Source organism: Mytilus galloprovincialis, chromosome 1 (assembly GCF_965363235.1).
Source record: "Mytilus galloprovincialis chromosome 1, xbMytGall1.hap1.1, whole genome shotgun sequence".
NCBI lineage: Eukaryota > Metazoa > Mollusca > Bivalvia > Mytilida > Mytilidae > Mytilus > Mytilus galloprovincialis.
Genome location: NC_134838.1, coordinates 19,694,454 through 19,838,632, shown reverse-complemented (window position 1 = coordinate 19,838,632; position 144,179 = coordinate 19,694,454). Strand labels below are relative to the sequence as shown.

At 32.3% G+C, this 144,179-nt stretch overlaps 1 long non-coding RNA gene across 1 annotated transcript; it reads left to right on the top strand.

Moving 5' to 3' along the window:
• The first annotated feature begins 80,073 nt into the window (after window positions 1-80,073).
• LOC143071683 (uncharacterized) lies at window positions 80,074-127,335 on the top strand. Its single transcript, XR_012976955.1, has 3 exons — window positions 80,074-80,405; window positions 106,546-106,641; window positions 126,738-127,335. It is a non-coding gene; the product is annotated as an uncharacterized LOC143071683 (long non-coding RNA).
• The last annotated feature ends 16,844 nt before the right edge of the window (window positions 127,336-144,179 follow it).

The following is a 144,179-nucleotide window of genomic DNA, read 5'->3' as shown; positions in this document are numbered from 1 at the left end:
GAAATCTATTATGGAAACTTACAAAAACAATATCAAAATCGAAATCTAAGTGAACAATGAAGTTACTCACATTAAAAAAGGTAGAGACATTGAAGGCCAAATATTTTTTTTATTCTTGCGTGTCTTATTATAATCAGACGGTAATTTTAGAGTTTACATAGAAATTTAATATTAAGACAAAAATTAATGTCCAGTTTCATTGGTGAAATTAACACTACAATACAAATAAAGGATTCTCAAATGATCATGACTTTTGCTTGTAGTAAAATGATCAATCAATCAATCAATCAATCAATCAATCAATTGATCAATAAACAAAATTGAGAATGGAAATAAAAAATGTGTCAAAGAAACAACAGTCAGCCTAACCAAAGAGCACAGCCGAAGGCCACCAATGAGTCTTCAACACAACGAGAAAATCCCGCAACCAGAGGCGGACTTCAGCTGGTCTCTAAATAAAAATATATACTAGTAATGTGAAAATGGACGTCACACTTAACTTAGATAAAAAAAAACATAAAAAAAAACTAACAAAGATCAGAGTCTACTGTCTTGGGACAGGCACAAAAATACGGCTGGGCTAAACATGCTTTGTTAGATCTCAACCCTCCCGCTATACAACTATATCTAGCTCATGTAGAATAAACAAACACACAACAATATGCACAGAGAAACTCAGTTTAAAAGAAATCCGAGTCCGATGACAAAATAGTAGACAAAAGAAACTACACAAAATGAATATGATTCATAAATTAACAAAGAACTACTAGCAGTAACTGACATGCCAGCTCCAGACCCCAATCAAACATATCGAAAGAATATATAGATATAAGAAGATGTGGTATGAGTGCCAATGAGACAACTCTCCATCCAAGTCACAGTGTGTAGAAGGAAACTATTATAGGTTAAAGTATCCTCTTCAACACGAATCCTTGGCTCACACCGAATAGCAAGTTAAGCCCCAGTCCCACTAGACCACGATCGCACCACGCTCACCGCGATCTAAAATAAATTTAGATCGTGGTGAGGTCGCGGTATGAGCGGCATGAAAATGTAAATTTTCGTTGCTTTCACGATGCTACTACGTCCTCTCTACGCTTCTACAAAGATCCCTCTACGATTATACCACGTTCTCACCGCGCTTATTCTGCGACCTCACTACGCTTATCAAAATCTTTCTACGCTCTTCACGTTCTCACTACGACCATACCACGAGTTATCCGATTTCAACACGATCTTGCTGCGATTATAACACATTCTTACCACGATTATACTACGTTCATAGCGCGATCTTACTACGTTCTCAGCAATAACGTCAACATCGTGTTCCATATCAATACAGTTCAATTCCTTCTGTCTCTGATTAAATCGTAGATTTCTCGGAAACAATACAGTCATGCCACCAAAATCTACCAGTACACGTGGGCATGGTGGTATGAGTTGATGTAGAGGCAGAGGGAGCAAAGTAACGAATCCTGATCAAGCAGAGATGTCGGACCGACCAATCCAACCTTAATTACAACATATAGGAAGATGTGGTATGAGTTCCAATGAGACAACTCTCCATCCAAGTAACAATTTATAAAAGTAAACCATTATAGGCCAAGGTACGGCCTTCAACACGGAGCCTTGGCTCACATCAATCAGCACGTTAATTATAAAGGACCCAAAATATTACTAGTGTTAAACCATTTAAACGGGAAAACCAAAGGTCTAATCTATAAAAACGAGAAGCATGGTTGAGCCGTTAGAGCAAATGGATAATTACATTCAAACAAACAAAATCTAGGGAGTTTTTTTTATATATTTTATGTGAAAATGACAATGAGAATGATGGTCGTAGTGTGAACGTAGTCAGGTCGTAAGAAGTGCGTGATGAGGACGGCAAGGGCGTGCTAGAATCGTACTATGGTCGTGAACAGCGTGGTATAGTCGTAATGGAAGCGTAGTTGGGTCGCAGTGAGAACGTGATGGTCGTAGTGAGGTCGTGATAACGTCGCTGTGCGATCGTAGCGCAGTCTCTCCGAATAGAATCGCGCTTTCGCTACGCTCTCGCTGCGATTGTACAGCGACCGTTGCGATCTTACTACGATCTTAGTGCGCTCTCACTACGCTTCTACTACGACCTGATTTCGCCACGACCGCACCACGATTGTTTTGAACATGTTCAAAGTTGGCCACGCTCTTCACGATCTTGAAGACCTCACCACGACCGTGATACGACCTTACTGCGATCTACACGATCGCACTACGATCATCAAAATTTGCATTTTTTTCACAGATCGTAGTGCGATCGTGGCCTAGTGGGACTAGGGTATAAGGATCCCATTCAAACGGGAAAAACAAAGGTCTAAACTCTATATATAACTAGAGGCTCTAAAGAGCTTGTGTCGCTCACCTTGGTCTATGTGTTTTGGTGATGGTGATGTGTTCGTAGATCTTACTTTACTAAACATTTTTGATGCGTACAATTATCTCTATCTATAATGAACTTAGCCTAGTTGTTTCAGTGGAAAATATTTTGTAAAAATGTACAAATTTATGAAAATTGTTAACAATTGACTATAAAGGGCAATCAATTGACCGTTTTGGTCATGTTGACTTATTTGTAGGTCTTACTTTGCTGTATATTATTGTTGTTTACAGTTTATCTCTATCTATAATAATATTCAAGAAAATTACCAAAAGCTGCAAAATTTTCTTAAAATTACCAATTCAGGGGCAGCAACATAACAACAGGTTGTCTGATTCATCTGAAAATTTCAGGGCAGATAGATAATGACCTAATAAACATTTTCACCCCATGTCAGATTTGCTTCTAATGCTCTGGTTTCTGAGATATAAGCCAAAATCTTCATTTTACTCCTATATTCTATTTTTATCCATGGCGACCATCTTGGTTAGTTGGCCAGATCACCGGACACATTTGTTATACTAGATACCCCAGTGATGATGGTGGCTATGTTTGGTTGAATTTGGCTCAGTAGTTTCAGAGGAGAAGATTTTTGTAAAAGTTACGACGACGGACGACGGACGCCAAGATATGAGAAAAGCTCACTTGACACTTCGGGCTAGGTGAACTAAAAAACTAGAAGCGAGAACGACATCAACAAACGACAACTACTGTTTTTTTTTTTGTGTGATTTTTTTATTACTAGACCAAATATTTCATGATTTTTTATTATCTAGGACTGTATTTTTGATTAATAATTGATTACCAAGTTTAATAAAATCATATGTGTGTATAGCAAACATATTAACTTTGGCTTGAAAGACGTCTATTTAATTGTTTTCGACTCGCTCTGCTCGGAAAAATTAACAAGAATAAAATCCTAAGATTGAACGCGTTCGTTCAACAATCTTATTAAAATTAATATATATATATTAATTTTCTCATACACATAAGTATCACGAAATCAGAGATATACCTTTTAATTAGATTAGTTCGTCTAATTTACAAATGTAGTATTATCTGTAGTAAATTTACTGACTTCTTTAATAAAGGATTTGAATAAGAATGTGTCCATACCACATAAATGCCCCACTCGCACTATCATTTTCCATGTCTAGTGGACCGTGGAATTGAGGGTCAGAACTCTATATTTGGCATTAAAATTAAAAAGATCATATGATATAGAATATGTGTACTGAGTTTCAAAAAAAAAAATACGGAGCCTGTTGGTCTCACACAGATTATAAAGTGTCTTTTAAAGTCCTGCGCTGAAGATGTGTAAAGTCTAGCGCTGGAGATGTAAAGTCTAGCGCTAGAGATGTAAAGTCTAGCGCTGGAAATGTAAAGTCCAGCGCTGAAGATGTAAAGTCTAGCGCTGGAGATCTGAAGTCTAGCGCTGGAGATATAAAGTCAAGCGCTGAAGATGTAAAGTTTAGCGCTGGGGATGTAAAGTCTACCGCTGGAGATGTGTAAAATCTAGCGCTGGAGATATGCAAAGTCTAGCGCTGGAGATGTAAAGTCAAGCGCTGGAGATGTAAAGTCAAGCGCTGGAGATGTAAAATCAAGCGCTGGAGATGTAAAGTCTAGCGCTGAAGAGGTAAAATCAAGCGCTGGAGATGTAAAGTCTGGCGCTGAAGATGTAAAGTCCGGCGCTGGAGATGTAAAGTCAAGCGCTGGAGATGTAAAATCAAGCGCTGGAGATAAAACGTCCGGCGATGGAGATGTAAAGTCAAGCGCTGGAGATATAAAGTCTATCGCTGGAGATGTAAAGTCAACTTACAAGCGCTAGAAATGTAAGATCCAGCTCTGGAGATGTAAAGTCCAGCGCTGGAGATGTAAAATCAATCTCTGGAGATGTAAAGTCTTGTGCATTCTTATTTGCAACACGCTATAAAACACGATTTTACATTTCTAGCGATAGACTTTACATCTCATGCGCTTGACTTTACATCTCCAGCGCTGGACTTTATATTTCCAGCGCTTGACTTTACATCTCCAGCGCTACACTTTATATCTCTAGCGCTTGACTTTACATCTTCAGCGCTGGACTTTACATCTCAAGCGCTTGATTTTAAATCTCAAGCGCTTGATTTTAAATCTCCAGCGCTTGACTTTACATCTTCAGCGCCAGACTTTACATCTCCAGCGCTTGATTTTACATCTTCAGCGCTAGACTTTAGATCTCAACCGCTTGATTTTACATATCCAGCGCTTGACTTTACATCTCCAGCGTTAGACTTTGCATATCTCCAGCGCTAGATTTTACACATCTCCAGTGCTAGGCTTTACATCCCAAGCACTAGACTTTACATCTTCAGCGCTTGATTTTACATCTCCAGCGCTAGACTTTAGATCTCCAGCGCTGGACTTTACATCTCCAGCGCTAGACTTTATATCTTCATCGATGGACTTTACATCTCCAGCGCTAGACTTTAGATCTCCAGCGCTGGACTTTAAATCTCCAGCGCTAGACTTTATATCTTCAGCGCTGGACTTTACATCTCCAGCGCTAGACTTTACACATCTTCAGCGCAGGACTTTAAAAGACACTTTATAATCTGTGTGAGACCAACAGGGCTCCGTAAAAAATAAATCTGTACATTAACTTCACTTTCAAGTATAGAGATGTGATTTTTTTTCTGAGACAAGTGCTTGTGACAATCCAGAAGAACTTGCAGCCATTCGATGTTCAGTACTTCAGTGCTTTGATTGTTTTAAAACGAGGTAAAAATACCCGTCCACATTCGGTATGTGTTTTTGTTAGACCTTTTTTTTTTCTGTATTGTATCGATCTCATACGTTAAGCCCTTTTCCGATGATTTGTATAGTTTGTTCTTATGTTGTGCTGTAACAAAACTGTCCCGGCTGTTTACAAGCATGTTAAACGCCACAATATATTGCATGTGCCTGCTCCAACTCAGGAGCATGTAGTTCAGTGGTTTTCTTTTGTTGATGTCTTTTATATGTGTTTTCGTAATTCATGTTGTTTTAAAATAGGCCGTTATATTTCTCAATTAAACTGTTTCATATTTTTCAATTCATGGACTATTGTAGCCGACAATACCGTATGTTTTTTCTCATTGTTGAAGATTATATGGTTGCCTATATATAATTGCTTACATCCACTGCATTTGATCTTTGTGGGATAGTTGACTCATTTGCATTAATACCAAATCTCCTTATTAAAGTTGAGGGGTGTGTGTATTTCTTTGGAAAATTTCAATGTTTTTCTCCCATGTCAACCAGTTTGAATAGAATATTTTGACATTTGCTGTGCTCTTGGATTTGAATTAAGAGCCAACCAAAGCTCACGGCCTGTTGGTGGGTAGTTGATGACTATATGGTAAGCTCTGGATGTCTTTTTGTGTATTGCATACGGTGATTTGGTGATGTCTTCATGCCATGCATTGTCCCATTACTTTATATAGACAGCTTATCAGTCAACCTGATCTATCAAAGTAGCTCTCCTCGCCTTTTGTATAGTCAGACGAAAAACAATATATAAACTGATTTAGCTTTGTATATACATGTTTATTTAATATACTCATATAAATATAAAAAAAGAAGATGTAGTATGATTGTCAATGAGACAACTCTCCACAAGAGACCAAAATAATACAGAAATTATCAACTATAGGTCATCGTACGGCCTTCAACAATGAGCAAAGCCCATACCGCATAGTCAGATATAAAAGGCCCCGAAATGACAATGTAAAACAATTCAAACAAGAAAACTAACGGCCTAATTTATGCACAAAAATTGAACGAAAAACAAAAATGTAACACATAAACAAACGACAACCACTGAATTACAGGCTCCTGACTTGGAACAGGCACATTCATTTTGAATGTGGCGGGGTTAAACATGTTAGCGGGATCCCAAATTCAAGTCAAATTGATATTTTAAAACAACATAAAAGTAAAAAAGTGTAAAAAAAAAATTTTTTTTAATAAATGTTGAAAATATTATTGTGTTTGTGAGTGGAAAACTACTTAAAATTGTAGAAATATTCAAAAGTAGCTCTCGCGTTTTTGTTCTGCGGCTACATTAACGGAACACCAATCAAGTAATCGATCTTCAAGACTATGGCTTCAATATTTAATGGTATAAAATATCATGTTCTGCTTGTTGTAGACTCAAAAAGACTTCAAGTTGGAATAGATCTACGAAGACAAAAGAACGTTCATGTGTGGTTTAGCAATTGTACATGCCCACGACACCGATGTCCAGATATTGTTCGGAAGATGTTTTGAGAAGTTACGATGCGACCGGACATGTGAAATTAAACTGTTACAGTGTATTACAGAACACAAAACTGGCTATCTTTGCTGTAAATACAAGTTAAAAACCGGACATGGCTTACATTAAAGCTAAAAATCCCAATCCCACGGCATCAACTAATTAAAAAAAAAACATATGACCTTTAACATTGGAGGGCTAAACTAGCATTGAGCCGTGTCCAGGTCCGAAATAGAAAATAAAGAGATGTGGAGTAAATGTAAACGAGACAAAATCGCACACAATATATAGAAAAAATATAAATCATTAATGAACAGGGCTTTTATTCCTGTTCTTCATCTTGAAAGGAGCTGGAGGGTCTTCAACAAGGAACTAGACCATTGATCCTCATTATACAAAAGTAACATAGGTTAGTGCATCGGACTATACAAAAACATAAGTTCCTGGTTCGATCCCCGTTCCGGGGAGAAAATTTCCAATCCACTATTAATAAATATGTTTAAACTAACAATAGCCACACACTTGACTTTGTGGATTACATTATTTTTTTCATCCTCCTACATATGTCTTTTGATATTGTTCATACATGTAAATACTAAAAGTCTTACGCTGTATCTATATATTTTGCTCCGAGACCAGAACATAATAAAATAGCTAAATTAAAACTTGCGCTTAAGATTAAGAAAGGGACTGAAAGATTTTGTATCATTTTTTCCAGTTCTTCTGGGGTCCTTGAGCCCTTCCCTCGCCAACAATATATAGTTTGCTTTATTTGTAAAAGAGGCTAGTTACGCTTCAGTATTATCATCTTAGATTAACCTCGAGCTCTCCAAACTTAAAAGTAAAGATCACGCACCCTTATTGTTTAGATTGCTAAAGACTTTTGCATCCGTCGACATTATCTTCGATTAAAGTAGTATTGATCTGACAACCGCTGTGCATGTATACTTTAACGACCTTTAAATGAATTACAAATGACAACATTGTCATTTTTTGAATTTTTTGAATGACAATTAAACAGTGTTGGAAAGATAAAATAAATACACTTTCGTTTTTCGTTTTTTGTTTTTGTGAAATCAAAAATGAAAAATGAAAACACTTTCATTTTTCGATTTTAGTTTTTGAAAAACCAAAATTGAAAAATGAAAATACTTTTGTTTTTCGTTTTTTGTTTTGTGAAATCAAAAACGAAAAACGAAAACACTTTTGTTTTCATTTTGGTTTTTAAGAAATCAAAAACGAAAAATGAAAACACTTTCGTTTTTTGTTTTTTGTTTTTGATATTTCAAAACGAAAACCGATTGGACGCAGATATACACCATGCCAAAAAAAAAACCTCAACTATTGATGGGTAAATACCAGAGATATATTTTAATAAGTGTTTTATAAGTATGAATTACATGACATGACATAAATCGAAGTTATGCAGCAGCAGCAGACTATATGACAATTCAGTATTAGTTATATAACGCAGGATAGACACGCTGTATCCCAAATGTATAACTAACTAACACCCGATACTAAACCTTATATTTGTTTATATTTGTGGACGGGTAGGAGACGGACACCATTTTGGATTGAAGAGACTAACGATAAAGACATTTTGAATCAACCAAAGTACTTACATGTATCAGTTTAATGAAGGTAATCATAAATGTATTTTATTTGGTACATGTTTTAATATACAAATAAAAGCCCCCTCCCTTCTTCTCAACATAAAACAAACATTCATATTCGAACATACTGAGGGATAAGGGGTTATGGGGGGATTGGAATCCTTTTTACGATCAATGCTTTAGAATATAGACATATGACTAGAACCCCCCTTTTTATTCTAGGTTTGCACCCCCTTGTTAAAATGACTGTATCCGCCCCTTGGTGCCATTATAAGTCTTCAACAATCAAAACATTAATATTTTTTTGATGATTATGAAAAACATATGTTTTAATGTATAATTCAAATAAAAGTTCTTATAGAAAATGTAATTTGGGATCAAATTTTTTAGCTTGAAGCAAAGATGTATTTAAATGATTTTTTAATTAAAAATTTGATTCTCAATACTTTTTTCGACATTGTTTTAGAATTTCCTGATAAATTGTACTTTAATAAGTCTTGAAACAATTTATAGTGAACACTATCAGTCAATTTTTATGTGCATGCTATGAAAAACAATTTCCTATTTTATTGATAACAATGGACTGTGTTTATGTGATGTAGAAGTAGGGGTTTCCAGAAACCCCGCTTGTTAAACCCTGTGGTCAAAATCCATTGTTATTCGTAACAATAGATCTATTCAATTTACACTTGTTTCAAAAATAGAATCTACGAAGAATAACAATAGATCTAGGGTGTAATGCGATATCTGACTGAAATATGTGATAGAAATACGTGATACTTCACAATCTTTTTCAGGTAAAACGTCTTACATATAGATTATGTTGCAGTTCTTCATCAACCTTCATTAAGATAACAGAAGGACAAACGGTGAAAAAATGCAGTTGTTAAACACCCTTGTCCTTAGTCTTTAGTGGGAAGCTAACCATATGACATCTTCTCATACCTTTTTAATCACATGACAAGTGTATGCAACACCTTAAATCAACAGTATAAAAATGACAACTTCAAAAGCCTGATTTTGAATAGCGTAACTATATATTGTCATGACCAAATAAAAGTTGTTGAAAAAAAAAGAAATATAGGAACAATAAATATCAATAATACGAGTGTGTTGCTAAAAATCCAGACAAATGAATGCATTTAACGTCTACATTATTACATACGTTAATTGACCAGAAGAAATGTCTGACGTGCTGTCCAACTCTATTTGCATTTTTGTCGTAAACAATGCATTAATCTATTAGCTTAAAACGATCGCAAACAAACAGATATAAGATACGTATCAATCCTTAGAGAATCAAAACCATAAGGTTTAAAGTATACGTCACATATCTGGCATTCGACTTTCTGGTAATTAGCACCTTACACAATATTTAGTGGCGATAGACGGCCAATTGTAGACTATAATTCCATTATCATCACATCATTTGTTTGGTTAATGGCGTTTGGTTCATATGTCTATGTAAGTTATTGGTTCTTTAGCCACTAAGTAGAATGCACGGAAACATAAGAAGACAATTACCGGCACACCATGTTAATTTTAATTGTAATAATCGTGATGCCTATGATTATATTGACAAATTGCAAGAGATTTTATTGAAATGTAATACGATCATCCCGAACTACAATACTATACTTTTTAGGGATTTAAAAAAAAAAAAGAATAATAATATATGGTCCATGTGTGTGTAAAGGTCAAAACGAAACGGCTAGAGATTTAGTTTTATCATGTTGTTTGTTTTCCATTCCTAAAAGAACTCCTTATATGTCTTCTGACATTTTAACATATTGTGTCTGTTTGTTTTGTTCGCGCATCGTTGTCAAAATAAAGGAATTTGACGTGACTGTCATACAAGTGAGAGCTTTAGCTAGCAATAAATCCAGGTTCAATCCACCATTTTCTATAGAAGAAAATGCCTTTTACAAGTCAGGAAAATGACAGTTGTAGGCACTTTCCTTTTTAGCTCACCTGGCCTAAAAGGCCAAGTTAGCTTTTCTCATCACTTGGCGTCCGGCGTCCGTCGTCCGTCGTCGTCGTTAACTTTTACAAAAATCTTCTCCTCTGAAACTACTAAGCCAAATTAAACCAAACTTAGCCAAAATCATCATTGGGGTATCTAGTTTAAAAAATGTGTCCGGTGACCCGGCCAACTATCCAAGATGGCCGCCATGGCTAAAAATAGAACATAGGGGTAAAATGCAGTTTTTGGCTTATAACTCAAAAACCAAAGGATTTAGAGCAAATCTGAAATGGGGAAAATTGTTAAACAGATGAAGATCTATCTGCCCTGAAATTTTCAGATGAATCGGATAACCCGTTGTTGGGTTGCTGCCCCTGAATTAGTAATTTTAAGGAAATTTTGCTGTTTTTGGTTATTATCTTGAATATTATTATAGATAGAGATAAACAGTAAACAGCAATAATGTTCAGCAAAGTAAGATTTACAAATAAGTCAACATGACTGAAATGGTCAGTTGACCCCTTTAGGAGTTATTACCCTTTATAGTCAATTTTTAACCATTTTTCGTAAATCTTAGTAATATTTTACAAAAATCTTCTCCTCTGAAACTACTTGGCCAAATTAATCCAAACTTGGCCACAATCATCTTTTGGGTTAGTAGTTTGAAAAATGTGTCCGGTGATCCGGCCATCCAACCAAGATGGCCGCCATGGCTAAAAATAGAACATGGGGTAAAATTCAGTTTTTGGTTATAAATCAAAACCCAAAGCATTTAGAGCAAATCTGAAATGGGGTAAAATTGATTATTAGTTCAAGATCTATCTGCCCTGAAATTTTCAGATGAATTGGACAACCCATTGTTGGGTTGCTGGCCCTGAATTAGTAATTTTAAGGAAATTTAGCTTTTTTTGGTTATTATCTTGAATATTATTATAGATAGAGATAAACTATAAACAGCAATAATGTTCAGCAAAGTAAGATTTACAAATAAGTCAACATGACTGAAATGGTCAGTTGACCCCTTTAGGAGTTATTGCCCTTTATAGTCAATTTTTAACCATTTTTCGTAAATCTTAATAATCTTTTACAAAAATCTTCTCCTCTGAAACTACTTGGCCAAATTAATCCAAACTTGGCCACAATCATCTTTTGGGTTAGTAGTTTGAAAAATGTGTCCGGTGACCCGGCCATCCAACCAAGATGGCCGCTATGGCTAAAAATAGAACATGGGGTGAAATGCAGTTTTTGGCTTACAACTCAAAGCATAAAGAGCAAATCTGAAATGGGGTAAAATTGTTTATCAGGTCAACATTTATCTGGTCTGAAATTTTTAGATGAATCGGACAACCCGTTGTTGGGTTGCTGACCCTGAATTGTTAGTTTTAAGGAAATTTTGCTGTTTTTGGTCATTATCTTGAATATTATTATTGATAGAGATAAACTGTAAACAACAATAATGTTCAGCAAAGAAAGATTTACAAATAAGTCAACATGACCGAAATGGTCAATTGACCCCCTTAGGAGTTATTGTTCTTTATAGTTATTTTTTAACAATTTTCATAAAATTTGTAAATTTTTACTAACATTTTCCACTGAAACTAATGGGCCAAGTTCATTATAGATAGAGATAATTTTAAGCAGCAAGAATGTTCAGTAAAGTAAGATGTACAAACACATCCCCATCATCAAAACACCATTTTGTCATGAATCTATCTGCTTCCTTTAATATTCACATAGACCAAGGTGAGCGACACAGGCTCTTTAGAGCCTCTAGTTGAATTTCCACGGAGTTCAGTAATTTTGTGATTTTATTTTTTTCTGTTAAGCGACTGTATACCCTTGTCTTAAATATAGCATCACCATTTATAACTGTACTGTATAGCCAGATTCAGATAAGGCTTTAAGCATACCTATTTCTTCATTCATTATTAACAAAACTCGTTTCTCAAGAACAAACATACAGGTCGAACTGGTTGATAACTATTATTTTTTTCTCACTATTACGTAAAAAAATAGAAAACAAAACGCTTAATACTTTTATTACGTAAATAAGTGTACTTTGTATATGATTTGTACAAACATTCTGAATTGATATTTACTTTTCAAAGTCTTTTAATTTAGATAGAACATCATTGGGAATGCTGACTACTTTTTTATATCAAAATGTTACGTAATGAATCAACTTCTTAAAGATCTTTGCGTTACACTTTTTATAAAAGAATTATTAAAGTTACGGTAAAAAGCAGTTTTAATGTTATTCTTGTCTTCCCCAATTCTATTCTAAGCAAGGAGAAGGTTGTTTGTAAGTGTGTCATTTTTTTACAAAATTGTTATTTTACGATAAAATTATAACATATTGTCATATTGTATAAAGCTTATCTCTTCAAGTATGTCGTAATTGTAGAACAGAAGACATCTGAATGAAATCAAATATCCTTGCAGTAAATAATAATAATTCAGTTACTATGACCAATTGTTATATCTGTCTATTAGTGATTAACCCAGAGAGAATAGTAAAGAGCTGATGACTTCTTGTGGTATTTCATGTCAAGTACAAACAAAAGTTACCATCAGAATAACCCAAAAAAACATAAAAATTATTGCACGTGTTCAATAAAAAAGCAATATATCAGCTTGTGCTGTAATGACTGAAGCTGAACATACGCAACATAATGCAGTAATTAACATTCTACTGATACGAATACCTACCTCATTTTAAACAGTTTTAAAAGTTAGGGTTGTAATAAATATATCCCTTTTACTCTCTTTTTGAAAAATCCATTCGTTACTACTTCTAAATGTATAGTAACTATCTGTGGTTAAACCATTGAACGTTTGTTTCCTGTTCGTCTTCTTTTTTATAAAAGACTAAAGGAATCAGCAAACTCAATGTGAAGCTGTATGTCGAGTGACCGCAGCGAACGAGTTCAAAACGGCTCGGTATTGAGTCGAGCATCGGATGTCTGAAATATCAGTATATGATAATTCCAATATTATTCAAATACCGATCATGTTTCTACGATTTGCTTATAATGAAAAACGTGGACACATAATCTGTTTTTTATTCAAATTGAGTAATCGAATATGGGTGTGTTTTTAATGATAGGAACAGTAATTTTTCATTCCTTCTATGGCAAGCAGGAAGAGGGTTTGATAAGTTCGGGTCAGGCTACACGACGTCGATTTAAACATTTGAATGTCGGGTCAATATAATTAGAGCCAGATCAGCATCGTTGACGTCATTTTACTTTGATATGCAATTATTTTATGTTGAGCTAAGTAGAAAGATAAAGGCCGAGGAAACCTGATAATTTTTCATATCCTTCTCTTTGACATAATAGACTAAATGATAAAGATTGAAATTATACGGTTGTTGTTCAATTAATGTGCCTCTTATTTCTTTGGCATCCATTTCAATTCGTTAATCTATTCAATATTCAGATGTTTGAAGTACATGCATAATTAGTACTAATTTATTTTTTAATGACGGCAGAATTTTGTGATTTATTCATTTAAAACCGGTTTACACTCGAGGCGAATATCAGTTTGACATATTTAACAGACGCAAATGTCTATTGTTTTAGACAATATATTTTAATTATTATATTTGCTTTCCGTCCATGAGATAGGAACAAATACATATTTAGTCTAAGAAGACAAAAGAGTTTTTAGAGAACTTCAAAATGGGGTTTTCAGCCAGTCAGTAATATTATTTGTGAAGTGTCAGGGTTAATCAAATATACATCCAATTTGAAATTTTAAAAAAAACATATGGAACCTTGTACCGAAAGAACATTCTTGATATTCCAATTCACCAATTCTCTAATTATAAATAAAGGCAAAATAGTATACGGTTGTTCAAAAGTAAAAAAATAATAATATCACAATAGAGACACCCTGCTACCCTTCCCCCTAATAATCTTAAAGGTCCGTATGGTCAAGTCAAAATAAGTTTATCACAGGTAAACATGTTAATTTCGATTTGTCGTAGGCGCAAAATGGTTCGTTTCCGTCGTTTGATTTTTATTTTCCACAGGCAACATTACGATTTCTAGTAGTTTTTGAAGGTACTTTTGGTTGGGTTTCTGTGAAGTGTTTTGTTGAAGCATATCCGTGTAACAGATATTATTGTGATTTAACAAATTTGGGAATAAGGATATACATCCCTTTAATACGGGGGTAATAAATTGAAAACTGGCATACCAGAGAGATGTTCAGCTAGATATAAAACCAGGTTCAAACTATCATATTTGTTCTGCATATACTAAGTAAGGAATATGAAAGCAGTTTTCCATTAGTTTCGTTGGTTGATATAGTTTAATTTGATTTTGTCATGTTTTTATGGACTTCCGCCTTATTAATTGACCATTATTTTTGTTAATACTTGTTTGGATAATAAAAATAAGATTTAATCATTTTAGCATTCAATAAATTTAATAAAATTAATGAGATTATCTTCTGCTTAACTAGAGTAATCTTTTCTTTAATTGTGAAGCACTTGAGCGTCTTTCGTTTACCTACATAATTTTATAAGCGGTTCTCCCGCTTTTATTTGATATAAAATTGCATGCTTTTTGTGATTTGTTCATTGCGTGATTTGATTTGAAGGAAAACAAAAACCCACCCTATCCCTACCTTGAGAATATTTTCTATTGTTTGTTGTATATTTTCAGATATTGTCAAAAGAAGCGTCATGGATTGGACAGAATGTTACCTGAATATATAGTTTTACTGAATGGTTGAATTTATCAAAGCTGGCGTCTGGTATCCCAGTTGCCATTTGGAGAAAACATATGATGGTTGCCGTTCAATGTTTTTATCTTGGACATTAATGAGACATTTTTTTATGAATGCAAATTTGTTGGTCGGTTGAAACATAGTTGAACTGTCCTAATAAATCCATGACAAAAACAAATGCCACAGTTCAAACTTACCATTTGTTGTTTTTATTTTGATTATTTATTTAGTTTGTCTTACAATTTGTAAACATTTGTTAAACGAAGTAAATCTGGAGTCATTGAAAATATTACGAGCGATTTCAATGAATTTGGGTTATCTTTTATCTGGTATATCGAATTCCTAAATTTGCTTCTGTTGATTTCTTTCGAATATTTAATAACATATATGAAAAAGAGCTCTAAGTTGTCATTTCGTATAATTAATCTCGAATACATTAATACTTGAGATTATAAACTGTTACTTAGACCGACTTTAAGTTGTCCGGAATTTTTAAAGGCAAACAAGAGTAAATTTTAAAATAAACTGTATATATTGAAAACGTTCTTGCCTTCAAAATATTGATGATCTATTAACTACTTATTACTAAATGCATGGATGAAATACGGTTATCATGAAACATCCATGCTAAATGTAACAGCGGTTGGAATTGTGTCAATAAAAATTTACTTGTATGGTTGGGGATTTCCAACCCATTTTTCACTTAAACACAATTTTAGTTGAATACAAATTGCATCTGTTAACATGGTTAATATTGATGTTAAAACTATATAATCATATCGCTTATAATTCTGCTTCAGGAATCGACAATTATTCATCAAATGATTTTTAAAACATATTATCAGTCTTACAAGCAAGAAGAAGTTTGATAAACACATAGTTGGTTGAACTAAAGCTTACAATGTACTTGGGGAAAAATAGGTTAAATATAACACTGCTTATTTTAAGTACTACCGTACTAAAGATAATTCGTATATACCTTTAGTTCTTCGATCTGTTTTACTTGATTTCACATGTGCTGCTGATACCATATTGCTAATTAAGTAATTGAGGTAAAGAAGCGTTCAATTTTAATTAAAGCTGCCTTCAGTTTCAATATATATATAAGTTCTCTAACATAAGATTAATCGATTTTAAAGATTTAAAAGGTCTGACTGATTTTAAGTTTTAGATGTCAATTTTGTTAGAGTATATGTGATAATCAGTCGGAAATTTATAATGAGATCAAATAAACTCATCATAGATACCAGGACTAGATTTAGTATATACGCCATATATTCCTGTTCGTCTTCTTTTTTATAAAAGACTAAAGGAATCAGCAAACTCAATGTGAAGCTGTATGTCGAGTGACCGCAGCGAACGAGTTCAAAACGGCTCGGTATTGAGTCGAGCATCGGATGTCTGAAATATCAGTATATGATAATTCCAATATTATTCAAATACCGATCATGTTTCTACGATTTGCTTATAATGAAAAACGTGGACACATAATCTGTTTTTTATTCAAATTGAGTAATCGAATATGGGTGTGTTTTTAATGATAGGAACAGTAATTTTTCATTCCTTCTATGGCAAGCAGGAAGAGGGTTTGATAAGTTCGGGTCAGGCTACACGACGTCGATTTAAACATTTGAATGTCGGGTCAATATAATTAGAGCCAGATCAGCATCGTTGACGTCATTTTACTTTGATATGCAATTATTTTATGTTGAGCTAAGTAGAAAGATAAAGGCCGAGGAAACCTGATAATTTTTCATATCCTTCTCTTTGACATAATAGACTAAATGATAAAGATTGAAATTATACGGTTGTTGTTCAATTAATGTGCCTCTTATTTCTTTGGCATCCATTTCAATTCGTTAATCTATTCAATATTCAGATGTTTGAAGTACATGCATAATTAGTACTAATTTATTTTTTAATGACGGCAGAATTTTGTGATTTATTCATTTAAAACCGGTTTACACTCGAGGCGAATATCAGTTTGACATATTTAACAGACGCAAATGTCTATTGTTTTAGACAATATATTTTAATTATTATATTTGCTTTCCGTCCATGAGATAGGAACAAATACATATTTAGTCTAAGAAGACAAAAGAGTTTTTAGAGAACTTCAAAATGGGGTTTTCAGCCAGTCAGTAATATTATTTGTGAAGTGTCAGGGTTAATCAAATATACATCCAATTTGAAATTTTAAAAAAAACATATGGAACCTTGTACCGAAAGAACATTCTTGATATTCCAATTCACCAATTCTCTAATTATAAATAAAGGCAAAATAGTATACGGTTGTTCAAAAGTAAAAAAATAATAATATCACAATAGAGACACCCTGCTACCCTTCCCCCTAATAATCTTAAAGGTCCGTATGGTCAAGTCAAAATAAGTTTATCACAGGTAAACATGTTAATTTCGATTTGTCGTAGGCGCAAAATGGTTCGTTTCCGTCGTTTGATTTTTATTTTCCACAGGCAACATTACGATTTCTAGTAGTTTTTGAAGGTACTTTTGGTTGGGTTTCTGTGAAGTGTTTTGTTGAAGCATATCCGTGTAACAGATATTATTGTGATTTAACAAATTTGGGAATAAGGATATACATCCCTTTAATACGGGGGTAATAAATTGAAAACTGGCATACCAGAGAGATGTTCAGCTAGATATAAAACCAGGTTCAAACTATCATATTTGTTCTGCATATACTAAGTAAGGAATATGAAAGCAGTTTTCCATTAGTTTCGTTGGTTGATATAGTTTAATTTGATTTTGTCATGTTTTTATGGACTTCCGCCTTATTAATTGACCTTTATTTTTGTTAATACTTGTTTGGATAATAAAAATAAGATTTAATCATTTTAGCATTCAATAAATTTAATAAAATTAATGAGATTATCTTCTGCTTAACTAGAGTAATCTTTTCTTTAATTGTGAAGCACTTGAGCGTCTTTCGTTTACCTACATAATTTTATAAGCGGTTCTCCCGCTTTTATTTGATATAAAATTGCATGCTTTTTGTGATTTGTTCATTGCGTGATTTGATTTGAAGGAAAACAAAAACCCACCCTATCCCTACCTTGAGAATATTTTCTATTGTTTGTTGTATATTTTCAGATATTGTCAAAAGAAGCGTCATGGATTGGACAGAATGTTACCTGAATATATAGTTTTACTGAATGGTTGAATTTATCAAAGCTGGCGTCTGGTATCCCAGTTGCCATTTGGAGAAAACATATGATGGTTGCCGTTCAATGTTTTTATCTTGGACATTAATGAGACATTTTTTTATGAATGCAAATTTGTTGGTCGGTTGAAACATAGTTGAACTGTCCTAATAAATCCATGACAAAAACAAATGCCACAGTTCAAACTTACCATTTGTTGTTTTTATTTTGATTATTTATTTTGTTTGTCTTACAATTTGTAAACATTTGTTAAACGAAGTAAATCTGGAGTCATTGAAAATATTACGAGCGATTTCAATGAATTTGGGTTATCTTTTATCTGGTATATCGAATTCCTAAATTTGCTTCTGTTGATTTCTTTCGAATATTTAATAACATATATGAAAAAGAGCTCTAAGTTGTCATTTCGTATAATTAATCTCGAATACATTAATACTTGAGATTATAAACTGTTACTTAGACCGACTTTAAGTTGTCCGGAATTTTTAAAGGCAAACAAGAGTAAATTTTAAAATAAACTGTATATATTGAAAACGTTCTTGCCTTCAAAATATTGATGATCTATTAACTACTTATTACTAAATGCATGGATGAAATACGGTTATCATGAAACGTCCATGCTAAATGTAACAGCGGTTGGAATTGTGTCAATAAAAATTTACTTGTATGGTTGGGGATTTCCAACCCATTTTTCACTTAAACACAATTTTAGTTGAATACAAATTGCATCTGTTAACATGGTTAATATTGATGTTAAAACTATATAATCATATCGCTTATAATTCTGCTTCAGGAATCGACAATTATTCATCAAATGATTTTTAAAACATATTATCAGTCTTACAAGCAAGAAGAAGTTTGATAAACACATAGTTGGTTGAACTAAAGCTTACAATGTACTTGGGGAAAAATAGGTTAAATATAACACTGCTTATTTTAAGTACTACCGTACTAAAGATAATTCGTATATACCTTTAGTTCTTCGATCTGTTTTACTTGATTTCACATGTGCTGCTGATACCATATTGCTAATTAAGTAATTGAGGTAAAGAAGCGTTCAATTTTAATTAAAGCTGCCTTCAGTTTCAATATATATATAAGTTCTCTAACATAAGATTAATCGATTTTAAAGATTTAAAAGGTCTGACTGATTTTAAGTTTTAGATGTCAATTTTGTTAGAGTATATGTGATAATCAGTCGGAAATTTATAATGAGATCAAATAAACTCATCATAGATACCAGGACTAGATTTAGTATATACGCCATATATTCCTGTTCGTCTTCTTTTTTATAAAAGACTAAAGGAATCAGCAAACTCAATGTGAAGCTGTATGTCGAGTGACCGCAGCGAACGAGTTCAAAACGGCTCGGTATTGAGTCGAGCATCGGATGTCTGAAATATCAGTATATGATAATTCCAATATTATTCAAATACCGATCATGTTTCTACGATTTGCTTATAATGAAAAACGTGGACACATAATCTGTTTTTTATTCAAATTGAGTAATCGAATATGGGTGTGTTTTTAATGATAGGAACAGTAATTTTTCATTCCTTCTATGGCAAGCAGGAAGAGGGTTTGATAAGTTCGGGTCAGGCTACACGACGTCGATTTAAACATTTGAATGTCGGGTCAATATAATTAGAGCCAGATCAGCATCGTTGACGTCATTTTACTTTGATATGCAATTATTTTATGTTGAGCTAAGTAGAAAGATAAAGGCCGAGGAAACCTGATAATTTTTCATATCCTTCTCTTTGACATAATAGACTAAATGATAAAGATTGAAATTATACGGTTGTTGTTCAATTAATGTGCCTCTTATTTCTTTGGCATCCATTTCAATTCGTTAATCTATTCAATATTCAGATGTTTGAAGTACATGCATAATTAGTACTAATTTATTTTTTAATGACGGCAGAATTTTGTGATTTATTCATTTAAAACCGGTTTACACTCGAGGCGAATATCAGTTTGACATATTTAACAGACGCAAATGTCTATTGTTTTAGACAATATATTTTAATTATTATATTTGCTTTCCGTCCATGAGATAGGAACAAATACATATTTAGTCTAAGAAGACAAAAGAGTTTTTAGAGAACTTCAAAATGGGGTTTTCAGCCAGTCAGTAATATTATTTGTGAAGTGTCAGGGTTAATCAAATATACATCCAATTTGAAATTTTAAAAAAAACATATGGAACCTTGTACCGAAAGAACATTCTTGATATTCCAATTCACCAATTCTCTAATTATAAATAAAGGCAAAATAGTATACGGTTGTTCAAAAGTAAAAAAATAATAATATCACAATAGAGACACCCTGCTACCCTTCCCCCTAATAATCTTAAAGGTCCGTATGGTCAAGTCAAAATAAGTTTATCACAGGTAAACATGTTAATTTCGATTTGTCGTAGGCGCAAAATGGTTCGTTTCCGTCGTTTGATTTTTATTTTCCACAGGCAACATTACGATTTCTAGTAGTTTTTGAAGGTACTTTTGGTTGGGTTTCTGTGAAGTGTTTTGTTGAAGCATATCCGTGTAACAGATATTATTGTGATTTAACAAATTTGGGAATAAGGATATACATCCCTTTAATACGGGGGTAATAAATTGAAAACTGGCATACCAGAGAGATGTTCAGCTAGATATAAAACCAGGTTCAAACTATCATATTTGTTCTGCATATACTAAGTAAGGAATATGAAAGCAGTTTTCCATTAGTTTCGTTGGTTGATATAGTTTAATTTGATTTTGTCATGTTTTTATGGACTTCCGCCTTATTAATTGACCTTTATTTTTGTTAATACTTGTTTGGATAATAAAAATAAGATTTAATCATTTTAGCATTCAATAAATTTAATAAAATTAATGAGATTATCTTCTGCTTAACTAGAGTAATCTTTTCTTTAATTGTGAAGCACTTGAGCGTCTTTCGTTTACCTACATAATTTTATAAGCGGTTCTCCCGCTTTTATTTGATATAAAATTGCATGCTTTTTGTGATTTGTTCATTGCGTGATTTGATTTGAAGGAAAACAAAAACCCACCCTATCCCTACCTTGAGAATATTTTCTATTGTTTGTTGTATATTTTCAGATATTGTCAAAAGAAGCGTCATGGATTGGACAGAATGTTACCTGAATATATAGTTTTACTGAATGGTTGAATTTATCAAAGCTGGCGTCTGGTATCCCAGTTGCCATTTGGAGAAAACATATGATGGTTGCCGTTCAATGTTTTTATCTTGGACATTAATGAGACATTTTTTTATGAATGCAAATTTGTTGGTCGGTTGAAACATAGTTGAACTGTCCTAATAAATCCATGACAAAAACAAATGCCACAGTTCAAACTTACCATTTGTTGTTTTTATTTTGATTATTTATTTAGTTTGTCTTACAATTTGTAAACATTTGTTAAACGAAGTAAATCTGGAGTCATTGAAAATATTACGAGCGATTTCAATGAATTTGGGTTATCTTTTATCTGGTATATCGAATTCCTAAATTTGCTTCTGTTGATTTCTTTCGAATATTTAATAACATATATGAAAAAGAGCTCTAAGTTGTCATTTCGTATAATTAATCTCGAATACATTAATACTTGAGATTATAAACTGTTACTTAGACCGACTTTAAGTTGTCCGGAATTTTTAAAGGCAAACAAGAGTAAATTTTAAAATAAACTGTATATATTGAAAACGTTCTTGCCTTCAAAATATTGATGATCTATTAACTACTTATTACTAAATGCATGGATGAAATACGGTTATCATGAAACGTCCATGCTAAATGTAACAGCGGTTGGAATTGTGTCAATAAAAATTTACTTGTATGGTTGGGGATTTCCAACCCATTTTTCACTTAAACACAATTTTAGTTGAATACAAATTGCATCTGTTAACATGGTTAATATTGATGTTAAAACTATATAATCATATCGCTTATAATTCTGCTTCAGGAATCGACAATTATTCATCAAATGATTTTTAAAACATATTATCAGTCTTACAAGCAAGAAGAAGTTTGATAAACACATAGTTGGTTGAACTAAAGCTTACAATGTACTTGGGGAAAAATAGGTTAAATATAACACTGCTTATTTTAAGTACTACCGTACTAAAGATAATTCGTATATACCTTTAGTTCTTCGATCTGTTTTACTTGATTTCACATGTGCTGCTGATACCATATTGCTAATTAAGTAATTGAGGTAAAGAAGCGTTCAATTTTAATTAAAGCTGCCTTCAGTTTCAATATATATATAAGTTCTCTAACATAAGATTAATCGATTTTAAAGATTTAAAAGGTCTGACTGATTTTAAGTTTTAGATGTCAATTTTGTTAGAGTATATGTGATAATCAGTCGGAAATTTATAATGAGATCAAATAAACTCATCATAGATACCAGGACTAGATTTAGTATATACGCCAGACGTGCGTTTCGTCTACAAAAGACTCATCAGTGACGCTCGAATACAAAAAAAGTTAAAAAGGCCAAATCAAAACGATTTGAAAAATCTCCAGTATGCAGTAGCAGAATTTTTAAAACCTGCAACAAGTGCGATAACCGGAGACGATTATTTTATTTTAATATATCAAAAAACAAAACAACACTATAGTGTTTCCTCCAATGGCTGAAGTGAGCGAACAAAAGGATACTTCTTATCTTATATTCAGGAAATCGAGCTGAAATGCAGGTTTTGGTCATCTGTGTCCAGTTGACAGGTTTCATATATCTTTTATCTACAAAATGACAAAATACGCAATACACTAGTAAGATTTGAAATACAGCATCAATAACTTCGAGACACACATTTCGGTCAGGTTGACTTGTAAGTTTATCCAAATTTGGTTAAAACAAAACAAAACAGATAAAAAAAACTTTTAGGGCACTTTTTTCTATGGCGATTCATCTGTTAATTTTGAAGAAAATGGAAAGTATGTAGATTTTGATAGATTGTAATCTAAAAATATTTTACCCCGACCAGATTTTATCTAACCATTATGATATTCAAGATATTTAACAATTACATATCATTAACCTTAAATTTTTCTAAGCCATACTGTCTTCGTTGATTGATTAAAAGGAACAAGAACACACATTTTATACTCGATGCGATAAGACCAAGTTTAGTAGAAGTTGGTCCAGTGGAAGGGAAAGCATGCATAACGACGTCGGCACGTTGTAGCAATAACCCATATAAAACAAAGGTCAAGGTCTCCTTCAAAGGGAGCTAGTGGTCAGTAAAACATGATAAGAGACCAAGAACAAGTTGAATACTGATTCCATTACTACAATGAATGACAGACATCATTTTCAGAATTCAAGTGTAAATACTGATATTAAGAATGAAGATAATAAAGTAAAGGGACGAAAATGACCCTTAGATAGTTCATTTTTTCAGACTGAACTGCCCTGAAAGTAAACGATGTCATCACCTATGCCTCGCTATTATAAATGTACAATGTCGTTAAAATCACCGGTGAAAGTAAAGGAGAAATCACATAACATAAAGATAAAACCACGTGTACTGGTTGTAAAGATGCTACCAATGACCGAACAGATTAGTCATAATTAAACGTAAATAAACGTAGATATGAAACCGCTTGACGCAAATATTTACCTCCTAGACAGTTTTTTGTTACATTCCAAACAATTTGGAATCCCCTTCGCACGTAATGTCATGATTGTATAGAATGTATAGACAGCCGACATTTTCATAAAATTGTGCATTATATACTTACTGGCTTAATACTTTAACAATAGCAAAACAAAGTTCACTCCACCTGTTCTGCTGTTCACCATGTACAGACAACCTAATTGAAAATTTTGAAAATTGAAAAACTGAACATAAACATTAACACATTATATAATGTTATGGTATTTTTGTCTAAAATAACATATTTTTAAGAGTAAATTTACAGAACAATTATATTTATGATATTTCATGTCAAAACAGAAGTGCTGACTACTGTGCTGTTGATACTCACGAGGCAATATGTCCACCAGCGGTGTATTTTTTTGTGTATATTCATCCTTTACTCGTTTCCAAAAAAGTAGAAAACCAAATCAAGTACGAAGGTGGAAAGAATCGAAATGTTCAGACGGTTGTGTTACATTTGTGCAATGTGGTAGAACAACAATAGGACACCACCCATTTACAGAAAAAAGACCTCGAAAATGATATTTCATGATAACTCATGTGTATAATGTTATCGAAAAAGTAAGCGTAAGTTAAAACGAATCATTGTAAAAAACGATAAAATGTTCACTCCAGATATTTACATAACGATTATAATAAGACATTTTCAATCAATTCAAATTATAATTCCAGAAGTACAGACAGAGAAATATCAACATAAACATGTCTAATATCAACCTATTGTATATTCCCGTAGTGAAATACTATTCATTTAAAATGCACTAAATACCATCCATTCAAATCCAAAATACATAGATAAGGTGTAATAAGAATAAAAATACACGTAAGTCATGAACATTTCAATACAGCGGGCATTCATTTTTTATATGAAGAGTCGATGGTTTGTATGATACAGTATCGCCTTCGGCTATTATTTTCACATTTATCCAGACTGTATTGAAGGAGCAGTACTGAGAGTAAGACTTTTAATACATCCCTGGGAGTATGGAAAGTTTTGTACAAGTGTTATTTTATGTCCACTGTAATTAATTTTGTCATATTAACGTTTTGATTATCGTCTGTTAAAGTCATTAAGTCAAATGGCTATCCTTCTATAAGAGATTAACATAGCATGTTCTCTAAGGTCACATTGTAAATACTTTTATATGATTTATATGTTTTATTTTTGTAAACAAAGAGTTGGAGAATATTTGGAGATTATTTAGGTCAGTTGGAGAATATTTGGAGATTATTTAGGTCAGTTGGAGAATATTTGGAGATCATAGGTATATAAGAGCCCTCTGTTTTTAGAGTTTAGAGAGAATTGAAGGCAAAACATTTAAGAACAATACAATGTGAAAAGTTAATATTTAAAAAGGATTTTTTTGTTATTCTAGCGATAACATTTTTAGATACATCTTAGCAGATTACTGATAGCTTTGGAATTATTATTATTTCTTTATTGTTTGTCCGCACAGTATTGGACGCTGTTGCGTGGTTCCGCTCAGTATTGGACACTGATGCGTGGTTTTGTCCGCACAGTATTGGACGCTGTTGCGTGGTTCCGCTCAGTATTGAACACTGATGCGTGGTTTTGTCCGCACAGTATTGGACGCTGTTGCGTGGTTCCGCTCAGTATTGGACACTGATGCGTGGTTTTGTCCACACAGTATTGGACACTGTTACGTGGTTTTGTCCGCATAGTATTGGACACTATGCGTGGTTTTTGTGAGTGAACAGTATTGGACACTGTTGCCGAATTTATACAGAGTGCCGTTTATGATACCGTGTGAAAGTAATGTGCTAATGAATGTTTGAACTATACATTTTGTAAACTGTATATATAATGTAAATAGTGTCCTGGAATGGAATTTTAATAAATAGATTAGTGAATTTACTTGTATATTTCTTTGACAACAAGACTACAGATTATTGGATTATTTTGTTCTTGAATTTTCTGTGATTTCATAATACCCGGCCTGACCAGAAAGTTTGATGTAACTCGACCGCCATGGCAGTTTAAAAAAAAGAAATAAGATAACACAGGGGCAATAAAGATTCATACGTCGATGAGAAATCGACTAACTCATGTCACAAAACTGAAAATTACGAAAAGACAACCAATAGTCTACAAATAACTAACCTACATATATGTACTGGTGGGAATTACTTCTACGTCACATCATTTCAGAATCACTGATATTAAGAATGAAGATAATATAGTAAAGGGACGAAAATGACCCTTAGATATTTCATTTTTTCAAATTGAACTGCCTTGAAAGTAAACGATGTCATCACCTATGCCTCGCTATTATAAATGTACAATGTCGTTAAAATCACCAGTGAAAGTAAAGGAGAAATCACATAACATAAAGATAAAACCACGTGTACTGGTTGTAAAGATGCTACCAATGACCGAACAGAATAGTCATAATTAAACGTAAATAAACGTAGATATGAAACCGCTTGAAGCAAAACATTTACCTCCTAGACAGTTTTTTGTTACATTCCAAACAATTTGGAATCCCCTTCGCACGTAATGTCATGATTGTATAGAATGTATAGACAACCGACATTTTCATAAGATTGTGCATTATATACTTACTGGCTTAATACTTTAACAATAGCAAAACAAAGTTCACTCCACCTGTTCTGCTGTTCACCATGTACAGACAACCTAATTGAAAATTTTGAAAATTGAAAAACTGAACATAAACATTAACACATTATATAATGTTATGGTATCTTTGTCTAAAATAACATATTTTTAAGAGTAAATTTACAGAACAATTATATTTATGATATTTCATGTCAAAACAGAAGTGCTGACTACTGTGCTGTTGATACTCACGAGGCAATATGTCCACCAGCCGTGTATTTTTTGTGTATATTCATGCTTTACTCGTTTCCAAAAAAGTAGAAAACCAAATCAAGTACGAAGGTGGAAAGAATCGAAATGTTCAGACGGTTGTGTTACATTTGTGCAATGTGGTAGAACAACAATAGGACACCACCCATTTACAGAAAAAGACCTCGAAAATGATAGTTCGTGTCATCGATGAAAATCTCACTACTACTGGTTCTAAAGCATACTATTCATAAACATAAATCAGGTTTATGATTTGGTACGATAATCAATCGTTTTGCCTAAGACAGACTCATGTGTGACGTTCAAATTTAAATACGTAGAAGCGGGGAAGAAAAAAACTGTGTATAAAGGTATAAGATTTGGTCTCACTTTTGATCGATTAATTGATTAAGTAATCAATTGATTGGTCACTTTTTGTTTGTTTTACCTGATATAATCATCTTTTGATGATACATTCAAACATAAATCGGACAACGACTCATAAAATGGTTTACTGCGTCTGCCCTAGTCTTGAGTTAATAAAAAGGCGACGTAAGTCGCATGCAACAAAGTGTGCGTGTTTTATAGGGAAAATTAACAGCATTTAGCTCTGTTCAAAGAACACCAACTGAGACTGATGCTGTGACGGAATTTATTGCGTAATAAAATAAATTGTGTTAATTTCATCTGATCATATGTTACATCATTTACAACTTCCCTTTTCCGACATCATAACTTTTCTGTGAACTATTACAATTACTTAACCGAAATAAAGTGGAAAGATCCGATGTTACACCTACTGAATAAAGTGATAAAATATTCTTGATTAGTTTACAAAGTGGTATACAAGGCACTCGTTTCGTTGCATTAAATTCTCCATTGGCGTTCAAATCAAAAACAAACATTTTGTGAATCAATATTTCAGATATGCCTTGTGATATCCCAGTGGACAAATGTCCCTCTGGTATCTTCCACCCCTCTTTTCCTTTATACCAAAACGTCCATCAAAAGTGTAAAAAATCAGGTGCCTGTAAAAGGTTATCCATGATAACTTGGTAAACATTCGTTGATTGGTATTTTCATTTCCGACTTCATTTTGATCACGACTACTAGTGAAAATACTATCCAAAACTTATGACAATTTAGATATTGAAAATGCAAATCATGATCAATGATGGAACTAAACACTATTAATGTAAAAGATGGAAACATTTTGTTTCTCGATTTTCCTTTGTCGTAGTGATTCATCAAAGGGTATTTTATAGTTATAGCTTTTTCACTTTTATTAAAATTTCACTTATAAGATACATGTAGGAGGATGGGTATATTTTTAAAAGTGATCATTCGATTTCAAGAAATTTGGATCAAATGGATTGTTTGATCTACGTACTTAAATAAAAATTCTTGTTTGGGCGGAAAAAGGCTAAAATGTTGTCACTAAAGTCACATTAGCAGGTTTAACTCTCAAATAAGTTAGGTCTAATGTAAGTACTTAAAGATAAATGTTCTGACTAGATATGGTACTCCATAGGTAATTTCTCTGGACCCGACTTCGTTTTACAGACATCAGTTCATGGACATACGCCATCTCGTTATGCATGTTTTTTAAATCAATTCATGGCTCCGGTCATGTAATATACCTTGATGTTTTTGTGTTTTCCTATTGTGAGGGATGTATATCCTCTGTCAGAATTATATTTGATTCTTCTTCACCAAGCATGTTTTAAAATCCAGAAGAATATATACTCGTCAGCTTGGAGACAGCATAATGTATTTGGTTATGATAATACGTCTTTCTGTTGATATTTATCATTGTTTAGTTTCTGTCTATTTAAATTTCTGACTAAACTTGCCATTTTAAATTCTTATTTCATTACCATGTTTTTGTTCTCAGTAGGTATTAATATTTGCGATTGGACATTAAGCAGTAATCAATTAATCAATCATCAAGACAAATCTTGAAACTAGTTTTGTGCATGTAAAAAGGACTTATCTTGCTAAAATTCCCAATATCTTGCTAAAATTCCCAATTTCACCTCCTAGTTAGTGTACAATGGACTTTGACTTAAAGTGGAGAGATACTTGTTCTTAATGTATTAAATGGATTACCAAATAAATAAGTATTAGTACGTGTATTTACCTGAGTTTACCTGTCAAATAAATGCGCGCAAATGTAAAGGTAATGCGCACAAACGTAATGCACCGGTATAATGCCGTGTTTTTGGTTTTAACGTTTGAAACGCACTGACAGTTAATTTAACGCTGGCGATTTACCTGATTGGCTGGAAACGTTGACGTGAATAATTTGACTTAGAGCATATATGTTACATATTAATTTACTTATATAATCAGAATTAATCAATTATAATTCTTTATAAAGATGGGTTTATTAAGTGTATTTCTAAATGGTGCACTTTATCAGATTACCTATCTCACTAAATGATATAATTTAATTAAAGCATCTCCTTTTCTTCATTAAAACCGGTGGAATGTTCATTGATTTTTATCGACGACACCTTTCTAATCAAGAAAACATGACATCGTTATTTTTTGTACCAGAAATTTCAATCATTAACACATTAAATAGATTGTTATATCAAAATAATTAGATAAGGTACGATTTATAGCTAGGCTGTGTTATTAATAAAATTAAAGTGTGTGCACTTGTACACATTTAAGACTAGTTTGTATGCATTCTTCAAAACTCAACATGGACATAATCGAAATTCATGATCCTAGAATTGATTGTTTAGTTTTAACAAAACAAGATGATTGTATAAGAAATTTGGAAAACAATGACCATATTTACCAGAAATCATCGAACGGGCAGCTAACAGCCTTATTACATGTACCAACCGTCACCACTATGATAGAGGTTCCTGGCGTAGAATAGACACAAACATGAATGCCAAAATCTTTGTCAGCCCTAAAATCTCTCGGAAACTATACTATAGCTACCTTCAAGAAGATGAATAATCCTATGTGTAGGTCGATGTTCTAAATTCTAATATGGTCAAAATCTATAACAATATACGAAAATGGTTTCTTGATAATAACAATCATTTCAAATTGAGATCAAGCGTAAACAATAATGTCTACTTATTCAACAAAATGAACCCCAAACTCAACTCTGAAACAACCATATAAACTAGAATTTGAAAATTATCCTTATGGCCAACAAAGGTATGAAGTTCCTAGCTTTCTCTGCAGTAGATGTTACTAACGCAAGATAAATAAAAGGAAGCTACTAGTTTTAAAAAGAAGGACCAATAAACTGACAAAGACGTTACTTACGAACTTCTATACTTCAATGAACAGTCCATAGTTATGAAGTAAACACAAATGACTAAAGGAATAAGGTGCGACATTATGACCTTTTAATTCGGTATCAATCATGAAAAGTTTCAAGGATCAGAAAAATGTCAATATGATTTATTTTTATTTTGACATACTGGTAATGAAATAACATTTTAATCAGAATTGTGTTTTTGGTCGACTATCCATAAATGTTTCATATCATTACAAGCAAAACATACTTCTACAAACAGAAACAATATATAAAATTTAAGGCTTACGTTATTCATTAAACAAGTTTCGAACAGTTCATATGTTATATTTTAAAAATATTTTTTTTATTGTTATGACATAACTCATTTATCGAGATCTATCTTTAAAATTATTCCAGTACTACTGATTTTGTATTTAATCTATTCAGAAATATCAATATTCTTAAACACTTGAACAAATCATTATTTGAAAACGATCAAATTTTCGCTTAAGAAAAGGAGTAAGACACGGTTTTGACCTCAAAATATAGCAGTTTAGAAAAATTGTTAAAATGTGAACTTTGAGTTATTAATTGGAAAGTAGAATGCTTCTGCTACATAAATATTGGCTGTTTTTGACAATACAATGCATATATATCGGAGTTTAGCAGCATTAAGTCATGCTAAATTAGCAAAATCTTCAAAATTTAAGCATTTTTGTAAAATTTTAGACGTTTTCCGTCTTAAATGAAAGTGGCCGCATTTGTGTTTATTCTTAATATTGAAATGTAAGTTGTATTTGATGATAATACATAACATATATAAAGGTTGAGGATGAACACGGATGCGGCCACTTTCATTTTTGACAAAACCCAACTTAAAAGTGACATTTTTTGGCATATCTAATAGATTTTTTATATTCAAGCTTGAATCGGAGCATTTTAATGACTTAAACAGTTAAAATCTTTCACATAAACTTATTGACATAACTGAAATAGACACTAAAGTGTTTAAAAAGTGTCCAAAATCTTTAATTAACATAGAACTTTTCAGTGTTTAGCCATATGTAGGTTCCCGATAGTTTATATGGAAAGTACAAGGGAAAACAGTCCGGGATATGGTAGCGAAATAGTGAACATCTAATTTTGGTTCATAAAATAATTTTTCGAAACCTTTGTTCAGAGAGTTTTCTAGTTTCAGCGAGATTAAAATCATAATTATTTATGACATAATTCAATTTCAAACGTCTATTATGGGAACTATTATTATCCTGCAAGAACGATAACAAGATCACAATCATTTGAACACACATATATATCAAACTCAATTCGTGTATAATGTTATCGAAAAAGTCAGCGTAAGTTAAAACGAATCATTGTAAAAAACGATAAAATGTTCACTCCAGACATTTACATAACGGTTATAATAAGACATTTTCACAATTCAAATTATAATTCCGGAAGTACAGACAGAGAAACATGAAAATAAACATTTCTAATATCCCGTAGTGAAATACTATTCATTATAAATGCACTAAATACCATCCATTCAAATCCAAAATGCATAGATAAGGTGTAATAAGAATAAAAATATACGTAAGTCATGAACATTTCAATACAGCAGGCATTCATTTTTTATATGAAGAGTCGATGGTTTGTATGATACAATATCTACTTCGGCTAACATTTTCACATTTATCCAGACTGTATTGAAGGAGCAGTACTGAGAGTAAGAGTTTTAATACATCCCTGGGAGTATAGAAAGTTTAAAAAAGAGAAACAAGATAACGCAGGGGCAATGAAGATTCATACGTCGATGAAAAATCGACTAACTCATGTCACAAAACTAAAAATTACGAAAAGACAACCAATAGTCTACAAATAACTCACCCAAATATATGTACTTGTGGGAATTACTTCTACGTCAGATCATTTCAGAATCACTTATTACTGTATTGTCTTATTCAAAAGACAAATTTTTTTCATGCACAAGAAAACCGGTACATATATTTATCTTTGAAAATACATTTGAAGTAAAACTAGGTTCGAAATACACTCGTTAAACAGGATTTTTTTATTGGTAATGACAAAATTCTTTTATCATAGTCTAACCTAAAATTTATTATTTTGCTGCACGAAAAATAACAATATATTAATTATATTGAAACAAATGGACTTTACATATAACATTTGTGGCATACAGTTTGTTTTTTTTTCAATTTGAGCGATTGATTATGATTATTCGACTTAAGTCAGAATTGAAAAATTAATGCATCTGATGATGTATCAAAGTCTGTGGCGTCTAGCGTTATTACACAAAGTAAGCGTCTTTGAAATGTATGGAATAGGCGTTATTCAGCAATTAAAACCATTCTCAATCTGATTTTTGGAATGAAAAAGTGCTAAATATAAAATAAGATAATGGATCTGTTTTTCTGATATGAATATTCATAAATGCATCTGAATGAAACGTTGCTAAATGAAATGTAAACTCAAACCAAAATCAATTTTGTTTCCTTATCTAATCAATCAATCTGTCACTGACTAAAGTATCAGGCTAGAAAATGCTTACTTTATTTACGTTAAAAATATAGATACGAATCATGATAATGGTAGAAGGTAGTTGAAACTATTTACAACTGAAAATGACTGTAAATGCTTTTGACAGCCTTTACAATACAAATATATAGAGTCATCTAGAAAGTTCTAAGTTCATGTGAATATAGGACCACATGTACTCTTGGCATAGCCTACGTTTCGATCTTCATAAGAAAAAAATAAATAATAGTTATGCTTCATCTGAAATGAAAATTAAAAAGAATATCTTTGAAATTATGCCTGTTTTTTAAAAAAAATATCGAATGCAACTTTGTGGCATGAAGGTATGATACTGATTTTAATTACATGAAACACATGTTCGTAAAATAACTTTCATCAGGTAAGGTTCAGAATTATAAACTTGAGAAAAAGAAAAAGTATGACAAAATTCGAACTCTTAAACAAATTAAAAATGTAGAGGTCGATTAAAACTGACAAATCAATATATCAATCAACGGAAGAGGCAAAAAACAATATTCGTTAGTGTATGCAATTTCCGACGGGAAAAAAATGAATTAAACATGGTTTTATAGCTAGCTAAAACTCCCACTTTGCATGACAGTTGTTTATGATTCCGTTACTGACAATGATATTTATTTATTTATTGATAATTTTTCCATTTTCGACCAGTTACACCTATTGTCTTACTGTTATTATCAAAGAATCAATTATAACTGAAATGATCTTTAAATGCCAATTCATCAAATTTCAATAATGTTATGTTTTCTACTCTTTTTCAACGGATAGTTGTATAAAAGTCACTTTAAGTAACCGTCTGAATTTATACATTCCTGTTGTAAATACGAAAACATAAAAGACACCAAGATGAATTGCTTCTAAAAATTAAGTTTGAAAAAATAAGTTTAGCGACATATCGTTCTTGAATCACTTTAATGTGCTTAATGTACATGTAGGGTATATTTCCATAAAAAATGACAATTTTGCTTATTCTGATTTATATTAACTTCAGAGAACTATAGAATATATTTATGCTTAGGACTTACATAGGAAATGTTATGTTCTCATCAATGCATATTGCTTTCTTGCTTTGAATACTATTTAAACCCCGTTCGGTTTTTTTTATGCATATTCCGCGTGTTTATTCAGATCAATTGCAAATTACTTGGAACTCTTTTAGATTTCCATGTCAGTTTTACATTTTCAGTGATATATGGTTTCACGAAAGCTAATTACCCGGTCCGGAGGCGGATTTAAAAAGGTTAGAATGACATTGTGTTGATGTAGTTTTACTGATATGGCATTTTACAACGTTATTAAGAGGATACTTTACGGACGTAATTATGCTTTATTTCTGTATCTAAGAATACATTCAAAGACCTTTGAAAGAAAATAAATGAACAAATATAAAACACATTTGTCACGAATTTAACTTTATTTACAAGTGATATCATGTTGATTTTTTTATCCTTTATTGGTATATTGGTTCTTTGAAAAAATGGACAACAGCTCTCATATCACATGCTAATCAGACAAATATGATTGATTGAAATATCGTCTATATTAACGACAAACAGGACTGATATTGGACGAATTGATGTATAATTAACATATATGTTTTATAATTTGTTAGTTCTTTAAGTTCCCAGTTTCAATATTTTTCTGTACATATTTATCTCTATTTATAGATTTTTTTCAACTTCACTGATGCTTAATTGTGAAACATCCTTATAACACAGTTGGAAAATTGACAGTATGCATTTAAATAGTTTGATGTATTGTATTTGAAACTTGGTCTACGTAGAACGTGAGCTTAAGTGTCGGAAAACCGATTCCTCAAATACAATACGGATATCCCTTGGATTATTAAAAAAAACAATGCAGTTTATTTCAGTCAAGATTTCGGTATAAAATTTCGAAAAACGAAAATTCCGCGAAAAAAATTTGTTATCGTATTTGGCAACTTAAAAGTGTATAGTATTTAAAAAGGTAACGACATATGCATGCTTCCGGCGTCATATGTAAACATCGGTGTTTTCGGGGCTCTTAGGCGCTTCATAAGGTAATAAAATTTAATAAAAAAGTTAGGTACAGAATTAACAAACTTCAACGAAAATATCAAATGTCAAATGTCAAAATCAAAAGCTCAAACACACCAGACTGTCATATATCTGAATTGGTAGAGGAATTTCCTTGTTCAAAAATGGTGGATTAAATCTGGTTAAAAAGTAAGCTACACCTCTTACTTGTATGACAATCGCATGTAATTCCATTACATTCCAAACAATGGTTGAGCAGTATTGGAAATTACAAATAACATGCAACACAATTTTTTTTTTTTTTTTTTTTTTTTTTTGGTAAATAAGGGGACCTATATTTTAGTTCAGATTGATAAAAATGGTACTATATAAGCTTCAAAAAGCAAAAAGTGAATTGTCATTAAAGTGTCTATGCTTTATGCCAACGTTAACAAACTCAATGTCTGGGCGTCTTCTTTTTTCGTGATGGTTATTTAGTACAAATAAGGCAAGTTCTTATGGCGGTTCATGGAAACAATCTCTTTCTAAGTTGTTAATGATATCGTAAGCAACACATTAACGTAAAACATATGCAAGTTTTTATATTTCAGATGTATCACGTCGACAGCGATTATTGTCTTATTTGTGATACTCGAGACCGAACAGATAATATAAATGTACATTTATTTCTCACTTTAGAATCTTAAAATAAAAAAAAATTGTAAAGAAATTCTGAAATTGTTAATATTATCATCTAAAAGGGGAGCGCAAGATACCAGAGAGACATTTAAACTCATAAATCGTGAATTCCTTCCTAGAAAAAAATAAAAAAAAATGAATTGCCATCTTAAGCCCGCGTATTAAGGTAATCTCATTATTATTAGTTATTAACCCGTTGATTTACTGGAGTTTATACAGTTTATCTTATGTATCAAATAAATCAACTGACTGAAGGTGATATGATGTATTCTTGTTTTCCGTAAATGCGTCCATTACTTCGCTTTTCTCTCCGCTGACATTTAGTGTTGAATTAAAATCTAGAATAGTACGTTGTATTTTTGTATCTTTGTGCAAGATTGCAAGTCTGATGTGTCAAGCCATATGAAGGTTATATTTTTAGTTTGTTCTTACTTAGTGCTGCAACACGCTGAACTAGCACTATCAAGCATGTTTCATCTCTCATACTGTGTGTGCCTGTACAAGGGAGGAGCTCATTACGCAGTCGTTGTCTTGTCAATGGTTGAAGTCTGTTATATATTTTTTTTCGTTTAATATGTTGTTATGAATCAAGCCGTTAGTTTTTCGTTTGGTGGTTTGTAATGAATCAGGCTGTAGGTAAATGGTTTGAATTGTAGCATATTTAATAATTTTTAGGCCTCCTAATGTTAAAGACAGTGCATGGAAATGGTAATACTTAGATCAATATCATTTGTTGGAAAGTTAACTGAACTTATTACCATATAATACAATATCTCTTTATCTTACAATAATTTGATTTTGAATGTAACGCGTCTTCTGATTGGCTCACGTCGTTTTGTTTATCAGCTTATAGACATAATTCATTCATGTGACCGTGGCGTCATGAACGTATTTTCATGATTTACTCCGGTTTAAAATGGAATTTAGAATTAAATTATAAGCAATGACTGTAATATTTTTTCTTTCTATTCGAAATACATTAAAAAAATGTGGTGCACACTTGAAAATAACCCGCTACTCTGATTATTCAGTTTGCACCACATTTTTGATGTTATTTCGAATAGACAGAAAAACTATTACACTGTTATATTTAACATTGCCATTAAAGTACGAGGTTTGGCATGCCACAAAACCAGGTTCAACCCACCATTTTTTTCTTTAAAAATGTCCTGTACCAAGTCAGGAAAATGGCCATTGTTATATCATAGTTCGTTTCTGTGTGTGTAACATTTTTACGCTGTGTTTCCGTTGTGTTGTTTGTTTTCTCTTATATTTTAGTGTGAATTCACATTACTATAAGATGTGTCACGGTACTTTTCTATCCCAATTTCATGTATTTGGTTTTGATGTTATATTTGTTATTCTCATCGGATTTTGTCTAATGCTTAGTCCGTTTCTGTGTGTGTTACATTTTAATCTTGTGTCGTTGTTCTCCTCTTATATTTAATGCATTTCCCTCAGTTTTGGTTTGTTACCCCGATTTTGTTTTTTGCCAATAGATTTACGAGTTTTGAACAGCGGTATACTACTGTTGCCTTTATTTTACAGTCATTGTTTATAACTTAATTCCTTAGAGTAGAGAATTTTGCATTACAGGATTGCTGATTATTGCCTTAGTTTGTAAGTACAACCCGTGTTTGGATCCAAGTCAATCAAGCAAATATATATACTGGTATTTGAAATGTAAATGAAATAAAATAGCAATCTTACACGTGTTTCATTTTTATTTAAAAAAAAAAGTCAAGTTGGTTATTTTCCAACTGGTTGAATTAAAATATCATCTAGGCAGTTGCTGATTTGATGAATACTTTTATTTATTTGCGTTTCCTTTTTGTAAATAAACTCATCATAGATACCAGGACTAAATTTAGTATATACGCCAGACGCGAGTTTCGTCTACAAAAGACTCATCAGTGACGGTCGAATCCAAAAAAGTTTAAAAGGCCAAATGAAGTACGAAGTATACATTAATAACCATCTATTCCTTCTAAACGTTAATTATATTTTTTAAATTGTATCTTGTTCGTGAATCAGTTTTTTTCAACTGAAGCAAAATCAAAAATTTTTGACAGGTGCTTGCATATGACTTGGCAATGCATGTATTTCATGTAATATATGTCTCATTAATGTATTATCAATAATATTAGCAAACGTTGATTTTGGATACATTTCATATGTAATTGATTTAAATTAAAATGTCTATTTGCTAGCAAAATGAACCTATAGTTACAAGAAAAAAATCATAATATGTTTACTTGAAAAGGATATTAAACCCTTTTTTAATATCATTAATTAAGAAAACGTCTATCTTATGTATTTCATTACAGTCCGTTCATCGCTTGTTATATTCTTTTTTTTTTTCTAATAATCTGCATATTATAACGTGCTCTTAATTTATAGTTGATTGAAATGATAGGAAAAACTATCATAAATGCAAAATATTAAACATAGAATATATTGCAGAAGCAGAAGTTCACATCTTTTTTTTTTAAACAAAAGTTATCAGTGGGTTGAACCGAGCGAAAACTTAGTCTAATGTAGACGAAATGCGAATATATAGTACCAAATTATAAACTTTGTATCTTTGGTGAGTTTTAAAGGATATATGCCATCTAATTATTGGTTTTCTTGAACAACATTTAAACCTTAAAATGTTCAACCAAATAAAGTAGAAGGATTTTTATTAGCTAAAACAATTGAATGATAGGAGAGAAAAAAATGAAAATTTCCCACAAAAACATTCTAAAATGTTTGAACATAACCAATTTTTCAAAAGAATGGTGGTGAATTGCTAATCTACCTGTTGTTGCGGGATCATATTAGAGCAATAATGTCACCTACTTCCGTGGTACTCTGTGACATTCATCAATGATTATCAATAAAATAAAAAGATCTTTATAACAGATTTAATACACTGAAAGGATAATATATATTAAACATCTATCAACAAACACAGCAGAACATTGGTTAAAAGTAATCTCAAAATAGTTATGTTCCAACCTCAGGTTATATATTACCTCTTTTATTGACTTAGATTAAGTTTTCTCAATTGATGACATTCTCTTTCGCGCCACAAAATTAGACAAAAATAATTTGAAAATCCGATGCAGTAGATATTAAATAGAGAATCGCATCTCTAGCCAAACTTAAAGTTTACATTGCTAGTTATTGAAAGGTCCAACACATGCTCATTTGAGTCCAATAAACGATGGCTATTCAGACCTTTTCAGCATTCTCGTTTATTAGTAGACTATTTGTCTAAGTCGCTATAAAAATGTATGCACGTTTTAAATTAAAAATTATAAGAAGCACATCATCTTAAGGATTTTGCCGATCAATGAAAAGGTCTAATAAAAGCTTGAGATTGTATTATGCCGTGAGTAAAGAATAATCAGGAAGTGAACTACAACCACTAAGATAAAAAGTTACACCACACAATATATCATGTCTCAAATTATGGGTAATTGACTTTTTTCTGAAAGAGATGCATAGATTTCATAACAATATCAAATGTATAAACTTTATAAATAAGTTTAAATTAAATTGAAGGAACAATGGGTTTTGATGATATGGGAAGTTTAAGGAAATGTAAAAAGAAATGAAGACATTTCTACAATAAAGACAAACTTTCATTTATGTATTTATACTTAAAACATAAAAGATTTCGAAAACCTACTTTGAATAATTCTTTGTTTCGGAATTTCAGATTCTAATATTTTAAGTTCATTTGTCTATCTATTAAAGTGCTTCCGTTAACATTATTTTTAAACTTGTACGTCAAAATGAACGATATGAATAAAAAAAAAAGAATACCAATCGTTTTAAAATAAGTTGATGTATAATAATGATAAGATTATGCAACCAAGTAAAAAATAAAATTACTCAAAAACCGACCTCCGAGAATCATTCAATGAGGAAAGTCCCAAATCAAACGGCAAAATCAAAAGTATGTATACGAATGGATATGGGTATCAACAATGCTGGCTTAAAAAACATAGAACAGAAAATAATAGCTGATTTGTGTATCTCAGTGAATATATGACCTTCCGGAGCACCTGAGATCACTCCCAGTTTTTGGTAGGATTCGTGTTGCTTAGTCTTTAGTTTTCAATATTGTGTCTTGTGAACTATTATTTGTCTGTTTGACTTTTTCTTTTTTAGCCAATGTGTTCTCAGTTTATTTTCGATCTATGAGTTTGACTGTCCCTCTGGTATCTTTCGTCCCACGTTTTATAGCATTGGAGTTCACATCGTATTGTATGGGTTTTAAAAATTAATTTTATCCATGTAATTGTTTTGAGTAATGTTTTGTTCACGATAAATGTTTTCTGTCTTATTTGTCCTTATTTGATTTTTAATACTTCCTTTGTATCGTCGATTAATTTTGGGTTTTTTTTCTCCAATAGAGTTAAATATGTTAAGTGTTACTTAATGAACTGCAGGTGGTCATTTGTTTAAGATAAACATTTAAAGATGGCATTTCCAGGACATTAAGCGATTAAATTACCTTGAACAACAAAGAAATAATCTGGACAGGTCTTCTATAGTTGTATACAGACAATGAAGTTCTAATTTCAGAAGCTCACGATTGTTCATATAAAACTTTGGTTCTTCTGTACTATTATTGGTCTGTTTGTCTAGTTTTTTTAGCCATGGCGTTGTTAGTTTTTTATTTTTTCAATCTATGAGTTTGTCTGTCCCTCTCGTATCTTTTGTCCCTCTTCTCCAATAGAAAGGATGCGTCTAATAGAACGATATACCAATTATCATTTACTTCATTTCCTGATTTCCTTAAATCTTATCATATCAACGTATTTAAAAGTTTCAATACTAATTGACCATGACTGAGGAAAGAAGGCATATACTTTCCACGAAAATGAAATTTACAGCGCAAATTCAACTAAATGTCGATGCCACTGCTGGTGTAGTTTTAATTCCTCGAGGGTATCACCACCCCAGTAGTCAACACCTCTGTGTTGACTTGAGGTATCATGAATATGTTCATAATTATAAATTAACTGTTAACAAAACTTGGAATTTTCGAAATACTAAGGCTTTCCACCTCAGGAATAGATCAACTCAGCTGTATTTGGCAGAACATTTAGGAATTTTTGGTCCACAATGCTCTTCAACTTCGTATTTTATTTGGTCTTTTTGACATTTTTTTATGATTCGAGCGTCACTGATGAGTCATTTTATAGCGAAACGCGCGTCTGGCGTTAATATAAAATTTCAGTCCTAGTATCTGTGGTGAGTTTATTTACAACCACTGGGTTGATGCCACTGCTGGTGGAGTTGTAATTCCCCGATGGTGTCACCAGCCCAGTAGTCAGCACTTCTGTGTTGACTTAAAGTATCATTGATATGTTCATAATTATAAATTAACTGTTAACAAAACTTTGAATTTTTGAAATACTAAGGCTTTTCTAGCTCAGCAACAGATTACCTTAGCTGTATTTGACAAAACATTAAGGAATTTGTGTGCCACAATGCTCTTTAACTTCGTACTTTATTTGGCCTTTTTAAAAATTTCTTTATGATTCGAGCCACATTTGTCAATGAGAATAATTTTAATTATTTTCCTAATGATGTGTCATCGGCTATAGAACCTTTTTTGTAGTATAAGTTTCAACTAGACAATGTCTATTTATTTGTGAGCACTATAAGCAATTATGTTTCAAATGAAATACTTTCTATTATAAATGTTACAGTTACTTTGTGTATCGCAGTTATGTTGCTTTTAATTGATTCATTGCATCGGTAAAGGTTTTGTAGTATGGTTTCAAACACCAAATTCGTTTACCAATTAAAAAAGAGCCAGTTTAAATACACAAAACGAATTATGTGTTTGTATTCAAATAAAAAAAAATCCACTTTCCCTTTTGTACTTTCTATGACTATGTAGCAATACTCTAGCGGCACATACATATGCAGTGTGTCATTTTTATTTTTAAAATATATTTTTTACCTTTTTGTGTTTATATATGAATTCATTCCATTCATGTTAGAGTTGTTGTATTAAATATAAGAAAGTACAGTCGTCCATATAGAGATCAGGATGGACATGAATTCGTGTTTACACCAGTATTTCTTTTTCTGGTCTGCTTTAGGATTTCTTCTGTCTTATCTATCTAGAAAAATAAGTTCTACTGATATGTGCTTCAACTTGACATCTGTTTTTGAAAAAAATCTTTAAATAAAAATGAAATATTAAATTAGTTTTGGCTTTATCTTAAGTACTTGAGAAATTATCTTTGAAAGGTTATCACACACGTTTACACTAAATATTACACTTGAAATCTGTACAATTATTAAAACGTGTTGAGTAAAGTTTATATCATAAAGTATAAAAAATACTTAACAAATAATTATTATGAAATTATTGAATGTCACTTTAAAAGCAATTTAAAAGTAATGTTCACACTACTTCAATGACTCTAGAAGGAATTCCGCCAGTGTGTTGAAATGTATCATCAACATCAGAACAGGGATCATGGACGATGTCAATCAAAACAGTATTGATTTAAGAATATTCCTTTTTGATTTATATTTTTATTATTTTTTTTATTTTTTTTGGGGAGAGGTATGTCTCTGGTTTTTAAGGATTTGTCTCATATTATCCTGTTTCGAACTCAAGAATCACCTCTACTGGTTTTTTTTTTTTTTTCTCATTTTCACTCTTTTCGTTTTAACTCGTCCTTGATAAATAATATTGTCAAAACAGGTTTTTTTTGTGGCATTTAAATATTACTTTGTACTTTTGTCCCCTTGTCGTGGCTGGGTAACATTAAAGGTACGCTAGATTTGGCAAAAATGTCTGTTTTTAAGATTTAACAAAACAGTAGACTTTTTTAACGACAAGAATTCATCAAGCCTTATATTACCTACATTGGTTTCTGAACTATCTGGAGATGATTCAGGAGACATGTAATAGTTAAACCTACGGCATATGTCGTTAACGTATTACCTCTAGGTAACTCACATCTTCACTTAATTTCGGTTACTTTCCACAGTTATGCTGAGTTTATCGTTTTACGTGAATGTATTATTTAGCACGGTAGGTATAGTGTCCGGCTAGGATCGTGGTTTTTCGAGTGATTTGATCGGGCTTTTTCGAGTGTGACCACTTTTTTTCGAGTGAATATGATCAAAAATGTAAACAAACAGACTTCTTTTGTAACAAGACGTGATAAAGAAGCTTGAGTTTGATAAACAAGATTGTACATGATATGTAAGCATTTGAGATATAAAGATAGTATCATTCTGACATTGCTTTTCGTTTAAAAAGTTAAATTTAGCCTTAAAATGCTTTTATTCCAAAATACCGAATAAAACCATTTTCTTCCACATACCAATGCAAATGTCGACGGAAATGCATACATGGAATCTATATATCCTTACATATACAGACACTTTACAAAAACAATTGTTATTGCATTGAAAACGACATTTTGAGAGTAAATTCAGTTTTTTATGTCCGGGTTTTTTCGAGAGCAGTCCGGGCTTTTTCGAGTGTGTCCTTTTTTTATCGAGTGATTATACACATTCTTTATAGCTAAAAATCTTATGTGTTTACGTTTAAAAACTATAAAATTAAGGCTCAAATTAAGTACTTTCAAGGCACATGATGTATCAACACTTGCATTTTATCATGAAACACGTATCTTTCATTTGTATATATTCTTTTTCTCACATCTTATAAATTGCATGTACAGTATATATATCCGTGATGTCAACAATCTAATGTGAGTGTTCCGGTAATATAAGTATTTGGACCTCATGGGATGACTATTACTGAACAACAAAATGTCGACTTGGAAGATAACTTCCAAAAAAAGTCTTAATGAACTGTTAAACAACTAGTTAACTAACTGACAAAAAAAAATCGATCTGATATAAAGAGTCTAATAATTGATAGTAGAGACGGACAGAAACATAATTATACTAGTACACCCAACTTAGACAATTAATTGAAAGACGGTGGGTTTCAACTTGTAACTTGTGCTGTTTTGTGTAGCTTTTGAACTATAAAATTAATACATTTTATGTAACCGTCGTTGTTATACATACGTTTATTGTATTATTGAATCGTTTCTATTGTATAAACTTGAGAATGGAAATGGGGAATGCGTCAAAGAGACAAGAACCCGACCATAAAACTGACAACAGCAGAAGGTCTCTAACAGGTCTTCAATGCAGCGAGAAATCGTCGCACCTCGCGGACGTCCTTCAGCTGGCCCCTTAATAAATATATACTAGTTCAGTGATAATGAACGCCATACTAAACTCCAAATTGTACACAAGAAACTAAAATTAAAAATAATACAAGACTAACAAAGGTCAGAGGCTCCTGACTTGGAACAGGCGCAAAAATGCGGCGGAGTTAAATATGTTTATGAGATCTCAACCCTCCCCCTATACCTGGCCAATGTAGAAAAGTAAACGCATAACAATACGCACCTTAAAATTCAGTTCAAGAGAAGTCCGAGTCTGATGTCAGAAGATGTAACCAAAGAAAATAAACAAAATGACAATAATGCATAAATAACAACAAACTACTAGCAGTTAACTGACATGCCAGCTCCAGACTTCAATCAAAAAATATAATAATTGGCCGTACAGCAACTAAACACCATGATAACCTCCTTTCAGTAAAACAAAAGGGTCTAAAAAATAGAAAATTGGAATATTAATCAAGACATTAAAATGGTGATCCTGGTGACGTTCGAAGCACTGGAAAATCTAGCTGGTGATAGCATATGATATACACATTTTGTATTTATCTATCATTGCTAAAGAATCATATTTAGGCTAATGAATTACATGTATTCATATCATTGTTGATTTTATCTGAAATTTTATTCAAATTTTGTGTTTAATGACAATAAAAATGGGATGGATTAAGTGTGTGTGTTTTTTATGTTTTTTATTAATAGGTTTCTATTATTAATCTCCGGAGTTCACCACAAGAAATATTATTAACTGTAAAATCAAAAGTAACATGAAATGAAGTTAAAATGAATATGAGATCCCTGCATAATGTTCTAGACACCGTTTTGTTAAGGATCAAGTTATTTCTAAATGAACACTGAAAAATAGTTGTATAACGCTCTCCAAACAGAATTTTGCATTAAATTGAAAAAAGATTCATTTTGATATGTTTTTGATGACTTATTGGGAATATATGATATTGTCCTTCACTTAATTACAGTTATAAAAAGGTATTTTTTAAAGCCTAGAATACCTTCAATTTTCTGTAAAAAAAACCCGGACCATTTGTCTAAAAACCCGGACGAATTCACAGTTGCTCTCAAAAAAACCCGGACAATAACAAACACTGATTTATTTATTAAATACAAGGAAATTGAGCTTCTTTGTTGATCAAAATATAAATAGTATTCAATATAAGATGCGTAGTAATGTTTAAAACTGTTATAATTACGAAATATCCGTTAATTGAACTTATCGCATGTTTTATCACTCGAAAAAGCCCGAACCACACTCGAAAAAAAATGGACCAAATCACTCGAAAACCACGATCCTAGCCGGACACTATACCTACCGTGTTTAGGTCGATTGTTAAAACATTTTCATTATGTTTTTTGGGTTTTTTTTTGTCATGATATTTTTTTATCATTTAACGTGGTAATTTGTTATTGAATGTTTACCTGTAGCAGTTCTTTTACTGAATGAATAGCTTTTGAAAGTGATACTGTCTTTTTTGGCAAAGTTTCCAATATACAAATTTGTATAAAAACTGTGTTATATATTATATACATGTATATATTAATATCAAACAATCATCTAACAATATTGAAAAATTTGGATACGAATTCATTGCTTTTTTTCTCAAAGCAGCAAATATTTCGACCGAATAAATTGCTATTAAAGTTTTAGTCCGTCCTTACTTATAGATCACTGTAAGAAATACTTCTCTCCAAAATTTGCTATTGTTTCAATTAGGATTTATTAAACCGGAAAGGATGAATTTCTCCTGACCACGAAGGCAACAAATCTTGACTACAAAATAAATGAGGTTATTTTTTGTAAAACAATCCCTACTATAAATGCTAAAAATAATTGTGCGAGAAAACTAAAAATATTAAGCACAGACATGTATTTTTTCCGTTTTAACCTATAAATATTCTATGTCTACATTGAATTATATGCCTACATTCAGTAACTCTAGTAAATACCATTATTGGTTATCTGTCATTCAAAACTTCTTGTAATCACTATTAAAACTTAAAACTTCCAATGTTTTATATGAACAATCGTGAGCTTCTGAAATTAGAACTTCCTTGTTTGTATACAACTATAGAAGACCTATCCAAATTATTTCTTTGTTGTGCATGGTAATTTAATCGCTTAATTTCCTGGAAATGCCGTCTTCAAATGGTCTTCTTGAATAAATGACCACCTGCAGTTCTTTAAGTAATACTTAACCTACTTAACTATATTGGAGAGAAAAAAATCCCAAATTATTATGAAGATACAAAGGAAGTATTAAAAATCAAATAAGGACAAATAAGACAGAAAAACAATTATCGTGAACAAAACATTACTCATAACAATTACATCGATAAAATTAATTGCTAAAACCCATACAATACAGTGTGAACTACAATGCTATAAAAGAGAAGGCAGTTTCGATTAAAACATGCTGCACATTACAAACATATCGTTGTCAGTGTAGAACTTGAAGCAGTCATGTTGTTCAGTAAAAAAAAACCATGACAGGGACAATTCATAATCGGTATTACAAAGGAAATCAGTCTGGCGTATTAAATTAGAATCCTGGTACCTTTGATAACTATTTACACCACTGGGTCGATGCCACTGCTGGTGGACGTTTCGTTCGCGAGGGTATCACTAGCCCAGAAGTCAGCACTTCGGTGTTGACATTAATATAAATTATATGGTAATTTTTATAAATTTCCTGTTACAAAACTTTGAATATTTCAAAAAACTAAGGATTTTCCTATCCCAGGAATAGATTACCTTGTCCGTATTTGGCACAACTTTTTGGAATTTTAGGTCTCGGTGCTTCAACTTTTTACTTGTTTGGTTTTATAACTATTTTGATCTGAGCGTCACTGATAAGTCTTATGTAGACGAAACGCGCGTCTGGCTTATTAAATTAAAATCCTGGTAAGTGAATAAATATTTGCTGCTCATTATACGATAGAAAAAAAAACAAATAAGGAAGAAATAAAATGTGTGATGTGACAAGATTATACTAAAACTGGTAGTTTGTGATGCGTAAATAAGTATATGCATTACCGTCAATTAAGCTGTTATGTAACGTGCAAATGCAGAAGTAATTATTACTTGACTTTTTTAACCTGGAACAGAGAATGAACGATTATACAGAAAAGCATATATTATATATGAAGTAACGAAAAGTAAACAGAAGAACCAAGGTTACATTCTAAACTCATATGATGAAGAAAAAGGTAACAGTCGAAAAATTACGAAAATACTACCAAGACAATCAAACACTACACAAACAAAAGTAAAATCACAAAAATACTGAACTCAGAGGAAAATCAATTCGGAAAGTCCATAATCACATGGCAAAATCAAATAACAAAACGCATCAAAAACGAATTGACAAGAACTGTCATATTCCTGACTTGGTACAAGCATTTTTAAATGTAGAAAATGGTGGATTGAATCTGGTTTTATAGCTAGCTAAACCTCTCACTTGTATGACAGTCGTATCACATTCCATTATATTGTCACCGATGTGTGAACAAAACAAACAGACACAATAGTTAAAAATGTCAAAAATAGGGGTACAGCAGTCAACATTGTGTTATCATCTTAATCACTATAAAAACAACAAATGTAACGAAGAAGCACAAAAAGGCATACATCAAATTAACATCCTCAATTTGATTATATTATACGATTTTATTTGTCGGTGTAAAATTGCGCGTTTGAAATTCGCATAGGTAGACATGAAATAATGTTGTCGTTCAAAGTATGACGGGATGAATAAATACAGTCACGCAAAATAGATATAACAAAAACTGACTAAACAGTATAAATTAATAATAAATAAAATAATAGTGTGGTTAAAAGTATGACGGGATAAATAAGTACAGATTCACGTCAAATGTATATCACAAAAAAAGTGGGTTAACAGTAAAGGTACTATTAATAAATAAAATAATTTTGTCATTCAAAGTATGACAAGATACATAGGTACAGAGTCACATCATAAAATAATTTTGTCGTTCAAAGTATGATGGGATACATAAGCACAGAGTTACGTCAAAAAGGATATCTCAAAAAACAGACTTAACAGTTAAAGTAATATTAATAAAGACAAATAAAAGAATAATATTACACGTTATTAAGACGATAAACAACGTCAGTACGCAAAATCTATACTTCAAGACCATCGTGTATTATTTGTGAAGTTGATACGGAATATTTATCAACAAGTTCTGGGTACCTTCCGATGAACTTTTTTTAGAAATTAAAGACTGTGACAAACAAATCCTACCCAAACAAACTGGGGGTTATCATTCTTTAGTATATACTTGGTAGTTAATACAGGTAAATTGTATGTGTAATACGGTCGACAGCAATCGTGCTGTATCAGCCATCCGTGATGATATTGATATCAGTCACGGTTGCTAAGACTTTATCACACCTTTAATATATATGACGTCACATTATCGATATCAGTCAATGTTGCAAAGGCATTATCAAACCCTTTATCTGTTTGTCATGTCAAATTTAAAACATCTACTTGAGGTATATAATAAAATGTATATGATATGGCTTTTTCAATTACAGACCTATCAACCGTCAACCAATATAATTCTTCGACTTAAGTTCTTGGAATTATATTGATATATCGGGTTGATACGGATGTTATATTGAAAAAGCCATACGATATATCATACCCGTAGCCAGAGGGGGTTCGGGGGTTCGTCACCTTGAAAACAAAAAAGCACTGTTAAAGTCAAGGTTCTGTTTGAGTTGTGACTGTTAAAGTTGAGTTCGCGAGTCCAAATACCCCTCCCTTTGGGAATTTCTGGCCTGATATTCTCTATTTATATATATGGTCTTGATTTTTTATGGTAAAACTACTTATTAAATCCACGATGAAAGTGTTTTAGAAAGCGGGATCATAGATGACTTAATATAAAATTGAATGTCAATATGTACGGAACATATTATTTTTATCGAGTGGAAGTAAAAACTATTTTGCCGTTCATCCTGTCCGATCTTTTTGCCGACATGATTTCGTATGGCTTTTACAAATGCATGAGATATTGGCTACTGAACGTTATTATGGTCTTATTATGGATAAAAAAAGCAAAGGTTATACCTTGCTATGAGAACATGTAAAACTTTTCCAGCTCTACTTCGAATAATTACCAATGTTATCATCACGGTATCAGCCAAAAGGCATTATAATTAATCACTTATAAAAGTACATCAGAACTATAGGGGAGGAAAATTACTCTGGAGTTAATTTTATCCCATTAACCTAATGATAACAACATACAGAATTAAAAACACAGCATGTTGCTTTATACATTGATCTACCAGAGATATAGTCTAGCAAATTGTATTTAATTAAAAACAAGCTCAGAGTTATATTGCTCGCTGATACAAAGTTCAATCTTGTAGTTATTCATTAAAAGTCGATTGTATTAAGATATATAGGGCCATTATTAGTACCTAAATAATGCCATTTTAATTTTATTACTCAATACTTAATAGATTATATGTGTTTAGAATGTCAGTACAGTATGATAAACTTGCAGCAGAGTTTTAATTGCTTTTGAAAATTTACATTATAGCAACCTTTTGGTTAGCGTGCAGTGACAACATGTGTTCAACTACCATGAAATATATTAAAAAAATAAGATGTGGTATGATTGCCAATGAGACAACTCTCCACAAGAGACCAAAATGACACAAAAATTAACAACTGTAGGTCATCGTACGGCTTCAACAATGAACCAAGCCCACATCGCATAGTCAGCTATATAAGGCCTCGAAATGACAATGTAAAACAGTTGAAACGAGAAAACTAACGGCCTTATTTATGTGTAAAACAATGGACGAAAAACAAATATATGAAATCCTTTCTCGCAGAAACAAAAGTTTTGCTGATTCACTATTAATTCTTATAATTTTTATGATATATTTAGCCTTCAAGAACAAAGTTGTGTTCTTAATGTTGTAAAACACTAGTTACTACAGTTTCATATAATTTACTGGCGTATTCCGTATTTATTACTAATATTGATTGAAAAATAGTCAGCTAAATAAAAGAATGTTTGCAACCTATTTTGGGTAAAGTTAATCGTTTGGTTTAATATGAAGTTAATGACTGAACACAACGTGAGTCCGATCTTTTGTTCGTATTTCGACTTGGCGAAATATGAATGAGAAACGATAATGATTAACAAAAAAACACAGGAGCTCATTCTTGAACATTTACAAATTTGTTCTTTGATTGAAATATACAGAAATTATCATACACCGTTTTATCAGATGTACTTGGAAATGTCAGAATGCATTAATTTTCAATTTATTTAAAGCGAAAGAAACTGATTGTATTGAGGGTACGATTAATTTGTTTTTTATCACGTGGTTTTATTACATCTAACTGAAAGCTAGTGGTACTGTCTAATTATCTGATTTACTACAAATAGTTCTCGCATTAGATAAACAATTCGCCTCTAATTTTTCCTTTTCAAAACAAACCTCATACAATGGTAATTACAGACATCAGCGTTCCAGAATAAGATTAATTTGAAATGTCTTATATCCTCAGCTCGTATCATTGTTGTTCAAACATCAGAGTGTTATTTATAATGATTTTGGAACTCTAAAGAAGCATCATTTATCTATGGTATACGTATTGTAGGTCCAAATTGTTTTTGGAATTAACATTTGACAGATAATAACTGCTCCGATTCCCTTGATTGTAAAATGTCTTTCGCCCTTATACCTTACAAGACAATAACTTATCTCGATATCAAATTGTTTGTATTCTTTTATCTTTTTCAATTTATGATACTGATTATAAAACATTTTAAAAAAAACTTTTTGCGCAAGACTTTTGTTCTTTGGTAACTTCAAGTTATATGCAAAAGTCGAGAAAACTGTATAAATTAAACGTTTGAGGGGCTTTATCAAGAGAATCTAAACAACGACAACAACCTATTCAACATATTTTGTCAAGTTCATGTATTTTAATTGAATGCAAGAAAAACACATATTAGCTTTTGTTTTGATATTGTAATTATTGTATTTATTTATGTTGGTCTGATTTGTGTTGTGTGGTCTGTTTAAAGAATAATCTTAGAACTGTGCAGTTTAGAAATCACTGGAACAATTACAGAATGATTGGAACTTTCCAGAATGATCCTAATAAAAGATGCGTTATATAAACTTCTCCATTTTACTAGAAACTTCCGTTGTAACTTTCTAGGACGTTCCATTATAGACTGTTCTAGAATTTTCCGTGACAACTATATATATAAAGACACTAAAGTTAAACACAGACTCACACTTGGACTTAGACATCGATAGACACTAATATTCATAGGATTTGGATTGACACTTTTATTCTACAAACAACATCATACTGGATTGTGACAGTAGTAGTGAACGTAATATTCAGATTGGATTCCGAAAGATATCTGGATACAGATAAAGATAAAAGATTGGACTCATATTTTGACAGTTAAGTTGACAGTAATATTTTGTAATACTTTTTGTATAATAAATATGGTTAAATTTTATAATTGATTTGTGTCTTTTGTTGGCTACAATGTAAAGGTAATTTCTGGCCGTAACACTTTGCAATAATGCTTTAACCGGAAAGGAATAAGTTCTATTATTTCCAAGAAGGTTAAAGAACATAAAATGTGTACAGATATTGTAACTTTTGACAAACTATAACGGCCTTATTATCACGACTAAATACGGCATTTAATGGAAAACAGCAAGTTATATCAAGGTAAATGTTGCTTTACCAATGTTAATTGTGGGTTAAGTTATTGTTTTGTTCTTAGAATTGCTAGATTTTGTTAACTCGTATACAAATTACCTCTTTCAAAAACTAAATCAACCAGTTTCAATAAGTTGTTTTAATATTATATGTGGTTTTCCATGAGAGGCAACATTTTCATACTTATTCATCTAGCATGTACAATTCTATCTAGAATATAAACATAGTAATAAACAAACGTTGGGTTGTTTTCTTAAAAGCAACCCATTTGAAATAACATGTGGTTAATGATGTTTATAATGACGAGTTTTTAAAGTTTTGCACTGTAACGTTAGCAGATAGTAAAATAGTCTCTGCAGAGATATGCAATTGTTACACGCGATTCTGTCGTAATGATATAAACTAATGAGAGCGTTTCAATTATTTATATCTTTGTTCTGAATAAACAACATTGTTCCTATTGTTACGCCTGTCATCATTTTGTGGTAATTAAGATTACGTGAATAAATAGATTTAAGAAAAAAAACATATCACCTGAAGTGATAAGTTCTTGCCAAACGTTATCTTAAACGCTGAAACGACATTTCAGGTAAATAAGAGACGAACAATACCAGACGGAGATTCAAACTGAAAAAATCGATAAACTGACAATTACATGTCTTTGAAATAAAAAGTGTCCAACAGACAAACATTAGTACAAAAAAATAGAAAACAAAAGACTAAGCAACACGAATCCCACCAAAAACGAGGGATGATCTCAGTTGCTGCGAAATGGTTAGCAGATCCTTGCTTTACATGTGGCACTCGTCATGCTGTTCATCTAAGAACATATCCAGTAACAAGTCTAATTCGGTAGGTGACATTGAATTTCCACAAAATTGTAGAAGCTCTTTCAAAATATTATTTTAGTTCTTGAATTTTGTTCAAATAGTGTGTATTTGTTAGGACTACTTGTTAGATAAGCACATCATTGAATCTAATTGGTTGCCCAAGAATGCAGTTGCTTTTGTATCAATTCTAACTTAATTATCTTAACAATTGTCAAAATATCCTGATATCAAACAATTCCAAACTTCAAGAATAGTTCTACCCAATAAACTATTGTAGACTAGAACCGTCAGGATCTGATCTTGGTCGATAGGAATGTTTATGTCTGTTTAAGGGTAAGGCAGTTATAAATTACGTCTTGTCAGACACCTTTGAATAACGCATTGTGTGTTTTAAGCATGACAGTGTTCGACACTTCCTGTTTAATTCAATGTTAAATGTGGAATGATTGTCAATAGAATATTCAAATGTAACATGATTATTCATGTACCTGCATTTGATATCAGGATGTTTTTAATTCCTTATATGATCTCGTTTTTCAAACGCTCTATTCACCACACAACAAATGTTTTCAAGATAGCAATGTTAATGTTTTGTTTCACTCTCATAATATGAAATTACAATTTAAATCATTTTATTCAATGTTAAAATGATGATAACATAATGAATAAAGTATTTTAAATTTATGGAAACTTAACTAATAGTGTGTGGGGTCGAAAGCATTCATATCTCGATAATATTATCGATACTTTCGGAAAGCGGCAATCAGTTTAGTTATATGATTAATATTCAATATGTTCATTTGACAGATTTCAATTAGATAAAACTTTGTGCGGATTTATTATTTGAATTAACAGTAGTACTACTAAAAAAGACAAACAAACAACTATCATGATTCCAACAAAATTACAACACTAAATGATTTGCCATCGGCTAGATGATATCTTTTATGTTTTATGTTAATGCATGTATACCATTTTAAATTCAAGGCAAAATTCTAATTTTTTTTGTAGAAGGATTAAGTCAGTGGTTTGTGTATCCTGGAGGCAAGAAATCACATAACTACAAAATCTATGCAGATATGAAGCCAGTGATAATGTATTATATTATATGGGAAGTAATACTTATACTGATATCATGCATTGTGTTTAGGTTTATATTAGTATTTGGTTCTTTTATTCCAATCATTCACTATTTTATTTATATAAAACATAAAAAGTGTAAATGTTCTGCCAATGCATTAAATGAAAGTCTAGGAACATCATTTTTATTTTAAGATAATTAAAGTTATAATTGATTTAGATAACAAAAATACCGAACTCAAAAAGGAAAATTCAAAATAAAAAATCCCTAAGCAATTTGACAAAAATCTTCTATACTAAATAAGAGCGTCACTGATGAGTCTTTTGTAGACGTCTGGCGCAAATCCATAAGTTCAATCCTGGTATCTATGATGAGTTTACTTACAGATGCATTTGAACTCGATAGTCATGTAGTTATATGTTTCTGCAATGTTGGAAGTTACAGGTGGTTGTTTAATAAATAAAATACGATATTAAAATGTTTAATACTTCGCTAATAAAAAGAAATAGAACAAAAACATACTACATCAAACAGAATGTATACAACAAAAAAATACAGATTTTATGGAAAATATGGTAGCTTTAATAGAACTACTGAATTGATTTATCTTGTATGCCTGCAAATGTTGTGGGCTAAATATACATTCAACCTTCACAGAACGTTTAATTTTTATTACTTTTGATCATACTTTATTATGCATCGAAGATAACATAGTGAAGTTTTTTCTTAAGAAAATTCAAGCGAATATTTTAACGCTCTCAAGGTCTTTCCTGTCATAATGATATAATGCTACTAGTTTTTTTTCATAATTTCTCTCCGGATTTTAAAAATACTTATCTATAGAATTATGTCGAAGAAACACTGAAATCGTTCGTTTACCATCACCATCTCGTATTGGTTGGCTGATACGATGTGGGTTTTGTGTTTCTTAACTCACAACGGACATTTGTTTGTGGTATTGGATCTTTAAATACCAGAATAGTAGTCTGATCTGTTGAATAATGGATTGTGTCCTATTCATGATTGTGGATTTGCACAGAAGACGCTTAAACTGTCGATGCTTTTGATCTCGCTACTATTTGAGGCCATGCGATTTCCTCAGTTGTCATAGATTGTTTCTAAATGGATATATGATAATTGAACATCATTTAACTACTGTTGCCTCGTATTTATCGAGAATAAATATGTAGCAGCAAATATCATAGTATGTATCGCGTAACTGTACATTTCATATTGTATGTAAAGATCACAGGTTACATTCTAGTATTGGTGGATATTTGTCTCATAGGCAATCATACCACATTTCCTCTTTTTTGTATACTGTGAGTAAAACTCACTTGCGAAGTTCTATGGTTTTATAAAAGAAACTTCAAATAACTACGATAGAAAAGTAGGCAAATAAAGGCAACAGTAGTATACCGCTGTTCAATAATCATAAATCGATTAGATAAAACAAATATGGGTTACAAACTAAAACCGAGGGAAACACATCAACTATAAGAGAAAAACACCGAAACAATACTGAAATGCAACAAAAATCAAACGACAATGCAACATACATAGAAACGAACCATTAGATACAAGTTTTATAGTTATATGGTGAAGAATCTGAGAAAGTTTCATTAAATTCGGATTTATAAGGTATATTCAAATGTGTACTGAAATGTTTGGTCATGAAAAGGTCGTATCAAAGAACAAACGCACATAAACAAGTAAGATTATGTAAAAGTGTCACGAAAATCTGTTCATCGATTCATTAACCAACACCGTCATCATTATTTATCGTTAATTTGATGTAATGCTTTATATAGAGCTTGAAAATATTTATGGTTATACAGAATATTTGTGTTAAGAACACAATTTTAGACATATATTAGGAACCCTTAAATATATAAAGGTCAAACCGGGCATGTTTTACTTAACATTTTAGTTTTAAAAGTCATTAAAACGAAGAATTTATTGTGTGAAGGAAAGAAAAAATGAAAACTTGAATAACACGAGAAATATGCTCGACAACTTGTCAGCTATGAGATATTATTTTAAGGTTTTATTATTCAAAATATTGTTTCTGTTGAATTTAAAGTCAATCTTGCACTTCGTTTATCACACATGATTATCTTGTATCAGACTCATGATCATACTTATATATTGTGACGTCATGAATGTAAACAAAAACAGTTTGAAACATAATTAAAATGTGTTCAGCAGAATTGATTTAAAACATTAAATACTTATTAAAGTATTATCTAAATGGGAATATTGTATTTAATTTTTATAAAACAGAACAGGAAAACGATAAAAATTGATGATACGGGTTTGATAACTTGTTTTGACGCTTTTCAAATCCGCAAAATTAAGAGAACAAAAAATCAATGTCCATTTGGATCAAATATTAGTGCCATGAATTATTTGTTTTTTTTAATCTTATAAAAATCATATGTTATTTACAAAATTATTATATGTGATGTGATGTTATGTTACTGGTCTGATATACTTGTGTTGATTAACAAAAAGTATGAGGAAATAATAAGTGCCTGTATGTGCATTAAAACTGATCCTATAGCTAGCTACACCTCTCACTTATTATATTGACAACGATGTGTTAACAAAACAAACATACATAATAGGTAAAAATGTCAAAAATAGGGGCACAGCAGTCAATATTGTGTCATTATCTTAATCACTAAAACAAACAGTTATGTAAACAAACATTTACCAGGGCACAATAACACAATGACGGGATGTATAAGTACATAACCACGTCATGTGTAACACAGAAACAAAAAGCGGCATTTAGACAAAGCATTTTAGCAAATATGAAAGTTATATAAGCTCCGAGCCGACAAGTCTTTGTTCAAACTCCTAAATAATGCGTTTGATATTGAGAAGCAGCAAATATTAATGATCAAGTCTTCACACTGATCAAGCTGAGGTAGAAACCATCATTCAAAGCAAGCACGATACCACAAGACCCAAGATGCGGTACAAATTCATACATATATCGGTTTTGGTCTTGTGATGTTTAATAGAAGCTTCCTTGTCTTAAATATTTAGACGTTCATTTAAATGTCGAAATTGCTTGTTGTTGATATTGATCTGAAACTAGAAGAGGATTACAAAGAAATAAATGAATCAAAATATTTGGAGTATTATGCTAAATATTTGAAACAAGATATGACAAGGCAAATGAAGTTTTTGCATCAGAAAAAGTGATAAATGGCCTTGAGAAAGATCAATTGAAAATATCCTTGTTTGAACTACAAGTAGCCTTTTTTGCACTTATTTATGCAAAAGTATCTTTAAACTGATTATGATTGGATGTAGCACAAAGAACCAATCGCATGATCTAAGACGCGTCATTGTTATGTAAATATAGACTCTACAACTGTATCGAGTGATATGATACGCTAATAATCAAATCAAAACAGTTAAATTTTCATATTCTAAACGTGAGGCTTGCCGAGTTTAAAAATTCAAATTTTAATTGTCGAGAGATGATAAAAATCGTATTGCACAAGATATAGTGGTGGAATCTGCTTCTCTATTGATTTTTAAACGATATGCAAACAAACTCAATTCTTTTTTTTTTTTCGATTGATCAGCAAAAAGATGTATTCTTTTTATATGATGTAATCAGGCATGGTCGCCTTTTTTCATGATGTCACAATAAAAAATTTGATGTCATAATCGAATTTTGATCAATGAAGAATTGAGATCAAACGAAACACACGTTGATTGAATGAAAATAAAATTAATTGAAATTAAAATATTGAAGCTATCCTTGCGTACAAAATTATAAGCCTGGTATCTTCAATGAGTTTATGGAACTACTGCTAGTCGACGTTTTTATTCCAGAGTGTATCACCAGCCCAGCAGTCAGCACTTATTGTTGATAATAATAACCGACCGTGGGAGACCGTCATGGATATTCAATGTCGTTAAACACACACTAGTATTACGTATTGTTGACATGCAATAGTATTGATATGTAAATTATTTGTAAACATATCGTGTTTTTAACTGAAAAACGTCCGAAAATCTATTGTTTTTCGTTCACAAGGCATAGTTTGTCCTAAAGGGCCACTATCTACGAGATACATTTATTTTGTTCAATCATTAATGAAGTGAAATAGAAATAATATTTCGCTATTAGAAGCGAGTATGGTTCAATGTTGTCAAAATAAGCTAAGAAACATCGATGATGAATTATTCACTTGCAATTGAATAATTCGACCTCATTAAATCCGTATGTAACCCCTTGGCTAGAGATGGATTATGCATGATTAATGCGTGTTGGGCTATTAAAAGAAACAAATGTTTGAAAGTGAATCAAAGGAAAAATCATTTTCCACAAAAAAATCATTCTTGTATAGATAAAATTAAAAACTATGTTATACAAACAAACGAATCTACATATTATCAAGCCCATGCCCTGTAAATTGTTTATTCAAGATTTTCATAATGGATCAATGTTTAACATTGTTAAAAATTTAATATGAGAATTTGAGTCAAATCAGTTAACATGAACTTGACAGCTAGTGCCCCTTTAACCGTATTTAATACAACTTAATGGAATTTCGAATTGGCATCAAAACGTCTCTGGAGTACAACTTTAAAGCCTTATATTTTCGATGAGTATTTTGTATTTCTAAAGTGACTATTTCCAATCTCCCTTAGTGCGTAGCTTACATCGTTCTGTCTTAACATATGTAAAATAAGCTGTCCTAATACCTAAAATTGACTTTTTAATTTTATTAAAATTTTAATATCTAAAATTGACTTTTTATTTTATTGAAACAAATTATATATTATTCGTCAATTTAATTTTATTTCAAAATCCAATTAACAGATAAAAGTTTACTGTCATGCTACCGTATGGCAGTGAAAAGTGGTTTATATTTAAATCCTTTGAAACTTGATGAATATGGATCGACTCTTCTGTGTCATATTTAAGTAATTGTTTTAGACTAGCATAAACTTTTAATGCAGACATCTGTCTCATTAAGTATAAACCAAAGAAAGAAGATTTTAACAAATTGTATTGTTGATGATGTATTACTCTTACAGGCGACCTTGAATGTTCTGTTTAGCAGCATACATTTGATTTAATTAATACTTGCACAATTTATTTCATTCGCACATCATAAAACTTCATCTGTTATCTGTAAGATTCATTGATGTTTAAGCCTTATTGATTACTAAATTATTTTTACTCGTAAGGTTCAAAGAGTGTTTTATCCTGATTCTGGTATAGGTAAGGTTTATAAAGTAACATAAATATAACGTATTCAAGGCGAAGGTGCATCTAGGGACACTTTGATAGGTTGGGATATAAGGTGCACTAGCTTATCTTATCAGATAATTTAATTCCTAAAACCTTCCGAGGATACACATTGGCTGCAGGATATTGTGGGACTTATTTGTTCAACTAAACACACAAACACAAAAACAAAACTAAAACATCCCCCGGAACAAACTCACATTATACCAAGTTCCAAATCAGATCGAGAAATTTTGAACTGACAAAGAGGCCAGAAATCTGAAAACAAGTAATGAAATTTATAAATTAACAATGAAAATGATTATTGAGAGCGTAATAAGTACAGTGTAATAAGGATAATAAATAGAGTATGGTAAACTGTAGATAACGGACACCACAGAATATTTAAAACAAACTATGGAGATAAATAAAAGCCCATAGGTATTTTGGCACGATATACATTTAAATCGCAAAACACAAGGAAGAGGATGTAATGTATAAAAAAGCAATCAAAGATACATGTGACATCTACATTAAACAAAATAAATTCGGAATCAATTTTTAAATTTACATTAAAGGGAGATTTCATTGTTAATCGTTTACCTTATGTCGTTTGGAGCAATGGCGAAACAGCTAATGCAGATGGCCATACCTATTCAAAATTATAATGCTACCTTTTACCTAAAACCCAACGTTGTTGACTTGTTACCAATAAAATTATATGTTATTGTTGAGTCCAAATCTAAAAGTTAAAAGGAGTAGGTTCAGTAAGACCCTTTTTTGGCCCCAAAATATAGCAGTTTTACAGAATTGTGAAAATGTTATCTTTTAGCTTTTTATTGGCAAGTAGAATGCTTCTGCTACACAAATATGGGCTGTTTTTGACAATACAATACATAGATATCGGGTATTAACATCACTAAGTCATGTTAAAATACTAAAATTTTCACAATTTTAGCATTTTAGTTAAATTTTAGACGGTTTCCGTCTTAAATGAAAGTGGCCACATTCGTGTTCATTCATAATATTGAAATGCAAGTTGTATTTGATGATAATACATAATATATATAAAGGTTGAGGATAAACACGGATGCGGCCACTTTCATTTTTGACAAATTCCATCTGAAAAGTGTCATTTTTTTGGCATATTTGATAGATTTTTCATATTTAAGCTTTAATCAGAGCGTTTTTAATGACTTAATCAGTTAATATCTTTCACATAAACTAAGTGAATCAATTGAAATAGACACTTAAGTGTTTAAAAAGTTTCTGAAATCTTTCGTAAGATGAACCTGAAATTTAAGGCCAAAATCGGCCCTTACCGGACCTACTCCTTTTTAGTATTTAACCTTTAAGAATAAAGTAAAAAGAAACAATCGCATGACTTAAGGAAAATTATTTAATAGGTTGTAGGTCACGTAATAGCTCTAACTTCCAAGAACCAGTTCGTGCTATTGTCCATTAAGGATGGGTATTCATAACTGGTACAATTTTCTAATTTGTTTTGACCGATTTACAAATGACAAATATTATGGACAATAAGCTTCATTGAAGACCGTATATTGACCATTAAAATGACGATTGTGTTTTTATGGTGTTAAGAAGTTGCTTAATCACTGACGTATATCCATTACCATCTTTTATTCGTATTAAAATATTGATGGTACTTATCTATCAAAAAGAATTTTAGGGAATTAGCAGTTTATTGATGGTACACAGAACAAACTTCGAAAGTCAATGCCATTTGGTTTCGCTCGTTATTGTATAATTGTAGATTGTTCTTCAACGATACTGCTCGTCAGTTCAATAAAAAAAAATAGCCGTGTTTTAAATATTCGCAGAACAAAAATGGCCTCACCCGCCCCTGTACATGATTACCAACAAAATTGTGTTTAGGATTCATTAGCTTCCATCTTGTTTCAATGACATCAATAAAACTCAAATCTTCTCTAAATGTAATAGAGTTTTTGATGAAACACTTCACAGATTTGCACCATATCAATAAATTTTAATAAACAGATGAACTATATGATACATTATCGCAGTCATTTTTTATGGTAAGTATTATTCAAATTGATCTAGCAATTGTAAAGAGAAAGCATCCTACGATGTCTGTACGAATAATGCATCAACACAGATAATATTCATCAGACTTGAATGCCATGGGTAATAGTAAGTCAGACATACATCTTAATTTTAAAAGGTTATGCCGTCAGAGTAGTCAGACAATTACTCAGTCAACACATAAGTGTCAATAACAATCTTTAAATATTTGAATATTTAACAGTCTACCTCGCCATGAAGCGTCAAATTTGCATTTTCAGAAGTTTCCTTTTTATTACATAATGCTTTAAGAGAGGTAAAAATTGCGAGGATCACAGCGCATTACAATTTATATCTAAGATAAGATATGACTATTCCTTTTTGCTTTTGCAACCATTTAGAAGATGATATATTGAGTGGAAATGGTTAATTCTATTCATGGAGAAGGAGGACGACCCTAAATTGTAGCGTAATAACACTCCTTTGCTACGTAATAAAAGAAATTGCGAAAACCAAATTGAAGTAAACGACAAAGGCAAAAGTTTTAGAATATTAGGCAATGTAACCTAAACTACAAGTTTGTGTACACTCTGACAGTCAATAAAATTTGAATTTATCATAATTATATGGATGCTATTTCCATTTTACCCTGATCTAAAAAATACATTAATTAGATTGCAAAATGTTTATGGAAAATATTAATTGAGCATTTTTGTATTACACCGTTTCTTCTAAACGGGACAAAAACACAACTGATAGATTTATTTTGTTGCTGGTACGTTGTGAATTTCCCCCTCCCCGCCAAATTTCCGTTTGCAGCAGATAAAGCATTCTCAAAGTTATTTAAAAAAGAGATGCGGAAGATACGAAGGGATATTCAAACTCATAAACGAAAAAAACAATTGACAAATCCATGGCAAGCAACAGCAAAAGATTATAAGACAAAAAACAGTCCACAAAACACAAAATTAAAACCTGTGATTGAGCCTCGAAAATCCAACTCAAACCCGGGGGTGGTCTCATGTGCTCCGATATGGTAAGCAGATCTTGCTCCACATGTAGCACCAAAGAGGCATTTAAATATTACGACACCCAATCACTACAACGTAGGAACAATGTAGTTGTCAGTATTTAAATGTTTGTCGAGATTGAATATGGATTAACTAACGCATCTATCATTCGTATGTGACAAATTTAGGTAGGGCGTATCAATAACTATAAAAAGCAGGAAATTCTTATCAATTTGTGTTGAAAGACACGAAACTTATTGTATCACTCCATAGTGTCCTCTTATTCTTTCCTGTTTTGACAATGGATAATTGGTTTGATTCAGGTACTTTTAGAGTCCAAAAGGATGTTAACTTTTCTTTTCCTTTTGGTTTGTTTTATTTTATTTTCATAAAAAAGACATAACATTTTCTGAATTTTTATTTAATCATCATTTTAGTTAAAATATAATTTTCTTTTAAAAAATATCTATTTGAGCTAAAATATTGTTTCCTATTTTTTTCAAAAATAACACGTGTATGGTTACAAAATGTAACTTGCATGTGATTATAATGGTGTCTTCCCGATTTTCCCACTTTTTGAAATTACAGGTAGAAAAGTAATGCAATTTTGTGGGACAATCGGGAATATGTTTGTGGGACAGTTGGGAAGTTTAAATGTGGGACAATTGGGAAATGTTTTGAGTTGTTAATTTCTGTGTCATTTGGTCTCTGGTGGAGAATTGTCTTATTGGCAATCATACCACATCTTCTTATTTTTTATTGAAGTCTGATTCTTCTGTACATAGTTGGTTACGAGTCTTGTCGACAAAGACAAAAGGAATATTGGTAAAATAATCTTTAATAGTGATTATTTGAAAGACAAAACTGGTCAAAATCTAGACAACAGCTTCGTTATCAATAAAGAACGTTGTTGGTTCAGGTGATTTTTTAGCAGTCTTCAATAGCGCAGAGAATGTTGTTAACGTGTCCTCTGAAATCCCTAGTAAAATTGCAAAGGTACAAGTGGAAACATTTCTCAATCAACAATTTCATATAGATGCTGGAACATATTAATTGACTGTTAGATATACTGTTCCCAGATAGAGGGAAGACTGTTAACGAGTTTATACCTTTTTAAATTGCATGCATACATTATTTATTTATTTATTTAAAAACTTTACAAAGAAAATGTTATTAAAATTATGGTATTGACATTTGTTTAATAAATATTAAACGTAACATTGTAGATATATTTCATAAATCAGAGATATAATATGGTTTTATATTAAAAGTGTTTTTATCTGATGACTTTCTTTTATATACTTTTGTAAAATTAATATTTTATACCTTTATAAAATTAATATTTTATACTTTTCTAAAATTAATATTTTATACTTTTATAAAATTAATATTTCATACTTTTATGAAATTAATATTTTGTACTTTTATAAAATTAATATTTTATACTTTTATAAAATTGATATTTTATACTTTTATAAAATTAATATTTTATGTGCAATAATTAATTCTTGTTTATTTTGCAAAACAAACAACAGTTACCTTGTTTATCTGAGAACATTTTACTTCATAAAATAATGTGGTACAATCAGAACTTTTTATGTGGGACAATCAGAACTCTAAAATTTTAAAAAGTGGGACAATCGGGAATAAACCATTATAATCACGCAAGTTCTGCCTACTCGTTCAGCATAGATCTTAATTTGACTGTTTTGATAATGTATTTTTAAAAAAATACATTAACTTTCCCGTGCGTCTTTGCAACAACAGAGTTTCTCCGCTTATTCATTATTGCACAGTTAAATAAAACCTAGATAAATTATGGATGCGTTCATGCGTAACAACTGCCTGTTCGGTCTAAGCAAAGACTCTGTGTTGAAGGCCGTACTTTGACCTATAATGGTTTATTTTTTACTTATTGTAACTTGGATGGATAGTTGTCTCATTGGCACATCGTCTTATGTCTTATTATGAATGTTTTCATTTTAATATGCATCCCAAAGTTCACAGGTCAAACCCAGGAAAACTAAAAAAAAGTGTTGAAAGCCGTTTGGTGATTTGTATTTGTTTACAAATTTTGATTTAGTATTCTGATGAACAGTTTCATTGGCAATCATATCACATCTCCCTATTTTTATATCCAACAGGGAAACAAAAAATATATATTAAGTAAATTTTCTCTTACCAAGGTTAAGTTGGTTAAGAGTTAAAAATATTTGGTAGTGTAAATCATTTTTCGTTTACATGCTAATGCAAATATGATTTATTCATATAAATACATTAATTGACTCTTGTAAATAAGTGCAATCTAGAAGTAGACTCGGTCTTGTACATTTTAATAACGTATAGAATACTTTTATTAAATACACAAAACACTTGCTATCATATGTGTAAACTAGAAAGCTTCTAACGACGGCTTCTTCGGTATTGTTCTTGGGAGCCAGTCTAAATATAGAATCTTCCCTTTATAATTACCACCAAACATTTGTAATTAGATAACATAACCCAATCATCTGGGCAAGTTGGTATACTATCTACAGGGAAAACGGTAGTATTTAATTTTCCCAGCATTAGGTTGGCCTTTTGTGTACCCAAGACAGGGCGTAGGAAGTCAACTTAAGAGCGCTGTGATTGGATGTAAGGGTACAATATATTTTTTATTTATCTATGAATAACTGCAGTGTGTATATTTACAATATACATTTTGAAACCTATTGAAATATTTTCTAGAGAATTATTCGAAAAGACTTGCAAAATTTCATAAATTTGGTGCAAAATAACGGTGGGGATGGATAACATAAACAAGCTCCGTTGGAAGTTGGTCATGATACTATTTGGCTTTAATTTTCAAAACACAGTAATAAAGTACTAACACAACATATAACTGTTTTATCCAGGTTTTTATCTTAAAAAGTGGTAAATTTAGAAAATGTTAATATTGTCGCCTATGGCAGAATAAATAGTACCGTTTTCCCTACAAGGACAACTGTTTATTAACGTCTCCTAATTGCATTTGACTTAATGAAACCATGGAAGTATTATATTTCCATCGTAAAATTAAACAACTGAGCAGACTGGTTTAGTTTTTACAGTTCAGGTTTTCTAACATGACTACCGATATAGCCATTAATGAAGATCAATTAATACTATAATCTCCAGTGACTTTTCACTAAAATATGAGTTTAATGTCAATTAAGCATACATACAGAAGGACGTAACTATCATTACAATTACATTACAAAGATAGTTAATCAGAATTCCACCATTTTGATTGACAGGCTGCAATCACGTGGTATTTTCTCCAATAAAACGCAACATCCATGACTGTCCATGTGCTCTCCATGACAAAGTCACAGGAATGAGTAAAAGAAAGAATATGTAGATCTTAACAAAAAAAGCCTGATTTAACTCGTATTTTTTACTATTATTAGCATTAATATGTAATTAAAAGAATCGAATGCTTCTTTTATTGTAGCTTTATTGGCCTGGGTTATAAGACGTTGAACATTTGGACATCTTTATTATGAAGCACTCAATACAAATGTACTATTGTCAAAGTACATATAGAATGAAATTCAAAACAGTGTGGCTGTGGCAATTGATTGACACATTAAATTCATCCATTGACTGGGATAATTTAGGTGAACGTTTGTATGTAAAGACCACTGCTCACTATGTACTTTTTAAAGACACTTAAACTATGGGGTCACCAAAGGTTCTCAACACCTTAAGAAAGTGATTCGAAAAATTAATCAGAAATAACACGATGTTTTGATTTATATCAATTATATAAGTCAAAACATAAACGGTTATTCCTGATTGATTTTTCGAATTATTTTATAATTAAAGGCGTTAAGAAACCTTTGGTGACCCCACAGTTTAAATGTCTATCGTAGGTACGTAGTGAACAGTGGTCGTTACAGACAAACGTTCACGTAAATTGTCCCAGTCAATGGATGAATTTAATGTGTCAATCAATGGCCACAGCCACACTGTTTTGAATTTCATTCTATATTAAATATTCATTTTAAAGACATTTCAGAACTCAACTTTTTTGTCTTGTAACAGAGTTTAACAATTATATTCTAAAATTAAATTGCTTATTTATACTACACGAAACCTTTATTGTTAAAATAAAAGCATAAATGCTTAAACTATATGTTTCCTGATTATATAATTGTAATTGGCAATACATATTTACTGCTAACGGTAGTATAAACTAACAATATATAAACTGTTTATTTGTTTTGTAGCCAAAGTGCAACAGTCAAGGCTAATTTTTACGTTGTATGCGGTTTTGAAAGATTAGATCTTATCGCAGCAAAGTTCATTGTAAAATAAGTGCACCAACTTCATGGAGTTGCAATGCTATTTCAATTCACTTAACAGGAGCCAATGTTTACGCCCGTGAGTTTCGGATACAAAGCTTTTGTCACATAACAAATTGCCTCCGGTCATTTGTCATTTCCTAATGGGTTACTGCAATTCATTATGATAAAAACATGGACGTCATAATTCTGTAAAGTATAAAATATTAAGTAGAAGTATCTGTTAAACGGGACAGTGTATTCAATCATAGTTCTATTACCGTACGTTTTCGTTCTTGCATAAGCTAAATGTTTTCAAATACAAAATTAAAGAAAAAAAATATGACTGCTTTTTTTAACTGATTAGTCAAACAACGTGTGGATCAAACAAGTATTTAGTACACTTGGTTTCAGTTGATCCTAAACCTGTCTTTTCTTTCTTCATAAAAGCGCTTCATACCCAAGGACGGTTTGTTTATTGATCATCTGTCTTACCTTGAAATGTAAAGGTTTCTGGAAACAGATTTATTACTATTCCCTTTTGATTTCTTGTTTTGGAAAGGTATCCTACATTTTTGTTTCTTTTTATTATCTTAACTTCTATAGCTCATATACAATGGTTTCTCAGAGGACATAGATATTAATCTTGTGAAACATGATTTCACTTTCAGATGTTAAAAAAAATACTGTAAGGTTAAAAGATATTTTTACGAACGTTTATGTGTTATCACAAAACAACCAACATGTTATCACTGGATTATTTGTCTTAAAACTCTGATACAGATAGGAATCTGATACTGATAGGTTATCAACATTTTCCCTTCCGTTTTATAGCAGCTGTTGAATTAAAACAGTAATATTACCAGTAATAGAAAGAATATGCCAAAATAGTTTCCTTACAGAAATTTGATTTTGTAATGCGATCGTCATCGGCAGAGTTGTCTGAGTTTCATTAGCCTGTCAACACTGAGGTTGCGGTTTCGAAGCCCTTACGGGGAATAAACACAAGATTCGAACACAAAATTGTCCAATATTGTCAGTTTTCCTGCACAATTCAGTGCTTCTATTCAGGTTCTAGCTTCGGTTTCAACGCTAATAAAAACTTGCCACCACTCATCTCATAGGCATAGAATAGACATAGAAAACTGTATTTTATTTCGGCATAGTATAAAACATGCACACATAAGCCCTGTTGACCTTTTTAACAACTATAAACACATAAACAAACCAAATTAAACAGAGCATCATGCACTTTTAACTGTAAAACAAAGCAAGAAAAACTCTAATTTTCAGATTTCTAGCAATCCAATATACAAATAAAAAATTTGTTGGAACCGTTTGACAAAACAACATCAGCAGTTCATTTAGAAAGTGCCTCTAAGGGTCACTTGTCAACAGCGATAACAATTGGAAAGTTTTTAAAAACAAATAGCGCTAACAAAGAAATTCATATAGGCTAAAACTTTTGAGTTAGCCCTAATCAATAAATATGAAAAGCATAATACAAATAAACTAATTTGAAAAACCAAAGTTATGAAGATGACAAAATAATAGCGAAGAATGCATGAAGAACATGGACATTTCGAACCATTCAAGACTCGTGCAAAAAGTAAAATCACAAAAATACTGAACTCAGAGGAAAATCAATTCGGAAAGTCCATAATCACATGGCAAAATCAAATAACAAAACGCATCAAAAACGAATGGACAAGAACTGTCATATTCCTGACTTGGTACAGGCATTTTCAAATGTAGAAAATGGTGGATTGAACCTGGTTTTATAACTAGCTAAACCTCTCACTTGTATGACAGTCTTATCACATTTCATTATATTGTCACCGATGCTTGAACAAAACAAACAGACACAATAGTCAAAAATGTCAAAAATAGGGGTACAGCAGTCAACATTGTGTTATCATATTAATCACTATAAAAACAACAAATGTAACGAAGAAGCACACACCAAATTAACATCCTCATTTTGATTATATTATACGATTTTATTTGTCTATGTAAAATGCACCCATCAAGGAAGGAGGGTTTTGAGTACTAGGGTAAAATTGCGCGTTTAAAATTCGCACAGGTAGACATGAAATAATTTTGTCGTTCAAAGTATGACGGGATGCATTAATACAGTCACGCAAAATAGATATAACAAAAACTGACTAAACAGTATAAAGTAATAATAAATAAAATAACAGTGTGGTTCAAAGTATGATGGGATACACGAGTACAGAGTCACGTCAAATGTATATCACAAAAAAGTGGGTTAACAGTAAAAGTACTATTAATAAATAAAATAATTTTGTCATTCAAAGTATGACAAGATACATAGGTACAGAGTCACATCATAAAATAATTTTGTCGTTCAAAGTATGATGGGATACATAAGCACAGAGTAAAGTCAAAAAAGGATATCTAAAAAAAACAGACTTAACAGTAAAAGTAATATTAATAAAGACAAATAAAAGAATAATATAACACGTTATTAAGATGATAAACAACGTCAGTACGCAAAATCTATACTTCAAGACCATTGTATATTATTTGTGAAGTTGATACGGAATATTTATCAACAAGTTCTGGGTACCTTCCGATGAACTTTTTTTAGAAAAAGGACGAGACGTTCTTTGACATAACTCTGATTCATCAACTTTCTGAATCCCCCAAGGGTGACTGGGGAATAGAAATATGGTCACTTGGTCTTCTCCCGACTAGCAGTAAAACGCTTGCCGAAGTGGGGCGTCCGTTTGGCTGTGCGGGATGTATCAAGTTTGCAGTCACGTCCGGTCAGAAGGGGGACGTTAAATCCGATGCCTCGTGTAAGGAGAGTGCCACACTCTTTGCACGTTAAGAACCCTTGCGACAACTCTTTGAGGAGTCCGTAGGTGGCCTGTTGCAAGGCAAAATTTCTGTCCCTATCCAATATACCCTCATTTTCCAGTGGCAGTCCAAATTTCCCCGACCATCATCCCAGATGGCCTCTATTGTATCAACCTACATATTGTATTTATTGTGAACTTGTTCTCGTCCTGAATATGCATGAAATATTTGCCACTGGACGTTAAGCAACCAACAATCAATCAATCAATCAACTTTCTGCTCAGACATTGGTGACATTTTACAAAGTCTGAGTAGGAGCTGCAAGCTCTTGAATACCGAATAAGTTGGGAAATGTATATTCCATATGCAGGTGAAGTTGGTATATTGCTACTTAAGTGGGGGAAATTGATAATTTTAAAATTAAAATCGTCTCGTTTGCAACACCATATTTCTCCACTCTCGACCACAAAATTTGAGATTTTTAAAAAGTTCTGTAAAAGAAGGACGAAAGATACCAGATGGACAGTCAAACTCATAAATCGAAAATAAACTGACAACGCCATGGCGTTGAAAATATGAGTCTAGTTAATAAATATCTTATCACACTCGCTACAGTGGTGAAACTCCCATTTGACATAGAAATTTTGTAAGAATACTTTTATCACTGAAACTAGCCTAATTCAAAATGGAAACGTAATTTATTTCCATTTATCTTCTAAGAAACAAAATTATTTTATCTTATAACATATCTTTTGTAGAAAAAAGAGTAAATACGTGATTATCTAGAATATATTATATTTCAAAGTTGATGTATAAAATGAGATAACTAAAATGATTAATTTTCATCAATGAATTGTGTTGAAAGGTGAATGTATTAAGAACTATTTTGAATCTATAATTACTAATTGGCCTTTCGTGAAAGAGAGGTATAATATACCAAAGATACATTAAATCTAAAAACGAAAAGCTGAGCAACAATTACCCAACAAAAACTGTCGATGATCTCAGGTTCCCCAAAATGATAAGCCGTTCCTGTTCAACGCGTGGCACCCGTCGTACTGCTCATGTAAGTACATACCCGCGGTGATTAGTCTAGATCGGTAGGTCTAATTCCGTATGCCTGTACCAAGTTCGGAATATGACAGTTGTTGTCCATTCGTATGATATGTTTTATCACTTAATTTATGCCATTTAATTAGGAACTTTCCGTTTTGAATTTTCCTCGGAGTTCAGTATTTTTGTGATTTTACTTTTCACACTAGGGGAAAAGGCACCGGATTGTAGTTACTACAATTATGAAATGTATCGTCGTCATTTGTAAAACATATATTCATGATAACGGCCAAAGAACTCGAGCTGGCTTTCGTAAAATTTACGATGTGGTGATTATAACACTTCCTTGTAAGTAGCGAATCTCTATCAAGGAAACCATGATCAAAAACACAAGCCCTGGAATATCGTATCAACTGGGAGATGTATACTCCTTATTCAGGCGCTGCTTACTCCTTTGATTTAGGAAAGCATAATAGTCCGAATACGTACATTTATTGAAAGACTAGGCGATTTCTATGGGGATTTTAATTATATGCTTTAAGAATTGTAAAGCTAAACGTTTTCGAAACCATATATTAGTTTAAATAATCCTCATATTAAAAATTGATTTTAAATAACATCGTACTTATTGAACGTATTACTAAAACATTATAAATACTGACGTACTAATGAAAAAATATGATTATAAATCATCGACCAATTGTTGGCGACTGAAAGCTTTATACCAACGTTGTTTTGTTCGTTTTTCATTAGCCATTTGTCATGGACAATGAGATACACATAATCCCTATCAAACAGCTCAACAACAATTTGTGATTTCTTTTAAATCAACATGGATTGATATTTTTTTAACGCTAAACCCAATAGACCTTTTTTTATCAGTGATACATATATATATATTTTAAATGATTGAGTTGACTTACAGCCAGTAAAAATAAATGACGTTTAACATGTAGGTATACCTAAGTATGGTCAATCTCGCCCTTTCATATTTGGGTAGTCCTATATTACTCTCGAAGGGATTATTCGAGAGTAATATTCAAGTAATGTGTTTGTAACAAAAAGAAAGCTTATCATTCAAAGAGCGGTACTTAGTGTTTTCAACCATTTTGTGAGTTGGTTTTTTACATTTTGAATTGTCCAATGTATAATTATCTCGTTGACTTTCATTGAATACAATATGGTAAGGGCTTTGATAACTTTTGAAGGTCGAATGATAACCTTTAGTTCTTTCTTTTCTTTAGTTATACAAAGTACAATCAACTTCGATGATTACATGATGTTGTATACGTGTACGATTTAGTAAAATGTACCCACAACAAAACAGAAAATTACCTTGTAGTGCAGTGAAAATTAACAATTTTGTGATTAAAACTATGATATATAATATTGTTTTACGCTTTTAAGATATAGTTAAGAGGACAGCGACAGTTAAGTCGGCCTCATATCTTGACTTACTTCTAGAAATTGACAATGAGGGTCGGTTGAAAACAAAACTTTACGACAAAAGGGATGATTTCAGCTTTCCAGTTGATAACTTTCCATTTTAAGTAGCAACATTCCAGCAGCACCTGCATACGGGTATATATTTCCCAATCCATACGATATTCTCGTGCTTGCATTTCCTATCATGATTTACTTGATAGAGGGTTGCTGCTCACAAGAAAGCTATTAAACCAAGAGTTCCAAATAGTGAAGTTGAAATCATCCCTTCGTAAATTTTACGGACGCCATCATGCGTTGGTTAACCGTTATGGAATAACCGTTTCTCAAACGATATCGGATATGTTACTTATGTCGTAACTACAATCCCCTTTCATGAATGTGACCTACCGAATTAGACTATTTACCGGATTTGTTATCACATAAGCAACACGATGGGTGACACATGTGGAGCAGGATCTGCTTACCCTTCCGGAGCACCTGATATCACCCCTAGTTTTTTTGGTGGGGTTCGTGTTGTTTATTCTTTAGTTTTCTATATTGTGTCATGTGTGCTGTTGTTTGTTTGTCTTATTCATTTGTTGGCCATGGCGTTGTCAGTTTGTTTCGGATTTATGAGTTTGACTGTCCCTTTGGTATCTTTCGTCCCTCTTTTGCCAAGTAATGGTATTATAAACATGGAGTATCTGTTTGAATCTTTGGGTGTGAACAAGTGCCTTAATGTGAGGGTTTGGGTTCTTGAGTCTACTAGTACAAGGATGTCGGATGGTATGTTATTTCGTACTTTATTTGTCCTTTTTAACCTCGTGATTCGAGCATCATTGGTGAGTCTTTTATAGACAAAATGATCGTCTGGCGTTCACAATTTTTAAATTCTGGTATCTTTGATGAGTTTATTTACATCATTACCAATCTTGTGCGTAGTTTACATTCTGCGAGTTGTGGTAGTTTATTTTTGAGCTATTTGCATTCAGGTGTCTGTTGCAGATATACTGTGCTTTAATCTTGTTGTTGGGCCATTTTAATTTTAGATAAAATTTCAGTTGAAAGAACAAGGTTCAAAACAAAACAAGAAAATTCAGGTCAAAAGTTCGTAAAGAAATACAAACCTACCTTAACCCATCTTTTCACTGATGCTGCTAAAAATGTTTATCTCTACGGGTATAAGCTTAAATTATGTATTAAAAATGCAAATAAAATCAAGGTTGTTTAACTTTAATTGATATTTGATATCTAGTGAAGCTGTGATATATATAAATACAGATTATATCCTATTCTTTGCAAATTTGTAATTTCCGTACCCGGTTGATTATGTTTTATATAATCCACTGTCGGTAGTTATATTTGAAATATTTGAAACGCTTGGCAAGCCTCGCGTTTTAAATTTGTAAAAACGGTCTCATGCTGTGGTAAAGAATCTATATGCACATGTTTGTGTGGTGAAATGAAAACTCTTAGTATGATCTTCTTTTTAATAATCATTAAAATCAGCTTTACGTGAATGTGGTATATGAAAAGACTATGCACTTTTTTTTAAAGATACCGCAGATCTTTATGTTTCAAAAATAGATCAATGAAAACTGTAAAATTGTTAAACCAAGATGTGAGGCTATTAATATGCTGCATGTTGGTACATTATTTATTGCAATTAATTGATAGATATGATTGAAATCTTTTTTGATAAAGAAATAATTCTCACTCATGTTCTGGTCCGATCTTTTTTCGACTTTGGCTTCACTGTTTGTCCTTTTTCGTTTTATCAGCTTCTTAACGTTTGAACTATAAAATGTATGTTAAAGATTTTCGAATATCTTGAACTCCAACATTACTTTATCAACATTAAATTTCAAAGTGCAAATATAGTGTAGTAAAATTGGCAAAGTTTCTGTCCTAATTTATTTTACTGAAGTACAAGATACAAAGAAACATTCTTATGTAGTTAAATAAATTTTGGGATGTACCTTGGATTATTTGTGTGTGTTAATATATTATAAGATAATCAAGTTTATAATGTATTCAGTAGTAGTATATAGAATTAATTGAAAACAATTAAATTGTTGCCAGCAAAACAGACATTTGTCTTTTGTGGATATGCGTTATATTTTGGTATACTGTAAAACATGAGATGGTACGATAATATAGAAATGTGGTAAGGGAAAAATACTAACATACTACATCACCAAAACAAAAGTTGACGGCAAAGATTGTATAACAATAACAGCCATTGTTAACATACAAACTGGATACTCATAGTTTTTTTTTTCATTCCTGTACCTTGGTATTGCTCCAAAAACAAAAAAAGAGATCAGACAAACCGATAGACTGCATGCGCTCAAAATAAGTACGATAACAAAGACAGTGGAATGTGTTTCATAAGCTTTCATTTCTGTGTCATTAACAGCTTTATCTTTATCCCATGTCTTAATTTTTGTTGTTGTGGCTTTTCGCAAAGCATGGAGCATGTAAGAGAAAGCATAAAGTTTTGTCAGTTAGATTCATAATAATATGTGTACGAAGACTACGAAAAGTAACATTATGAACGGGTGATACGGTGCTTTTTGTCCGCAATTTGCTTTTTGTCCGCTTTTGCTTTTTGTCCGATAATTTTGCTTTTTGTCCGACACTTTTGCTTTTTGTCTGTTGCTTTTTGTCCGTTTTGCTTTTTGTCCGATAATTTTGCTTTTTGTCCGACACTTTTGCTTTTTGTCCGTTGCTTTTTGTCCGTTTCGCTTTTTGTCCGATAATTTTGCTTTTTGTCCGACACTTTTGCTTTTTGTCCGTTGCTTTTTGTCCGTTTTGCCTTTTTAGCTCACCTGGACCAGAGGGTTAAGTGAGCTTTTTTCATCACTTGGCATCCGTCGTCGTCGATAACTTTCAGAAAATCTGAAACTAATGGCAAAATTAAAGCAAATATGGCCACAATCATCCTTAGGGTATGTAGTTTAAAAAAGGTATCCGATGACCCCGCCCAAAAAATCAAGATGGCCGCCATGTCTAAAAATAGAACATTGTGGTAAAATGTAGATTTTAGCTTATATCTCTACAACTAAAGGATTTAGTTCTGGGATAAAAATATTCATCAAGTCATAATCTATATGCCCGAGATTTTTCAGTTACATTAGACAACGCGTTTTGGGGTTGCTGCCCCTGATATTTTAATTTTAAGATAAATTAGCATTTTATAGTTTTAATTTGATTGAAGTTTTATTTTAAAGTCGTTATAACGAGTAAGCTTACTTGTTATAACGACTTAACTAACAACACAGCTAACTTGTTTTAACGACTTAACTAACTGTTTAAACCACTTGACTAACTTGTTTACTTAAAAACTACTACACAATTTTTATGTGATGTTTGATAATAATATAATGATTAAATGTGTTGCTATTAGATAATAAATAAAATTGAGAATGGAAATGGGGAATGAGTCAAAGCGACAACAACCCGACCATAGAGCAGACAACAGCCGAAGGCCACCAAATATGACTTACTTTTACTATTTATCTAGAACAAAGCAAGGTTTTATTCATATCACATTTATATTTGATCTTTGAAAATATATATATTCCATATTTGTCACTTGGTGTTAAGCGACCACCAATCAATCAATCAATCATCAACTATGTTTGAACATCGGATTGATATATCTTTGTTTGTGCTACTTTCATAGAATCAAGAAAGAAGAGACGGAAGACAAATATGGACATTCAAAACTCGCAATTTAAAGAAAATCCGACAACACCATGACGAAAAACGAAACGACGGTTGATAAAACTCCAAAAGGATAAGCAGTGTTTGGTCAACATGGCACTCGTGCAAGTTCTTATATAGTGAATGATGGCACAATCAAGGACAAGTCGACAGGATTGTTGTTACAACCATTCTAACATATCCGTGGTCATCTTCTTAAGTTCTGAGGAAATCTTCTAAGTTATTATTTAATTATCATTACAACTGATATAGCATCACCGTTTACTGCTTGGAAAAATCGCCTATAATCTAATCATGCATTTTGTTTGGTTTCATTGTAAAACCCTGCAGTGTTTGCTGATAATGATACCACTACTATGCAAATATATCAATAATGCGTCACATATATATGTTATTAAATTGGTGAAAGTCAATGCCTTTTTATAAAAGCATGTTTTCACTTTAGTTGAATTAGTTTATTTCATTTTGATATGTTATGAACAAATTTATAACTGTTTTCGAAGGAAGAATATTCTTAAAGCATGAAATTTGTTGTGGAATATTGGAAAATGAGAAAGATGTAAGAAAAAAGTAAATATAAATTTACAAAATTCCTTATTCATTTTGGACTAGATGACGAAGTATTTCTGTTTTTACCAGATTACTTTCGTTCGTACCTGATGATAGTCCTTACAGAATTACGTGTAAAGCACACTAGAGCCACTGAAATAAACACTCTTCCTGGTCGCACGAACATAAACAAAGGTCGTTTTCGCGCTGAAATAAACACGATGGTGATGATCGCACAGACATAATACAAACAAATGAACATCTCGGTTCTGCGCTGAAATAAACACGCGTGGATTACACCAAATTAAACACATATTTTCAACCCATTGAAATAAACCATTCTTGATCGTATTAAAATGAACAAATTTGTGTTTAGCACACTGAAATAAGCACTTCTTGATAGTATTAAAATGAACAAATTTGTGTTTAACACACTGAAATAAGAAATTCTTGATCGTCTTAAAATGAACAAAAGTATTTAGCACAATGGAATACATAGAAGTCTTTTCGTACTGAAATTAACGCAGGTGTTTAGCAAATTGAAATAAAAAAAAGCTATAATTGAGCTTACTAAATTTGATATCGATTTAGCGAGTCAAACTGGCTTTTTCTATGTAAGACGTCAAGTCAGGAGCCTGTAATTCAGTGGTTGTCGTTTGTTTATGTATTACATATTTTTTTTTCGTTCATTTTTTTATACAAATGAGGCCGTTAGTTTTCTCGTTTGAATTGTTTTACATTGTCATATCGGGGCCTTTTATAGCTGACTATGCGGTATGGGCTTTGCTCCTTGTTGAAGGCCGTACGGTGATCTATAGTTGTTAATGTCTGTGTCATTTTGGTCTCTTGTGGACAGTTGTCTCATTGGCAATCATACCACATCTTCTTTTCTATATATACTTAACTTTAAGTTTGAACTATGGACAAAAATATCTTATTGGTTTTTAATATAAATGTAAGGAGATGTTGTATAATTATGTCCATTGCATTTGAGATGTTGTTAAAAAAAAGAAAAAACTTCAATACTGTAATCAATTATAATCTCAAGAATCTGAAAGTACTATCTTGGGAAAATTACATACATTTAAATGATTAAAAGGTACACAGCGAAATTTGTTTTTTTTTAAATGCAGCAAGTAAAGTTGTACAAAAAGGGGTGATTAAAACAGATTTTTTGCTATTTGTGCCACGAGGCTACATGTCAAACTCCGTACAGTGATCGCTTCTGTTCCGAAACTTTTTTCCTTTAATCTATGTAGAGTAGTATGCGGATCGGAGCTGGAATTGTCGGGAAATTTGGCCACATGTATTACATTTTCATGGCCTTCTACGTTCTGCTTACGTTGTGAGATTTATGTTTGAACAGTCTGTAATGATTAGCATGTTATGATGTCGTGCCAAGGAAATATTTACATTTGTTTAACTCATTAATCTCATGTCTGTTATCAGAACACACAAAAAGGTTACTTTTAAGTTAATTTTTTATCTTCCCTCCATTATCTGTGCTCGATGCGGATAAAAAAAAATCTTTTGATCTACAACGTAACTCTGCAGAATAGTGTTTGTTGAACCTTATTACGAGTTGTGTTAGCAATTGTAATAATTAAAATTACCATTGACCAAAGATAAAATTTGTTAGATGAAAGTGAATTTTGTACATTGAATTGACGGGTTAATCGTCACTCGGCCTTTATACTGATGGGTATACACTCGATTAAACTCTATTTATGTTTGCGGAGCTGCAAATTTAACTTTTCTCGGGATTTTTATCGATTTATGCTTTTCTACTTCAGATTGTTTACATTGTACCTTTTGTCTATTGTAGAGATATCTTTTTTTACATATAATCCCATTACTACCGCGTCAACGACGTAAGACGAGAGAAACAAAATTGACTTTTACACATTAACCATCGTCTTTTGAGAAACGTAACTTGTCTTTCTCCCTAGCATGTCTGTGACAGCCCTCATTTAGAATAAAACCCATAAAGACATGTATTTGGTTGGATTTTTATTTGACTCTATTCTTCTTCTTGCATATACATGTAAATGACCAATATGATATCGGAAACTGTTTTTATGCTGCAGCAGTCCTCCTACGAACAAAAACCTATAAGAGTAGTTTCTTGGATTCTTGAACTCGCAGATCGAATGTGGCTGTGTAATTATACATCGGACCAAACGGACGCCTCGCAGATCGAATGTGGCTGTGTAATTATACATCCAAACAGACGCCGGACACCTATCTTTAGAAAGGGTTTGGCTGTTTATTTGCAGAGGATCATTGTAGTTTTATGGCGTTGGAGGCTAATAAACCAAAAAGTATGAAAGTAAAATAAAAGTATTATATACCATACATTATATAATCGATATAAGGTAGCTTCCTGTTGCGACTTTTATAATTGCTTAAATGTTTTGATTTAAAGATGAACATAATTGAAGGTCGTACTGTGGCCTATAATTTCTTGTAACTGTTCCAGACCATATGAGTATTTGGACCGTACGCGTACGGTCCGGACCGTATACGTATACTCATACGGTCCGACCATACGCGTACGGTCGGACCGTATAAGTATACGCGTACGGTCCAGTACGATCTGAGAATACATGTTATTTGATCATATGGGTTAAATTGAAACAATCTTTATTTTTAGTTTTACAAATTGTTATTGATAATTTGTTACAATTAGATAGATAAAATGAACAAACGAACAATTGAAATTAGGTATTTGTTTAATTGTATATATGAATCCTATTTTGGTACTCTCGCCCAAGGTGACACAATTCAAGTAACGTAATATTTTTAGCAATTTCATGTATGCAGTTCATGCATGTTCTTTTACATTGTTTTTTAATTTTTTTGGTAAAGTTGCTAAATATTTTAAAACAATTGAACTCCCACTTTATGTTTACTTCCGATATCTTCAATTTCAGCGTTCATAATACAATTAATGTACTACTGATCGACACGCTTAATACAAGAGATTAGCATATTTAATTAGCGTGAATTAAAAACAAGTTAAAATATAAAGTTTTAGTTTCAATTACAATTGAACTTTTTTATATTAATTTGATAGTTAAGTTATGTTGATCTGCTATATGCATTTGTATCTAATAAACTTGACCAACTTTTTAATAATAGTCAGACCGTACGCGTACGGTCCGACCGTATGAGTATTTTGAAAAAGTACGCATACGGTTCAGACCGTACGCGTACGGTCCAAATACTCATACGGTCTGGAACATAACCACTTCATTTTAACTCTTGTGGATATTATAAAGTTGTCTTATTGGCAATAATACCACATCACATGTTTATAATAATCTGCATCAATATTTAAAAGATGTACAATTATTTACTAAGGGTTACCCCAACGTTTTACAACACTAGTCATTGTTTTCTCTGAAGGTCATTTAGTTGATAAAAGATTCAAAAAATGTCTGACTGTTTAAGCTTTTATAAAAATACGCAGTTATTTACGTATTTTAGAATATAATCAGTTTTGGAGATGGAAGTGCACTGATGAATGACCGTCTTAACACGCCATGCAACATTTTTAAACGTGATGTTACTATATGCAGACCAATTAATCTTTTTTTTTTAGTAGTATCTATAATATTTTTATCTTCAGATCATGAAATATCTATACAGTTCCATGTTTGAAAGAAATTCCTATTATCAATAGCTTCCCTGGATCTTCATGCTATGGGAAATTTCTTTAATTGGAAAATTATTCTGGGCGTTACACGCTCAAATTGATTTTAAATTGAATTGGCGTACCGTTCATTGACTTTACATAGATGAAAAAATAGACATAGGAAGTTATCAAATTATTAAATGTGTTGGAAAATTGAACGATTAAAATAGATTAACCGTAACACCATTAAAGTAATGAGTTACACATTTGATGTATGATAATCGAAACGTGTATATGCCAAAAACTAAACTTATATCTAAGTACATGAGATTTGCTCATTGTTACATGCGTATGGTGACTTAGTTGCTTGCATCTTTATCCTTTGGTCTCTGGAGGAAAGTTGTCTTACTGTGGCTTCATTTCTTTTCGTGCGAACCAATATTCGTAGATTGAGGAAAACTTGCATTTTCGTGGATTTCATGGTTTTGCCAAAGTCTGTATATGTATATTACAGAAAAATTATAATTTATGGAACACTTCATTTCGTGGTTCACCTATATCCACGAAATCTACGAAAATTGGTATCCAACGAAATTTAATGAATCCACAGTACTTGGAATCATATCTTAAACTTAATATTAATTAGCTTTTAAAGAGAGAAAAAAAGTGTAACCATTATCATGAAATATTAGAATTAAATCTGCATGCAAACTCCTATTACCTCAGGTCGTAAAAGGAGATCGTATTTTCAGGAAAAAGATCAAAAGTATCATCAAAATGTTGATTCTAGAATTGCAATCACGATCAAAGTAACGAAAACAAATGAAAGCTAGATATCGTCATAATAAATAGTGTGTTGAAAAGAAATAAGATAAAACTTATGAGAAAGCTTAAGGTATTTAACCTTAATATCAATATATTAACATAAAGAACATTTCATCCTGTGCTAATAGTAATAGAAGACGCGTAAAACACATAACAATTTTCAAATCTTCTTTTGCTCATTAAATAGCCATCGTAAATTCCACGCCCATAAGATTCAACGTAACGTCAATCAAAACATATCCTGCAGAATCAATACATATGTATTTTCAATACTATCAGAGAACAACAGAAAAAGCTGATGCGGTGTTGTAATAGAGAGTTGTACAGATTTTATTCTCACATTGATAGCTAGACAACTTGCATAGTATTTTTGGGAAACTTGTTAGGGAAGTTTAAACATTGAAAAATGAATGATACAAATTGGACAGGTGTGCAAGAAAATACATTTGATGAATTCAACACTGACAAAATAATTTTATTATGTATTTATATTCCGGTATTCTTCGTTGCTTTAGTTGGGAATATTCTTGTGCTTGTTATGGTGTGTATGAACAAAAGTGTCAGGAGAAATGTTGCTAATTATTTCCTGGTAAATTTAGCCGTAGCAGATCTTTTAGGTAAGTAAAATACATGACAATTTCATCGGATATCATTTGAATTTTGTTGGATTTAGACTCAAGGCTATCGTACGAATGTAAAATCGTGTATTATATACTTTTTATTCGTTGTCGAGGGCAAAATAGTTTTAATTTAATGATTAGCTTTGCGATTAAGTTACGAAAGAGGAAATTAATGTACGGGTTTATAATCTAATAACATGCTTTATAATTAGTAAGAGAAGGAAATTACTCAACACATTTTGAAACATTATGGACGATCATTTGAATTTTGGTAGGGAGGGCTCGGTGGATTTTCAAAAAACGAATATCCTGGCCTTGTAAAAACTGAAGCTAAATAACACAAGACGGGATGAAAACATATTCTACATCATAAAATGCTAGAAGAATTGTGTATAAAAGTGAAAAATATGTATTTTCGAGGGCAAAAAATATCCTACCAAAGGATGAAAATAAAAAACAAAATCCTGATGTTCCCCACAAGAAAATTAAATTGTCGTCCCCTTTCTCAAGTTTATACATTTGGTTATCCCTGTGTTTTTTTTTTTTTTTTTTGTTTTTTTTTTTTTTTATATAGCTCACTAACTATATATAAGTGTTGCTTATTGCAAACAAAACTAAGAAAGACCGTAGAGTGCCCTGTAGTTGTGTATATAATTGTTCAATGGTCATTAGTGGATAGCGATCATACATCATATTCCTATGATTATATTGAAGCAATGCATCATATTTATTCCTCATTCTGACAAGTAATATTTTAAACGAATCAGATAATTCACTGTATGTAGCAGTTACATTAAACATTTGTTAGCAAATTCCAAGCCAGAATAAAAGGATTTATTCAATCTTATTTTTCTTGAATTATAATTAAAGTTTAAAGCTTGAAACGACGATAACCATACTGAGTGCTGTCATATTTTTGAAAACGATTGACGTGTTATTGAGATCTTCGATGGTACAAAAATTGTTTGAAAAATTTTAACTTTTACGACGCCATCGTGAGCTAGGGACCGTTATGAAATCTTAGTCGACAGATGAAGTTCACATGTGTTTTCCAAATGCTGTATACATTCTCTTGTTCTCTTTTGTATATTTCTCCTGGCTCATTTATTAGGTCCGGTAAGGGCCAATTTTGGTCCAAATCTTCAAGTACATCTGATGAAATATTTGGAACACTTTTTAAACACTTTTAAAAGAGTCTACTTCAATCGATTAAATTAGTTTATGTGAAAGATTTGAAATAATTTAGTCGTTCACGACGCTCAAATTCAAGATTAAATATGAATAATCGATCAAATATGCTGTTAAATGACACTTTTCAAATGTTTCTTTGTCAAAAATGAAAGTGCCACATTCGTGTTCAGTCTCAACCTTATATATGTTATGTAATATCATCATATACAACATACATTTAAATATTAAGAAAGAACACAAATGCGACCACTGCGGAAACTGTTCAAAAATAAGCTCAATTAATAAAATGGTGAAGATTTTAGTAATTTTGCTTGACTTTATGATGCTAGTACCCGATACATATATGTATTGTATTGTCATATGTGAGGAACCTGATGGGTTATTTTCGTTCTTCGTGATCTGCGCATTTTCGCTATCGTGATCCGTTTTTCTACAGATTATTTTTATATTTTCGTGATACGTGATCATGGAAATTTATTTTCTGTGAATCGTGATTGACAAAAAAATCATCTCGTGAATCGTGTTGAGACCCCCATCAGGACCCTCATATGTATGTAACAGAAGTATTCTGCTTTCCAATAAAAAGCTGAAAGTTTATATTTTAACGATTTTGTAAAACTGCTGTATTTTGGAGCCAAAAAGGGGTTTTACTGGGGTTAATGCAGTAAAGTGTTCATTGAAACTGTAGTTACATGTGACTGTGGATAGTATTGTAATATTGTATTCTGTAATCAGCAAACTATTGTACAAATAATTAATCCTAGTATCAACATTGTTTTATGTTGAGTAAACAGTATGTTGAAATTACTATGTACGTAACAATTCAGTTTGATGGTCCCTTCGCGATCCGCGATGAAGCCATGTCTATTTTTATAAAATTCATAGAAACTTATGAAAAAATTTTAAAAAAACTTACACGAAATCGCCAATCTTAAATTGCATGATAAAAACAATATACGTTATTTATACGGAAAAGTATTAGATTTATCAGTACACGCTATGAAACATGAGAAAAGCTCTGCGAGTCTTGCTTTTACTTCCTGTATCTAAAAAGCAAATATACATTTTATATTTTCCTTCAATATATATATTGCATATATTGTATATAAATTGTGCAACGGAAATTTATTCCATTTTAATATAATAATGCACATCAAGTGGACATTTTCAAAATGCACTTATAGAACTATTAGTATAATGTCTCTTAATGTCAAGATTTAATTATCATAAGTGTTTTCTCTTTCTCGGTGTCCTTATAGACAATATATAATATAGATATAAGAAGATTTGGTATGAATGCCAATGAAACAGCTCTCCATCAAAGTCGAATTTATAAAAGTAAACCATTATAGGTCAAAGTACGGTCTTCAATACGGAGCCTTGGCTTACACCGAACATATGACTACTAATGAAATTTCTATTAAACGTGCAGGAAAGGCCTTAATACGTATGAAGTGAATCAAACTATTTGAAACAATATAACAGAAGAGGAAATAAAACAATAATATAGTTTGTATTTAAAAAAAAGATCACAGAAATATATGGTTGAGACCGATGCTCCAGGACTTCAGGAGTTCTGTTCAACTTCCTGATGGTATTATTTTTTCAGTAATAAGGACTGTGGTACTGACAATTTTTGGTAGAATGGTCTGGATTTTAAGTTTAATATCATCTACATTTGTAGAAAACAAGTTTTCAATCATAAAGATTGAATTAGAATGAAATTCAAAACAGTGTGGCTGTGGCCATTGATTGACACATTAAGTTCATCCATTGACTGGGACAATTTACGTGAACGTTTGTCTGTAACGACCACTGTTCACGACGTACCTACGATAGACATTTAAACTGTGGGGTCACCAAAGGTTTCTTAACGCCTTTAATTATAAAATAATTCAAAAAATTAAACAGGAATAACCTTTATGTTTTGATTTATATAATTGATATAAATCAAAACATCGTGTTATTTCTGATTAATTTTTCGAATTACTTTATTAAGGTGTTGAGAACCTTTGGTGACCCCATAGTTTAAGTGTCTTTAAAAAGTACACAGTGAGCAGTGGTCGTTACATACAAACGTTCACCTAAATTGTCCAAGTCAATGGATGAATTAAATGTGTCAATCAATGGCCACAGCCACACTGTTTTGAATTTCATTCTATATAGCTCTTGGTGGACCGTGAGTCCAAGAGGGTATTATTTTTTTGTTTTACAATATTTTAGAAATAATTTAAAAAAAACTAAGATTGCAAATCCCTCAGGCAGTGTTGACCTTAGAATAATGTTTGCTATTCTTTTAATGTTCTGTTCATTGTTTATACATCATTGGATATTTTAGTTGGAGATTTCCTGATGAAGGTATATTTTAAATTTCCGGATGAAGGTACATTTTAATTTTTTTCTGCTGGAAGTTCATTTTTATTTTCCTAAGTGCCTTTTAATTTTCCCGAAGGTAAAGAGCGTTTTTGGTGAAGGTATATTAAAAGCGCTTTGTGCGCCACACATGCAGTTATAACATATCATTTTTTTTCAACACTTCTCAATTGAACTAGATGTTTGTCTCTAAAGTGCCCTTTTTAGTTAGTTTCGAATGTTTCCCTAAGTTCTTTATGGTATTTGTGTTGTGTTTGGTTTTTTTATATTGTTTTTTTTTTTTTTTTTTTTATTGTAAATGGACCAAATGTAACCTTCAAATGAACTTTTTATGTTACTCCATAGAGAAAAATTATCTTAATTTTAGAAGTAGATTCTGTATTAGAGAGACCTAAAAACTATTAATGAGAAATTATAAATTCCACTCAGTGGGGACCTATAGTCTACATGTACCTATCTCATAGAATCACAACTGTTTTAATGGATCAATTTTGTGTTAAAAATAAGATTGATAAATATTTATTCCTCAATTATTAATGTATTTGAACATGTGCTACACTTCGAGTGCACCACACTTCGCCTTATGTTTTAATTGGATTCGTGTTAGGAAGTGTACATGACGAAAGCGAGGTCCTTTCTAGATATTGATATAAATCTCACGGTTTCATACCTGAATTTATGGATAAACGTCGTACCTTTCCTATTGTCAATTTTCCCTTTTCTTGACGATGATAGTAAGTTAGCTCTTTTTTCAAATACCCAGTTTTTAACGGTTATATATTATGCATCGCAAACAAGTTTAGACATTTTTAAACTAATTTAAAGTTTGAATTATTTTCGGTATTTTTTCTGCAAAAGTTAACTTACTTTGAGCGTTGTAAGAGATCGTGGCTTCTTGTGCTTATTTTTTATTGTGCTACGGTAAGTTTTTGTATTCTCGTCGTTCGTTTTTGCGAATGTACTTGGTCTATATATCTTTTTGTTTTTCTCGTTGACATATTTGTTTGTTTTTATAGTGATTAAGATTATAACACAATTTTGACCGCTGTGCCCCTATTTTTTTATTATACTTTTACCTATTGTGTCTGTTTGTTTTGATCACACATCGTTGTCAGTATAATGGAATTGTATGCAACTGATGATTTAAGTGAAAGGAAATATTACGCTATAAACCCAGTTTTAAACCACCATTTTCTACACAGGAAAATGCATGTACCAAGTCAGGAATATGACAGATGTTATCTATTCGTTTGATGTGTTTGAGCTATTAGATATTGTCATTTGATTAGGGACTTTGTGCTTTGAATTTTCGTCGGAGTCCGGTATTTTTGATACTTTCCTTTGCTGTAAGAAATCCACTAATACGACCGCAAATATAATAGTGTAGAACGTCATGATTGCCGATCAGCAGGGTACCTTGTGCTTATGAACATATGTATGGAATCTCTAGCATGATTTCTTATGGAAGGAAAATAAGAAGTTTATTTTTTAAGTAAAATTTAAATACCCATGAAATGCTAATTCAATCTTTAAGGAGACTGGGGTTTTAATGTATGCATTGATTAAACATTAATTTTCTCAGTTGCGAACACAAGGATGGTATTGTTTGTTTTATCATTGCTACATTGTACACGCTAAACTGGCAGCATAGCCTATCAGACATAACTTACCCTAAATCCAATAAAATATCTCATATAAAAGTGTCTTATGCTAAATTTACACATGATACTTAAAATGCCTATCACATACAATTAGCGCTAGATTAATTATTTCCCAATAGCTTATTTCTGGAGAAAATAATGGAATAATTTTTCATTGACCTATCATTGCTAAACCCATTAACTAAAATAATGGAACTCATGGCAAAGATAAAACATAGTGATAGAAAAGTCAGGATTGACTTTAAATTAAAAAAGAATATGCGAGCTGTTAAATGTATTATCTGTTAACTATGATAAGTCGGTTAGTTTGTTTTAAGTGTATAATTATGCAGCATTGGTTGCAATATGTATAAGTTTGGATTCAAGAATTAAACAGTCAGTCTGGTAAAGAAAACAGGATAAGACTACAGAAAAAAACAACCTATACATACTACAAATTTGAACTTTTTCCTTTGATACTAAATGACGTACGATACAGTCTGACTCGGAAATTTAACTGAATAACTAAATTTTAACCGTGTTAGTTCTACAAGTATAAAGAAACATATGCATACGCACGTTACCATTACAACTGCGGCTACTAGTCGGTATCATTTTTGTTTATAAAGGCTTATTTTTGATTATATGAAGGTTTGAATCAAACTATGTAGACCATTTTAAGTAGTAACCGAAAGGGCTTTCGGTGTTGAAGGCTGTAAGGTGACCTGTTATCGTTTTCATATTTGTCGTTTGACCTTTGTTGAGTAGTAAAAACGTGAACAATCATGCAACATTCCCACCTTTGACATGACAAAAACAAAAAAAGAAATCTGATTTAATAGAAATAATTTCTTTTCTTTGCTATTTAAGAATACTAAATTTGTTTAAAGGATGTACTGCAGACATGGGTAATAAAGAAACAAAGTTGCAGCCAAGAAAAAAGACTTAACATGCATTACATATTGTAAAAAATAGGTACTCGAAAAAGATTTATAAATGTAAGATTATGGCTTATGATTGAATAATTAACTTATTCACTTATTTTTGATATATCACTATAAAAGCTGAACAAAGGTTGACTATCTTAAATTTGCAATAACCGATGACTGATTTGATACATTCAAACTTTCCCTATAGTAAACTGTTAATGTTTTTGCTCAAGTAAAACAACGTATATAATGGAAATGAATCAGACATTATCGATAATGGTGTAATTACCATAGACTTACCAGAAACAACATACTAGCTTCGTAGGAAACAAATTATAAATCACAGAAGACTCACATCAAAGCATTTATTAATTCGATAACCAAATTGTGTATTCCTATAAATGACAATCACTAAGGATAAGTATAGAAACATCGGATATTCCGAATGACATTATAACGATTGGTCAGAAAAGTTTTAAAATGCTACGATAAATATAAAAATAATTTGATTGCTATAGCAGTTTCAATTTTAAAGGGTTAATTTCGGTATAAATACAGATGTTCACAACTTATCTGCCAAACAGTAAAATTTATCACAACCAATCTCACTTTATATTTTTTTTTTTTTTTTTTTTTTTTTGCAAACAATTGTGTAAGAATAAAGAGAGGTAACTATCTTTAAAAGCACTCAAAATTCTACCAAATTTCCCAAAAGATCCCAAGCAAATAATAACTTTTATTATATGTCATTTAAGCAAGCGTTTATGTACAACGTATAATATTGTACAACATAAATTTCACTTCTTGTAGTTTTAATGCGAAGTCTACTATTATCAGACATTAGAACTTGAACAATGCGTCTAAAAGCCATGTTTTGTCGATAAACCTCCATTTTTAATCAGAATAAGTGAACATTTGAGTCAAGCGATTTAAAAAATAAATAAATATAAGATATAAAATAAAATAAAATATTTTTTTAGAAAAATTTGCAAGAATTGAAAGTAAATGCAAATCAACACTATGTGTAACTGAATATAGAAATAGAAATTCCCTTTACGAGCTTCAACGATCGAGTCCATGAGATCATTGAAAAATTAAAACCAAGAAAGAATTTACAAACTAGTTTTTAATTCTGTTCATCTTTTATTTTCGATCAGTGACGAAACTAAAGAGTGAAAATGGACAAATCAAAAAGTCAACTGAAAAGAAAAATAATTAGCCAGATAATATGATATACATGGTATAAAGGCGTAAATCCCTGACCAAGTTTTGATCCACAGAAAAGATACAAGGACGTAAATCCAATACTTTTTACATATCAATACAAAATTAATTCCCCCTATTTTGCAATCTATACGCAGTGTAACCTGGTTCGTGAATCAAACCATCTGATTTTGATGAACCAATCGATATGCAGTCTTGTAGTCTAGCAGTTCATTTAGTGCTGTATATTGTCTGTCAATGTCGGGACACTACCGAGTATGTTATAATGGATTTGATATCGGAAACTCGTCCCAAATGATCGGCTTAGTTAGGAAATTCAGTATAAAGAGTAGTCTTAGTAATATCTTCACATCTTATATGTTCTTTAATGCTTCTTTGACACTTAATGTCGAGAGACTTGCCGAAGTTTCAGGAAATTAATATGAAAGTACCTTTAACTGATGCTAATGTTTTCTTTTAATCAGAGAGATATAGACGGACTAAATATAAGTGAAAATGTTCGTTTACACCATATTCGAGACAACCTTATATTTTAAGTTTTAAATTTGAAATTTTAAAAAAGAATTGGCGACAGATAGATTTTAGTTTTATTTAGTAAATACCTTGCAGATGACCGTTGATACTTGCCGACGCTGGATTTTACATTGTATATTCCATTCAGTTGATATCATAAATGTAATTTAAGCTCTTTATAATTAAAGTAAAAGAGTAAAGTCATATAAAAATGCCATAGAATGCAAATAAATTAAGTTTTAAATGCATGATATTGACTTGTTCTCTCAAAAAGAACACAACAGCACAGAAATAGTGTAAATATTGTAGCACAATATAAAGTCACTTATAAACTGAATTTGGTATAGCAACTTTTTTAATGACAAATCAGACAAATTGTTATCCCGTAAGCATTTTCCAATTTTGATCTTCAAAAGGCATTGACGCAACACTTGGCAGTGTGAAAATGCTCTTTCCAGGCGTTCTTTGACAAGCATATGGGCTTTGGCTTATTCTAGTGTTAGATAATCTGACTTTTGAAAACTACCCATATGTGTTCCTTTGATGTTCCTTACCAAGTCGTGTTGCCTCCTGAGATTGCCAGTTATCAAGAAATAGCCTGAAGGTTTACAATGAAACTTATGTGATAAAGGAGTTTGATTTTGATATTTAAGAACGAATGAAGCGAAATGAAATTGAACCAAACTTGAATATTTTTCGAATATTTTTCCTTAGTGCTTTCATATGCAGATAAAGGAAAGCAAAATCGAGTAGATCAAAGTTTTGAAGATATTCAAACTTGACAAGGATGTTCCTTCGAAGTAAGATATACACATAGTCATCGATTTATATTTCAAGACCGTCAAACAATCAGCTGTTGAAAAATAAACCACTACCGCTTTCAGTGCAAATAAGTTGATGATCCGCTAACGCTTTCAGTGCAAATAAGTTGATGATCCGCGGTTATGTCAAAGAACGTCTCGTCCTGTTTCTAAAAACGTTCATTGAAGATACAAAGACCTCGTTGATGAATATTCCGCATCAACTTCAGAAATAATAAATGATGGTCTAAAAGTATAGATTCTTGGAACTGACGTTGGTAATCATCTTTTATACGTGTTAAAGTACATTGTTTGTGTCCTTGTATATTTTTAACTTTTACTGTTAATCCATTTTTGATTAAAATAACTATGACGTGTATCGGTACTTTTGCGAACAGCAAAAAGAATAATGAAATTCGTCGCCAATATCACCGGAACTTCACAACGTTAATTAGGGACAATGTTTCTACAGGCAACGCATGGTTAACTGCTCTAAATTTAAATAAGGTAAACAAATTTTGTCATTAGAATGTTCAGGTAGTTCTCAAAGTCCAATGTTTTTAACAGTCTATTGTTAATGCATTTTGGAGAGTTTTGTTTTGAAGAGTAAATGTCTGTTTGTATTGTTCAATTAGCCTAATAATACTGGTACCTTTGATAACTATTTGACGCTTTGATAAAGCCAATTTGAGAAATGTGATCTTTTTGGTAGTTGATAAATATTTGAATATTTAGAATATTTTATTTTTGTATCCATTTGATGCTTTCATTTTTACACTGTTTTCGTATAAACATAGTTTGCACCATGAGGGTATCTGCCCATTTCACCATACACTATAATGTTTGGTGTTGATTTTTTCGAGTGCAGTTTTTACGTATTATGTCTGTTTGTTCTGCTCAAACATTGTTGTTAATATAATAGAATTCTCTCATACAAAGAGAGGTTTAACTAGCTATAAATCCAAGTTCAATCCTCCATTTTCTACATAAGGAAATGTACATAAATATAACAGATGTTTTCGATTCGTTAGATGTGTTTTAGCTTTTGATTTTGCCATTTTATAAAGGACTTTCCGTTTTGAATTTTCCTTTGAGTTTATAATTAGTATTTTGTTATTTTACTTTTTACAAAGATGCTGGAACCCTCTTCATGGATTCAATTATGATACTTTAATTTTAAAAATGATTTTAATTCCTTCACAGTCAAAAAAGTTGTAAGGAAAAAATAAGTAATTTAAGATATCTTCTTGAATTTTACTGCCAAAAGATCATTTTAGAGGATAAAAACAATTCTAAATATCTTAAATGATGGGAATATTTTCTCTACATCACATAAACTCAGCTTGTTTTATGTCTCGACATATTCATCATAAGAACAGTTGAACTATTATTTTTAGTATACAATACAATTTGTCTGTAAACTGCACTTCCGCATGATCAGAATGCTATATAGTAGTCAATTTGTAATGAAACTTTGATTATATGACAGCTGTGACAATCATTAATGATTTATAGTAAGATGCTTCCTTGTATTCTCTGGGGTTATTTCATAGTCTACAACAAACACATATTCATGATTAGTATTCCCATTGGCTTCTCGAACTTAGTTTGACTCCTTACCTTATAATGGCCGATTTTTAGAACTGAAAAAAAAGGATATTCACCGGTGGGTATTTATATAAACTTTTTTTATTCAATTACCACTACTAACGTAGTGTAAACGTTGTCGTAGTCTTCCTCTATTTAGTTTCTCTCATTTCTGAGCACTTACTGAAATTAAACTGATTCTCATACAACTGTTAATCGAAGGATCATGTTATGTAGGATTCGTGATTGTAACATTTTCCGTTGGCATATTCGCCAAATATCCTTATCTTCATAGTGGATATCTATATCCCAGTTATTCAGTTAGCATCCAAAGGTGGCGATCAAATAGAGCTGTGCTGTATTTAAATCGATGTCAACTCTAATTGTTTTATATAAGTTGTTTTGCTGCTCAGCATCAAGCACAGTGTCATAATTCAAAATCTATCATTTTTATTATTTTTTGTTTCGTTTGAAAAACGTTGAATCGGAGATTACTATGATTTGCTTCATCAGATATATTTTAGTATTTGATATTCCCAGTTCAAAACGTCCAGATAGTGACGAAGTTGACTTTCCGTTATCAGATTATTGTCAACCAACTGAGTCTTTATATATGATTATACATTATATTTCTCATGACTTTCGGCGTATTGAATAGGTTATGGAATAATCGTTTCACAAATGATATCGGACATGTTCCTTGCGCCGTAACTACAATCCCCTTTCCTTTCATAAACGTGACCTACCGAATTAGACTATTTACCGGATTTGATATCTCATAAGCAACACGACGGGTGCCACATGTGGAGCAGGATCTGCTTACCCTTCCGGAGCACTTCAGATCACCCCTAGTTTTTGGTGGGGTTCGTGTTGTTTATTCTTTAGTTTTCTATGTTGTGTCGTGTGTACTATTGTTTGTCTGTTTGTCCTTTTCATTTTTAGCCATGGCGTTGTCAGTTTATTTTCGATTTATAGGTTTGACTGTCCCTCTAGTATCTTTCGTCCCTCTTTTCTAAATATATGTTTAGCATTTTCTAAACTTCATTCAACCTAATTTTAACAAAATCCCTTATATATCCCAAAAGCTTCTGAATAATAAGGATCGGGTGTTATATGTTTATTAAAAGTTTTATTAATTAAAAATTTACCAAAAACTGTTTACGTCTTATCAAAGATTGTTTTAGACGACTTAATTTAAAATAATTTTATGTGTTTTTCTTGCAATGAATATTTTAAGACAAACACAAATAAAAAATCTATTTCTTTTCAAAACACAGAGAAAGACAAATATACAATCACGAACAATGAAACAAGATTTTTAAAAAGATCAAAACAGAACATTAATGGCAATTCCTTGCTTTGTTGTCGAAGGAAAATAAAACTTTAAAATTAAAATTATTGATCGCGTTTGTTCTTCTTTAAGTTTTAATTTCCCTTTTCCCAGTTTATGATTGCTTTCAATAATCTCTTTTATACTGTGCACTGAATATTGTAGACTGGTTCATTATGTTATAACCTAACTGAAATTTTACAAAGAAAATGTGGATAATATTTGATAATCATTTGCTATAAATTGATATCAAGATCTATTTTGCTGACAATCAACACATCAATACATCCTGCCAAAGGATGTCATGGGTCTTTACGTTAGTTAATTGATTTCAGAAATTTCAGGGATAATAAACAGGTACCAAAATAAAATAAAGTCGGAGAAAACATACACCATTTTCAAAAGAAAAGGTCGAACAGTTCAACAGTTATTGCAGTATATCAGATATCACACCCAAAACAAAAACAAAAACAATCCTTTAAACAGTTACACTTATGACGATCATCGTCTTAGTTGTGTTAATTTCTTATTGCACATAAACTACGGGTTGCATTATACAACAAAAGTTTGTCTTATTAATGTTGAATTACGAGTACAAAAGCGGCTGTTTAGATAAGTAGGTTAAACATCAACAAAGGGAAGGATAACTATTGGTCCAGCTTAAAAGGAACCTTAAATAGTATACTTATATTGTTGTCTGCTCTATGGTCGGTTTGTTCTCGCTTTGACACATTCCCCATTTCCTTTCTCAATTTTATTAATAAAAAGTGCTGACAAACATCCAGATTTAGATAGGTTTTACTAAAGCTAAATGTGTGCAATAAAGGCAATAGTAGTATACCGCTGTTCGAAATTCATCAATCGATAGAGAAAAAACAAATCCGAGTTGCAAAACAAAGTCGAGGGAAACGCATCAAATATAAGAAAACTACCACACAATAGAAACACAACATTAAAATGTAACACACACAGAAACGAACTATAATATGACAATGGCCATTGCCCTGACTTGACACAGGGCATTTTAAGATTAAAATGGTGGGTTGAACCTGGTTTTGTGGCATGCCAAATCTCCCGTTTTAATGGCAATGTTAATTAAAACATTAAAATGACAACATTACATGACAGGACTACAATACAAATAAATGGGAGAAAATATAGGACAGAGAAGCAAACGATTAATAGCCAACAAAAGGTACTATACTAAATATACATGATTAAACTGAAGTGGTGACTAACTACAGAACAAAAACTGATAAGTTACAAAAATTCACAGCCTTGTTGGCCAGTATGATAACCAGTGTTACACTCGAAGTGACATCACATTCGAATTTCTAAAACGAGTTCCCAAAATTAAGAAAGAATTTATATGAAGTTCAAGATGAGATTAATATGACTCATCTAACGTTTATTATGAACAAGTGAAAATAACAATACCAATTAATATCAAATTGTAGTAGTAATTAGATAGTTTATTGTATTATTTAGCTATGTCGCTGTTCTTCTGATTCAAACTGTAAACCAAATATATAGTGTAAATTTCGTTGATCCAAACTAAAATTTAATAAATGAACTGGATGATCAATTATCTTTACCATAACACCCGAATATAACAGAAAAAAAATAAGATGTACAACTTCAAACGTTTAGACATTTGACAAAATCCGATGACAATAACAAATATAACATCAAAACTAAATAAATGAATTTGGGATGGAAAAGTACCGTGACACGTCTTATAGCAATGCGAATTCACACTCAGCAAAACAGTGACAATCGGGAATAAATCACGGTCGGTAATAAAAAGATCAGACGACGTAATGATAAACCACAATCTAACACGTGGTAAAAATGTCCATAGTTAGTTTGGACAAAGATACCTAGTATGGATCAACCAATTCGTGATGGTGTCCGTAAAATTTACTGAGTGTCTTTTTTAATCTGTCCTCTTCATAACTTTGTTGGTGCAGTTTCTGCGTTAGGAGCACACTCCTGTTTATGAAGTCCGTATAGTGTGAACATGCACGAGAATAACGAATCAATTGAGATATGCAAACACCATACGAAGGGGCAGAGGGTATGTTACTGCTGAGAAATGGGAAATCGACAATTGGTAATTTGAAATCGTCCCGTTTATCATAGATTTTCGTGTGAAGTCGTCCATCTGTGTCAATATTGAGGAAAAGATCAAGATATGAAGTAGTCCTTCTAGTATCAGTAGTGTCTTCAATTTCATGTTAATTGGGATATATAAGATGCAAGTATTGGCTGAAATATGGGTTATTTAATGATAGGACATCATCAATATATCGGAAAGTAAAATTAAAGAATTTCGCAAGGTGCTTTTTCTGTTTGTCTTTTAGATGGTTTTGAAAGAATTCAGCTTCATACGAGTACAAAAATAAATCGGCAGTAGGGGTTCACAATTAGTACCCATTGGAATACAGACTGTCTGTTGAAATATGAATCCTCCAAACTCAACAAATATATTGTCGATCAAAAAGTCTAGCATTTTGATATTATCATCTTCAGTATATTTTCTGGCAGATTCGGTGTGGTTCTTCACAAAATATGAATTATTGTAACCTAAAACAAGAAATTTGTATCTACGATTCCCATTTTTATAGAAACAGCTCTTTTTAATGAGATGGTGAAGTCGATCATTCAACTGAGCATGGGGAATAGTAGTGTAAAGCGTAGAAAATCAAAAGTCTTAATGTTGCTGCAAAATTGCAAAGATTGTGATAGAATATTAAGCAGTAGGTCTTTCGAATTTTTGAGAATCCACATACTGGTAGAATATATCTCATCACAATATTTTTGAAGCCCATCTTAAACTGTAGAAAGAATATGAGTCAGTTTTTGAGAAAGATGTTTAGTCGAACAGTTTGATGATCCAGCTATGTATCGTTCTCTATATGGAGTTTTGTGTAGTTTTGGTATCCAGTATAATGATGGTAAATTTTCTTCGTTTTCTTTGATGTTGATACCAAAAGAAAGGACAGATTTGTGATTTTGTAAAATTTTGTCCTTGGTAAAGGATGTTAAAGAATATGTAGGGTTACCAGTTGTTCTATTTATTCCAAGTTCTGTTGTGAGACATTGTAAACAATGGTTTTTACAAATGAAGACAATATTATTAGAGGTTTTATCTGCTAGAACAACGGCCCTTTTCAGGGCCACCAACATTTTTCAAAAAGAGTCTATTATTGTTGTACATAACAAACTTCTAAATCAAGCTGTGTCCCACCCCACATATTTGTCATGCAAAGAGGATTAAGCATCCACAACATCCGGATTCTCGAAAGGGTTTGTAACTCTTGTGCTCATAGTTCATCGTAACTTTTGAATGCGCTTCTGAATGCATGATCGAATAGCTTTGATCCATTCAGACACAGCGTCCAGTTCTGGTTCATCTGGTTCGCTCTTTACCCATTTTCTTGTATAGTCCTCAACTGCATCCATCAGAAACTTGAAGTTCTTTTTCCAGTTGATGGGCTGGGGAATTCTATATTTTAGTCCCTTGGCTAACGATTCTCTTAGTTGTCCATTGGGAACGATGCCAAGGTCACCAGTAATAACATGACCAGCTGGACTATAATTGTATTGTGACGATGCACATGAGCAATCCGCAGCTTGGATTTATTGAGGTGAAAGGCCTCTAAAACCCTCTTGTGGTTGAAAATCTTGGATGCAATAGACTTGGTGTAAGTATAAGAAATAACAGATGTAGCTTTATTTTTGAAGTAGTCAGGTATAGTTTTTTGTACTGATTTCTGTTGGAAAATATTGCTAATATTTACAGCATCTAAACCTTTATTGGCAAATTATACCTTAAAAAAATACGTCTCTCCTCATTTTTAGATACTAATTTGAATAGTCTATGGTTAGCAATGTCCGTGATAATTGCAACTTATCTATACAAAACAGAACGAGAATCAGTAACGGAAGTATTTCGGGCCTCTTGAAATAGTAAAAAAAGTTTTGACAATGGAATGGAGTATAATTTAGTTCTGATATGCTGAATTCCTAAAAGTTTTTTGAACATACGTTAACAGACTATCAATTGTCACGGTGTGCATAGTAGGTGGTATATATTTTCTGTGACCATGACCTATTCCGTCGAGCAGAAATATTAAATAATTGTAATGTATTGACAGTGATACACCTGGGACTAGACAAAATACCTACATCATCAATTTTGTCATTGCATCCATAGAGAATGGCTGTTCCCAACTCTCTTATCCAAAAGTTTTCTCTTTGTAAACGATATGGTGTACAGCAAGTTCGTCAACCACTTATTTTCATTATAAAAATCACTCTTATGATAAAAATTCATAAGACAATATTACCAAAAAGATATCGTTTTTGTGTTTCTTTGTTTATGCCAAGAATTTATAACCTGGCTTACTACAAGATATGGGATTTGCTCAGTGTTTTAAGATCACATGATACTCTTTAATTGTTTTCATCCTCATGTTTTGGTGGATTATTGTCTCAAACGATTTTTAAAGCAACATACATATTCATTTTAAAGAGCCATTTTTGGAAGCCGGTTCTTAAGTAAAAAAAAACGAAATACTGTGCTATAGTAACGAAAGATTGTTATCATTATAACTTCATATTAACATTATCATAAAAACGAAATATCTAACGTCGTGATAACGACATACTTAGATCATGTGTAGACGGTTGATGTTCCTGCTTATGTACAGTACGAAGTAAAATAACAAAAGTACTGAACTTAGAGGAAAATGCAAAACGGAAAGTCCCTAATCAAATGCATAATCAAAAGCTCAAACACATTAAACAAATAGATTACAAATGTCATATACTTGACTTAGTTCAGGTATTTCTTATGTTGAAAATGGTGGATGCAACCACGTTTTTTAGCTAGCTAAACTCTCACTTGTATGACAGTTGAAAAAGATTAATCGTCGAATTGAAACATTGTGTAATAAAGTGGTTTTTTCAAACATTTTTAATAAAAGCAAAATAATTGACAGTTTATACAAAACAATAACAATGTCAAAAAACAAATGATACTTAGGACCAATTTTCGTGGAATTGTTATGCAATTGAGTTATTTTTAAAAAGTGTCTATATCTTAATGTACAATTTACAGAAATACAGCTTCATGTGTTTATTTTGAAATCATATCTTGATTGCTATATTGCGTCTTTCTTAATATGTAACTTACAAATGTTTAATGATGGTACAAAACAGCTATTTGACAGATTTAATAGTATTTTTTTTAGTATTTCTTTCAAAGTAATTAAGAAGAAATTTTTTAACAAAATATGAAATTTAATCACAAAGAAGTGTCAAGCAATGTATTATTTTTTAGAAACAAATTACTTAAATTTTGTAAAAGGGTGTTCCTTGATACAAAGCATGTAAAATAAAAAGTGTTATGGATTGTTTGTGTACTACATGATGCATCTGTACATGTCATACTTTTACAAAGACATGTTTTTTTTTATTAAAGTCTCACAACTTATTACATATAAAATATTTACGCCCTTTCTTGTACTCTAATACTTTTATGTGAATGAAATGTTTCTGCCTATGTAGCTATAGAAAAATTATTCTTTAAATTCACTATTACGAGGTTTGTACCTTTAGTTTCCAATACTGTTTTGAAAAGGGAGCCAAAGAACGAACTACAAATGTATAAAACGCAATATGTTCATTAAGGCAACATGAAGTCGGGATTAACAACACTTAAATTATCAGTATGATGAAAGATTGACACTATGTATAGCGGGAGATATTGAATTTAGAATTGAGATTTATGATAACAGAGATGTTTGTAATAAGACTTCATAAAGATAATATGTGCATTAATTTACCATTAGCAGCTATAAATGTGCAAATTATTTAAAATACTATATAAAAAATCCTTGAATCATCAATGAATTAAGATTTCGATAGATTGGTCCTTATTTTGGGTTTCCTAATTTATTTTCTTGAAAATCGTGTTGAAAATGTTTCACATCAACCTTAATTCTTAAATAAATTTTTTTTTTTCATTTTGTTTATTCTTTTTAATCACTATATCTGTTTAATTCTAATTTTATTGTATTTTGTGGTTTTGTGTTCCAGGGTTGATATGCATAAAACTACTAAAGTTAAAATTTGTTTCGAAATGACGGATTTTTCTACATGTCCTACGATAAATTAGTACTACGATTGAACATCTTAACTTCAATGGTTGTATGCATATCAGCCCTGCACTTCTGCTTTTCATAAATCTCAACATCTCTTTAATTCCTATCTATTCTTTGATTAATTAACTTTCGTATTTTTATTTATTTACCCAGTATTATCCATATTTACAATGGTTTGACATTATTTGAATACACTTGAATAAAAGAATCATTGATGACATCAGATTCATTCCCTATCGTATTAATTATTAACGGTGGTCATCTTTTATACAAATCTGCGAAACACGGAGATTACTGAAATGAAAACAATTCATCAATTATTGAGCCACAGGTTCACTACCGATTGTCTATTTTTAATAGAAAAACATACGCAGCAGCTTTTATGTGATTTTCTAGATATTAAGCAGAATAATGATAACTTTTTATTCCATAATTGTTCGCTTTTAATGTAGAGATGCGGTATAATTCAGAAATTTCGCTTATAATTAACTGTCAAAACATGTCAATTTAACATTCACTGTTGATTGTTCGTGTCCATCCAAGGCTCAGTTTGAACTTTTGAACCGCAGTGATGATGAGAAGTAAACAAAATATAATGCCTTTTTTCTTCATTAATTGATTGATTTATTTTAATTAACGTGATTTAGATGAAGGATGGATGTCCATATATTTCTATATTTTTTTCTGCTATAGAATTAATTAATTACAATGACCTCTCAGAATGAATTATTATGTTTATACAGTTGAGGTAGATCGGGTATCTCCTGTCATCTGAAAACAAAACAATCCGTCTTGATTTTTAATGAAATATGATAATTATGAGAGTGGATGTAATTCAATTGTAAGACTTTTCATCTAAGTGCTTTAAAAGGTTTTCCAAAATTACAATTCGTTTTTAACAAAATATTTTAGTTCGGTGGTGGTGTAAATACTACAGGCGTCTGCAAACAGTTTCATACCGTGCAATGTGAATTGTTATGAATTGTTCAACAAATGAATTTATGTTGTTACTATGCACATCCTGTAATACAATGGAGGATGAAGCCCATTTTATTTTATACTGCAAAAAAAATTGCTAAACTAAGAGATAACTTTATAGGAAATGTAATTAAACATATGCCAGATTTTATGTCCTGGCAAGAAAATGAAAAAATTAAATATCTTCTTTGTCCATCAACCTCAAAAGAAGTAGAAAGCTTAGGGTCCTATTTTAAACAGGCATTAGAACTGAGGACAGGGGACTCTTGATTTATGTATAAAATATATTTATATATCATATAGATAGATTGTTTTGCTTTTTTGCTTTTTTTTTTTTTGTTTTCATGGTTTTGTTTGTTAAATGTATTTTGTGTATGTTTATATTATTTGTCACAAACTTATTGTTCAGAGTTTATATGACAATAAATATTTGAATATTTGAGTTGTTACTGGTGAGTGGTGACAAGATAGGGTCAAATTTGATATTGGAGATTTTATCTCTTATTGTTAAGGAGAAATGGCCCATGACATGTGTGAAATTGGCACTTTAATCACTTTTCATGCAATAACTTGTGAACCATCAACCAATGTATTTCAATTTAAATATATGTTGTTACTGATGACATAATGAAGTTCAAAGTCATATAGAAGATTTTTTCTTAGCCGTATTTGGCACAACTTTTTAGAATTTGGGGTCCTCAATGCTCTTCAACTTTGTACTTGTTTGGCTTTATGAGTCTTATGTAGACAAAACGCGCGTCTGGCGCATTATGTTATAATCCTAGTACCTTTGATAACTTTTACACCACTGGGTCGATGCCACTGCTGATTGACGTTTTGTCCCCGATGGTATCGCTAACCCAGAAGTCAGCACTTCGGTGTTGACATGAATATCAATTGTATGGTATTTTTAATAAATTTCCTCTTAAAACACAAACACTTCATATTTTATACAGCAAAACTATGTCAGTACCTCAAATTATAAGTAAAACTAATTTCAGTGGAATTGTTATCCAATTGAGTTATTGTAAAAAAAAATGCGTTAATCTTTATGTGTAATGTAAAGAAATACATCTGCATGTGTAAACTTTGAGATTATATTTTTATTATATCATGACGTATTTCTTAACTGGTAAATATATTACAAACTGTTAATGAGTACAAAACTGCTATTTGAATGATTTAATCATATTTTTAGTATCTTATTCAAAAAGTAAGTTAGACGAAATTTCTGAACAAAATCTGAAATTTAATTAAAAAGAAGTCAAGCAATGTATTGTTTTTTTTAGATACAAATTACTTCAATTTTGTAAAGTGTGTTCTTCGATGCAAAACATGTAAAACAAAAATAAGAAATTGCGCATTAGATTGTCGGCAGAAATATATAACATTGAATAACTCATTGATTTTTTGGTTGAAATTGTATCGGTTAGAATCTTCAATTTAAAATTTCAACAAGTTCATTATAGAAACTTGCGATATTCTCACCTTAAAATTTTCCTCACATTACTAGGCGATCATTCGAAGTATTAACGAAAAGAACTAATACACAATTTGTCCAATAAGTAGGCTCTTCTCCCGACGTTGCTGTGTCATTATGCATCCCCCACATCCAAGCGGGTTCATTCACTATCCTGCTTCTTTTCACTACGACAGCTTTTTTTTTTTATAAATACAGGTTTTAAATATCGAGATATTTTTCAATTTTGCCATATAAGAGGAGGTTACTCAGATAATCTATCTTTTTAAAGAAATGTGTTATAAAGTTTATCGTTTTGTTTTGCAGCAAGAAAATGAGTCCAGTGATCCTAATTTTTATTTTCATTTTAAAAGAACATTACGAGAACCATATTATCATGAGTGATCTTTAAATTGTATCTGTCAAAGAAAAACATATCAATTATTTATTTTTTTTTTTTGTGTTTATAATCTGTAAAAAAATTGAGTTTTGCATAACCTGCAGACTAAAAAAGGCTCGGTTGCAAATTTTTTGTATTATATATTTTTGTAGAGCATTATGTAACAAAATTTTGGCAAATTATTAAAATATATTTATATACATCGATTTAGTTAAGACCTTGATGTTTGGTTACTGTCTGTTGAGTTAACTTCTCATCTCTTTTATTGGCAGCTTCGATTATGTGATCTTGTTTTGTGGTGTACGCTTCCTGATTTGTCAGATATATTAGATTAATTGCACTGTACTTTTTGCCAATATAACTTAAACTATTATGCACATATTTTAGATAAAGGTACTAAATAGGTCATCAAATACTAAATCGTGATGGTTCAAATAACCGGGAAAAGGTCTTCGTTGGTATTTTGCAACAAAGATAATTAGAATTTAGAATTTATTGATCGCCTTAATCAGACTTGTAAACGTTTTTCTTCAATCCAGTATAAGCTGCAAGTGTTGTATAGGTTGTGATTATATTGTTTGTATTGAATCGGAAAACGCATAATAATCCATGCAATAATTTGTTGAAAGAAGATAACTCACGCAACTCAGATATACTGTTTTGTAGAAATCTATTACTGCCTACCTTGTAGTTCGTACAATGATACAGAAAACAGAAACAATATCATTTAGGATAATAACTTTTCTGCATGAATAAAGAAAATCATCGTAACATTCAATGCCGTATTCATTCTTTTGAGGATATGTCTTAACGGTCAATACAACGTATTTACTATTATAACAACCGAAAAGAAAAAAGAAAATTATGTTTGCTGATTATAATTATAGTGTTGTCATCACTGCGTAACAATGTAAAATATTACTATTGTACTATTTTTTTAATGTAGAGCATAACCATTGTACTTTATTCGCATAAAACATTACTTTTTGCACGTAAAACATATCACTCACTCATGTAGCTTGTAATACTACTAGTATTCTAGAGTTTTTCGCTAATGTACTATACCTTCTAGTCAGACAACTGACATTACGGGGAATTGAATGGTATGTCAATATAGAAATAAGGTCATGCGGAATGATTGCCAATGATACAACAATCCGTAATGACTAGAGGACAAAGACATGAACAATTACAGGTCACCGTACAGCCTTCAACAATTAGCAAAACCCATACCGTATAATTAGCGTTTTGTTGTTTGTGTTGATTTTGGATAATATCTTGGCATGAGGAATTCAGATGTTAAACACAAAAGACATTCACTAGTCAACAAAAGTTAAAATACACATGTTTAATTCGAAATAAAAAATATTATTACGGGAAAAGACCTGCAAATCTATCCAAAATCTGACCTAGTCGGAAAGTTAAACAATTACCATGTAATCAAACAAATTTAGGGGCGCACTTCTTTTTGTGGAAACGGATGACACAATCGGCACACAATTTCATAGGTCAGAATAACGTATTTTTAAAATTCGATCGCACATGCTTATATTTCAAACTTTATGTTCAAATAACAATTATTGAAAAGTTGGCTGAAATAAAAAGATTTTTCAGATCAATAAAATTGTCAATAAAACATTGTCATTTTTGCCTTAAATCAATTTTTTTCGTGAGGTGAAATATTCTGTAAACACTTGAACATTTGGACAATTTAGCTTGATACTTATTATTTATGGGAACATTTTTCTTACATCATTTATTTAAGAAAAATTGCTTCCTTATTTAATTTTATTGGGGTTGTGAAAGTGTTGACCGAATCACATTTTGTATGATGTGCGGAGGCGCTCTAATATTAAATAGATGCAAGGACATCACTTCTACACCGCAATAAAATTGCAGAAAGAAACATTTATTCATATTCATGCTTATTAAACCATAGAATAAAGTTTTTATCAAGTTTTTAACCGGTATTTTGTGTCAAAAATGTCGGTTATTGATTTGGGGATGTACGGCGGGCGGCAACCAAATGTTGTCCGTGCATTTACTCATGAAGTGTTCAACCAAACCTTTTAAAATGTTAATATGTTGTTACTGACAACAAAATGGAGGTCAAGTTCAATAATGACGAATTTGACTTTTACCGTTCAGGAGTTACGGTTCTTGAAAGTTAAAAAAATGTTGTGTCCGTGCATTTACTCATGAACCGTTCAACCAAACCTTTTAAAATGTTAATATGTTGTTACTGACAACATAACGGAGGTCAAGTTCAATAATGACGATTTTTACTTTTACCGTTCAGAAGTTACGGTTCTTGAAAGTTTAAAAAATGTTATGTCCGTGCATTTACTCATGAACCGTTCAACCAAACCTTTAAAAATTTCCTATTAGGAGTTTTGGTATATTGATAAATGCCAGAACACAAATAAATGTTAAAGAATCCGGTTTACTGTCATTTTGACAGCTCTTGTTCATCTTTTAAATCACTTGGTAGATACCTCTGCTGGTGATCATCAGCTCAGTAGTCAGTACTTTTGTACTGATATGATTTATAACAATCATTTCTAAAATAGTCCGTTTATAAATTTGGAAATTGTAAAGAAACTAAGGTTTTAAATTCCTCAGACAAATTTGGCCTTATGTTGATATGGCTATTATATTTGGTTATTTTTGGTCATACAGGTCTACAATTGGTTCGGTTCTAATAAATCCTTGGCTTTCAAATATTTGATCTTAAACGTAGTACTGGTGAAGGAAAAATCCGATAAGCGCTTCGGACGCATGAATTATATATAACGTGTTGTTTTGATTTTTCAGTGGAAGCACGTGTCAGAACGAATGTCACATTTCATTTTGTTATGGAGAATTTTTCTATGATTCGATTGTTGTGAGCCGATCAAATTAAAGGGTTCTCGTGAAACGTGCATGTAATTTAATTATTATTTATTAAATATGTAGAGAAATGAAAATAATTTCAATATCAAGATTTTTAATTCACAATTACTTGATTTGATTAATTACTTAATCTAAAAATATTGACAACGTTTCAGTATATAATTTAATGTTATATCATAAAAAAAAACAAAAAATGGGTTTGGCTATACTATGTTGTCCTTTTTGGTTTATAACATTTTATCTTTTAATAAGCTTTGAAATTTTAAATGGTTTAGCCTCGAGCACCAATGAAGAGACATTGATTGTCGAAATGCGCATCTGGTACAGGAAATCTGGTACAGGAAATTTGGTCCCGTTTATGTTATTGCAAGACAAGTTAATACATATCTCTGCTTTATGTGAGTCTATAGATTACGTGATTTTAAGTAGGAAACCGTATTGTTTTGTAATAAGCGTAGTTGTGTATACATCATTATGCCACGCTTATAACAAAACAATACGTTAGCTATTGTATCAAGCAGAGAAATAGTTCGCTATCAGTAACTTATTAAAACTGCCAACTTTTCAAGAGCGTAAAAAACCTTATATTATATGAAGGTCAACCAACAATGGCTCAAAGATGAATGTGTAAGTCAAACTTTCTCAATGATAAGCAATACTAAGTGTTTATGGACATGTATATATATTTTAATAAAAAAAAATATAAAGTTTGGTAATTTTGATATTTCTATTCTCTCCAACCACAAGCTGTAATTTGATTATGTATCTGGAGGTGAAATACCACAATTGATTTCCCCTATTAGTCTTTGTTAAATTTGCACGTTTCAAAAGATTGTGCAGAATTTATCTTTATTTCAAATAAAGAAATACTTGGAATGAGTAGTTTTATCCTACCCAGTATGTTTTTATAGACAAAATTTCTCATAATATTTTATTGTATATAGAAAATAACCATAACTGGAAGTTAATCAATCAAATTTTACCCCTTTTTCCCCTACGTACAAGGTTAAGTAACCATGTAGCCTCAAGTTGCCAAAATGTTCTATAGAAACATCAAATAAATAAAATGGTGCTTTGAAACACCTAAGATATATGTTTATGAATCAGAAATATGTTACTGCAATGAAATATAGGATCAATTTCCTACAAATGTTAAAAAAGGGAATATATCTTGTCGACCCTTTTTCGTATGCAATTGTATTTGGTCGTACTATTATTTCGTGGTATTACACATGAAGAGGCGGACATACCATGAAAAGTCTGTGGTCTTACGAGCAACGGGGCCTATCCTTAACTCTTAACGGGCATTTTTTGTTTTATTTATCTGACATTTTGACTGCTTCGATATTATTATGCCTCAGTAATTAGTTTGCTGTATACATTTTTGGTAACCTTTCTGCCTTTTAATTAACTGTTGTTGTCTGTCTCAAGTTTAATTATGCATTGAAATAATTAACATCTTTTCAAAAAAACTAGAAAAACGGTCAATGTCCAGTCAAGTTTGTGTCTAAAGAGATAGCCAATTAGCACTATTTGACATCTACATAACAGATCTCCAAACTAATCAGACAAAATCAATATACCACAAATAGTTGATAATTTATTCATAACATTTGATTTCTTTTTATCCTTTTTATCTAGATATGTCAGGGAAGAATATTGGATGCGTTATAAATATCTATATATAAATCTAATTGAATGACAAGTGAGAATTCTTATTTAGGGAGGATGGTTATTGGTTTATTGCAATAACATACTCGTTACCAATTTGAATGCACTAGATGTTGATTTTCTCTATATATAAACCATATACAGTCAAGATATGATTTTTATAGTTCGTTCTTATGTTGTGGGAGGTTTGGGATCCTGCTAACATGTTGAACCCCGCCACATTATTTTAGTATATGCCTGTCCCAAGTCAGGAGCCTGTAATTCAGGGGTTGTCGATTGTTCATGTGTTAAATATTTGTTTTTTCGTTCATTTTTTTTTTTATATAAATAAGGCCGTTAGTTTTCTCGTTTGAATTGTTTTACATTGTCTTATCGGGGCCTTTTATAGCTTACTATGCGGTATGGGCTTTGCTCATTGTTGAAGGCCGTACGGTGACCTATAGTTGTTAACGTCTGTGTCATTTTGGTCTCTTGTGGACAGTTGTCTCATTGGCTATCATACCACATCTTCTTTTTTATAAGATATGCTCACTTGAATCTCTCATTGATATCATATGAAATTCGTGTGAGATTCACCTTACACGAGCTTATACACGAAACCATCTGAATTTCACATGAATTGAGAATTATATGAATTTGAAAATTAAGATGTTTCTTGAGATTCTTTATTTTTTGTTTATTAATTCTCACTTGAAATTCACGCGAGTTTCACATGAGATTCAAGTGAGTTTCTTGTATGAGCTCGTTTGATGAGAAAAATATGCATGAACTTCACTTCAGATTCACAAGAATTTAAATTCACGTGAAATTGATGTGGTTGAAATTGCCATGTGTACCTTACTCTAATAGTAATTTTAAACTAAATAAAGATGTTAGTACTGATCTTATTATATTATTTATTTCAGGGATCACATAAAATACATTGACTCTGAAGTGTTATAACATGTATATAGTTGACCATGATTGTCTCTTTATTTTAGTTACCATAGTTTGTATACCAATGACAGTCACAGTAATGATATACCCAGTGTGGATTTACGGAGATTTCATGTGCCGTACTTTAGACTTTATGCAAGGTAATACTTGAATTATTATTATTTCAAAAACCAAAAAACAGAATTGCAAACTATAGACTTTAAGGTAGTTAATCAATATTCAGTAGGTGTAATGAAAATGTATGAAAATAATCGGAATAGCGTGATCTCTAAACGGAAGAACGCCGGGTGCCTATCCGTGCATTTCTCCTCCAAACCCATAATCAGAAGTATGTTTCAAAAGCTAATGAGTGCAACTATTCGGTTCAATTTTATTTTGATTTAGATTCAAAACATATGAAATAGTGGCAACAATGTCAAGAAAAACAGATAATTGTTCAACAAATTGACAAGAACTATATATATATATATATATATATATATATATACCATTCCTAAATTAGATGTGATATGAATTACAGCTCTAATATTAGTGGCTTTATAATCTGTCAGTGATCATTTGATAAGTCGAGCGAACTCAAGAATCGCACCAGCTATGCTTTAACATGACGACGTCGGAAGGCCTAAATTACTATCATAGAATAAAAAGTCAATAACATTCTAATGCATAAATAATTCTTGTAATCTGTTACTGTTTTATTCGGCGAGTGTAATTGATCTGACATACAGGCTTTTATTGCCACTGATGTTGAAATTTAAATTTAAATCCGACGATTCTGAAAGGGAACTGAAAGCAAGTGCAATATGTATACAACATACAACAACTAAGTATTAAAACACTTGAAGCTAGTCAGCCACATGTTGCAGTCATTACGATTACACCATTGAACTTTTTGACAGTAATTGCTGAAATTACAAGACTTTCTACAAAAAATATATTATAATCAATCGTCTTAACATCAAAACTCCTATCGATTGCAATTTGTAATTTAAAAATAATGACAAAACAGTATAAGTTAAACCAATATGGTATAAGAAGTGGAACATTACCATAATCCGGTCGTCAAATGTCAGAAAATCTTATATTATTAATCATAAATCGTATTTTTGTTGAAAAAACATACTTTTTATCACTAATGAATTGCACTAAAAACCATGTTTCTCCGTGCTTTCTGGTCTTAAGATATTTGATGTTTGTCAATTAACGCTCTACTACGCCCATTTACCCTTCTGTCCTCCGCCTTATTTTCAGTTTAAGTTGACATTAGCGATTATGTCAGTACTAGACTCTATGATATATCTAGGTGATGAGGTTGGTTGTCTTCTTAAATGAACTTTTGGCGTGGCTCAGTATTTATAATCCCGACATTGTGTTATTGTGCTATTGTCATTTTTTAAGGTCTTTCCTCTTCCCGAGGAAAGACCTTATTGTTTTTCTAATGTTTTTTTTTCTTTTTTTTTTCCTTCCAGCATTTGTTTGGCACGCCCTCCTACCGCTTCTATTGGAGTTATCAATACCAAATTTGAACCATCGATAGACCTCATCATGAACTTTTGTAGGATTTCATCATCCCCTTTAGAAGTTATCTCCCTTTTATTGATTTTTTTCAACATGGCCCCCCCTAAATGTTTTAAAAGATATCATGACCTTATTTAGACAATAAGTAGATATTATTATGATGTATTTCCATATGAGGCTGCATAGGATTTCATCATCCCCTTTGAGAGTTATATCCCCTTGAAGAAATTTCTTTTATTTGTATTTTTCTTTAAAAGTATTAGAGATAGAATCAATTTGAAAATGGCAGCATATACAAGAACAGATGGCAATGTGTATAAACATAAACAATTAATTTGTTACTAAGCCTTATAAGGAGTTATTTCCCTTTAAAAATTATAAATATTTTTCGAAAAGTTCTATTTCAAGAACCAGAAGTCATAGAGACTTGGAACCTTCACCAATAATCTTAAATTCATATGACCTTTAATATGCACCTAAGGTCAAAGGTCACCGACTGCAAAAAAATTTACGCTGCAATTTCAAGCTTACATATTAGGAAAACGATAAGACTTTGCTGCATACATACAGTGCATAAAATGTTCTTCTCGACAAGCTTTACATTTTATACAATAAGCCCAAAAATGTCCGACCGTCTGTTCAAAAGTTACAACGGGATGATTCTTAAAAGTATAGTATTGTGTGTATATCTTTTAAAATGTAACAGATATCAACCTACTATAAAGTGCAAAGATGATCAGTAATTCAAGACCTTCAATTTGAGGTCAATGTCAGGTCATGATGAAATTTCACCTTGACCTTCACAGTATACAATGACCTTGACCTTGTGATAGTTGAAAGATAAAGTGGTCCTGAGTTGAATGGTGATAGTCCCATGTCTCTACGACTTCCGGTTCTTAAGTTTAGTATTGCATCATATATTTGATGATTAATTGTGACCTTGGTGAACTTTAATATTGTCCCAATTCTTTTTCTATAATGGTGTCCTTCAACTGTAGATCATTTATCATTTAACAGATTTGAGATATCTATTGTCGTTTTAGAGATAAAGCAGTTTGAAGTTTTTCGAGCGGAGGCATGTATTTCTGAATCATCAAGAGCTTACTACTTAAAATGTTTTAGAAATTGAAGAAGTTAATATAGTTATATGTTTGCCCAAATACCAAAAACATTCCATGGAAAATAACGCCAAAAATTCAATTTGAAATTTTCAAGTTTTGAATTGACTTTGTAAGTTTCATAACTTCTATTTATATAATTGATATTGCATCATTATTTGCACTTTGTCAAATGGGGTCATCTGATATATCAAATTGAAGGCCTTAATAAAGTCTACTTAAAAATGAAAATTTTAAACCCCCTTTTCATCCCAGGGGGACGGGTGGGGTCATTTAGTGCAAAAATTCAAATTTCTCAGATGGTAAGGTTGTCGCATATCAAATGAAAGAACGTAAAGCGTACATTGCAAATTTCAAATTGACGTCCCCAAAAATTGGTTGAATGGGGTCATTGAGTGCAAAAAATAAATTTGCTTTTAAGATAGGGTTGTTGTATATCAAATGAAAGGTCATGATGTGTACATTTGAAATATCAAATTCCTGACCTCCAAAAATTTGTAAGATAGGGTTATTAAGTGCAAAAATCAAACTTTCTAGAACATGGCGTTGTCGCATATCAAATGAAAGCTCATCTACTCTATGTTACATGTATCATACTTCCGATCTCAAAAATGTAGGCGGATGAGGTCATTAAGTGTAAAAAGCGAAAAGTTTCAGAAGGTATGCTTGTCGTATATCAAACGAAAGGTCATACAAAATACAATACGAAAACATCACTTTTACAGGAAAGACCTTTCAATTGTTTTACAAACAATTGAGATACTAGTTTTTTTTTTTTTTTTTTTTTTTCATCCAGCATTTGTTTAACATGGCCTCCCCTTGTTTCTATTGGAGTTATCAAGACCAAATATGGACCATCGGTAGACCTCATCATGAAGTATTACCAGATGAGGCTGTGTAGGATTTCATCATCCCCTTTAGAAGTTATCTCCCTTTTATTGGTTTTTTTCGACATGGCCCCCCCTCGTTGTTTTTGAAGATATCATGACCTTATTTGGACAATAGTTAGATCTCATCATGATGTGTTACCATATGAGGCTGCTAAGGATTTCATCATTCCCTATGAGAGTTATGTCCCCTTGAAGCAATTTCTTTCTTTTACATTTTTCTCAAAAAGTATTCAAGATAGAATCGATTTGAAAACGGCAACATGTACAGGAACAGATGGCAATGTTAATTAACATATACAATCATTTTGTTGTTAACCCTTATAAGGAGTTATTTCCCTTGAAAAAATATAAACAATTTTTGAAAAATTGTATCTCGAGAACCGGAAGTCATAAAGACTTGGGACCTACACCAATAATCTTAAGTTCATGTGACCTTTAATTTGCACCCAAGGTCAAAGGTCACCGAGTGCAAAAAAAAATTACGCTGCAATTTCAAGCTTTCATATTAAGAAAACGATAAGAGTTTGCTGCATACTTACAACGTATAAAATGTTCCTCTCGACGAGCTCTACATTTTATACACTGACCTCAAAAGAGTCCGACTGTCTGTTCAAAAGTTACAACGGGATGATTCTTAAAAGTATAGTACTGTGTGTATATCTTTTTAAAGGTAACAGATATCAACCTACTATAAACTGCAAAGATGATCAGTAGTTCAATACCTTCAATTTGAGGTCAATGTCAGGTCATGATGAAATTTCACCTTGACCTTCATATTTTACTATGACCTTGACCTTGTAATATTTGAAAGGTCAAGTGGTCCTGAGTTGAATGGTGATAGTCCCATGTCTCTACGACTTCCGGTTCTCAAGTTTTGTATTGCATCATATATTTGATGATTAATTGTGACCTTGGTGAACTTTGAAATTGTCCCAATTCTTTTTTTATAATGTTGTCCTTCAACTGTAGATCATTTATCATTTAACAGATTTGAGATATCTATTGTCGTTTTAGAGATAATGCAGTTTGAAGTTTTTCGAGCGGAGGCATGTATTTCTGAATGATCAAGAGCTTACCACTTAAAATGTTTTAGAAATTGAAGAGGTTGACATAGTTATATGTTTGACCAAATACCAAAAACATTCCATGGAAAAAAACACCAAAAAATCAATTTGAAATTTTCAAGTTTTGCATTGACTTTGTAAGTTTCATAACTTCTATTTATATAATTGATATTGCATCATTATTTGCACTTTGTCAAATGGGGTCATCTGACATATCAAATTGAAGGTCTTAATAAACTCTACTTAAAAATGAAAATTTTAAACCCCCTTTTCATCCAAGGGGGACGGGTGGGGTCATTTAGTGCAAACATTCAAATTTCTCAGATGGTAAGGTTGTCGCATATCAAATGAAAGAACATAAAGCGTACATTTCAAATTTCAAATTGACGTCTCCCAAAAATGGGTTGGATGGGGTCATTTAGTGCAAAAAATAAATGTTCTTTTAAGGTAGGGTTGTTGTATATCAAATGAAAGGTCATGATGTGTACATTTGAAATATCAAATTCCCGACCTCCAAAAATTTGTTGGATAGGGTTATTAAGTGCAAAAATCAAACTTTCAAGAACATGGTGTTGTCGCATATCAAACGAAAGCTCATCTACTCTGTTCCATATATCATAATTCCGATCTCAAAAATGTAGACGGATGAGGTCATTAAGTGTAAAAAGCGAAAAGTTTCAGAAGGTGTGCTTGTCGTATATCAAACGAAAGGTCGTACAAAGTACAATACGAAAACATCACTTTTACAGGAAAGACCTTTCAATTGTTTTACAAACAATTGAGATACTAGTGTTTTTTCTTTTTTAAGGTCTTTCCCCTACATGGGAAAGACCTTATTGTTTTTCTAATGTTTTTTCTTTTTCTTTTTTTTCTTTTTTTTCTTCCAACATTTTTTTGACATGCCCGCCTCTTGTTTCTGTTGAAGTTATTAAGACCAAATATGGACCATCGCTAGACATCACCAAGATGTATTATCAAATGACCCTGTTAAGGATTTCATCAACCCCTTTAGGAGTTATCTCTCTTTTATTGATTTTTTTCAACATGGCACCCCCTCGTTGGTTTTGAAGATATCATGACCTTAATTGGACATAATGTAGATCTCATCATGATGTATTACCATGTGAGACTGAATAGATTGTTATCGTCCCCTATGAGAGTTATATCCCCTTGAAACAATTTCTTTTCTTTGCATTTTTCTCAAAAAGTATAAAAGATAGAATCGATTTGAAAACGGCAACATGTACAGGAACAGATGGCAATGTTAATGAACATGTACAATCATTTTGTTATAAACCCTTATAAGGAGTTATTCCCTTTGAAAAATTGTACATAATTTTAGAAAAAATGTATTTCGAGAACCAGAAGTCATAGAAACTTGGGACCTTCACCAATAATCTTTAATTAATGTGACCTTTAAAATGCAGTCAAGGTCAAAGGTCACTGAGTGCAAAAAAAATTTACGCTGCAATTTCAAGCTTACATATTAGAAAAACGATAAGAGTTTGCTGCATACATACAGCGTATAAAATGTTCCTCTCGACGAGCTCTACATTGTATACGATCAGTCCAAAAATGTCCGACTGTCTGTTCAAAAGTTACAACAGGATGATTCTTAAAAGTATAGTATTTTGTGTATATCTTTTTAAAGGTAACAGATATCAACCTACTATAAACTGCAAAGATGATCAGTAAGTCAAAACCTTCAATTTGAGGTCAATGTCAGGTCATGATGAAATTTCACCTTGACCTTCACATTATACAATGACCTTGACCTTGTGATATTAAAAAGGTCAAGTGGTCCTGAGTTGAATGGTGGTAGTCCTATGTCTCTACGACTTCCGGTTCTCAAGTTTAGTATTGCATCATTATTTGATGATTCATTGTGACCTTGATAAACTTTTGAGTTGTCCCAATTTCTTTTCTACAATGTTGTCATTCACTTGCAGATCATTTATCATTTAACAGATTTGAGATATCTATTGTCGTTTGCAAGATAATGCAGTTTGAAATTTTGCGAGCGGGAGCATGTATTTCGGAATCGACAACACCTTACCACTTAAAATGTTTTAGAAATTGGAGAGGTTAACATAGTTATATGTTTGACCAAATACCAAAAACATTCCATGGAAAAAAAACACCAAAAAATCCATTTGAAAATTTCCGGTTTTGCATTGACTTTGTGAGTTTCATAAGTTCTATTTATATAGTTGATATTGCATCATTTTTGGCACTTTGTCAAATGGGGTCATTTGATATATTAAATTGAAGGTCTCAATAAACTCTACTCAAAGATAAAAATTTTAAACCCCCCTTTTTTATCCCAGGGGGAAGGAGGGGGTCATTTAGTGCAAAAATTCAAATTTGTCAGATGGTGAGGTTGTCGCATATCAAATGAAAGAACATAAAGCGTACATTTCAAATTTCAAATTGACTACCCCAAAAAAATGGTTGGGTGGGGTCATTGAGTGCAGAAAATACCTTTTCTTATAAGATAGGGTTGTTGTATTTCAAATGAAAGGTTATGATGTGTACATTTCGAATATCAAATTCCCAACCTCCAAAAATTAGTTGGATGGGGTTATTAAGTGCAAAAATCAAACTTTCTAGAACATGGCGTTGTCGCATATCAATTGAAAGATCATCAAGTCTACATTACCTATATTATACTTTCGATCTCGAAAATGTAGGCGGATGGGGTCATTTAGTGTAAAAAGCAAAAAGTTTCAGAAGGTATGCTTGTCGTATATCAAACGAAAGGTCGTACAAAGCACATTACGAAAACATCATTTTTACAGGAAAGACCTGTCAATTGTTTTACAAACAATTGAGATACTAGTTTTTCTTTTTTTTTCTTCCAACATTTTTTTGGCATGGCCTCCCCATGTTTCTTTTGAAGTTATCAAGACCAAACATGGACCATCGATAAACCTCATCATGAGGTATAACCAGATGACCCTGTTAAGGATTTCATCATCCCCTTTATAAGTTATCTCCCTTTTATTAGTTTTTTTCAACATAGCCCCCTCTCGTTGTTTTTCAAGATATCATTACCCTTTTTTAACAATAGGTAGATCTCATCATGATGTATTACCATATGAGGTTGAATAGGATTGCATCGTCCCCTATGAGAGTTATATCCCCTTGAAGCAATTTCTTTCCTTTGCATTTTTCTCAAAAAGTATTAGAGATAGAATTGATTTGAAAACGGCAACATGTACAGGAACGGATGGCAATGTTAATGAACATGTACAATCATTTTGTTATTAACCCTTATAAGGAGTTATCCCCCTTGAAAAATTGTACACAATTTTAAAAAAATCTATTTCGAGAACCGGAAGTCGTACAGACCTGGGACCTTCACCAATAACCTTTACTGCATGTGACCTTCAATATGCATACAAGGTCAAAGGTCACCAAGTGCAAAAAAAAATTACGCTGCAATTTAAAGCTTGCATATTAAGAAAACGATAAGAGTTTGCTGCATACTTACAGCGTATAAAATGTTCCTCTCGACGAGCTCTACATTTTATGTAATAAGCCCAAAAATGTCCGACCGTCTGTTCAAAAGTTACAACGGGATGATTCTTAAAAGTATAGTATTTTGTGTATATCTTTTTAAAGGTAACAGATATTAACCTACTATAAACTGCAAAGATGATCAGTAATTCAAGACCTTCAATTTGAGGTCAATGTCAGGTCATGATGAAATTTCACCTTGACCTTCACAGTATACTATGACCTTGACCTTGTGATATTTGAAAGGTCAAGTGGTCCTGAGTTGAATGGTGCTAGTCCCATGTCTCTACGACTTCCGGTTCTTAAGTTTGGTATTGCATCATATATTTGATGATTAATTATGACCTTGGTGAACTTTAAAATTGTCCCAATTCTTTTTCTATAATGTTGTCCTTTAACTGCAGATCATTTATCATTTAACAGATTTGAGATATCTATTGTCGTTTTAGAGATAATGCAGTTTGAAGTTTTGCGAGCGGAGGCATGTATTTCTGAATCAACAAGAGCTTACCACTTAAAATGTTTTAGAAATTGAAGAGGTTAACATAGTTATATGTTTGACCAAATACCAAAAACATTCCATGGAAAAAAACACCAAAAAATCAATTTGAAATTTTCAAGTTTTGCATTGACTTTGTAAGTTTCATAACTTCTATTTATATAGTTGATATTGCATCATTATTTGAAATTTGTCAAATGGGGTCATCTGATATATCAAATTGAAGGTCTTAATAAACTCTACTTACAAATGAAAATTTTAAACCCCCTTTTCATCCAAGGGGGACGGGTTGGGTCATTTAGTGCAAACATTCAAATTTCTCAGATGGTAAGGTTGTCGCATATCAAATGAAAGAACATAAAGTGTACATTTCAAATTTCAAATTGACGTCTCCCAAAAATGGGCTGGATGGGGTCATTGAGTGCAAAAAATAAATGTTTTTTTAAGATAGGGTTGTTGTATATTAAATGAAAGGTCATGCTATGTACATTTGAAATATCAAATCTCGACCTCCAAAAATTAGTTGGATAGGGTTATTAAGTGCAAAAATCAAACTTTCTAGAACATGGCGTTGCTGCATATCAAATGAAAGCTCATCTACTCTATGTTACATATATCATAATTCCAATCTCAAAAATGTAGGCGGATGAGGTCATTAAGTGTTAAAAGCAAAAAGTTTCAGAAGGTATGCTTGTCGTATATCAAACGAAAGGTCGTACAAAGTACATTGCGAAAACATCACTTTTACAGGAAAGACCTTTCAATTGTTTTACAAACAATTGAGATACTAGTTGTTTTTCTAATGTTTTTTTTTCTTTTTTTTTTCCTTCCAGCATTTGTTTGGCACGCCCTCCTACCGCTTCTATTGGAGTTATCAATACCAAATTTGAACCATCGATAGACCTCATCATGAACTTTTGCCAGATGAACTTTTGTAGGATTTCATCATCCCCTTTAGAAGTCATCTCCCTTTTATTGATTTTTTTCAACATGGCATCCCCTAAATGTTTTAAAAGATATCATGACCTTATTTAGACAATAGGTAGATATTATCATGATGTATTACCATATGAGGCTGCATAGGATTTCATCATCTCCTTTGAGAGTTATATCCCCTTGAAGCAATTTCTTTTATTTGTATTTTTCTTTAAAATTATTAGAGATAGAATCGATTTGAAAATGGCAGCATATACAAGAACAGATGGCAATGTTTATAAACATAAACAATTAATTTGTTACTAAGCCTGATAAGGAGTTATTTCCCTTTAAAAATTATAAATATTTTTTGAAAAGTTCTATTTCGAGAACCAGAAGTCATAGAGACTTGGAACCTTCACCAATAATCTTGAATTCATATGACCTTTAATATGCACCTAAGGTCAAAGGTCACCGAGTGCAAAAAAAAAATTACGCTGCAATTTCAAGCTTACATATTAGGAAAACGATAAGACTTTGCTGCATACATACAGCGCATAAAATGTTCTTCTCGACGAGCTCTACATTTTATACAATAAGCCCAAAAACGTCCGACCGTCTGTTCAAAAGTTACAACGGGATGATTCTTAAAAATATAGTATTGTGTGTATATCTTTTTAAATGTAACAGATATCAACCTACCATAAAGTGCAAAGATGATCAGTAATTCAAGACCTTCAATTTGAGGTCAATGTCAGGTCATGATAAAATTTCACCTTGACTTTCACAGTATACAATGACCTTGACCTTGTGATAGTTGAAAGTTTAAGTGGTCCTGAGTTGAATGGTGCTAGTCTCATGTCTCTACGACTTCCGGTTCTTAAGTTTAGTATTGCATCATATATTTGATGATTAATTGTGACCTTGGTGAACTTCGAAATTGTCCCAATTCTTTTTCTATAATGTTGTCCTTTAACTGCAGATCATTTACCATTTAACAGATTTGAGATATCTATTGTCGTTTTAGAGATAATGCAGTTTGAAGTTTTGCGAGCGGAGGCGTGTATTCCTGAATCAACAAGAGCTTACCACTTAAAATGTTTTAGAAATTGAAGAGGTTAATATAGTTATATGTTTGCCCAAATACCAAAAACATTCCATGGAAAAAAACACCAAAAAATTAATTTGAAATTTTCAAGTTTTGCATTGACTATGTAAGTTTCATAACTTTTATTTATAGAGTTGATATTGCATCATTATTTGCACTTTGTCAAATGGGGTCATCTGATATATCAAATTGAAGGTCTTGATAAAGTCTACTTAAAAATGAAAATTTTAAACCCCCATTTCATCCCAGGGGGACGGGTGGGGTCATTTAGTGCAAACATTCAAATTTCTCAGATGGTAAGGTTGTCGCATATCAAATGAAAGAACATAAAGCGTACATTTCAAATTTCAAATTGACGTCTCCCAAAAATGGGTTGGATGGGGTTATTGAGTGCAAAAAATAAATTTTCTTTTAAGATAGGGTTGTTGTATATCAAATGAAAGGTCATGATGTGTACATTTGAAATATCAAATTTCTGACCTCCAAAAATTAGTTGGATAGGGTTATTAAGTGCAAAAATCAAACTTTCTAGAACAAGGCGTTGTCGCATATCAAATGAAAGCTCATCTACTCTATGTTACATATATCATACTTCCGATCTCAAAAATGTAGCCGGATGAGGTCATTTAGTGTTAAAAGAGAAAAGTTTCAGAAGGTATGCTTGTCGTATATTTAAGGTCTTTCCCCTACATGGGAAAGACCTTATTGTTTTTCTAATGTTTTTTTAAGGTCTTTCCCCTTCGTGAGGAAAGACCTTATTGTTTTTCTAATGTTTTTTTTTTTTTTTTCTTCCAGCATTTTTTTGGTAAGCCCTCCTACCGCTTCTATTGCAGTTATCAATACCAAATTTGAACCATCGATAGACCTCATCATGAAGTTGTACCAGATGAACTTTTGTAGGATTTCATCATCCCCTTGAGAAGTTATCTCCCTTATATTGATTTTTTTCAACATGGCCCCCCTTCGTTGTTTTTGAAGATATCATGACTTTATTTGGACAATAGGTAGATCTAATCCTGATGTATTACCATATGAGGCTGCAAAGGATTTCATCATCCCCTATGAGAGTTATATCCCCTTGAAACAATTTCTTTCCTTTGCATTTTTCTCAAAAAGTATAAGAGATAGAATCGATTTGAAAACGGCAACATGTACAGGAACAGATGGCAATGTTAATAAACATGTACAATCATTTTGTTATTAACCCTTATAAGGAGTTATTCCCCTTGAAAAATTGTACATAATTTAAAAAAAATTGTATTTCGAGAACCAGAAGTCGTAGAGACTTGGGACCTTCACCAATACTCTTTAATTCATGTGACCTTTAATATGCAGTCAAGTTCAAAGGTCACTGAGTGCAAAAAAAAATTACGCTGCAATTTCAAGCTTACATATTAGAAAAACGATAAGACTTTGCTGCATACATACAGCGTGTAAATTGTTCCTCTCGACGAGCTCTACATTTTATACAATAAGCCCAAAAATGTCCGACTGTCTGTTTAAAAGTTACAACGGGATGATTCTTAAAAGTGTAGTTTTGTGTGTATATCTTTTTAAAGGTAACATATATCAACCTACTATAAACTGCAAAGATGATCAGTAAGACAAGACCTTCAGTTTGAGGTCAATGTCAGGTTATGATGAAATTTCACCTTGACCTTCACAGTATACTATGACCTTGACCTTGTGATAGTTGAAAGGTCAAGTGGTCCTGAGTTGAATGGTGCTAGTCCAATGTCTCTACGACTTCTGGTTCTTAAGTTTGGTATTGCATCATATATTTGATGATTAATTGTGACCTTGGTGAACTTTGAAATTGTCTCAATTCTTTTTCTATAATGTTGTCCTTCAACTGTAGATCATTTATCATTTAACAGATTTGAGATATCTATTGTCGTTTTAGAGATAATGCAGTTCGAAGTTTTGCGAGCGGAGGCGTGTATTTCTGAATCAACAACAGCTTACCACTTAAAATGTTTTAGAAAATGTAGAAGTTAACATAGTTATATGTTTAACCAAATGCCAAAAACATTCCATGGAAAAAAAACCGCCAAAAATTCAATTTGAAATTTTCATGTTTTGCATTGACTTAGTTAGTTTCATAACTTCTATTTATATAGTTGATATTGCATCATTTTTTGCACTTTGTAAAATGGGGTCATCTGATATATCAAATTGAAGGTCTTAATAAACTACTTATAAATGAAAATTTTAAACACCCTTTTCATCCCAGGGGGACGGGTGGGGTCATTTAGTGCAAAAAATTAAATTTCTCAGATGGTAAGGTTGTCGCATATCAAATGAAAGAACATAAAGTGTACATTTCAAATTTCAAATTGACGTCTCCCAAAAATGGGTTGGATGGGGTTATTGAGTGCAAACATTAAATTTTGTTTTAAGATAGGGTTGTTGTATATCAAATGAAAGGTCATGATGTGTACATTTGATATATGAAATTCCCGACCTCCAAAAATTACTTGGATAGGGTTATTAAGTGCAAAAATCAAACTTTCTAGAACATGGCGTTGTCGCATATCAAATGAAAGCTCATCTACACTGTGTTGCATATATCATACTTCCGATCTCAAAAATGTAGGCGGATGAGGTCATGAGGATGCTTGTCGTATATCAAACGAAAGGTCATACAAAGTACATTACGAAAACCTCACTTTTACAGGAAAGACCTTTCAATTGTTTTACAAACAATTGAGATACTAGTTTTTTTTTTTTTTTTTTCTTTCATCCAGCATTTGTTTAACATGGCCTCCCCTTGTTTCTATTGGAGTTATCAAGACCAAATATGGACCATCGGTAGACCTCATCATGAAGTATTACCAGATGAGGCTGTGTAGGATTTCATCATCCTCTTTAGAAGTTATCTCCCTTTTATTGGTTTTTTTCGACATGGCCCCCCCCTCGTTGTTTTTGAAGATATCATGACCTTATTTGGACAATAGTTAGATCTCATCATGATGTGTTACCATATGAGGCTGCTAAGGATTTCATCATTCCCTATGAGAGTTATGTCCCCTTGAAGCAATTTTTTTCTTTTACATTTTTCTCAAGAAGTATTTAAGATAGAATCGATTTGAAAACGGCAACATGTACAGGACCAGATGGCAATGTTAATTAACATATACAATCATTTTGTTGTTAACCCTTATAAGGAGTTATTTCCCTTGAAAAAATATAAACAATTTTTGAAAAATTGTATCTCGAGAACCGGAAGTCGTAAAGACTTGGGACCTACACCAATAATCTTAAGTTCATGTGACCTTTAATTTGCACCCAAGGTCAAAGGTCACCGAGTGCAAAAAAAAATTAAGCTGGAATTTCAAGCTTTCATATTAAGAAAACGATAAGAGTTTGCTGCATACTTACAGCAAATAAAATGTTCCTCTCGACGAGCTCTACATTTTATACACTGACCTCAAAAGAGTCCGACTGTCTGTTTAAAAGTTACGACGGGATGATTCTTAAAAGTATAGTAGTGTGTGTATATCTTTTTAAAGGTAACAGATATCAACCTACTATAAACTGCAAAGATGATCAGTAGTTCAAGACCTTCAATTTGAGGTCAATGTCAGGTCATGATGAAATTTCATCTTGACCTTCACATTTTACTATGACCTTGACCTTGTAATATTTGAAAGGTCAAGTGGTCCTGAGTTGAATGGTGATAGTCCCATGTCTCTACGACTTCCGGTTCTCAAGTTTTGTATTGCATTATATATTTGATGATTAATTGTGACCTTGGTGAACTTTGAAATTGTCCCAATTCTTTTTTTATAATGTTGTCCTTCAACTGTAGATCATTTATCATTTAACAGATTTGAGATATCTATTGTCGTTTTCGAGATAATGCAGTTTGAAGTTTTTCGAGCGGAGGCATGTATTTCTGAATCATCAAGAGCTTACCACTTAAAATGTTTTAGAAATTGAAGAGGTTGACATAGTTATATGTTTGACCAAATACCAAAAACATTCCATGGAAAAAAACACCCAAAATTCAATTTGAAATTTTCAAGTTTTGCATTGACTTTGTAAGTTTCATAACTTCTATTTATATAATTGATATTGCATCATTATTTGCACTTTGTCAAATGGGGTCATCTGATATATCAAATTACAGGTCTTAATAAACTCTACTTAAAAATGAAAATTTTAAACCCCCTTTTCATCCCAGGGGGACGGGTAGGGTCATTTAGTGCAAACATTCAAATTTCTCAGATGGTAAGGTTGTCGCATATCAAATGAAAGAACATAAAGCGTACATTTCAAATTTCAAATTGACGTCTCCCAAAAATGGGTTGGATGGGGTCATTGAGTGCAAAAAATAAATGTTCTATTAAGGTAGGGTTGTTGTATATCAAATGAAAGGTCATGATGTGTACATTTGAAATATCAAATTCCTGACCTCCAAAAATTTGTTGGATAGGGTTATTTAGTGCAAAAATCAAACTTTCAAGAACATGGTGCTGTCGCATATGAAACGAAAGCTCATCTACTCTGTTCCATATACCATAATTCCGATCTCAAAAATGTATACGGATGAGGTCATTAAGTGTAAAAAGCGAAAAGTTTCAGAAGGTGTGCTTGTCGTATATCAAACGAAAGGTCATACAAAATACAATACGAAAACATCACTTTTACAGGAAAGACCTTTCAATTGTTTTACAAACAATTGAGATACTAGTTTATTATTTTCTTTTTTCTTTTTTGATTATGTACTTTGTCCGTAGAATGTGTATATGCCAATTTGTTTTTCTTTGTCGAATTATTTATTTCTTTTTATGGTGATTCAGATTATATTTCAATGTTGACTCTATGCTCCATGTTTTTACACTTTCACCTATCATGTCTGGTCGTTTTGCTCATTCATTGTTGTGAATATAATGCAATTATATGCGACGGTTATACAAGTGAGGGGTTTAGCTAGCCATGAAACCAGGTTTAATCCACAAAAATTCCACAAAAGGAAGTGTATGTTCTAATTCAGTAATATGACAGTTGTTTGCCATTCATTTGATGTATTGGAAATTTAGATTTTGCAATTTTATAAAGGACTTTCCGTTCTGAATTGTACTTCGGTATTTTTTAAAGTAATTATCAATGTTATAAACTTGAATGAAGCGCTTAAAAATAGATTGAAGATGTGTATTTTCTTTTGAAATTTGTTCTGAGGTTTCACATATGAGAGTATCATATTTGTCACTGCAATTGGTATGGGGTACATCGCTGATGTAATGTGTGACTCCAACAATTTTATTCAAGACTATACAAAGTTTGCATGATGATTCCACAAGATTCAAGATATGGATCTTCTATTGTAAACAGTTTTCCTAAGCGATAATTGTCTTTACTTTAGACAGTTTTGTTGTGAAATGTTATAAAGCGTACCTAGATGTGTACCGATCTTGAACTATATGCAACTCCAACTGTCTTTCTTCAACATCTGTAACTCTTTTGTCAGTAACTGCACTCCTAAATGTACCTTATGCTTTACCAGACTTTCCTTGTGGAAATTAGTCAATTTTTATATTAGGTTTTCGATGGTCTTCAACTTCTGAATTGATTTGATTTTACAACTGTTTTCATTCGAGTACCACTTATGAGCCTTGTGTAGACTAAAAGCACGTCTGTCATATTAAATTAAAGCCTGGTATCTTTGATGATTATTTTTATTAAGAGAGGTATAACATTCATTGATATATTAAAGAAAATCTGGATAATTCAAAAAGAACTTATCATATTAGTATCTACAGATCTAATGGGGGTTGTAACGTTTCATCTTAAATAAAGCAAGTCATAAACTGTGATTTGTGTTTTGAAAAATCAAATCTGCGATAAGAGGGTCATAGTCAGTTCACAATTTTTACAATGAATTAAAAATTTTTGGGGGTGCAAATTTGATGATATTATTGACAGTTTTTCGCTTTATTCAATTCAAGTTGAATAAAAAAAAATAGTTTCCACATACTTGGAGTTAAATAAAGACAACAGTAGTATGCCGTGGTTCGAAACTAATAAATCGATAGAGAAAAAAATCAAATCCAGGTTACAAACTAAAACTGAGGGAAACACAACATTAAAATGTAACACACACAGAAACGAACTATAATATAACAATTGCCATTTTCCTGACTTGCTACAGGACATTTAAAAAAAAATGGTGGGTTGAACCTGATTTTGTGGCATGCCAAACATACAAATACAAATAAATGGGAGAACATGTAGGACAGAAAACCACACGAATAATAGCTAATAAATGGTACCAGGTTTAAAATTTAATACGCCAGACGTACGTTTCATCCACACAAGACTAACCAGTGACGCTCAGATGAAAAAAGTTCGAAAGCCAAAACAAGTACAAAGTTAAAGAGCACTGAGGACCAAAAGTTTCAAACAATTGTGCCCAATACGGCTAGGGTTTTCTGCCTGGGATAAAAACATCCTTATTATTTAGAATAATTCATACTTTTACAAACAGTAAATTTTATAAAAAAAGACTAACTACAGAATAAAAAAGGATACATTACATAAAACAACGTAATACACAGCCAGGTTAGCCAAAGACCAACGCACAAAGTGACGTCAGCTTTGAAATTCTAAAAAAACACACAAAGTGACTTCACATTTGAATTTGTAAAAATATTTCCCAAAAATAAGACAGAATCAGGATTGATTTAAGATTAGATTTGTAATACTAAAAACTAAACTATTGGTTGTAAAGTTAAAGTAAAAGTGAGAGTAAAATAACAAAAATACCGGACTCCGAGGTAGATTCAAAACGGAAAGTCCCGTACAGGCATTTTCGTATGTACAAAGTGATGGATTAAAGCTGGTTTTATAGCTAGCTAAACCTTTCACTCGTACGACATTCTTATTAAATTCCATTATATTGACAATGTGTACATAAAAGGTAAAAATGTCAAAATAGGGGAACAATTGTCAACATTGTGATTTCATTTTATTCACTATAAAAGCAAACACAAATGTAACAAAGAAACACTTAAAGCATTTAAACAAAGCGCATAGGTGTAAATGAAAGACAAGAATACAAAAATTTACTATTGAACAATAACACAATGACGGGATGTATTAGTACCGAGCATCGTCAAATGGATATCATCAAATACAGACTTAACAATAAAAGTAATTTTCGAAATGACAATTAAAATAATACTATAATTATTAATTAATTAAGATGATAAATAACGTCAGTACTCAGAGTTCATACTTCAATACCATGGTGCATTATTTGTGGAGTTGATATGGAATATTCATCAACAAGGTCGTGGTACCTTCCGATGAACTTACCAACTAGTACATTATAAATGCATTGGAAGTTGTTTTCCTTTAAGCCATAAAGGTTTTGTGTTGTTTCTATAATACGAAATTGTATACCAAATTGATTTTTTTTTGTCCATATTTCAAGGAAATAGCACCCTCATATATCTTTTGTATCATATGCGCTTATTGTTTATAAATAATGGCTATACATTAGTATTAGAAATTCAGTGTTTGCTTCTTGCAAACACAAGCAACAAGTGAACGATATTACTATTGACCAGAGCTTTTATTCGCAAAAACCTAGTCGCTGACTTTTAAATGATCTTTCATCGAATAATTACGGTCTGGATGATTCCTATAAGCATGAATAAAAAGACTGGCGAAAGTCAATACTGTACAATTATCCCATCAATAAAGGTACTAAAAGCATTAAGATGTTTGGTTTCTTTGTTTAATCACGACCTATCGTATAACAATGTTAAGTTCCTCGAGGTAATTATTGAACGATCTCGTCTACAAGAAAGTACATCATAGATTATTATGTTTAATTATGTTTTATGACTGAAATCTTCAGAAAAGTTCGAGGCCATATATATACTTGAACATAAATATACATTGTCCAGACAAGATACATCATGGTTTGACGAGAGAGAAAAAATATTTTATGTAGTTAGTTCAAGGGTAATACATATACTATGTTACGATTTAGAAGAAAAGCCAGTACTGTTTTCTTTAAGTTTTTTTCTGATATTTTAGTTTCTATATAATATTGTTTTTGACCATTGAGAGCAAAAATTATCAATTCGAAAATGCCTTTGAAAGATTTTAAGAATTTCCTGACATTTGTCTTAACAAGGTGCATTATAAGTCAAAACTGTCAGTCGATTTCTCAAAGGACATATTTCATTTCAATAAAAAAAAATAAGTTTTATATTTCTTTTCTGCCTACTATCTTTAAAACTTTAAAAGATGAAGAGAAACTTTTAATAGCAAAAATGATCAGCAAAACACGTTCTACAAATAAGTTAACACGGTCTAAATAATCAGTCGACTTTTTATTAGAGCTTTTGCCCTTTGATGAAATTTTTACCACTAATTTTGTTTTCCTTATATCTTAAAAGTTATAATAGACAGAAAGAAACTTAGCTAGGCCTATCTTATCAGCAAATCAAAATCTACAACGATGAAAATATGGAAGAAATGTCAGACGACTCCTTAATAGAGTTACTGCTCTTCAAAGACGTTGATCAGCAAGTCATGATCTTCTCTCAAAACAAAATTTACAAATATTGTTAGTAGACTGTCACTCTTTATAGGAGTGATTATCCTTAAATGAAAAATTTGTTAACCCTTTTTGTGCTTTTAGCAAAAACTAAAACAGATAAATAGATACTAAACAGAATTAAAAAAAAAATCATCAGAAGTTCAAGATCAACAAAACGGGGTTTTTTTTTTATCATAAATTCTATTTTCATCTACAATGTTGAGGGGAACCTTTGCTTGATATGTTCCGACAAATATGGGCGACACAGGCTCTTGGGAGCCTCTAGTAAATTTATTGCAATAAAAGTCACCACTATATCTATATTCTAAAAAATAAAGTCATGCCAAATGAAAATACCATCATACATAGTTGGTGTGCAAGAAACGATTTTCTGAAGGTACCTTAGGCCTAAAAAATTTATAGTCCTGAAACCTTTAGTTCCTTGATGATCAAAAAGTCTAAAAAGAGTAGTATGTATCCCTTCTATCATTAATGGTTTAAAAACAGGTCTTCTTAAAAGAGGGGCGAAAGATACAAAAGGGACATTCAAACTCATATGCCGAAAATTAACAGACAACGACATGACTGAAAAAATAATTCCAAAGAGCTTAAATTACTGGAGCTCCATTTCAATTCCCACTTAACACACATTTGATCTGGGCTTTGGTTTTTGCTCCCTACTAATAATCAATTTTTTTTCTATATTAACCTTAAGTCCCGAGATTTCAGCATAAAAATGAAGAACACGAAGAGAAGCATTGAGTGATTCTGACGAGCCAATTTATAACACTACAACCTATCTTAACAATACTCTAATCAGCTGTGATTGGGTGAAATCTTCGCAAGCTTTGGCCATTTCAACAGTGTGTATATTTTTTTAACAACTCAATAATTTTGTATGTCAGACGCACGTTCTGATCAAAACGACTCCTAGGTTATGGTCGAATTCAAAATAAAAAACAGTAAGTAAGCTGTATTCCAATCCTTTTTTTTTATATATGTACACAATAAAATTAAAACAAATCAATATTTATTTCATCTCTTTCAGGGGTATCGATAGAAGGGAGTGTTATAACCATTGTTTGTATGGGTACAGAACGATATTTTGCTATTAGACACCCCATGAAAGTACGGAGAATATGTAATGAATTCAACGTTAAGGTCGCTATAGCAGTAACATGGATATTAGCAATAATCATAATGTGTCCTATGGTTATGTATAAGCGACTAGTCGTAGAACAGCACGTATTTATTTTTAATAGTACAGACTATCTGTTCAATGGAACTCAGGAAATCCCGTCATTTCACAGTGAAACATGCCAGGAAGATTGGCCATCTACCTCGGATAAAATTGCCTATGATATTTTTTTGTTGTTTATAGTATATATAATTCCTGGATTTATTGTTGTGGCTCTATATTCTTTGATTGGCTGCAGTCTTTGCAGACAAAATCACGCACTGAATCGTGCTAATTCTGTTATAAGTAATGATGTAAAAGTAATGGCAAGTAGAAGAAAACTTGCCCGAATGATGATTATAATTTCTGTACTGTTTGCTTTGTGTTGGCTTCCATATTTTATTATCATTATGGGAACTGATTTCTATGAGGATTACCGAAATACTCTGGCCAAGTTATACCCATTTGCCTTGCTATTAGCACATTCTCATAGTGCACAAAATCCTATATTGTACTGTTTTATGCACAGGGGATTTTTAGAGTTTTTGACAAAGCTAGCCCGATGTCAATTTTCAAGTATTACTAATAGACGACAGGTACGTATTTTTTTAATATTATTCTTAAGGAAATATTATATGTTTACTCTCTGTTATAGATTAATTACTGGAAATAAGAAAACATATATCAATCATTTAAACACCAAAAGAGACACAAAATATACCAAAAAGACTCCAAACTCTCACATAAGTTGAAAATAAAGTGACAAAACCATGGCAGAAAAAGACCAAAAGTCAAACAACAGAATACAAAGCATAACATAAAAAAACCAACGACTGATCAACACGAACACAGCAAAAACAGGGCTAAATAACTAACGACTGATCAACACGAACACAGCAAAAACAGGGCTAAATAACTAACGACTGATCAACACGAACACAGCAAAAACAGGGCTAAATAACTAACGACTGAACAACACGAACCCAGCAACAACAGAGCTAAATAACTAACGACTGATCAACACGAACACAGCAAAAACAGGGCTAAATAACTAACGACTGATCAACACGAACACAGCAAAAACAGGGATAAATAACTAACGACTGATCAACACGAACACAGCAAAAACAGGGATAAATAACTAACGACTGATCAACACGAACACAGCAAAAACAGGGCTAAATAACTAACGACTGATCAACACGAACCCAGCAAAAAAGGGCTAAATGACTAACGACTGATCGACACGAACAAAGCAAAAACAGGGCTAAATAACTAACGACTGAACAACACGAACCCAGCAACAACAGGGCTAAATAACTAACGACTGATCAACACGAACCCAGCAAAACAGGGCTAAATAACTAACGACTGATCAACACGAACCCAGCAAAAACAGGGCTAAATAACTAACGACTGATCAACACGAACCCAGCAAAAACAGGGCTAAATAACTAACGACTGATCAACACGAACCCAGCAAAAACAGGGCTAATAAAAGTTATATCAAGTGATTAGACATCACAGCACAGCGGATTGGTAAAAAATTACTCTGGTCTCATCATAAGACATCGGCAAATTAATAAACTTTCGGTCAAATAATTATACTATCCCTTAAACTTGACCGACTATGAAAAGATGATATGCGGTATACGAGACTGTCACAGATATAAACAACACACACATTGAAAAATAAAAAAATGAAAACAGAATCAAATTTAAAACAATGCCAGGATCAACAGATCCTGTTCTACATCTGGCACCCGTAGTGTTGATAACATAAGAAAAAATCCGATGATATTCGGGGCAAAGAAGACATTATTGCTATTACGACTTTGAAACATGTCCGTCGTCTTACAATACCAATTGCTTATTAAAACCAGGGAATCGAGAGCCACTTCGTAAAAAGCATTATACAGACAACCTTTGATAGAGTTACAAGAACCACATTTAAAACCGGGAGTTAACGTTTGAGCAAAATTAATGTAGTTATAATATACTTTTTCTTGCCTGAATATACACATAAATTGATTTATTCTTACATTTGCAGATGAAAAATTCATTCAACTCTTCTGATAGAACACAATCGCTTAGAATTTCAAAAATGAATGATGGTACAAATGATGAAAGGAAAAGATTAGTTGTGACTTTGTCAGATCCTGGAAAAGCTGTTTAGGCCATTAATTGTAAACAGTGTTGAAGCAGTCGTGATATATGTATATGACATGAAAAAAAGCATTAATGAATTAAACACACTATGCCAATTGTACAAATACTTTACTTGTGTCCATTTGCTGAAATAAATTATTATATAGATGATCTATGTTTGCAGAGAACCCATATAGGGGGCATTAAGCTATTAAAACACAATTGAGTTGCAGCTTAAAGATGTTCAGACAGGTTTTAATATAAAATGATCTTACAATGTCATATTGTTCAAAACCTGTGATTTCTCAATTAAGTAACCAGACATTGCTAAGATAAATCCTTTGCAATAAATTTTATAAAAATCTACCAAAAATTGAAAAAGTTAGTGCGCTAAAAGGAGCGGATGGACGGATGCCCGGCATTTCAACGCCCTCCACAACACGTGGCGCGAGGGACAACAATAATGAGAGACACAGCTTGAATTGGTACCAAACAGATGTTACAAACAAATAAGTGAAATATCAAATATCAAAATCGCTGTAGTATAAGCAGTGCGTGTGTCATTAATAGTTGATACTTCAAGCTGTTCAAAATATTCGAAAATGCAATCAACTCTTTTGAATCAAAACATTTTAATGGTTATGATCTCCTTAATATTATTCAATTCAAAACTATGATCATTGTGAAGTGTTACTCCAAGTTTTGATACAACGTTTAAAGTATAATTTGAAAATGTTTGATATTTTGCCGATGTAATTTAGAATCCCGTTTTCCTATATTTCTTTCATTAGGTTATCTGTAATGAGAATTTTGAGTTTGAAATTCAAGGCCAGATCGTTCCGAGAAAAGATCGATAAGAACAATAACATGGCTAAAAAGTATTTTATAACAAGTAACAAAAAATAGCAAAATTACTAATACACTAAAATAAAATGCCACCAAAAAAATATTATAACTGTTATACATGAATTTTGTAAAAAGAATTGACAATGTTGAAATGAAATGTAAATAAAATAACGTTTCATATCGTCCGTTAATGATATGACACATTTAAGGAATGACTGTAATATTTTTTCTGTCTATGAAGAAATAACATAAAAAAATTGGTGCACACTGAATAACGCGCGTAGCGGGTTATTTAATAGTTTGCACCACATTTTTTATGTTATTTCAAATAGACAGAAAAAATATTAAAGTCATTTCTTATAATTTAATTCTAAATTCCATTTTAAACCGTAGAAAGCCACGAAAAAACGTTGATGACGTCACGGTCACATGACTAAATTATGTCTATGGGCTGATAACAAAATAACGTCACCCAATCAGAAGACGCGTTACATCCAAAATTAAATTATTGCGTATTGTTTTTGTCAATAAGAAACTAACCCAACGGCACTAAACGCTTGATGTTGCATTGACGTCTCAAAATTGCATTCTATTTTTCTCTCTTTTTTTGTATACGAAGAACATATTACTGCCTTTATTTATTAGAAATAATTAGATTTCAGATGGACCGTTCATGCACATTGTTGTTATTAAACAAACGGCGAGAAATAGACGTATTGTAACATGAATTCCTCTATAAATTGATATTGGCGTTACATAGGTATATACTATGGTTGCTTTTACTAACAAGGCAACAATTAAGTGAATATTTGAAAATAACACTGAAAGTTAGAAATCTTTTGATAAACTTAAGGCCTAACATGGGGCTTTATATTAAACATAAACATAACAAACCATTAACGCACGCACGAACATGAATACAAATGCCTGCAACGTGTTTGCCATTAAAGATATAGAATGATCTACTGAAATATAAACATTAGGTTTGGAATCCCGGCCCGCTATCATGTTTAACTCAGCCACATTCTGTATTAATTTGCCTGTTAGGAGCCTATAATTCCGTGGTTTTCGTTTGTTTATGTGTTACATATTTGTTTTTCGTTCATTTTTTGTACATAATTTAGACCGTTTTTTAGCTGACTATGCGGTATGGGCTTTGCTCATTTTTGAAGGCCATACGGTGACCTATAGTTGTTAATTACTGTGTCATTTGGTCTCTTGTGGAGAGTTGTCTGATTGGCAGTTTTACCACATCTTCTTTTTTATATTGATTAAGCAAGTTGTGAAATTCACCACCTATTTGTTTCATTATTACGTAAGTATATAATTCTTTAGGATCAATCAATTATAAATCAAATTACCAATTTAAACCTGTGGATTACACATCTGAAATGAATAAAAAACAGTACACAAAACACAACACAGAAAACTACAGCAACACGGACCCCACCACAACTGCTGTTGGTCCCATGTGGTCTGGAAGGATAGGCATATCCTGCTTTTTATCTAGCATCCTTTGATTTGTTCAATTGAGTACAAACTCAGTGATAAGTCTATACAGTAGACAACATTCAAGATAAAAGATGACGAGATTGTAGTTACTGCAATTGTCAAATATCCGTCTTTATCTGAGAATCAGATATTTGATAACGTCGATAAAATTAAAAGAATAATTTCAATTTCACCACATGGAACTCCTGATCCAATAGTTTCCGTGTAAGCAACAATCTTTCATCAAGGAAAATATGATAGAAAATGCAAGCTTTTGAATATCGTATCAGCTGTGAGATGTACATGTATACCCCATATGCAGTCGCTACTGAAATGTTCCTACATAAAATTAAAAGTTCATAATTTGGAAGCAAACATCATCAGGGTGGTAAGGATTCTGTCCAAGTACTCTAAATATTTCAATCCTTTAATGGTGGATTTTACATAGATGAATAAAATCGTATAAAAGAAAAGCAATAAATGAGGTTGTTAAATTTGTGGTATACCTTTTTGTGCTTCTTTGTTACATTTCTTATTTTTTATAGTGATTAAGATTTTAACACAATGTTGACTGCTGTGCATCTATTTTTGGCATTTGTACCTATTTTGTATGTTTGTTTTGTTCAAGCATTGTTGTCAGTATAAAGACATTTGATGCGACTGTCATACAAGTGAGAGGTTTAGCTAGCATAAAACCAGGTTCAATCCACCATTTTCTACATCTGAAAATGCCTATACCAAGTCAGTAATATGGCAGTTCTTGTCCATTCGTTTTGTATGTGTTTTGTCATTTGAATTTGCCATTTGATTAGGGACTTTCCGATTTGATTTTCCTCTGATTTGTATTTTTTATTATGCTGCGGTCCATGCGTTCGCGAGTAGTAGGGTTGGGAATGGTGTTAAGCGAGGCTGGCATAGCTTTGTCACAGATTGAGTTGCGTGAAGTGGTATCCTTATGCTGGGCATAACAGAGATCGTGGTGATATGCAGCTTGGTCCACTCGATTAATGGGTTTTGACCAAGCCTTTGGGGTACCATCGGGGAGTAGTCGCTTGCTAAGTTTAGTTCCTGGCCCGGTAAAGTTGTGTCCAGGTAGATGCATTTCCATGGGTAATCGATTGATTAGTTTGTTCATAAACCCTGCACCAGTTGTAGCAACAAACTGAGACTTTTTAGAACCCCACACTTTGCACTGACCCACCTTTCTTCGTCGTCCATTGTTGGTTATTGTTTCACCAAGGTTAATTGTATCTGTTTTTTTCTACATTTAACACAAAAGATCATTGTTATTTTATTTAAATAAATGAATGTTGAAGACATTTCCTATAATGATAACACTTTAAAAAGAAGTAATCATTACCTACTTCCACAAAGGTCAATTAGAGGGTTAGTTATTGGAAAGTCTGACTGTGGAAAACCACACTATTGAATAACCTACTCCTGCGTGATGGATGGCTTGCTTATGATAGATTATATGTTTTTGGAAAATCACTTCACCAACCCATTTACCAGTTGTTGCAACAAGCTTTAGGAAAAGGCTTCCCTAAGGAAGATATTCGAAATCTCCTACAGTGTAAGGGTAATTCACCTTACTCATTGATTGATGTGGTTGATGCCTTACCACCACCACTATACCCAAGTGGTATTGATACTTTTTTCTTCGAGCAAGGGGACGATGTACCAGACCCCCGAGAACTCGACCCCAGTCGCAAAAACCTTATGGTGTTCGACGATTTAATGCTGAGCAAACAGAACACATGTGAAGACTACTACGTGCGCGGTCGTCACAACAACGTTGATTGTTTCTACCTGTGTCAGAACTACTTTAAACTACCTCGACAAACGATTCGAGAAAATACAAACTTTATCTGTCTCTTTCAGCAAGATGCTAAGAATCTCAATCATATTCGACGCGATCACTGCAATGATCTTACCAAGGAACAATTTGACACTCTGTGTAAGCATTGCTGGTCCCAACCTTATGGATTTGTAACCATCGATCTCACAAGCCCAAAGTCAGCAGGAAAATACCGATGTAAATTAGAAGAGTTTTATGTAAACTAATTATATTAAAGGGATGGCATCCAATATTGTAGATATAAATATGAATCAGTATGAAAAATTCTTTAAAATTTTGGAGAATGAGATGGAACTGGAGCTGGAATTTGGTCCTATGGATCCTATTAAGCCAAAGAGTAGGTTGTCATACGAAAAATGTAAGTTTGAGTGGGATCCAGTCGAACAGAGGAGTTTTAAATGTGGTCTCGTGATCACCCGCATGATCGATAGTAGTGAAGGTGATTTCGATGCGTGGAACTCTGGCCGCCTGTATGGTAAGGTGCAGCGATTTTTCCAACCCCAATGTCCTACCATGACAATTCGAAACCGACAGTGCACACACCCATGCCACCCTGGTAAAGACCTATGTCGCAGACACTTTAATTTTGCAATAAAAAAGGAAACCATAGTGGATACAGTTGATACCCCTAGTGATTGGGAAAGGCGTCTGAACCTTCCACCAGGTGCTTGGGAGCGTTTTTCCTAACACTTAAGGATGTTCACTTCATCGCTATAGGGCGATCAACAACATTCACTTCATCGCTATAGGGCGATCAACAACATTCACTTCATCGCTATAGGGCGATCAACAACATTCACTTCATCGCTATAGGGCGATCAACAATATTCACTTCATCGCTATAGGGCGATCAACAACATTCACTTCATCGCTATAGGGTTATCAACAGCATTCACTTCATCGCTATAGGGCGATCAACAGCATTCACTGCATCGCTATAGGGCGATCAACAGCGTTCACTCCTATAAATAAATGACATTTATCAAGATTACTGATCCTAAGCAGCGCGAAGCACTTGCAAAGGAATTGCATGACACTAAGCGAAGCATTCAAGCTAGCAACATGCAACATCGTCTCGACAAGATTGGACTCAGTCGAGACCTTTCCAGGATGTTCAAGCCTGTGGTTGAGGCTCAGCTGGAAGTAGCTTCAAAAATCACCAAAACAATTGAAGATATACCTACAGCAGTGCCAACCCTCCCTCCTCCACCACCTGAGTTTGCTGACCCACTACCCATTGCACCACCTACAGACACAGTTCTTGGACCTCAAGCACAGCAGTATTTGCAGCTCAGTATGACTTCTTTCGCTGACCACACCTTTGGATTGCGATCTGAAAACGATGGTATCTTCATTGGAAGCTCACCAGTTACATTTGAGGGTGATGATATTTATGTAGATGGTGTGAGGTATAAAGGAACCCTTGGCCTCTGGGAACTCATGGGGAAAAAAAATCCAAAATCATTCGAGCCTGAAGACCTAGAGGACTATGCACAAATCCTAAAAAAATCCAATGCCATGTATCAAAGCAATTCCACCCTCTGCAGCTGCAGCATACCAAGCAGGAAATAATGGTGTGCACAACGAAATGGTGTCAATTATTGATGCTATGAAAAAGGGTAAACATATTAGTATCAATGAATATAAGGCGTTTCATCGTAGTATCCTATAAATAAATGTTGCAAATCAAGAAAGGTTATGTTCGAAAGTATGCCTATGGTGGTAAAGGACTGTTTGACACAATTGCCAGTTTAGCTGGACGCATGTTTACTTCCTCTGCCGCCCAAACCATAGGAAGTAAGGCCATAAATGCTGCCACCACTGCAGCCTTGAAAGGTGTTGAAAAAGGGGCTTCCAAAGCTGTTGACCATATGGTTGATAAAGTGACCCGCCCAAGAAAACATATTAAAACCCCTCTTCAACAGCCTAGTGTTCAACTCAAGAAGCCAGAGCAAGTTCGGTTGAACAATCTAATCTCAGGCTCAGGTATCAAAACCATCCACGACTTCGTCCAACGCTATAAATAAATACATTATATCTGACATCCTTACAATCACTGAAGGGTTAACCTTCGACGAAAGTCTCCAGGAATATCAAGTTCGAGAATATGAACCACAAGCTGGTGCCCAGCTAAACAACCCTGGTGCTGACATTCGAATCAACATTGAAACCCAGGATTTGTTCCTACACCCCGCCGAGAGTTATCTCGTGGTAGAAGGTCGACTTCTCAAGAATGATGACACAGCATATGGTGATGCTGATCTTGTGTCACTCACCCATAATGGTATCATGTATCTTTCAAAGAGCATCAGTTACAGACTTTCAGGTCAGCAGATTGAACATATTAATGACCCAGGCATAGCCACCACTATGTTGGGAATGTTAACCTACCCCGACGACTTTTCCAAATCACAGGGTCTCAATCAACTGTGGTATAAAGATTCTTCCCCCAATGCTGAGACTGAAAACAGTGGATTTGCAGCCCGTCATGGATACACCAAGCCCACCAACAAAGGATCGTTTTCCTTTGCTATCCCCCTAAAACATATTTTTGGATTCGCAGACAACAAAATAGTGTATGGGTTTAGGCATGAACTCTCACACGTTCGCGATTCAAATTCTAATGCCATTTTGAGAGCAGCTGCTGTCAATGATGCAGCAAAGATTGTCCTAAGTAAACTATCATGGTTTGTTCCTCATGTTACCCCCTTAGATGAAAATAAGATGCAACTGTACAAAACTATCCAGAGTAAATCCAAAATCCACTGTGGATTTCACATGAGACAGTGTGATTCCATAGCTGTTCCCCAAGCCTCACAGTTTAACTGGCGCCTAGCTGCCAAGAGTGGTCGCGAAAAGCCTAGATATATCATTGTTGCCTTCCAAACAAACAGAAGTGGTGACCAAACCCATAATGCTGCTGTGTTTGATCACTGTCGATTGCGAAATATCCATGTCACCCTCAATGCTGAGCGTTATCCAGCAGTGGACTATAATGCAGCTTTTACTGAAAATAGGATTGCCAGAGTGTTCAAAGAGGCCTCTGACTTCAGAAAGAAATTCCATAACATGGACAGCCTACTCAGTAATGGTGGTATCAACCCCTCCGATTTCATCGACTTGTATCCCCTGTTTGTAATTGATGTGAGTCATCAGTCTGAGCGTCTCAAAGAATCTACTGTAGACATTCAAATCAGAGCAGAATTCGCCCGTAATGTTCCAGCCAACACTGAAGCGTTTACACTTGTCATTTCAGATAGAATCCTACAGTTTGAATCTGATGGTCAAAAGATGAATGTTGTGTACTAAAAAGTAAATGGATAAAATTCACCTACAATTCCTCTTTGCCACTCACCCCGCTGAAGTTTATGCAATTGTAGTGAAGGCTAGTAAACAACTCAAGGAGCAGTATGATGGTATCGAAGAGTGGAAGCAAAAATATGTGACAATGGTCTACCATAAATAAATGGATAACACATTGTTGCAGCAAATTGTCAATAATACCAACCCAAAGCATACGTTTTCCTTCATCGTCTCTGGAAATAATAGCCAAATTCTTACCCGGTTCAACCCCCACTACAACTCGAGGAATCTAAGACCTACGAAATGGCATTAGTAAACCTGGAAACCTATAACTCCATCCCCAACATTCATACAGGTAACAATTCCTTCCGCTACTCCCCCGACGATGGTGCCAACTGGTTTCCCATCGCACTAAGCACAGGTTCCTATGACATCGAAGACATCAACAATGAGATCCAGAGGCGGCTACGGCTCAACAAACACAAAACGAAGATCATCATCGATGCCAACCGGGCAACCCTAAGAGCAACGCTGACCCTCGCCAGACACTATCAAGTAGACTTCAACGTTGTCAATAGCATCAACACTGTTTTGGGATTCGAGCGACAAATTTACACATATGATATGACCACAAATGGCTATACAGAAGGAAAACACATTGTAAATATCATCAGCATCAACAGCATTTTGGTAAATAGTGATATCATCCATGGAAGTTATGTGAATGGAACACAACAGTCTACCATCTACAGCTTCTTTCCTGCAGATGGTCCTGGTATGAAAATCATTCAAACCCCCAAAAATCTAGTATACTTACCAGTAACCTTGCGAACCATCAATCGCATGCAAACATATCTCAGCGATCAAGATGGTAGACCCATCGATTTCAGGGGTGAACATCTCACCATTCGCTTTCATCTTCGCGAGGTATAAATAAATGACTTATCACAAACAAGGTTTGAACTTAACAAAAGGTCAAGCTGATAAACTACAACAGGCGGCCAAAAAAGGTTGTCCGGTCTCCATTCGTTTGTCCCAGGCAAACCTGCAAGGTGAACACAAGATGTTGCTCACCACCCGCCAGGTTCAAGAGATCGCCAAGCTTCTACAAAAGGGTACTGGTGGCATGGTTCTAGAGTTGAGTGCAATCCAATTGAAGGAAAACATGCAGAAGGTGGGTGGCTTCCTACCCATGTTGAGGACACTTCCCATGTTAGTAAAAACCATTCTACCCGCCTTGGGTGTCGGAGCCTTGAGTGGTCTTGGTGGTGTAGCCGTCAACAAGGCCTTAGGGTCTGGATTGTACCTAAAACGTGGTGGATGCGTTTGCACTGTGAAACCTAGTGGCAACGGTCTCTACCTCAAACCCTCAAACGCCCGGATCACTTATGGTGATGGACTCTACTTAAAGCGTGGTCAGCAATTCCACAACGGAGCTGGTCTAATCTTAGGTGCTAACAGCCCCTTCAAAAATATTCCCCTCCTCGGTATGCTCCTATAAAATAAATGAATGATTTAGATTCTGAATACCGACAAACCAGAGTCGAATGTATGGAAGACCAACTCAACGCAGATATTCATAAGTATAAACATACCTTAAAAATCTACAAACGTCTAGACAAATTTGCATCTGTAGCACTGGGTGCTTGTTATGTGGCCAGTTTGGTGTTGACCAGCTGCACCATGGGTTCAGCTTTAACCGGTATAGGTATTATAGCCTCCCTTCCCCTAGGATCCCTTGCTTGCTTGATTGCCACTAGCGTGATGGTACTCACACTAATCTCAAGGCGTATCATGAAAAAGAAGAAAAAACACCGCGATACCTTGCAATTGACACTGTCCACTAAATTTTTGGTTGAACAATGTATTAGTACTGCTTTGGCTAATAACAAACAAATTAATGATGCTGAGTTTGGAAAAATCTCCACCTGCCTCAAAAACTACTACGATGAAAAGTATAAGCTCCAACAATCTTCCACCACTTTTAGTGAGGACCTTAATGCGCATGCGCCGTAAAAAACATCACGCATCATTCCATTACACTTCACTCCACACATCGTTTCACGATGTGCATCATTCCGCTTCACTTCATGGTGTGCTCTGTTTCAAACATAATATAAATAAATAAAAAAAAACTTTTTTTCAATCCAGCAGAAAAATTTGTTGAATTAAAAGAAATTTTTAAAAAAATAGTATAAAGTGTTGCGTAAAAACATCATGAAGTAAAGCGTAATGAAGCACATTGTAAAACAATGTGTGAAATGGAGTGTAGTAAAATGATGTTTTACGCAACACTTTATACTATTTTTTTAAAAACTTTTTTCAACCCAACAAATTTTTGTTGGATTAAAAGAAATTTTTACCTATTTATTTTGCAAAGCACTTATTCATTTTGTTAAACATTAAAAGTAATTTCTTTTAGTTTTTTGGTAAATTTGCTTTTTAGTGTCCAATTGAACACCCAAAAACTTAGCCATTTTTTACTGTCTTACAAGATTGTAAGATAAGTACTCCTGTTTAGTTTTTTGACTCACTTTAAAACCTGTACTTTTTACAAAAGCTCCTTCCAAAGGTTCATTCTCTCTATTCAATCCACTACAAGCCCACACCTTAGAAATTTCACCTTCTCTATCCATCAAAGTTAAAATGTTACTTTTTCCAAATTTACCATCTATTTCTAATACTTTTATAATTTTATAAATCACATCCAGTGGAAGTTCTTTCCATTTTATAATTTTTAAACTTTGATCTTTGGCCTTTTCATCAAATATATTTTCATTTATAAATTTGTTGTCTTTTAAATTTTTATTTATAGACATATTTCTTTTTTCTTACCCTATAATTAAAACCTTTTAAAGTGTTTTCTTATTTTTTATCATTTTTATGTTGTAGGTTGGTAAATAGATATTCATTACTTTTTAAAGGGTTTTTTTTCATTTTTTTTCTCATACTTTTTGTGCTAAAAGTAGCTTTGTGGCAGAACCGGCATTTTTATACTACTTATATATCTCGTAGCTAGTGCCCCTTTAAAGGAAAAGAATATCATCATTGAAAGTTAAACAAAGGTAAATCATTTGATTGACTGATTTGATCCACACAATAACATTCTTATACAGGTAAAAACGATGATTCACATATATTTGTAATCTGTAATATGAAAATAAACAGACCTACAAAAATATCAAAACAAATTCATAAAATTAGCGAAATAGGATGATTTTTCAATTGGCACAAATGATGCCTATAGTTTTTAAATGAAGTGGCGCAAAAGTAGCATTGGCGCAAATAAGTTGTGGCGCGAATTCGAGTCAAATCGATGAACATGAATTTGACAGCTAGTGCCCCTTTTAAGCCTATATAACTTTATGTCATTAAAAGGTTCATTATACATATAAAGTTATTTTTGTGAAACATCAGAAAGTTATTTATTATAAATAATGAAACTTTCTGACAAAATAAACAAAAATTTTAATTGGGGAATTATTGCAAAGATATTTATTTTACATGAATGTTTTCATTTGTTTTAATCTGTTCCAAACATTAACTGGTCAACATTTCCATATCAAATTCCTCACAAATTAGTGTTTACATACAATGCTATGATTAAGGATCAATCTTCAAACATTGAGGACTGTACCCACATGATCCTGCTCTGAAGGAAGATACCACAAAACCAATGATGTTTAGCTTGATTTTAACATGCATGTACAAGAGGCAGACATGTCCCCTATTTGAACAAAATATATTGACTCTAAGCTGACTGGACTTGGCTACTAATCCATTATCTTTATAATTAAGAGTGTCTTATACTAATTGTAAAATTTTTGGTTTGACCATGGAAGTATAATACTTCCATGGTTTGACCCAGGAGAAGATCACATTCACATTGCATGTACTCACGAAGGGCAAATTAAGGCCAGACCACTGAGATATTAATACAGTTTCTCATAAACAGACTTAATCAGGGGGGACTTAATGTTGACCAATGAAACTTCAAAATGTGGTCATATGCATGTGAACCCTACAAGAAAGCTTTATCATAAGACTGGGATTACGTTCCTATATACTCCTCCACACCAAGTTTTCTATGCATGTGTACAGTTCAATTTATGTCCATTTATGTTATGAAGAGTGGCACATACAAGGCACAACAACAGACAAACAGTAGTTGGTATTATAAGTTATACTGTTCCTTTAAAAAATTCAGTGAATCATTAAAATAAGGCCAAGGACTACAGACTTATATTAGACTCTTATATCAGATCTTATTTTAGTTATCTAGTTTTTAACCTTAGATTTAAATTCTTATTAAAATAGTTGACACCATTGCTGAATCAGCATCTTTACATACTTAGCATCAGTGACTTCTGTTTTTGGGGGTGAGATAAAAAATAGTTAATGTGCTATAATGGTTTACTTTTATAAATAGTGACTTGGATGGAGAGTTGTCTCATTGGCACTCATACCACATCTTCCTTTATCTATACATGTCGGCTTAATTTTTACACACACATTTAGATATTCTTAAGTTACTGTATCAATTTAACCTTTGATACTAGAACAAACCCGTGATATCGCGGGTGCGTGACTGAATCAAAGTATATAAATATGCGTAAGCCTTAATTTAGTATTGGTATTGTCATCTGATAAAGTCATGCCGATTATAAGATGTACAGTTTTCTCTTCTTTCAAAATCTTTCTGTTTGAACCTGTCGATCTGGAACTATTATTGGTAATATCAATTATTTAATTAAACAAAAGGGCCTGGAATGGAGTATTTTTTAATCAACAGCATTGTCGTATATTAGTTATAAATAAAGTTGAATTCTTTGATTCGATGTTTTACGTCATGCCGGCTAACAAATTGAAAACTGTACCTATACGCCTTATTCTAAGTCCAGATTTTGAGTATTCGTATTGTCATCTTAGAAAGTCAAACTGATTAAAATACTACAATAGGGAACAATGTGACAATGATTGAATTTAGTAGTGTCAACCCTGAGATTATGACCCGTGTATATAGCAAAAGCATAACTTATTTAAAATAAATAACTAACATGTTATTGTGTCGGTCATGGCATCCAGTATATCTATAACATGTGGACTCTGACTATAAGGCTAAATAAATTGTATTTTATATATGTGTAGGTCATGGCAAGCAGTAAACCTATACCATGTGGACCTTGTCAAGAAGGACAAGTAAAGACGAAAGCTGACATCTGGTGTTACAACTGTGATGAAGGATTATGCTCAACATGTTCAGGTCACCACAAAAGATTCAAAGGAACCCGTGATCACAAAACTGTTGATATGAAAAGTTATAAACCATCTATCCAAGCTATCAAAACAGAATGTGACAAACATGGTCAACAGCTCATCTTGTACTGTCCCAGACATGCAATGCCTTGTTGTGATGAATACATGTCCGAGATTCATTCAAAATATAGTGGAATAAAAAGTTTCGCAAGTGTGGTGGAGAAAACAATAATTGAAAAATCCAAAGAATCTGTAGAGCGAGAAATCAACTCCATCCTACATATCTTAGATATAATATTAAATAACAAATTAACAAACATCAAAATTGGAGAACAACAATGTGAAGGCATAAAGGAATCAATAGATAAAATACGGATTCGAATGAATAAATATTTGGACTGCATGGAGAAGAAATTCAGCAAAGAAATTGACAATCTCTTGGATACGGAAAAATCAGCAGCTAAAGATTTTATTTCTGAAGTTAAAGAGAAGAAGAAAACCTTAAACGAATTAAAAGAACATTTGCATACAGTCACAACATATAGTTCAAAAATTTACTCAGTTCTGGGTGTACATCAGATAGAACAACAAATATATCAATGTCAACAATATGTTGATGATCTAGAAAACGACGACAGGGCTAAAGAATTTTATATCACAATGACCCAAAATGATGAGATAAAAAATATAGTAGATCAGTTAGGATCATTAAAATCAATAGGAGAAGTAACAGTTGTTAAAACAGAATCAGATCTGAACAAAGTACCAAGAGTGAGGATGAAAGCAGAAGTAGAATTACATAAACAATTCGACATAAACAACATGACAATGAATATTCAAGCATCGATAGAAGTCAACATTGGGATTATAAGGGACATGGTTTGTCTGATGGATGGAAAAGTAATAACAGTAGTGGACGAGGTTGATAAAGCTGATCTTTTTAATTCTTATGGCAAACTTGAGAAACAATTACCTCTATCTGGTGATGCATGGAATGTTACACAGATCAACCAGAACACTATTGCCATAACTTATCCTAGAGAGACAACCATTAAGATCTTCAATATGGAGAATGAAACAGTTACTACGGTTATCACATTAGATAAAGTATGCAAAGGTTTATCCTTCTATAATAACTCTCTGGCTGTTGGTTTGAACGTGAATGATGATCGCGAAATCCGTATTATAGACTTGAAAGGATATATACTGCAGTCAATACAAGTTCAGAGTAAATCATTCCTGGATGACATTGTCTACTGTAATGACAGAGTAATCTTTAGTGACTATGCTGGTAAAGCAGTAAACTGTTTTGATATATCAGGTAAACAGTTGTGGCAATGTACAAAGGATTTAACATCACCATGAGGACTTTGTACAGATATCTATGGTAATATTTGTGTAGCAGACACCAACTCGGATAGTGTAATAGTGATATCAAAAGATGGAAAGAATAGTAAAGTACTGATTAGCAAAGAGGATGGACTGGAGGATGGACTGGAGGATCCAAAGTGTATTTGTTTCAAACGAAATGACTCTTTTGGTTTTATGTGTGATGGCACATACTTGACCAAATACAGTTTATCTTATCAATAGAATTTGAAAAATACATATTCCATGTAGTGTACAGTATGCAACATATACAACTTATATACACAATAAATGAAAACTATTAAAGAATTTTAAGCCTTTGCAACCCCAAACAAAGTATCACAAGAGTGAACACGCTGATATATCTTGCCTGCTTTACTTACCATGATTTGTTTTATGTTGACAGTATATTGATTGAATCTCAATAATGGCGACTTCAAAATGTACACTAAAGGGATTTTTCCTGCCGAACTGACTTTAGATAAAGCTAGTACTAACTATGAACACTCTCTCCTGTATCTAAATATCTATGTCTCTAACGAGAAGTTTAATTCCAAAATTTATGACAAAAGAGATTATTTTTTATTTCCTATTGCTTAATATCAATTTTTAGATGTAGACGGTCCATTGTCACCATCTTATGGTGTTTATATATCTCAACTTGTTCGATTGTTTGTGTATGTAACAACGTGTTTAATTTCTGTAAATGAAATCTCTGTATTACTGAAAAATTATTAAATTAAATTAAATTATTAAATTTTTAAAAAAGAAGATGTGGTATGATTGTCAATGAGACAACTCTCCACAAGAGACCAACATGACAAAGAAATTAACCACTATATGTCACCGTACGGTCTTCAACAATGAACAAAGCCCATACCGCATAATCATAAGGCCCCGAAATGACAATGTAAAACAATTCAAACGAGAAAACTAACGGCCTTATTTATATTAAAAAATGAACATAAAACTAAAATGTAACACATAAACAAATAACAACCACTGAATTACAGGCTCCTGACTTGTGACAGGCTTATACATAC